The sequence below is a fragment of the Epinephelus lanceolatus genome, chromosome 23 (genome assembly GCF_041903045.1).
Source record: "Epinephelus lanceolatus isolate andai-2023 chromosome 23, ASM4190304v1, whole genome shotgun sequence".
NCBI lineage: Eukaryota > Metazoa > Chordata > Actinopteri > Perciformes > Serranidae > Epinephelus > Epinephelus lanceolatus.
This window is the reverse complement of record NC_135756.1, coordinates 32,802,127-32,946,305: the sequence shown is the minus strand read 5'-3', so window position 1 is coordinate 32,946,305 and position 144,179 is coordinate 32,802,127. Positions and strand designations below refer to the sequence as shown.

The 144,179-nt window shown below is 41.0% G+C and overlaps 1 protein-coding gene across 3 annotated transcripts; it reads right to left on the bottom strand.

Annotated features, from left to right (window-relative positions):
* Positions 1–71,694: 71,694 nt before the first annotated feature.
* Positions 71,695–139,685, bottom strand: lmo3 (LIM domain only 3). 3 transcript variants are annotated; one of them, XM_033614143.2, is made up of 4 exons: positions 139,129–139,685; positions 132,648–132,861; positions 88,084–88,209; positions 71,695–72,633 (listed from the first exon to the last, which is right to left on the bottom strand). In XM_033614143.2, the coding sequence occupies exons 2-4, from the start codon at positions 132,851–132,853 to the stop codon at positions 72,528–72,530; spliced, it is 438 nt and encodes a 145-aa protein (XP_033470034.1). In that variant the 5' UTR covers positions 132,854–132,861; positions 139,129–139,685; the 3' UTR covers positions 71,695–72,527. The 3 variants fall into 3 exon arrangements, with proteins under 3 accessions (XP_033470034.1, XP_033470035.1, XP_033470033.1); XM_033614144.2 differs by lacking the exon at positions 139,129–139,685 and adding an exon at positions 136,804–137,201 and having other exon boundaries at positions 71,697–72,633; XM_033614142.2 differs by lacking the exon at positions 139,129–139,685 and adding an exon at positions 136,143–136,492 and having other exon boundaries at positions 71,697–72,633.
* Positions 139,686–144,179: the final 4,494 nt, after the last annotated feature.

Genomic DNA, 144,179 nt, shown 5'->3' with positions numbered 1-144,179 from the left:
TCATTCGAACTCTGGTGCGGACCAAATAAGCGAACCCTGGTCCGCTTGAAAACTGGGAGTCTCGCTTCATTTGCAAGTGAACCCTGGTGGGGTTCGCTTACAGTGTGAAATGCAAACGGACTATCCAGCGAACCAAAGAGAGGAAGTGAACCAAAGAGCCAGCTGGTAGAGCGCAGTACATTTTGGGTAGAAAAACAAAAAACAAAGCCAACAGCGCGAACCGCTCCCTGCCTCGCCTGCTGCTCATACTGGGCAGCTTCTTGTGATAAAATCAATTAGGTTTGAACACCAAAGTGAAATCAGAAACCCCAAGACTGCATAAATTTGGTGTTGCTCCATTGTTTCTGTGGTGACCAAGTTGGCTGAAGGGGATGGATTTCTGTTTTCGGTCCTGGCCAATTGATGAGAGGGGTTTTCTTCTTCCTCATGCTTTTTTTTTTCCTGGTCAGCGGTTGTTTCGGGCAATACCGCCCCCTAATGAACAGCTGTTGTAACTGCGTGACGTTGTCCAGGCGTTTTTTTTACAGTTTAAAAGTGCAGTGTGAAAGTGAACCAAACAAAATGAAGGTGTGAATATTTTTGGAATCCCCTGCCCAATCAAACGGAGTCCCCCGGACTATCCTAGTGTGAATGCACCCTAAGAGAACAAAAAAAGGACCAAACTATTATGCACAAGTTAAGGGAGCTGATGGGATTATGTTTCACTGGAGTTGTAACTTGCATAATTCCATGTGACAAATAAATAACTGTATTCATTTAAACTTTGAATTGAAATAAAAAATATCAAATTGATACAAGAATTCAGACTCTTCACTCAGTATTTAGTTAAAGCACCTTTGGCAGTGATTACAGCCTTGAATCCTCTTGGGTATGATGCCACAAGTTTTGACACTTGGATATGAGAACTTTCTGCCATTCTTCTCTGCAGCGCCTCACAAGCTCCATCGGCTTAGATGGGGACAGGTGGTTGACAGCATTTTCAGGTCTCTCCAGAGGTGTTTCATTGGGTTCAAGTCAGGGCTCTGAGTGGGAAACTCGTGGACATTCACAGAGCTGTTCCTAAGCCACTCCTGCGTTGTCTTGGCTTTGCACCATAGAGTGAGGCTCGGGCCACAAATTTCTCATTTCTATTCCAAACCCAACCCAAGCTCAGGACACTTTCTGTATTCTGTGTCAGAACCTGAGTTGACCCAAGCCTGATGCAAAATATTATGTTGTTACTGGCAGCGTTTCCAACTGACACCATCCAGCGGCGTATCATACCAACGCAACCGGTGCCATCTTGCTGCATTATGAACTGACGACATCCGTCCATGTATCGTGTTGGGCCCAGTCTGAAGGGCAGGGTTTCATTAGGAATCTCTCTGTACTTTGCTCCATTCTGTTTTCCTTCAACCCTGACCAACCCTGATTATGGAGGCAAGTGCGCTCTTGGGAACTTTCAGTGCAGCAGAATTTTTTTGTAGCCTTCTTCAGATCTGTGCCTCGACACTGTCCTGTCTCTGAGCTCTGCAGATAGTTCCTCCCACCTGGCTCCTCCAGTCCGCATGTCAAAGTAACCTTGGATACTGTGCCATCTGTGTGTGAGTGTGCAACGTATCCTCATAGAACGGTTTGTATGATATCCTACAAAAACGTAGACACAACAGTTCATATGATGTCCCACAAATCAGTGCCCCACAAATGACATTACATCATAATCTTACAGTTACATAATTAATGTAAAGTTATGGAGGTTAGCTTTAGGCAAGTAAAGTTATTGTAGTTAGGTTTAGGAAAAGAAACATGGTAAGGACATGTCTTAAAATGACTCAGAGTTCACACGGTTCCAAACATGCATCTCCAGGGGAAACTTCCAGGTAAAAGTCTGCATTTTTCTGACCCATCCACTACCCCAACCTGCCTTCTTACAAGATTACTTGGGACTGTTTACCGTTTACTCCTGTCAGCACATTGTTCATGTGACCGCAACCTTTCATATTTGGGGGAATTTGGGTGCATTACATTTTGTAGGAAAACACACAAACAGTTTACGGAAACAGCCTGGGTAGTGTGTGCATGTCTAAACTGAGTAGCAGGTGGCACCTTGTACGGTAGCCTCAGCCGCCAATGTGTGAGTGGGTGATTGTGACTCTGTAGTGTAAAAGCTTAGGTTGGTCGGAACACTAGAAATGTGCAAAACAAGTGCAAGTCCATTTACCACTTATCAGAACTACTTGCACACTGAGTGTATGCTGTACTTGTTCTCCTATTAAATGCATGAACTCAATCATTTAATTTGAAGGCAGCATTATACAGTAAATCAGTCACGATGTACGTTCAGTCAGAGACACTTTAATATAGGAGCAAATGGTAATAGAGTTAGATTTGGCAGAAAAGCCTCCGCAGATTAGTATGTCAGCAGTAATGAGTCATTTTTTCCTGTTAATGCTTGTAGAGATGAACAAACTATCAGCTGAATTATTTACTGTCATTCACTGGTGAAGAAATTATTGCTCACATTTTATGGAAGGAAATATAAATCATAACAAGGCTGTAATCATTTAATACACCCTCTGTGACCCAACCTTCCAGGTGTCTGGGGGCAGTTTCGCAATTTTTTTCGGAGACCTAAAAGCTAAACGGAACATTTAAGAGCATGGAAAGGCCCTATATGGCGGGAGGGGTGGTGGGTGGATCCAACAAACACCAGACTTTCACCTGGGAGCCCACTGTTTGCTTCCTGTGTGAATGTTGAGCTAAACCATGATGTGTTTTTTAATTTATTTTTTTTTAACCTAACCACATGGTTTTGTTGCACAGGGACATAAACGTAAATACAAGGTGTTTTACCAGTGTTGTAAGTTTACTTTGTAAGAGACTGCATGCATCTACTGAGCAGAAATTGTACTGTATTTTGAAAGGCATAATGCACGTAACAAGCATACATTGATACGCCCGTATCACTGCAAATTCCGCACCAAACCACCAATCCATCGATCCATCAATCCATCTCACGATCCATTCTGCCTTTATTTGTGAACAAGACCCCAAGATACTTAAACTCTTTCGCTCGGGGGCAGTATATCATTTTGGTTAGATAGGATAAAATAACACATTTCCACTTCATTGACTGCACAGCAGTTTTTCTCATTTGTTTGAACACATTTGTCCATTCATTTACACTTTCAAAAGAGTTGACACATGGGCTGTGAAATGTTTCTCGTGCCACTGGCTGCAACATAAGCCCAAAGCATGATCGACCCACCTCTGTGTTTAACAGTTGGACAGGTGTTTTTTTAAATTCTGCACCCTTTTCTCTCTGAACATTCCTTTGCTCACTGCATCCAAAAAATTTTGTTCTAACTTCATCAGACCATGGGACTTGTTTCCAAAAAGCATCAGGCATGTTTAGATGTTCCTTTGAAAACTCCTGACGCTGAATTTTGTGATGAGGACACAGGAAAGGTTTTCTTCTGATGACTTTTCCATGAAGGTCATATGTGTACAGGGGTCATTGCACAGTACAACAGTGCACCACCACTCCACCAGTCTGCTAAATCTTCCTGCGGGTCTTTTGCAGTTCAGCACGGGTGTTGATTTGCCTTATTAACAATCCTACAAGCAGGGTTCGAACTATGTGGGAGCCAGTGGGAGCTGAGCTCCCATAAAGAGGGCATTAGCTCCCATGAAAGCTGTAAAACCACTATTTTATCGCAAATTATGTATTTTTCAATGTAATGAGTATTATTTACGTTAGCAAGATAAATAACTAGTCCAAAATAAGGACATGTTTTCCAAAAGAACGACGATATTCTCCCGTGAATGACAAGCCTTTGTCTGCAATTACGGCGCCAAGATACCATGGGGCGCTGTAGGCCTATAGCCTATCTGTGTTGTTTTATGGGCTGTAGATGTGGCGAAATAGAGCTCCGATAGCTGACATCACGCAATCCCGGCATGCAACAGTCAAAATCAAAACAATGCCATATTGGCAGGAAAGTGCACTGTTCAACTGACTGCCAAGCACAGGACAGTTAACAGTTAACTCATCTCTTCTTCGGGCTGTATTCATATGAAAGTGAGCATGGTGGACAGTTATTGTGTCCTTGGATGTCAGAACAGTCGATACGTGAAGGGGAGAGCGTTTTATCGAATCCTGAAACATCCCGAAAGACGGCGGAAGTGGATTACTGCCATAAAACGTGCACGAAGTGAGCAGAAGAAAACTGAGCGGTGGGAGCCCACAGGCAACGGATTCTGCTCCGTGGCATCTGAAGATACTGATGCGTTGAACAGGTGACAGTCTGCGGTCGTTCTCCAAACGCACTTCTGTCACGCACTTCAAAAGCAACTTTCAATAATTTATTAAATTAAATATATTTATTTATTTATTTATTTTATTTCACACTGTTAAGTGAAAAAAAAATAACGTCTTCAGAAAGCTGGTGCTAACAGAAGGTATTTAAGGGTGTTTTGAGGAATGGGTTCGCACCTCCTCGGTCAGGACCTCAAGCTCACATTCAGAAAATTTCATCTTTCTCTTCCTAGCTGCCATTGTTCTGCCACGGTGTTCTTGGCGCAAAGCCAGCATTTATACTTTGCCATGTGGCTAATTGCAATTAGGGGCAAATCAGGGGCAAACTGCACTCAGCTGCCAAACTTTGTGGGCGTGTTTGCGCTGGTATATCATTAGCGCAATATCCTTTGTGAATAGGACGTTAAGACGGAGCAAACTGCGGGTGCAAGTGAAGTAGGGTGACCATATTTTGAATTCCAAAAAAGAGGACACTCGGCCGGCCACGACATAGCCTACTTAAATGATACTCGCAGTTTACTCAAAGATGCCTTATAATTTTAATATATTTAAAATTTATATGTATGGATTGAAAATTCAGTTATATTACAAAATAATATCTCTCAAAGACAGAAATTCAGATTGGCCCCAATAGGGGACACATACACACACTAGAGTGTGGCGATCTGAGCCCGACGGCCGGGTTTGGTCAAAAATGTAGCTATAAATTGTATGTGGACTCGGGTCGGATTCGGTCAGTTTTCAGTGAAAATTTAGTGTAAAAATACATAAAATCCTATTGTCTGTCCTGTTTATTGCTTGGGCACTGTTATTTACGTGACAACACCTGAACATAACACACACAGACACACATTGGCTGTTTGTTTCTACGTCTCTCCTCCCTGGAAGTCTCGGACCTTCCGCTGCCGGCCTCCGCCTTGATTAAACGCTGAAAATAAAATAAAAGAGGGAGACAGGTTTTTCCTATTTTATCTTATTTTGTTTTATTTCTCCCTCTCCTCTCGCTAGAAGCCGGACCTCCCGCCTCCCGCTCCCGTCTCAAACACGTAGGTCTCCCTCTCCGCAGCTGAGCACCCACGGCGCACGCCCGGCCTGTTAAATAGCCTGTAACCACTGTGTGACACAAACTCAGTGCTTTGGTCATTAAATAATGTCGCGCTCGGTTCGGGTTCGGACAGAAATATGCGGCCCGTGCCGCACTCTAACACACACACACACACACAAACACACGAAAAACCGGACATTATCATCAGTTTATAAAAGACCCCCGGACGCCCGGACGCCCCGGACGGGACGTGAAAAGTGGACATGTCCGGGCAAAAGAGGATGTTTGGTCAGCCTAAGTGAAGTGCAATTCGAGGTGCTATCAGCGGCCGCAGTTCATTTTTTGTGAATTCGGCCCTCAGTGTGTAAAAATGGTGAGTAACAGTGACATCAGCGGTCAAATTCTAGATTGCAGCGCTCATTTGCGCTCACTCACTCACCCCTCCCATCGGGTAAGTGACGGTGGCCTCGTAGGACAAAAAGCCTTGCGTAGACAGCAGAGTTTTTCGAGTTTTTCAGGAGTATCTAGCCACGAGGTGAATATTTATTTAGGAATCTAAACCATGTTACGATATGTTATAGCTTACCAGTGAGATATAGGTTATCTGTGAGATATACGTTAGGAGTGTTTTATTTCTAATTGTTTTGGTAACACGAGCAAACATTAGCACAGTAATGCTAAAATAACACGTTTTATGTGATAGTCACGGCACAGTGCGACAAATATAGGTTGGTATGATTATAATATATGCGTTTCCAGTGTTATTCCACATGACACAGGGAGATGAGGAAGAGGGAGAGGGAGAGGAGGAAGACCAGGGAGAGGAAGGGGGTGAGGTGGTAGAAGTGGTGCAGGAACGGCCAGGCAAAGAGGTGTGTCTCTGCTACCCAGAGGGAAGAGGAGGAGGAGAGGGTGGCAGCCTTCGCAGCAGGGCGAGAGGAATCAACAGATTAGGCTGTAGGCTAGGCTAACCATTTAGCTGTAACTCTGGGATAACGTTAGCCAAGGCTAGGATAATGTTAGCATGTAAACATAGTTGTCACTCGAACTTAGACGAGAGGGGAAAAGTAGTTGCAAACATGAAGCCAAAATGATTTTAAAATATCAGATTGAATTACCTGTCTAGCAGAAAGCAGGCAACCTCCGCATCCCTTGTGAAATCCTTCTCCTTCAGGAGTTCTTTCCACCTGGAATAAGCAATGCAGATATTCACTCGCGTTTTGTCCTGTCCTCGCTTATCTGATCTTTTTCTTTTATTTGTTGGCGTGGTTTCCCTCTTACGGGGCAAAACATATGTGTGGTCCTCCATTTAAAGTGCAACAGAATCATAAAAGTACAAAGCAGGTTCACGCAGAAGCGCGCCGGATTGATCTTCACCTTCTCCAGTCACGGCAAGTTCTAGGTAAACGCGAAGCGTGCGTATCCCTTTCGGCCACTGTATTCAAATACGGCGACGCAAGAAGGCAGCCTCCAGCAGACCGTGCCCTGCCTGTGTATATAGAGAAATCATTCTAAGCCTATGAGAAAGCTTCCATTTGTATGTGAATTGCATCACACTTTAGTAAATCTATATTTATGAAAGCAATAGTTGATATTTGCTAATAAACAACCCGCAAAAATACACATTGTAACTTTAACTGTTTTGAAAAATGTGTGAAACCAATGAAAACATGATAATGATTTACATGATAATGATAGAAAATGTTCAAACATTTGTAAGAGAAGGCCTCTGTTGTGCTAAGAAGGTGATGGTGAAGATCAAATGATTTCTAGTTTCACAAAGTGTGTCCTAGCAGTCGAGAAGAACTGTAAATATATAACAAGAATGAGTCAGACATAGTAAGTTGAAACAAAAAACACTAATTCCTGAATTTCCAGGGCTACAGTAATAATTAAAAAAAATCAACAGCATGTACAATACAATCACTCATACTGTACAGTACTGTGAGGGTTCTAGTCCTCCCTCTCTCCTGCATTTGACCAAAAATTCTCATCATTATCACATTTAATGTCCCCTCTGGCGAGGATATCTTCTGGAATGTCTGATCCATTCTACTGTAAGTATCCTGTCAAGATTGTCTATGTATTTTTTCAAAATGTTAGCATTTAAAAAAAAAAAGTTCTTTAGAGCAGCTGTGCTGAACTTTATGTTTTCGTTGATTGTAGTGCCCCCTTTGGTCAAAGCGGTATGACACCCGCAACCTGGTGTCGTAAAATTCTGACTGCAACCAGCATTCGGCTTCATTTGTAAAATCTCGACTGCAACCGGCAATTTTCCGCATGCATTTGTTTTGGAGAGCGAGAGAAAAATCATAAATGTTCTAGTGTAGCTCTGAATTTCTTATGAACTGAGGACAACTGCCTGCTGTATAGATTGATAAGGTTCATACTGTCTTCTTATTTAGAATATTTTAAGGTTTTCTTATATTCAGACAGACAAGATGTAAGGAGATGTGTTTTACCTGCTTGACAGATAAATAATAAATAAATTCAAACGGTGGATAAAAGAGGCCATTGAGATCAGGAAGCGGGCAAGTGGCACCATCAACCGGGACGAGGGGCGTACACTCTCTCGCATACCTGGGATTCTCTACTCCAGAGAACGAAGAACAACGCGGGAGCCGGGGTTGGCCTGATAGACTCTGATTGGTCTGTCAGGCCTGCCAGCTGATATATGACACATCAGCAGCACGTCGGATGATGCTTCTGAGGAAGACTGAAGTCTCAATCGAAACTGTCAAGCAGGTAAAACACATCTCCTTACATCTTGTCTGTCTGAATATAAGAAAACCTTAAAATATGCCTGCTGTATATTTGTGTTCATGGTCACAGTCACAGATAATTTTGTGGCGTTTGTTGTAACGTTACTAGACAAAAGCAGTTCACATCAGCTAACGTTACATTTAGCTTGCTTATTACTTCCATGTCGTCATATATTGAAGTGAAACAACGTCTAACAAGTTGCGATATATTCTCTAAATAAAAACAAAAATTACATACCTGTCGATTAGGAAAAGGGCCAACTCTGGATCAGTTTTAAAACCTTTCAAATCTCTCAGCTCTCTCCACTTGGTGAATGCCCGACCGAGGTTTACACACGTTTGGGCTCGAGCCCTATCACTGTCCTGTTTAGCCTTCTTCTGTTCTTCTGTTCTCTTTCTTTTAGATGGTGCTAAATCCGCCATGACATCGAAAGTACAACCGAGTCCTTACAGATTCATCTGGTAAAACTCTTATGTGTTCAGAAATGCCCGTTGCGTACCGCTTACTCGAAGAACGACTCTTCTTCTTCTCTCAATTTATTGGCAGATCGCAAACAACTTCCAGGTGCATACCGCTACCTACTGTAAGAGTGTGCAACATCATGTCATTTAGGCTGTTTCTTAAATCCTACTCGTAAACATGGTTTCTTCTTCTGTGGTTTAATGGCTGTGGGCGGCTACAGGCGTGCAGACTTACTTCCGCCTCCGGGTGCCGTATTCTGGTTTGCTGACTTCCGCTGTTACCGACCCGACTAAGGCTACGCTAAATAGCCATATAGAGAAAAGCTTTTTTGTCGCTGTTGGGTTCAAATAAATATGTGGATCTTCAAGGGGATGATATGAACTAGGGACAGTTTTATTAATGGTAAAAAGTTCCGCACAGCTGCTTTAAATATAGTGTTTGCAGATAGTGGAGTATGAATGACAAAAGAGTTCATGGGTTTTGGAAAATGTGGTCATTTAATGCATTTTGTGTGAAATCAATGAAAAATAAGTCACAGTCCACATAGACTTCCGTTTCTCTGTTTCCATTCCCCTTTTTCTCTCTTTCTCTTTTGGAACCCTAATTTCCCTTTCTTGGGAAAAGACATGACAGTGTACAGTGGTGCTCAAACATCATAAGCAGTCACTCTAGAGACAAATCCTAGTGCAGGGGCGGACTAAACCTCTTTGCACCTTTTAAGGGGTGAGAGGGGCCTCAGAGAGCTTCCACAACTTTTTACACAAATTTCAGTCTTTCAATTGTTTTTGGCCAGTTTTGATGTAGTTATAGCATCAATTACGTAGAAATTTATCGTGTAAAACCATGTGAATCATTTTGCTAAAGATTAGCCTGAATTGCTAAACTGGGCATTTTTTTCCCAAAATGGTGGTTATGGGTCAAAGTGAGCCAAATGCTTGGTGGTAAACCACAACCAATGTACTCTCATAGAACAGTTGATATGATATCCTATGAAAAATGCATGCGCAACAGTTCATATGAAATCCTACGAATTAGCGCCCCATGAATGATATTAGTTATATAAGTCAAGTCAAGTTCAGCTTTGTTGTCATTTCCACATACAGTGTACATGGGAAAGAAATTGTGCTTTCTCACAACCCCATGGTGCCATCAGACATGTTGTGGTTGTGGGAAAGCGCAATTTCGTTCCCATGTAATTAACGTTAAGTTAGAGCTTAGGTGTAGGTAAGTAAAGTTACTGTGGTTAGGTTTAGAAGACAGGAGAAGTCCTAGGGAATGTCTGGTGTTTTGTTCCTGACCCATCCACACCCCTTGCCTGCCTCCTTACAAGACTGCTCGGCATTGCTTCCTCATCTACTCCCATCAGTGCATTGGTCATGTGATCACAGCCTTTCAAAACATGTGGGATATGTATGAAATTAGGTGCATTATATTTTGTAGGAAAACATACAAACAGTTTTGAGGACAACCTGACTGAGCCAGTGCTCTAACCTACTCTACCATAAGGCACTGGACTCAAATAAATTCTCTGAGGTATAAAATGGTATTTCAAAGTCATAGTACACAACTGGTGGTTTATCATATATTAAGCATTGCAGAAAAGCTTTCATGCCAAGAGCCTACCAGATAGCAACCAATTGGGGCTCAACACACCTTATGAAGACGGAGAGAGCAGCCATTTATACCAAGGGTGGAATATCATACCAGTGGCAAAAGACAAAAATATTGACAGGTCACCCCTGTGGAGGCACTTGAAGAAAAGGAGGTTAAGGAAATAAAAGAGAAGAGAATCTACACAGAAGAGGTACTTTAAAGAAGGAGCTTGCAGACCACATCTATTGGGCTGGCTTTTTTCTTTGCCTTACTTCACAGAAATGCTATAAACTGGATTCAAAATATAAAATACAACATTCCTGTTCTCAGCCTCTAGAAAAATACAGTTTTATTAGGTAGGGTGTGCAGGACATTGTGGGATTCAGCAGGTCTGCAAGGGCTAACTTATCTCAAATACAGAATGAATTATATTCTCATAGGTCAAGGTTTATTCAAGAATTTTATGGCACACCACCCTATCTCTCTGTTATTTTTCTTGTTTGGTTTTATCATATCTTCATTCATATCAATCTTTCATTAACAATTTTGTTACTATTAATTTTTGCCCTAAAACGACCCTGGCTGTCCTTTTATTTGCATGACTACCCTAATTTGACAGAAATTCTTTCAATGGTTTCACTGAAGGCAAACGTTAAAAGATGAGAAATATTAAACTATATGGTTGAATTTATCAGTGGTGGTCTTAGCACATTTGGTGCCCTAGGCGAGGCTCTGCCCACACCCTTGTTATAACATGCATATCAATCAATAATAATTTAAAAAAAAAAACAAAATTACAAATTCACTAGTTTTAAAGAATAAACCATAAAATAATATATGGGATTATAAAGTGATAATAAAATGTATAAATTAACTTTCTAATTGAACTAGGGATGCTCCAAGTTTGAAATTAGTTATACCAATGTTTAAAATACCAATGTTTTTATATTGGTGTTTCTTTTGTTTTTTTGTTGTTATTTATTACTCTTTTTTGCCAGGAAAACACATAAATCTACACTATAAAAAATAAATGTAAAAACAAACAGTTTTAAAGTTTTTCAGTCCTTCATTACACTACCTGTGAATGAGCACAGATTCAAAGGTAGTGTACATGAAAGATGTTTTCATGTACACATGATAAAAATAAGCAAAAAGCCTTTTTACTATATATGACACATCAGAATTCCCTCTCTAATATCTATTTTATAGTGTTGTAAAAACATCAACACATTTCTCCTTCAAACCTCTGGATTTAATTAAGATTGTTACTAAGAGCTACATTTTACAAAATGACACTGAACACATCTTGAGAACTTTAATTTACCTTCACGTAGTTCTAATTTTTACTGAGCTTTAACGCTTCACAGTGTAAATCAATGCAGCCTCTGTGAGCTGTTGGTTGCAGCCACCAGCTGCTGAGAGGTAACAATAACTTACTCTCCTTCTGACGATTTCAACACGGATTTGTTGCTTTTTCTTCATGTTCTTTCTCTCCACATACACTCCTCAGTCGTGTAGTGGTAGTTGAGTGGGCACCAGAGAGCTTTTGTCATTTTGACATGGTAATGATAAAGTGCGTTTCGGGGTTCATGTGACGTCAGATAACTTGCCCATCTCCCCCAGACAGCAGATAAAGTGTAAAGAGCTGGGGAGGAGGGCCGGTGGGTGGCAGGTACCCATTTAGTAGGCTTTGTTATGTGGTTACAATATGTTGTTGTGGCTTTATGTCATATTTCAAAATAACAGTAGTAATAGTATTATTAAAAAATAATAAAAGATTAGATTTGTTTTTTCTGCCCCCATTTGTGGTGCCCCCTATGGTCGACGGCACACTTAGCATTGGCCTATATTGCCTTGCCACGGCCGGCACTGGGTTTTATGTTGTTTAAGTTAGCTTTAAATAGAAAATAAGACTATTTGAAAAAGAAAATGTATATTGAATTACATTTTTTTTAAAAAGAGGACCATTTTTTGAGTTATGCTTAAAAAGTCAGATCAACTTCCCCCTAACCTGGAGCAAGTTGAGTCTCAAGAGCACTTTTTCAGGGCCTGTTGTCATAGATGTTTTCTTATCATTTCAACTGATAGGAGACATATTGAAACAGGGGTAGATGTTTTATTGTTGTTCTGTCTTATTTTACCTTGCCAAGAGGACAACCTAAGAAAAAACTTCTTAATCTTACCCCACTCTCCCCTACATGTTTATGATGTTTTGTTTTTAGAATTGATGTCGTTCTTGTCTTATCCTCTTATGAAAGATTACGTATTTTTTAAGAAGCTATTGGTACTTTTATTAGCATTATACTATTATTGAAAATTGCAAAACACATCCGCAGTATCATTTATTTTACATCCTGCCATCTGTAATTTAAATGTGATGAGGATGCCTCACTGTATATTGGTACTGTAATAGCCTCATGTTTCCATTAAGAGTAATTCCCCACATTTGATTTAGACTTTTTAATTATAGCAGACTGAAAATCAATGTATGAGTTTTATTTTATCTGTATGTTTTTATGATATTATAATACATTTTTTGGCTCATTATTCATTTCCTTTATTGACTGAAACACAGATAAAATGAATCATATTTTGATTACCTCAGCAGCTGATGTCAGAATGAATAATGTGTAATAATGTGCTGCCAACTGATAAAACAAACAAAGACTGAAGCCACGTGAGAAGGAGCTAAACTGGAGAGATATTAAGGAGCTGTTCCTAAAATTCACGATTTATTTTTTTGCTCTCTACATGTGTTAATTACTACGTATTTTTATCCACTCCTACATTCAGAGGAGCGTTTAAATTTAGACATGTTCCTGTTCTATTTGTGGGAGACTCAGAACAGAGAGGACCTGGCTGTGATGCTTTGGAAAGCGTGCCTCTCTTCCACTAGAGGGAGGCATTTTAAAAGTCAACTGAGTTGCTCCTCATTAGGAATCATTTATGGACCAGGTGCAGCTCATAAACGCACTCCAGCTCAAACAATTAGTTTCATTTGCTTTGCTGAAAACATTCCCCTGCATATCCCACAATGCAGCTTTTATTTCATTTCCAACCCAGCACAAACACTCTCACATATTTATGCAAAGACTAAATGCAAAGAACAACAGCTTCACTTTCATTTAACCCAATTTGCTAACATTTGTATACAGAATAATTGTCATCACCGGATTCCCACTTGCTGTTAGGAAGTAAAGTGTGCTGACTTGTTTAGATGTGTCAGCTGCTGATATGATGAATGCCTCGCTCTTCACATGAAGGTGACTGGCTCCAACACGGAGCAGTGAAACCCATGGGTGGGCACTGTAAATAGTAGAGTGAAATTACCATGAAGGCTGCTTTGGGCGGTTGCTCGTCTGCATTGTGTCCTGTCCCTGTATAAGTAGAAGAGTTTTATGGGAGCTCATTTGTTCGGGACCCTTGGCCCTCCAGGGTCTCTCATTCCTCAGACAAGCCAGGCATTTCACAGCTCGGGTGGAGGGGGAGGAACACCCGGACCACCTTCTATAACTAACAACCATAGACACACCCAGGACGCCTTACTCATGCTGAATGCGGTGTACGCTGGACTCTGTCTGCTACATCTCCAATGGATTACACTGGCTCATATGCAACTGTTTTGCATTAGCACAATGTGTTTCAGCAGTTCTGCCTGGATTATGTTTGTCCATAAAATGTCAGAATATTAATGTTGACTGTATCTGCAAAATGTTGCTGGGTGTAGTTTTCAGTTGGATACTCAATATCCATTTGTAGCTTCTTACTGTAAGTATGATGAAGGCCATATTCACACCTGGCATGCATCTCGAGTTACCTCTTTTATTGGATCTCACTTCCCTGCTCTATGCAAATAAAGACACTGTACAAAATAATGGATGTAGCTACCATGATGTTTCCCGTAGGTTTGGGGACTCGCATTTTTTGTTGTCACTGTTATTTAAATTTTTGGAGCCAGAAGTGACTATATTTGGACAAGAGGGTGGAGATAACCCTAAAGCGGTTGCTTTGGAATAGGTACGCTGTTGCCTGATGTGTACCTCCCCAGAAATGTACCTACATGTCCTGGCGACGCAGACTCCCTGTCCATTTTTGTAAGCTGAGAACCATTTCCCTCAAACAAAGCCTTTTTTTTAAAAAAAAAAAAAACCCTTTTATTTTACAAAGAAACATTAAATTGTGAGAACAATAAAGCCCCCACAAAATAGCATTTTAGGTCTTAAAGTGTGTGATTTATCCTGGGTTCATGTGAATAGAGTAACCCTCCGCTAGTTGCTGGGCTAATTTTTACAGTGTAAAATGCCATAGGCTTGTGCTAATAACGTTAGCATGTTGTATTTGTTTGGAAAGTGTGTAGTATAAGACAGTTGTTTTGTTGGTGAACCATGTGACCCTGTGAGCTGTAATGGTAATGCTACCTTTTTTAAATGTTGCTGTTGTCCCTGGCTTCTTATGAGTAGAGGAAAACTCTGGTAGCCATAAGGCTAATTTCCATCCCGTCGTACCGAATAGGCCTACGCGCTGCTACGGCGTCGCTTTGGGTTGTGAGTGCGCATGATGCGCACCTACATTGAAAGTAATGGGTTTGTGCGTGCAAGAGACGCTACATCTGGACGCCCCCCATGCACACACACACGCTTTAACCAAGGCAGTGGCCAAAATCACCCAGGCGGCTCGCCTTTGTCTTAGATAGGCAGGGAAAACCATGTGTTTGGGTACAAGCTGCTCAAGTTCATTTGTTGGTTCGGTGTTTGTGCTCGTCTCCTCCATGTAGGCAGCGTCAGTCTTGCTTTGAGTGAATGCAGACTAGATGGAGGGAGCGGAGTCACATGACTTACATGGCGTTTTGTTTTTTGTTTTTTTCCAAGGGGACAGCATGGGGAAAGTGCCAAAATCACCAGTCCTGAAATCACCGACATGAGTAAGATTACGTCAGTTAGAGGGTCTGAATATTGGTTTCGGTATATTTCGGTTAATTGCCCAGCCCTAATTTCAGTACATAAAACTTAAACTGAGGGGTGCAGAAAACGATGGTAAAAGTGGATGGGTCCAATATTAAGTTAACTAACTCTTTCTGTCTCATTGTGTCATACGGATTACTGTTTTACTGTTAATTTATTATGCTGATCTGTTCTGTACGACATCTATCTATTATTGGACCTACAAAGTGACTGGGACTTGTCCCACCCACTTACAATGGCTCCAACGCCCATGGCTAATTGTAGCCATGGGCTTTTACAATGTAAAATGCCACGCGCTTGTGCTAAAATCATTAGCATGTTGTATTTGTGGGAAAATGTGTCCAACAAAAGACAGATGCTTTGTCTGTGAATCCTGTGAGTTATAATGAAGCTGATTTGTGTACTTGTGTTTGAAATTGTCTCTATTAAGCCATGTTTAATGTGTGTTTTGCGTGTGTTTTGAATCTAAATTTTACAGCCCTTCACAGAAACCCAGCCACCAACTCATGTTTTGGAGGTGTAACTGCAAGAGTGACACAGACACACCACCGCACAAGTATAAATGCTTACAACGGCATAGACCACGTGTGTAGGCTACGGCATAGGCTCTGCATAAAGCTGACACACTGTATAAATCCTCCTTAACACTAGTTGCTGTCTTGTTTCGGACGATTCATAGAGTACTCCAGATATGATGTTTTTCTGTAGGCCGATGCAGAAGTTAGTGTTGCCTGGTTCCCTTTTAAATGAGCCTATGGGATTTTTCCATTGGATTTTGGATTATTGTATTGTTCAGCAAAATAATCTATACAAATGAACAACACTTCCATGATTTTAGAAGCCTTAATACTACAATTGCCCAAAGTAAAAAGGTAACGTTAGGCTATAAATGAACTACACCATGGTTAGATGACTTAACATCAGCACCACAACAAGACTGCAAAGTTGTGTTGGCATGATGATGCTCTGTAGTCTCATTTATCAACTTGTTAGCATGGCACCCACCTGTCACTCAAAGTGGCCACGCCCTTAATTATGCATAACTTTAAGCCTAAATATCATTAAAATAGGTGAGTTCTATAAAAATTCACACCCTGTACGGTTGTTGTGAATGTTAGAATTACATATAGAGACCAAAACAGTTTTTTGGAATTTCTGCTATAAAGTTGGGCATTTTAACATGGAGGTCTATGGGGATTGACTCACTCTTGGAGCCAGCCTCAAGTGGCCAGTAGAGGAAAAGCCAGTTTTGGCACCTCTGCATTGGCTTAATTTTTTAGCCCTTGAGGTTACCACCTAAAGGTCCAGTGAGTACAATTCAGGGTGATTAAGTGGTATCTAGTGGTGAGTATTACAGATTGCAACCAGCTGAAACCAGTGAAATTTTTTACCAGCCAGGCAGATATTTTACCAGCCAACCAAATAAAAATTGTTTTTAAGTGTTTGGGTCTTGTATGCGATTCTCAATCAATATTTTAATAGTTTGCACTAATATTAGTAATAATGTATGCTAAAATATGAATAACTGTTTCAACAGTTAAGTGTAATATTTGGGTTAATAAATTCTGTAGTATTCTTACTACAGTGCAAAAAAAATCTTTCATTAAGGAATTTTACATGAATTACTGATTTCAGTCCCCTTTGGACAGTTCAGACATAAGATTTTAGCTCGACCAGACTGCAACAGCAGGGCCTGCCCTATATAAACATGAATGTCTGACCAGTGGTGGACAAAGTATTCAACGACATGACTTGAGTGAAAGTAAAGATACTCTTGGTCTAATATTACTCCAATACAAGTGAAAGTTGTTCAGTCTTTTTTTTTTTACTTAAGTGAAACTGCACCAACTGATTAACATACAAGTAAAGAACAGTCCCTTCATAAGTAAGGAACAGTCCCTAAAGTGCGGTGAGGTTTGTGGATGGTTACCTGCCACAAAGACAGAAATGTGAACGGCTCGTTTCTCCTCTGACACAACACATAGAATACCTGTGTGCTCAGCTGTTTAGGTAGGTTTGGGCAGCGATCGCAGCGCACCGAAATTCTTGCGCAAGCCCGTTCACATCAAACGCGCATTTCTCCACGCCGGTCGACAAGCGGTTCTGCTCCTAGCTGTTGTCTCCGTCACATGTGGGGCCTTTTTTTCCATCATGGGTAACTGCCCGGCTTGACACATTCGCTCACGGCTCGCACAGAAAATAGACCAGACGCCGAAACGATCACTGCAGGGCAGCTCCGCGGCTGGTGTGGATGACACAATCGGATAACATGGGCGCCGAAAGGAAACTGGCTTCGCTTCTCAGCGCTTCGAGGCTATTCACAGTGCTTCCGCGGGCGGTGTGGCCCTGGCGTTACATGACCAAAGATTGTCTCTGCCTGAAATACACATTACTCTGCCAGGAAACCAGCCGATACCAGCACCGTTCTACAGTAACAAAAAATGCCAGAGTGGCGAGTGGTCTTAAAAATTTATCAGACAGAGACAAAATCTACCCGTAACTGGCGAGTGGCGAGTGTTAGTTTTGGACCCTGACGATGCCTAATGCAAAAACCTGAAAACGGGAATCGCCCCATTTAGAGCCAGTGTTGCGTTTGTCTTTTCTGGGCTATTATAGTACATATATGTTTGCAAAGACCAAATGCATTGTTTTTAACCAGCAGAACACAGTAATACACGTCTTGTGTCTAATCTGCCAGAAATTAAAAGAAGAAGAAGCAGAAGCAGTCAAAACATTACAGATTGGTAATGTCTTGGGATGTTTCAGGCAAACCAAATCGTTCAAGATGTCTGCCTGTTGTTGTTGCATATTGAGTGTTGAGTACATACTTCTGCTCAGGCAGAGGAAATCAGCTGAGCAGGTGGTCCCTTTATGTGGCCCAGGACACATTCATGTACACGCTGCTAAAAGAATGTTGCCATATGCGACCCAGACCACCTCCAAAGTGAGCGACTGGATCTCAATATGTCCACAAAATGGCTTGGTATCAGTCACACCTGTAGTTAGAGCTGTCCACTTGTGATCAGATCGCCCAAGATTAAGATTAGGTGTGAACAGGGCTCAATGTTTGGCTAAGGACACATAATCAAACCATTTGGTTAAGATTAGGGGGAGATGGAAGTTTGAAGAAATAACTGATATGTCAACACAGACTGGTAGGAGATCGCTGTAAATCAGCGATGACAGTTTTGAGACGGTTAAGGGAAAATTGGGTAACACTTTACGATAATGTACACAAAAAAAGGAGTAGTTCCCTTAGTCATTATCAGTTAACTAATTATAAACTAATGATTAGCTACTCTGACACATTTGATTGGGAGTTACTTCAGAACTGACCATTAACTAATGGTTAGTTACTCATTCATTCCTCATCAGTTACCTTGGTCATTAATAGTTCACTAATTATTAACTTATAATTAACTACTGTATGACATTTGATTGGGAGTTACTCAAGAACTGACCATTAAGTTATGATTTGTAACTCATTATTTCCTCATTAGTAAGTCCTTAGCAAGTACTTGTTTTTTGTGTACCTTATTGTAAAGTGTTACTGAAAATTTTGCTCAGGTACCACAAGAGCTCATGTTACATTTTAATCAGCCGTTTATGCTCACTAGTGTTCCATGACTGCCTACACAAGGAGTGCACAAACTGCCAAAAAATGACTTGATTTTATCACCATATTTACATTATTGCCAGCTACATGGAGCACACCAAATGCAGTATCTACAGAACTGCATGTGCACCCGCTGTTCATGCTGCTACTCACAGTGAGAGTGACAGCTGACTATTGGTTCCAAATAATAATAATTCCAATAACAGTCCCATGGGGGAATCTGACCAACTGGAGTGAGTGAGAGATGCTCTGCTAAAGCAACGGCGCAAAACACAATGTTAGATATCTTTCATGCTATTACGTGAAGTGTAAAAATATTTTCTGGGTCGCCTTAGTTCAGGTATATAATGGGAAACATGGGGTACTTTTATGCTCATCACCTCCTTGCCTCCACACCCTTCCTAAAGCTGCTCAGTATGAAAACCACACTATTTCCTGTATTGGCCCCGAATGCTGCCACTGAACATATTTTGCTAGTTGACTGTAATTTAAGGGAGACAGGGTTGCTTTCTGTGTATGTATGGATCAACCCTGTATGCTAATTTGCAATGCCAACACAAAATGTTTATACTGAGATAGCCTGTAAAATGTTCCCTGCCAAAGGATGTACTTAGTTTTCCTACAGTATCCACTCTTGGCAACCAAAGCATGATTGGTGTGTGTTTAGGAAAGCATTTGGTCAAGGTTGGGCTATTATTGAAAGTCAACAGTGACTTCAAGCAGGAAACATGAAGTCTTGTTGTCCAATTATTCAGTGATTCAAATATGTCTGGTATTGTGCTCATTGACTGCAGTTCCACTGGGGAACAATCTACCAGTCAGCTCAGGATTATAGGATTGCAGGCTGGACTAAAAATGGGAACATCAGGCTTTGCATGGTTTGGTTCCAGGTTTGGATCTTGAAAAATAATGAATGTGAACAAGAATGAATGTGAGTGAAAAGTGACACAGATTGTTATTTCAGTATGAATTTCAGGCTGAAATTATTATGCCCAGATTGTGTTTTTAACAGCATAAGAGGACATTTCTATTGACTGTACATACTAGCACAAGATTGTAGTCTCAGTGTTCACACTGTATGTGAAGCAAATTTTCACCCTGCGTTACTTAAAAAAAATGGCCACTGGAGGTTGTTTTTTTTTTTTGAGTATTTCACAATGGGAAAATATTTGCTCTTATTAGCGGTGCTAACAGTTGTGCTAACTAACTGGGGAACATAGCTAATGGCTATCTTGGTTTGTAGTAAAGTACAACCAGTTGCTTGAATCACACGATGTGAACACAGTGAACACAAAGGCTTCGAGCTCTTAACCTTGTCCTCCATTTTTGATTCATGGTAACATCAGCAAAATCTTATCCAGATTTCAGTGCTGAAAGGCTTTTGCGACACAGCATCATGTAAATTTCTTGCCCAAGATGAAAAATGTTTAACTTGTGTGAACAGAGGGAATTTGCATCACCCTACGTTGCACTATGGGAAACGCTTGATAACGACACATGGTATACAAGGCACAAACCCGATGTCAGAGTGCTGAGGTCTGTACACATTGGCTGTGTAAAAATAATGTATGTAGCTACTGTGACATCACCCATTTGTTTGTGGACTCTGATTTCAAAGGAACTGCGGGGTAGCAGCGCTGCACACTGCAGACTGCTGCACAGCAATTTCCCTTTCGCAATAAATAAAGTTTTATTTTATCTTATACTCCGACCTGTGAAAGGTAGCAATGTGCCACAAGGCATCCAGACCACAGGAGAAGAAATACTTAGGTTTGCTGCAGACTGACAGACAGTACGTCCAATCGCAACAAGGAATCATTGTCCAATAGTACCTACCTCTTCTGCTTTAACTTTTCTGAACTGTTGTTTTGTTTTGTGCCCTGTGATAGTCTGGCGACCTGTCCAGGGTGTACCACTCCTCTCACCCAATGTAAGCTGGGATAGGCCCCAGCCCCCCAGCAACCCCTAACATAGTCTTTATATACAGACTCTACATTCAGTGAATGTAGAGTCCATAGGCAAACCCCGGAGATCTTGCCTCCAGAAGAAGAGCGGAAGAGCCCTGGTTTCCTGTTGTAGGCTGTTTGTAGTCCGCGTGATATTGACCAATCACGTTTGAGCCGGCTGCAGTTGTTGCCAGGTTAAACGGTCTGTGAGGTGAACTAACGAGGCGGAACATAATTGGCATCACTGCAAACTCTGAATCCATCGCAATGGTTCAGCATATTTACTTACTATATATAAACCTAAGTCGGAAACGGGAATTTGCCTCCTCCGCCCAAATCAAACTGGAATGCCAAAAAATCGGGGGTCTGCCCCCAGAGGGTCAGAGGCCAAATACAGCCGATGGGTTCTGACTAGGGTTCAACTTAACCTTCGACCACCAAAATCCAATCAGTTCTTTCTTGAGCCCAAGTTTGTGCCAAATTTGAGAAATTTCTAATCAGTCCACCTAACTTCTGAAATGCTGGCTACGCCCCTGTATATTTAGAGGGCCAAACTGTGGAGGATCGGTAGGTATGCTGTAAACAACCAGAAAAAGAGGTGGGTATAACCCAGTATACTTGTATACCCTAATTATGTGTAACATTAGGTCTTAATAACATTTAAATTAAATCAACCATAGAGGCCAAAACTGTTTTCTGTACCGGGTTGTAAACATGTTTATTTCTGTTGTAAAGTTGGGCATTTTATCATGAGGGTCTTGGGGGATTGACTCGCTTTTGGAGCCAGCCTCAAGTGGCCATTAGAGGAACTGCACTTTCTGGCAATTCCATGTTGGTTTCATTTTCCAGCCCCAGAGGGTGTTGCTTGTTTGTGCACTCAACCATCCACCACAACCTCTTTCCTACAATCTCTGTGCAAGACTATCACACATACCGGACTGAAGAAAAAGTGACAGTGAACATACTGAAGCACTTATGTTTCCTCTAAAATACATTTGAGAAAGCTAATTTATATAGCATATTTTGCTGGAGACGGGTGAGTGTGGATTTACATACAAGCATGCAGCAGCTTACACAGGATTTGCATGTTGCGTGTCTCTGTCCTACTGTACTCACTGTGTGCCTGCTGTACTGAAGAGCCTTATGTGTGACAGCCTGATTAGATACGGTAGTGTCTCCAGTTGTAGATGTTACCTCTGTGCGCCTGTTCACTTTGCTTTGTGTCTGTGTTTCATTAGCTGTCATCCACATGCCTAAGATCTGCCCTGTGCGTTATTGTTCAGCTGGTTAACTGTACAGCCGCTTCATTAGGCACAACTTCAAAGTCACACTCCACACCGGTGCTGAGGTGAGCCAGATATTTATATCATACAATGGCACCCAAGGTCCTGAAAAATTAATGAATAGTTAGAATGAATCCAACTCAACGGCTGGCAGAGAGAATTATGAATCAATTGTGTAACACCAGCTGGACACTTTGAGACCACCTTTTCTTTACTCTCTTTCTTCTCACCATGGAAAGACATACAGTGTGCTATCTGAATGTTTTCAGTATCAAAGGAGCTCTAAACGACATTCAGAGCATATCCATGATTCAGGGTCTGGTTTGGGTTGTTTGCTCGTGGTTCTCAACATAAAGGTGGCTGAGCCACTGGTTAGCAGCAACCGCTAACAGCACAAATAATGCTAACAGCCAACCCGGTCTCACTCCTAAGTTGTTGGAAAATGGTGCTTGGTCAGTGATTTCCGGCATCTGAATAAAAAAAGCTGTCCTTTCCCATCGGCATGATACACGGTCAGCTGCAGCTACTGAGTAACGGTGCCCGACCGCATCAGGAGGAAACGTGGCAGGACAACAACAAAGTTAAGGTGGCAGAAGTCCGAGTAGGGTGGGCGGTAGGGGTGGTGTATGAGTCCAACAACCAATAACTGTTACTCGGGAGGCCTGTGTTTGCTTCACATAAGATAAAAAGCCAAACCCTGTTCTTTTTTCCTAAACCCAGCCACATGCGTGTTGGCAGCACATAACCATATGTGTTTGTTGTTGAAGAACAAAAACATCAATTTGCGGTGTTGTACTGACGTAGTGCATTTATTTTTAAAGAGACTGTATGCAAAGTGTGTACATTTCCTATGAAAACAGAAGTGTATTTTTAAAACAGACAATGCATCTAACAGTTGACACAGCGCCCCAGAACCTTTGCAAATCATATCTTGACGTAGAAATTCGATGACCAAACCTTGATATGTGACAAATGAAAATGAGTTGAACTAGTGCAAACAGTGCTAACAACGGAAACAGCACTGACAGAGCTAAAAGTGTGAACAAAGCCTGTTCCCATCACAAGGTCATCAAATAGTGATGCTTTATCAGGCCCCCTTGGGCCAGATATCAATGCTGAAAGTACCCTTAGGCATCACTGTGATACGCACTGGGCTTTCAGCTAATTCTAATGTAAATCCATTCAGGTAAATATTTGAAACTGAGAGCAACAATGGTTGGGTGGGTTGGGGGAAGGGTGGTTTTATAAATAAAATTGAATTGAATTGAATTAACATGGACTCTGATCCAGAGTCCTGCACTGGGTCGGGTACCCGCTGATTTGCGGGTGGTTTTTTAAAAAACATTTTTTCCCGGGTTTGGATCTGGGTGGAAAAAATAACATGCGGGTCGGATCGCGGGTTTTAGATAAACACATCAGTCAACCCCAGGTTTCTTTTCAGCACTGCAGCCAGGCTGACTGAGAGTCAAAGCTCTATTGAGCCTTGTATTCCTTTAGCCCTTAGCAGTAATGATTTTATGAGCTTTTTTAATGACAAAATTCTAACTATTAGAGGCAAAATTTATGACCTCCTGTCCTCAGATAGTACCTATCTAACCTCAAACACAGCTGTAAAACCTAATATATATTTAGATTGCTTCTCCCCAATTTCTCTTCAAGAATTGACCACAGTGATTTCTTCATCTAAATCATTAACGTGTCTCTTAGACCCCATCCCAACTAGGCTACTTAAGGAGGTCTTTCCTTTAGTTAACACTCATATATTAGATATGATCAATATATCCTTATTAACAGGCTATGTACCACAGTCTTTTAAGGTAGCTGTAATTAAACCTCTACTAAAAAAGCCCACCCTGGATCCAGAGGTGTTAGCCAACTATAGACCAATATCTAATCTTCCCTTTATGTCAAAGATCCTTGAGAAAGTAGTCGCAGACCAGCTGTGTGATTTTCTCCATGATAATAATTTATTTGAGGAATTTCAGTCAGGATTTAGAGTGCATCATAGCACTGAGACAGTTTTATTAGATCTTAGTGCGGTGTTTGACACAATTGACCATCAAATTCTACTGCAGAGACTGGATCACTTAATTGGCCTAAAAGGTTCTGCACTGAGCTGGTTTAAATCTTATTTACCTGATCGTTTTCAGTTTGTTGACGTTCATAATGAATCGTCCTTACGTACCAAAGTTTGTTTTGGAGTTCCGCAAGGTTCTGTGCTCGGACCAATCCTATTTACTCTATATATGCTTCCTTTAGGTAACATCATTAGAAAGCACTCTATAAATTTCCATTGTTATGCGGATGATACTCAGTTGTATTTATCTATGAAGCCAGAAGAAAGTAATCAATTAACTAAACTCCATAACTGCCTTAAAGACATAAAAACTTGGATGAGCACCAATTTCCTGATGTTAAATTCAGACAAAACTGAAGTTATTGTTCTTGGCCCGAAACAACTCAGAGACTCTTTATCTGATGACATAGTTTCTCTAGATGGCATTGCTCTGGCCTCTAGCACTACCGTAAGAAACCTCGGAGTAATATTTGATCAAGATTTGTCTTTTAATTCTCATTTAAAACAAACCTCACGGACTGCATTTTTTTATCTGCGTAATATTGCAAAAATTAGGCCTATCCTGACCCGAAAAGATGCAGAAAAATTGGTCCACGCTTTTGTTACCTCTAGGCTGGATTACTGTAACTCTCTATTATCAGGATGCTCTAGTAAGTCCTTAAAAACTCTCCAGCTAATTCAGAATGCAGCAGCACGTGTACTAACAGGAACTAAGAAACGAGATCATATTTCTCCTGTTTTAGCTTCGCTGCACTGGCTCCCTGTAAAATCCAGAATTGAATTTAAAATCCTACTGTTAACTTATAAAGCTCTAAATGGTCAAGCTCCGTCATATCTTAGAGAGCTCATAGTGCCATATTATCCCACCAGAACACTGCGCTCTGAGAACGCAGGGTTACTCGTGGTCCCTAAAGTCTCCAAAAGTAGATCAGGAGCCAGAGCCTTCAGCTATCAGGCTCCTCTCCTGTGGAATCATCTTCCTGTTACAGTCCGGGAGGCAGACACCGTCTCCACATTTAAGACTAGACTTAAGACTTTACTCTTTGATAAAGCTTATAGTTAGGGCTGGCTCAGGCTTGCCCTGTACCAGCCCCTAGTTAGGCTGACTTAGGCCTAGTCTGCCGGAGGACCCCCCTATAATACACCGGGCACCTTCTCTCCTCCTCTTTCTCTATCTCTCTCTCTCTCTCCCTCTCTCTCTCGTATTCTATTACTGCATCTTGCTAACTTGCTAACCATTCTGGATGTCACTAACTCGGCTTCTTCTCCGGAGCCTTTGTGCTCCACTGTCTCTCAGATTAACTCATATCGCAGCAGTGCCTGGACAGCGTGACGTGTGTGGTTGTGCTGCTGCCGTGGTCCTGCCAGATGCCTCCTGCTGCTGCTGCCATCATTAGTCATTAGTCATACTTCTACTGTTATTATACACATATGACTATTGTCACACATGTATATTGCCGGATATTAATACATACTTTCAACATATTGTACCACAGTAGCCAGAACTATAACTATAATATTATTACTTTCAATAATGTTGTTGTAAGCTACTGTCATTACCTGCATCTCTCTCTCTCTCTCTCTCTCTCTCTCTCTCTCTCTCTCTCTCTCTTTCTGTCTCATTGTGTCATACGGATTACTGTTAATTTATTATGCTGATCTGTTCTGTACGACATCTATTGCATGTCTGTCCGTCCTGGAAGAGGGATCCCTCCTCAGTTGCTCTTCCTGAGGTTTCTACCGTTTTTTTTCCCCCGTTAAAGGGGTTTTTTGGGGGAGTTTTTCCTTATCCGCTGTGAGGGTCCAAAGGACAGAGGGATGTTGTATGCTGTAAAGCCCTGTGAGGCAAATTGTGATTTGTGATATTGGGCTTTATAAATAAAATTGATTGATTGATTGACTGATTGATTGAATTGGAACACAAGGACGGACATGACATTCAAAATCCTTTTGAAAATGCATAGTGAAACTCTTTTAGGGTGAGCTTGGTTAAGTTTAAAAAATAAAAAATAAAAACACACCTCAGCCACTCTGACCTCAAAACCTTTACTTTCCATTGCCACATTTCAATGTCCCAAGACAGTCTGTTTCCAGGTCTCCTGCTCTTCATTACTTCCTGGTGGGGAAACTGATTTTTCTCACTTTTATTGCACAGAGCAGTATTTGCATTTTAAGACATCTTAGTAATTTAAAAAAATGTCATGAGACCAGGCTGCTGGATGTGTGTTTGTGTGTCACACACATACACACACACACACACACACACACACACACACATACACACACACACACACACACACACACACACACACAATGGTGGAAGTTTGACCCTCCCAGCCAGCTGACTCCTCTTCATATGTTTCAATCTGTGGCTGAGCAGGGCTGGGGTCAGCAGATTGCTTATGCTGATCCCAGTGATTGGAGGTGCATTGCAGGTGATTACCATAAGCAATTTAAATGTTATTGATTTAACCTTCCGCATGCTGTAATTGAACACCGTGGCCAAGCACCCGGCGTTACTCCCTCCTCCTCCTGATTCTTCTTTTCACTCCATTTCCAAGGTTTTTCTTTCTCTCTCTCCCAGCATTTTTCACTCTTTTATTCTTTCAGTGTTTTTCCCCTCCTTCTGTTCTTTCTCTGCTCACAACAGTCTCTGTGCTAAAAAGTAGGCCCCTGTGTCAGTCTGTATCCTCAGGCCAAAGGAAGTTGTGGGAGCACCAATAGCCAATCAATAGGTAGTCTGTCATGGTAACAATGGAAATGTTCAATTAACAGCCAGCAGTGGATAATTTACAGTCTCACCATCATTACTTTCCATTGTGTGTGTGTGTGTGTGTGTGTGTGTGTGTGTGTGTGTGTGTGTGTGTGTGTGTGTGAGGACTGGTGAGAGGCGAGGTGGCACACGAAACAGTGTTTTTTTGTATTCGTAAGAATCATTTTCTGATAATTCCACCCTTCAATAGACCGTCATTACTAATCACCAAACTTAACACAAAAGCCCAATTTCTTACTTAATTACAATTCTGCTGTTTTTAGATAACAATGTGATTGTAAATTACACAGTGGAATTGACGAAAAAAAAGGCAATTCTTTCATTAAAATATTCCCAAATCTGTTTAATATCTTCTTCATTATACAGAGCCATAATGGAGGACTAGATTCAGCACTCAGATCAATTAATAAATGGAGAAAACTCCACCTGGGAGACACACTTGTGCATTCTCCATTTTTCATCACGCTCTGTCATTCCTCATGAGGGATCACAATTTCTTGTTTTAATATTTTAGTGTTCTAACTTAAGCTTCAGAATTCTCTCCAGGTAGCATACTAGATCATCTTGACATTTCAAAGTACTGAAACCTTTGGAATAAAGTGTTTTTTATTAAATTCTATTAACATAATTTATGCTTGTCAGGCGCCCCACCTCAGTGGCAGCTGAGTTGGGGCTGCGGAGAGACTCAGCCGCCATATTTCATCCACTGGTCCTCTCAGATGGAAGACTGGGCTGCTAAGACACATGTGACACAGTGGTGATGATTAGTGCAGGAGACAAACTGCCCAGCACTCAGTGTCATCATTCACTTCCTGCTTCAGCATGGCATAAACCACAGGGAGTGTCTGAGGAGGATTAATACGTAGCTCTTAATTTAGCTATCACTTCAACAAAGAACTCAACAAAGACATTGTGTTCACCAGTCAGTCATCAACATCTCTGCTCAAATTAACAAGTTACATTAACCATGGTTCTAGTATTTTAAACACTCAAACCCTTCTCATTCGGAGGTCATTAAATACCGATGGTTTATCACGCCCTTAGTGTCTTATAGCGATGCACAAGGCACCCTTTAGCGTCTCTATGTAACGCACAGCTGAAAAACATTGTAATGCATGAATAATGTGAAATGGTTGCAGTTAGGTGTAGGCAACAAAACTACTTGGTTAGGTTTAGAAAAAAGATCATGTTTTTGGTTAAATTAAGTGTGTTATGTAACCATAACATGATGTAAATACATCACCAACCCACTCCAAAGCTGTCGAAAAACTGACGCTTGCTCAGTGACTTCCAGTGTCAGACACCAGCAGAAAAAGCCGTCCTTTTTCATCTGCAAGATACATGGTTGGTTGCTGTTTTTGTTTAACACTGATAGTCGGCACCAGGGCGGATGGGTCCAACTACCACCAACTTTCACCCGGGAGGCCAATGATCGCTTCCTGTGTGATTGTAAAGCCAAACCCTGTATTTTTTTTCCCTAAACCCAACCACTTGCCAAGAAACACCAATCCACAGTGTAGTACAGACTTAGCGCATTTGTTTTTAAAGAGACTGTATGCAAACTGTACATTTCCTGTCATATCTCACTATCTCACTATGGAAAGTGATGCTGCTATTGTTTAGTTCTGTGTAAAAAGGGCTTGAGAGAAACAAAGCAACAGAGCAGCAGAGAAGGTGGAAGGTGGACTATTGCACAATGTTTCTGTGAGTTACTTACTCAGAACACTGCTTTGTTAATTAACCCACCCACCTGAAACCCGCAATATTTTTAAACAAGCTTATCCAAATCACCCAACCTCGGGTCAGCCTGGGTGTCACTACTCTCCAGATTATCCTAGGAATTCATTCAGAGGCCAAACTGAAAATACTCCTGAAATGTAAAGTGCTTTAGAAGTAAGTACAGCTGGTCAAAACTGAAGCAGGAGTATGAATGCCTAGTTTAGGTTATGATTTTATTTGTTTTACCACCAGATAAGTTTTTACCAACCTGGGATTTTTTTCCAACCTGTCTGCATGAAGTATTTCATATCATCACATTCAGCAATGTGTGCTGTTACTCAGTGTCATTTTTAATGTAGCCTATTACTTGGCTGAAAGTTGTTTGTAACATCCAACTGAATGAACAAGGACTAAGGGCAGGGCTGTCAACTGGGGCGTTACATGAGCTGGTGATAGGGCCTAATATTGAAATGGGGCGCAGCTATCAATGGAGCTGGAGCATGCTGTCACCACAGTGAGGGGTGGGGGGTTGGGGTGGGGGAGAGGGGTGTGCAATGCTACTGGGGCATGAGACTGATGCCATAACAGGCCATGGGACCACCAGCTGGGTCACAGCAGGCAGCGGGGACTTTATGCTGCTAGGGGCAGGAGCTTCTGCTGCAACTGTGTGTTAGACATCTCCCAAGCCTCAGGCAAAACATCATATACTCATCATCAGTCTCATTTCACCACCTCAATTAGTGTAGAAGAGGCTCAGAGTAGGATTTAAACCCTGGTCACCCAGTCCCTGTGCACTAGTATTAACCCTTATGGTATCCAACTGCCTATTTAACACAATAACCATCATTCCACTGTTGCCCGTCTGAGTATGTATTCAGCTGTACTTACAGTGCAGCAAATCAATGCTCAGTTTTGCAGAGGTGCAGCATCAACATGTTTCAAGGTACCATTGGGTTTACCTGTAAAACATATCTCCACTAGGACTTTGACAATGGATAAGGAAGGAAATTACAGTTGAGTGATGAACACTTCTCTCTTGTAATGTCTTAATTGCTTTTCAAGTGATGTTATATAAGTTTGTGCAAGTGTTTGCCTCCTTTTATTAAGTGAAAGTGACAGACATTCAAAATCTGACCATCTTCTTCTTGCAATAATTACATGAAACCTCCTCCCTTTGCTGCAGTGAAGGGTCCTGATTTCCATCCACATGAAATAATATTAGCAATGCCTGTGATTAATAACACACTGGAACTCCAGCAATGTGGCCATCCTGTGCAGTGTTATGAAGCAAACTGCAACCATGCCATTCAGGCGGCCTGTTTGGAGTTAATGAGTTCTGCGGGAGGAAAATCAATAACCTGGAGGGAGGCTAATTAACTGCTAATCATTCTGCACCATTTTGGCAAGACAGAAGTGTTGCCATTATGAGAAGCCAAGTTAATAATAGATAAATCTGACAGTTTTTATTAAAGAAATAAAAGCTTGCTTATCAGCTGCTAGATGTTGCTGCAGAGAAGTGTTGAGGCTCAAAAATTATGTTCATAACGTACCAAGATTGTATTCAAAGCACTTATGTAGCTGAAAGTTAGTAAGATTTTATCATTATTAGGTATAACCTAACTTGACAGGCTATATCGTGTCATTTTCAGGTGCTCGCCAGACATGTTTCAAATATAGTATTTTTTAGAATTATAAATGCAAGTCTCTTCTTTAGATGTCATTGCCTAAGTAACCTACTCCAAAGGTACAACTTTCTCTCAAATGATTTCATTTGTGGATTAGAGTATTTACAGCTAGCCTTTTCTTTGCTGGTTGGATTAGCAACTGTGGCTTAAATGTAAGGATACATGATATTGAATTTTTTGTTGATATCCGATATGCCGATATATGACAACAAACAACTAACAATATTGATATGTCCACTCCATCTAATTTTAAGTGATCATCAAGTCTCTTCTGTAGTGGAATTAACATCATATGATGCATGCATACTCTTATCGTGATGGCCCACCAGCAGATGGAGACATGAAATAGAATGCTTTTCAATGTATGTAATATTCATTCATTGTGTAAAATGAGAAAAAGCATGTTGGCTGATTCATTTTAAAGCTCATTCCGGGCCGATACCAATGATGTGCTGACTTTATTGTGCATCCCCACTTAAAATGCTGATGATGATTATTAAGGGTTATGTAGGTGTCCTTTCCAAGACTGTTATGGCCACTGGCCTGTATTGTTGTTTTTCTTTGTGTCCCCTTCCCTTTTTCCCTCCAGGTCCCGCCTCTCCCTCATTACTAGTGGTTGAGCACACCTGAAACCACTTGTAATGGGGGAGCCATAAAAGCGGAAGGATTGGCTGCGACCGGGGTTCAGTGGACCGTGACAGCAGAGTTGTGTGTGGTGTGTGTTGTCTGGTAAAAGCATTTTCGCGTTGAACGATCGGTGGTCCAGCTACTCGTTATGAGCAGCTTGCTTTACGTTTTCGTTATACTCTGTTTTGTAAATAAATCATTGTTAAGTTAATGTTGACCTGCTCTCCTCTCTCCTTCTTCCGAAAATACCCCGTAAACATTTTATATGTTACTCCCCTCATCCCCTTGGCTCAAACGGGAACGTAACAAAGAAGTATTGTTACAGTGACAAATAGCCAGCATGTTCTGTCACCATACTAAGGGACACTGGTGCCAAGCAGACTTAATTTAGGGTGGTGTGGTGGACCCACCACCTTCAATTTTCCCCAACATGTTCTCATCTTAAGTTGTCACATATCGCCACTTTGTCAGTGGACTTTCACATATACTTGTCAAGTACAACAATGCCAGGACATCAAAAAAAAGACGTGGTTAGGTTTAGGCAACAAAGGCATATGGTTGGGTTTAGGAAAAAACATCAGGGTTTGGCTCTACATTCATGGAGATTTCCACCCCTCACAAATTTGGTCATCCAAAAGGTTTCCATAGTCACACTGGATGTTTGAATCTATGCTATGACAGGCCTTTGTCTATATGAATAGATCCTATATTTTGATATTTCAATAGTACTTCTATAATGTACTCATGGATTAGCGTTATGGACACACTATTACAGTTTTCTAAGTCAAAGGGTTAGTATTTGTCATGCAGTGGTGATTGCTCTAAGACTGCAAGGGAAGCTCAGCTTCCCCTAAAATGTCAAAAAATAAGTGGTCAAATATGTACTGTTGTGTTTACATTTCATTGACTAAATATGCACTAGAACGCATTCAACTTTTGTTCAGAATCAGCTACTTATCACAGGTCACTGACGCGACTTTCTTCTCATTCATTCCCGTAGCGTCACAGCGCGTTAAACAGTGTCGAAGCTCAGCGTCCAAAGACTTCAATGGGGAAGCATAGAGTGGGTTGTTCCACTGCAGCGAAACTAGACAGTCATTGGATAAGTGCTCGGTTTTGTCCCGCCCATCGGACGCTCAGTGTCTCTGGGGGTCTATAGGGCAGTGGGCTGGCCTCGGCTGGCCTGGACGCTGGGCTTCTGCATGATGATTGGATGATCTGTCTGAGGCTAAATTCCTTTTTGATTGACAGCGAAATGAGCGAATCAGCAATCTTGAAATATAAACCACCACCAGAGCATTTTTCAAGTTTCATTCCGTTGTTCCGAGTTGATCTGGAGACTTTTCCAATCCTCTTAGTGACTTTTTCTTTGTTAAAAACGACTAGCGACAAATCTAGCATCTTTTTCTGGTGTTATTGGAGACTGTACTCGTGTTTGGAGACTCTGACTTCTGTCGCTCTGCAGTTACTGTCCCCAACGAGCAGCGGGTGCTGTGAGCCCCTCCACCGTCCCAAAGCACTCACAGGCAGTCACACTAGCCTGGCGCAGCAGCCCCAGCTAGCGAGTGAGCTAGCAAGCTGCACATAATGGCAGACAATTTGAATATTGTCGACCGGATTTTGGCGAAGCCATTTGATAGTCTTCCTTACAAGGAGAAACTTAGAGTTAAACAGCAGGGCAGATCAACACCTCAGACTGATTTGGTGCAAAGGGTGGGGAAAAGTAACAGGTCTTTTCACCCATCTGAAAATCTTTGAGGTGTGTTTTGCTGTGGTTCTATGGCATGAGTGTGGTTGAAAAACAGCTTCAATTAAATGCTCCTTTTATAAGTTACTGCTTCGCTACAATATGACAACTTTTATGATGTAAACTTAAAGTGAGCTTCCCCTGTTTGAAAGACCAGCAGCCGCCACTGCTGTCATGTCATTGAAAAACTTCCTGGAAGATACATCACACATCTCAAACTGTAAATAGAACCGCAGAATTAAACTTTTTGATCGAAAAACTTTGAATCAGGTGGTGTGTATCCAGAGCGTACTTCCAATTATCAGAAGACCAATGTAGGTGCTGTAACAGGGACTGCCATAATGGCATAGGTAGCAAAGTCACAAATACTGTTCATGTGTGCTGGATGGATGGTATTAAAACCACTGAATAGTACTTTCAATATCAAAATCCCCCTACTTCCTCTGGAGAAATAAATCCCCACAAAATAGGTTTTTATTTCACCAAGGACTGAAGGCTTTGAATTTAAGGGCCTATTAAATGACAGCCTTTCAGATTCTAATGACACTATTAATTGGTGCTTTGTGGAAGGCTGGTGCACTGGAGAGGTCAAGCAGTTCAGCATATAAAAACTAAAAACATACACAAAGTTTTCCCAAAATTAGTTAATCAAATACACAGCATTCTCTCTACCAAGAGATTAATTACATTTTTCAGGATCCATTCTCAATTAAAGGGAAATTTCGGTTTATTTCAACCCATCTCCTATCGTCCTAAATTTGTTTCAAGTGACTAGTGACATAAAAATAATAGTTAGCATGTTAGCCATTAGCCTAGATACAGCCGGGGCGCATTAGTAGCGTCAGACCTGTTAAAACATAAGTGAACGGGCAACCTTCAAGTGCAAAGTTAGTCCACTAAACAAGCTTTTTTCCACAAAGACCACCTCATATCGTTAGGATAAATGCCAGAGAACATATAGAAAACGACATGTAAACGTGTTGTCTTACCTTACTGGTGTGCTGCCATGTTTGTTTATCATCTAGCTTTGCTTTCCAAAGCGCGGCCAGCGGACAGCTGAGACAGCTGCGTCTCTAGTTGACCGCTTGCGCTCAGATTTTGTTACTGCCTACATCACTTTGTACGCTAGAAGGTCAAAGGACCCTGCGGATAGTTAACTATGTTCACACTTTGACTTGTTGCTCGTTAGCATGTTCTATAGTCATTATGTCAGTACAGCTGGAGATATCACTGTCAAGAGAACTCAACATGTCTCTTTCAATAGTGCAAAACCATAGACAGTTCCGCACAGGGTTAGGTACTGATCTCAGGACTTTTGAAGGTAGCAACCGAATTATGTGGGTACTGCTGAGTGCCAATGCAAGTTAGATCAATTGAGTGCACCTGGGTAAGAATGCCAGGTTCAGACAGGAGGTAGAAGTGCCAGTACTTTACGTGGACATGGTCTTCTTTCTTTTCTATTGTATTTTAGTAATAGCACAAACAGAAATCTAAAGTACAAGTAAAAGGTATCGTTAGGTAATAGTGCTGTATTCAAGGTGCCAGCACCATTATCAGCATTGTTGCAAATGTAAACGGTAACCAATCCTCGGCAAGCAACACTTTGTCCAACTCATCACAAAATGATCAAGTTATGGAGTGTTAGTGCGCTATCACTAGAATAACCACCGCTGATGACATAGTCCTTGTCGAGGACGCATTAGGACGCATTAGTGTTTACACTAAAAAAGATTTGTGGTCAAATATGTCTCAGACCACCTTGGCAAGTAGTGATCGTCAGGGGAGGACTGGGGCAAAACGTCAGTCCTGGTATTTTGGCCAAGACCGGCCCATCATAATCGATCACACAAATTTAAGTCATAGTGTCAGCCCTAAAGGCACATCGACCCACCTGAAAACTGCCAGGTATGCCAAATAGTCAGTCTACCCCCATGGTCATTAACACTTGTATTTAGCATTGTTGCATAATACCAGGTATAGACTACAAACAAGCTAAGACATTGCTACATCTCCCATAGTTGAAAAGGCTATAGCAAAGTCCTGTATGGGTCCATTTTTGAAAGATTGCACCTGCCTATACCCGTAAAGCTCAGTACCAGAACAGAGCCATTACCCGCCATTACGTATATGTCAAAGCTGCACCCACTCACTGCCGTTAATAAACACACACAGGCTACAGTCACTCACATTCAGCTGGTTTCTCCATTCTTGAATCGCAAATCTAGCGGAGAAATAGTCTTTTTCACTGGCTGCGCTCGATGCTGGGATGGCAAAAACATTCTCTGCAATCACTGCCAGGTTAGGAAACATTTTAGCATGCTCCTTTCACCACCATAAAACCTCAATAGAATCCTCCTTGGGTCTTGAACTCCATGTAGGTTGCCACCTCAGGCTACAAAGTTTCATCGCTGGAGTCCTCCACATCAGTGACAAATGTGATGACAGTGTCAAAGGTTCAGCTTGTGTCACTGACTTTCAAAATAAAAGAAATTGCAGCTTGATTTAGATTTATACATATTTTTACCACTGACACAGCTTTTTGCAGGATACCCTTTGGGTACCCATCATGTATCATTATCATTTTCATGTATCATTTTTATACTTACCAAATCATTCAGTGATCCATACTGTACTCTTGAATAATGCAATGACACCACTCCTCTCATGATATGTTAATCCCTGGATATCTTCACTGTCTTGATCAAAAATCCCAGTAACATTGCCAAATTCAGAAATATAGTGCACTGAGTTAATAAACTTTTGACAGGCAGTGTGCTCCCCCTCGAGTCTGAAGACTTTACTTAGATATAAGTAATGGATGATGTCGTCACTGTAGGTTGCTCAGTGCCTATGTTACAGTGATGTAACTGACTATTATAGCAGTTTGTGTGTGATCATTTTAACATTTCTCCAGGCCGAAGAGGCATAGACAAATCTGCTCCTGGTAGGCAAAGACTGAGTAGAGGAGGATGTCAGTGTGTTGGTTGTGTTGCCAGCCCTTTGACAGATCAGATTGTAAGGATGAGGGGGGAATCTGTCAAGGCAACATCCCTCATACACTGTGGAGATGTCACTGATGCTGCGGGTGGGACTGCAATGCTGCACTTGGGAAAAACCAGAGCTGCTGAAGGTTTGAGCCTGCCGGCAAAAGTGGGATCTGGAAGCAGCAGCACGAGGGAAAGAAAGATGGAAGCAAAGCCTAAAAAAATTGCAAACAGATTTATTTGGCCTGTGCGTGGTGTGCTCTGGTTTTCACCCCGTGGCACTCGCAAATCAATAATTGAACAGAGCAAGGATAATAGCTACTACACACATCGTACACTCTGAGCATGGTGAGGAAAACTCATTTGGAGGCAAAATAAATTGCCGCTCGTGGTCCAGAGTTGCTCATCACCTGTCTCCTTTCTGAAGGATGGATGGAGAGTGGTGCTGGTTGTGCACACATTAGCTTGTATGCTGGGATTCTGCCAATGCTTTACATGTCCTCAAAAACATAAAGCACTCATCTGTTTCCTCCCCGACTTCCTGTCACAATAACTCTTGAAGATGTGACCTGATCCCTTGTCCCACAGATTAGAAAAACAACCCAGTCCTGGATCCTGGTTATACGCAGCACGTCCTTATTTTTCCAAGTGGTATTTGCCCTGAGACCAACATTATGTATGATAGCCCTGGGACAACTGCCTCAGCCATTCAACATTTGTGATGTCATCATAGAGAGCCTTGCTTCCGAAGCTTGCAAAATATACCCCCCCCACCCCCAAATAAAAGAAATGTGCAAAGAGGTGCAAATTACAAGGTGATACCAACACAAAAGTTTACACATGTTCTTATTAGTTTACGCTAATCTGCAAAGGGCCCGAACGACGCATAGTGCGTCCAAATTCACACCTGTTCTTCTCTATTGATTTTCTCCACGACTGTGCGTCATAGCGAGAAGCCACGCATATAACGTGAAACAGCGGAATTGTAGCTTTCCGACAAGACCAAGCACTTGTCGGCAGTAACAGAGCTTTCATACAGCTTTGCACACACATTACTATTGGATGGATTACTCGTGAATGCAGGCTCGCACAGAAATGCCACGCATATCACATGAAAGTGCAGGAACAGAGCTTTCCAGTGATACCACACACATCATTGTGCTGTCATCCCATCATGCTATAAATCCAGATTAATTGTCTACAAAATAAAAACCTGACGAATTTCTTTACAATCCATTATACAGATCTTGTTATCAGTCACTTCATATAGTGAGGAATATTGTATCTTACCAAGTCTTAGGCTTGCGTGTGTTTCTCCCTGTCTATCCACATTTGTAGTCCGGCTTTCAACATGCAAATATCTCCATATTGTCCAGCTGACACTCCATCAAACTTTGTATGACAAGACCAGCCACTTCACCTTTGCTCACCCAGACAACTGCAGCCTAATGCATGCTGACAGGGCCGTAGTCACCATATACATTGAGGGGGACATGTGTCCCCCCACCAATGCCAAAATGCCCCCCACAATATATAACTGAAACTGAAAAACAAATATTATCTTGGAGGACATCATTGCACTTGGTTGACTATTTTTCTATTATCTTAGATCTAAATATTGCATGTTTATTTCAGATGAAACACATTTTTGACTTGTGAATGAGTCAATGGAATTTCTTGCAATAATGAAAAAATACTGGCAATCATGTCCACCTGGCACAAACCACATGTTTTGACAACTGTGAAGTGACAGAATGTCCCACCATCATGGTTCTTACAGTGCCAGATTCCAGAGAGTCTCCCCTCTTCATATATGGCAGAATATGTCTACTTCCAAATTGCTATGGTGAGATAAATGTAAAAATGTAAGAATTTAGTCACATGGATTTGTTTTTTCCATTGATATAAAATTAATATAAAATACAGGCACATATGATGGCAAATCTGGATAGCCCACATTGTCCTGAAAAAACAACATATAGCATGTGTATGTAGCCTTTATAATGACTGTGATATGAGCTTAAAAGTAAAGGCAGTAAAAATACCCCAAAAGCACCTAGGGCCCATAGGGTTAGATTAGTATTGTGCCACAACTGAAGTAAGCTGACATTAGCTCACTAAGGAAACAATGCTGTGTAGCCTGGCATTATGTTGGCTAAAATGTTGGTGATATTCTTATGTAAACAACCACATATAAACAGAACTGACAATATTAAGGTCAGCAAAATGATCAAGGTTGTGTCCAAATATCAAATGATATGTTGTTAATGTAATTATCATGACAGGCTTATTTCCGAAGTGAGGATCGTCTGGGTCATGACATTTTTCTACAAATGATCATTTTACAAGGTTTTCATATTCCCCGAGAGGACTGAGTTATTCTTCAACCTTCATGGCTGCTATCAGAAAATCAGTTCTCTATCACTGTCGGCTACATTCTGATCCAGAAGCAGGATAAAAATCTATCAACATTTTCAGTGATTAAGATTTTGCACAGCCCCAGTGGACATAATGCTGTAAGAGTACTTCCAGCTACAACCAATCCACACCACTAGTCCAACACATTCTCACTCCCAACAGGTCAGATATGGCAGCTTGATCAGTGGCCCTATGCTTCAAACTGTGACACTCTAGGTGATACACCTGTGGTGAAGTCTACTTTACTGTTGCCATTCCATAATGTGAAAAACTGATACTGGGAGGCAGGTACATTTTTGAGCTGTATTTGTGGATAAAGACAGCACTGGAAAAAAATGCTGAGCTGTTAAGGGATGAGGAAACAGAGCTGCTGCTGCTCTCTGGGATTTGTATGCAGGCCCAGAGGAACTTACAGTAATTCTGTTGCACACCAGAGCTTACCTGGGTATAAGTCTAAACACAAGTTTTCCCAAAATGGTACTGAGAAGTCATAAGGGCAGTGCAAGCTTACTCCTTCCTGTAGTCAAATGTTGTCAGCTATGTATTCTCAGGAATTATGTTCATGACGGAGAGTTCCATACTGTGTGTCCAACACCAGCTTCACAGCATGAAGCAGTGAGCCCTTTTTGTCAGGAGGTGAAAAGCAAAGTTTGCAAAGGTTGGAGTGGTGGATGAAAATGTATCAAATGTCTTTACATGCCAAATTGTCTGTTTGAGCAAACTGCAAACACAGTGCATCATTAGCAGTGGACTCAACTTTGGGTCCACTTAAATTTCAAACATATATGGAAGGAGTCTTTGTCTATGTGAATGTCTGTCCGTCTAAGTTCACACTTGGCAGGTATATTGCTGAGAACCCAAGGAAGTGTAGTGTTGTGTACAAAATCTTGAGATCTACGGGACATACTTATTTGTAGTGCATTACTACAGCCAGAAGTTCACACTGCATAGTATATTGAGAGGGATGTATGTAATGGCAGGTGTATTGCGCAAGACCCAAAGATGCACAGTGTTGAGTGTGAAGTTGTTTGGATCAGTGATTTTTGTGAAAGCTGCAAGCAGCAATACCAGGGGCCAAGCAATAGGCTCATTATGAACAGGCACATAGTCCAATATCCACTTTTCTTTTATCTCTGGATTGGTCTCCACCAACTCCAAAGAAAAATATCTGACTCTTTCACTGCTAAATGCTTCACGATCTTCTCCAGCTACTCTTTTGCTATGAGTGTCTGGTGTTTCTGTGGAGCAGGTAGTGCACAGTGGGTTTTTAGAGCTTATTCACGACAAACAGCTGCCTGGTGCTGAAGAATGTGTGGGCTGTAAAACCAAAACAATAATCATAATGAGGCTTAAAAGCTTCTTAGATTTGGAAGGAACCACTGAGTTGGCAATCCTCTGAGGGTTTGACACAACAAGTGGCCTCTTTCACATTACACGTAGTCATTTGGTCGTAACCACTTCACAACAAGCCTGCCAAGCTGTAGACTGCTGTTGAAGACCAACAAATAAAACCAGTTGTTTTTTAAGCGAGTCATCCTGTCTTTCCAGCGGCATTTTAGCAACCACATGTGTGTGTTTTTTATAATCCATCATTGTGTTTTCACCGGGGACAGTGCCATGAAAAGCACTTGTTTTTTTCCAAGATATTGCTGTGTTTACTGCAATGACTTTGCCACCAAAACTGGGCATTTTTAGCCCAAACACAATCATCTCCTAACCATAACCAAGTGTCTTTTGTGCCTCAACCTAACCACACGTTAACCACAGTGTTGTTGAAATGTAAAAATGTAAAGTTTCAACATATCCACTACATAATAACATACAACTGTAAAGTATCAGTGGTTTTGTTTTGTTTGCAATGTTTTATTTCTAAGTATTAGTACCATAACTAAATTTAAATTGGCTGAATTAATGTGTTAGAAAACTGAACTTTGTATAACAAAATAGATGAAGCTCCCTAAGGCCCCTCTCTCCCCTTAAAAGCACAAAAAGGTTGAGTCCTTCCCTGCACTGAATGTAGGGTCGAGTAAGGGACTGCTTATGCAGCAGGAGCAACAACATACACGTCTTTCTGGGAAATCAGGGTACCAAAAAAGGAAAAAAACAAAAGAAAAAGGAAAGGGATAAAAGCAAATTGACTTTGTAAAAAGAGTCATGGATCAAGGAAGGAAGGAAGGACAGGGGGTTGAGACTGCTTGTGCATAGGGCCCATAATTTGGTTTTGGTGCTATGCCCCTGGCTGTTTCACCTAGTTACAGTATCACACCATTCACCATCTTCTCCACCTCTCAACTACAAAACAGGTCATATACATGTAATTAGAACTACAGAGCTTTATATATGACAGGTATGAAATGTACAAATGTAACACATCCGTGGTTTGCAGAAACGTACAATGCCAACATTTACCTTTGGCGATTGGCCTGCTTTAATCACCAGCATGTTATTTGATCCATCCAACACTATATATATATATATATATATATATATATATATAAAGTAAAAATTAGATTGTAGAAGAAGTCTTAAATTGCATCCAGGAAATCAAAAGGTAAACACGAGGTTGGAAAGCAGCACAGATGAGGGCTGTTCCACTAACTGCTTCTGATTTCTTTACTTTCCACCAGCCTTGGCAGGAGGAGCAGAGAAGCAGATTCATTTTTGACGATGGGATCAATAAAGAGATTTTTGCCCCCTTTCCTGTCCTCCTGACACAGACACATCTAATTTATTGTTTACCTTGCATTTATTGAGTTTTGAACATTGTTAAATCATACCTTTCAGCTGTTTAATTTCACCTTGCGCCAGACCTTCATTCCCCCCGAGCATTCTGTCTTTATACATGCTATCTGCTCCGAGTACAGAGGAGGGATGAAGAGAATGAGAGTGAGAGAGAGAGAGAGAGAGAGAGAGAGAGAGAGAGATGAAGCCACCCACAGGGTGCTAAAAAATCTTTCCTCCATTATTTGGTCTCTCCTCCCTCTCCTATGGCTTAGGTGCTCCTGCATGAAATGCTGATGTGGTTCCCCCCAATCCCTCCCTCCCTCCTCCCCTCCCTCCCCCAGGCCTTTCTTCTCCATCTTTTCCCCGTGGCAATAGATCAGATTTCCTCCAGGGAAATCATTACTTGGCATCATTACCATTCCCAACACTTTTATCTACTACCCCTTGTTTCCTCACTCCATCGCTTGATTAAGTTTGGGGAGGGGAGGAAAAGGGGGAAAAAGGAATACCTTTTAACACCAGCCCCAATAAATAGGTCTTAGAGGAGTTGCTTTGATTGGGGTACTTTGAGGTGTGGATGCTGTCTTTTGGGACGACTCCTTTTCCATCCAAATTTAAAATAAAATTATCTCCAATGAGAGTCACGCCAAACTAGTGTTATTGGTGGAGACCAGCTGCAGCAGATGTTCCAGTTCTACCTTTATTAGGGATAGTAATGAAATCAGCTGGCTCCTGAATATGTGGAAAATTCTTGTTACAGCTGAACATAACTAGAAGATTTAGATGAGTGGGATCAGGTGAAAGAACAAAGTAACACTAGCTGTGTTTCAATAAATGTTATCTTTATGTGCATTTTAAAGTATAACATTAGAAAACCTGTATGGAAACAGAAACATCTGTTAAAACTTCCTCAGTTACGCAAAAAGCTTTTCTGCTCATTTGGTTTCTGAGTTGACACACTAAATGGTATATGGAAACTCCTTTGCCGGAAAAGTTTAGACGCAAGTATCAAAAATTTAACTCACTGTTGTCTGCATCTTCCAGAATATTCCTATGGCCCTTACTGTGTGCATTGTAATCATTCATCATCATCTTCAGACAGCACAAAGCTCCTAATTTGCATTTCTTTTATGCGACATTTAAAAGTTTACATAAAGATCCCCTCCACTCAAAAATGTGTTTGTCTTCTGTTTATCAAATGTCAACCTCTGGGTCTGAAAAATGAAGCCAACATGGCAGCATATCTTTTTACAGCAGTTCATATGATATCCTGCGAATTAGCGCCTTATGAATGTAGTTACATTCTTAATGTAAAATTATATAATTAATGTTAAGTTACGGTCAGGATAAGGCAAGTAAAGTTACTGTGGTTAGGTTTAGGATTTGTTTTGTGTCCCATCCACCAATCCTGTCTCAGTCTGAAGTCGTCGAATACCGGCACTTGGTCAGTGACTTCCAGTGCCAAACATGGGCGAAAAAAGTTGTCCTCTCATGTCAGCATTATACGCAGCCGGTCACCATAATTGTGTAACGGCGCCTGGTGGTGTCAGGGGGAAACGCAGCAGGGCAACAATTAAAGTTAAGGGGCTGAAAGTCGGAACAGGGCGGGTGGGAGGGGTAGTGGATGGGTCCAACAACTACCAACTTTCACCCAAGAGGTCAGTGTATCATTGTAAAGCCAAACCCTGTTCTTTTTTCCTAAACCCAACTGCGTGCATATGTTGGCTAAACGTAACCATGTGCATTTGTTGTTGAAGGAAAAAGAACATCTATTCACTGTGTTGTACCAATGTACTGCGTTTATTTTGAAAGAGACTTGGTGCAAACTGTACATTTCCTGTAAAAACAGAAGTGTATTTTGAAAACAGACAATGCATGTAACAGGTAGAAGTTGATACAGCGTTCCAGAAAGTCAGCAACCAATGCACCCAGTGTCCCTTGCACATCATATCTCAATGTGGAAAGTCCATGATCAAACAGTGATATGTGACGAGGTCGGAGTGAGAATGTGTTTGATCCACTGCTCCAGCCCAACTCCTCACAAGACCGATTAGGACCACTTCTTTCTTAACTCCTTTCAGCACATTGGTCCCGTGATCACAGCTTTCCAAAATATGTGGGACATGTACTAATTTTGGTGTATTACTTTTCATAGGAAAACATACGGACCACGCTGACAGTTTTACTTTACATTGTAAAATGTCTTGCATGTATCTTGGTCAGTATTCTTTCAGAACCACATTCATGGGATCCTCATGGATTCCCATGGGAAAGTGTCGGTTTGCATTGCCAACATGTTGGCATTCATTTTTTAAATCTCCAATACCAATAAAAGTCACGCAAATACAGTGTAAGGCATGTTTTAATGTGTCCTTAAGATCATTTGCATCAGTTTATAACACATCTTATTACTAGGGTTGGGTACCGAATACTGTAGTTTTAAGAGTCCCACACAGATACACAGACACACGAGCAGACGGACAGACAGAGACAAAGGATTAGCTCTATGTATGATTAGAAAAGAGCAGAGGAGCAGAATTACTCTTTAGTCAACTATTTTACCTCTGCGGCTTGCCCAGAGATTTAATTTTGTAATTACAGAGAAAGTAACGTGCAGGAAAAAGCTACCGTTGTGCACCAGTATGGAATTCCAGGTACTATAACTGGTACAACTTCAAATGTCAGTGGTTTATTTTGTACAATTTTAGAATGAAAAAAAGGAAAGAAGCACCATGCAAAAGTTTGGGCACCCAAGACATCTGAGCTCTCAGACAACTTTTAACAGGGTCTTAGATTTCAATTAGCTTGTTAGGACTATGGCTTGTTCACAGTCATTGTTAGGAAAGGCCAGATGATGCAAATTTCAAAGCTTTATAAATTGTCTCCTGACTCCTGAAACCAACAATCAACAGCCATGGGCTCCTCTAAACAGCTGCCAAGCACTCTGAAAACTAAAATAACTGATGCCCACAAAGCAGGAGAAGACTATAAGAAGTAAGCAAAGTGTTTTCAAGTAGCGGTTTCCTTAGTTTGTAATGTAATTAAGAATGGCAGTTAACGGGAACTGTGGAGGTCAAGTTGAGGTCTGGATGACCAAGAAAACTTTCTGAGAAAGCTGCTCATAGGATTGTTAATAAGGCAAAACAAAACCCCCGGTGGTGCACTGTTCTACTGTGCAGTAACACCTGTACCAATATGACCTTCATGGAAGAGTCACCAGAGGAAAACCTTTTCTGTGTCCTCACTACAGAATTTCATGTTAGAAGTTTGCAAAGGAACATTGAAACAAGCCTGATGCTTTTTGGAAACAAGTCCTGTGGACTGATGAAGTCAAACTAGAACGTTTTGAATACAATGAGCAGCGGTATGTTTGGGGAAAAAATGGTGCAGGATTTCATTGAAAAGAACACCTGTCCATTTTGACCAGGGGTGCCCAAACTTTTGCATGCAACTGTACGTGCATGTATTATCTAATACTGTCTGTTGATCTATATTTTAATGTCAGTGTGTTCTGTACTGCTGCTTTTGTCTGCTCTGTACAACAGTTCAACATATATTTAAGAGCTGAAATGGTTAGTTGATGAGTGGACTGGCAGAAAATAATAAAACAAGTTTGACTAATCAATTAATCTACACATTGTCATCCTAACTCGTTCTGGGACACTGTGTTAAGCTTGTTACATGCATTTTTTCCTTTCAAAATACACTTCCATTTTCACAGGAAATGTACGGTTTCTGCTCGTTAGAAGCATGCAGTCACTTTAAAAATACACTTAAAATGTTGGTAGCACACCTTGTTTTTTTTTACATTTCATTCCTTGTGCAGCAAAAGTATGTGGTTCAGTTTAGGCAACAAAAGCACATGATTAGGTACAAAAAAAAAGTCACCTGCAGTGAAAGGTGCCTTTTTGCATCTTTTTGAGTCATTTTTGAAGTTGCTGTGAAAAAATGTGGCTTCAGCTTCATAAATGTGAATACTGTGAATACCTTGACTTTTTCTCCTGTCCCATTTACCCCACCACTTCATCCAGCCACTCCCTCCTAATCTACTGTGACCCCTTTTCCTCCAGTCCAACTCACCTTCCCTACCCACCTGTTTCCACTTTCCCTCATCAGCTCTGTAGTATTTAATCAACCCTTTTCCACTCACTCCTGCTCAAATTGTCAGTGTTACTATGTGCTTCATACCTTTGCTTTTCTGCCCCAGTATGCTGCAACCTGTATACCAAAAACTGTGTTCATACCAGTTACCTGTATTTTATCAGTTACTTCTGCTAGGACTTTTTACCCATGCCCGTAAGCCTTTAATAACCTTAGTTTTGTCAATAAATCATTGAACTGTCCCTGTCTGCCTCGAATGTCTGCGTTTGGGTCCTTCCCCTGTTGCCTTGCACTCACACGTGCATGACACTGTGATATTAAACTGAATATCTTTGGACTGTTGGTCAGACAAAATAAGCAATTTAAAGGCATCACCTTGGGCTGGAGAAAAATGTCATGGCTGTGTTTTGCTATTTTCTGGTATTTTATAGACCTCATGATGAACAAGAAAATAATCAGCAGATGAAAATAATCACTAGTTGCAGGCCTGATTAACTGCATGCCTTTTGTGTAAAAGGGATTTTTCCTCTGATGCTCATCCAGACGTTTCAAGTTTTTAGCCTATTACTGTGAAAGGTTCTTTATGTGACATTCAGAGCATTAATACAGCAGAAAAACACTATTTGCTATGTGAAGATATAGTGGAGTAATGGAACTTCTGTGTGGTAAACTGGTCCAGCTGTGTGTGCATGTTAAGCTCAGTTTAGACCACAGATTTGCAACAAGACGAGTTAAAACGGGAAACTAATTGCAATGCGCCGTTCTGCAACATTCTAAAAACCTGCTGGTTCACACCAATGCAACTAGATGAGACAGTGTATCATCTCTATCTCCAGCTTTTAAGGCTTATTTTGTGGCTGATTATAATTTGTAGCTACTTAAAATATGAATGAGGATAGTGATAGTAAAATTCTGGCCACAGTTGCATTTGTAGTAGTGATGAAACGGCAAAAAACAGAAACAAAATGAGCATCAGATGGACTGTATTTATAATAAGTACACCACAATAATATAAATAACCAGTGCCAATTAAGTGAGAATGTGTGTGTGTGTGGGTGGGGCACCAGCGACCCACTGTCCGACGCCGGCACACCATGACGACGGACACAGGGCTTGGCGAGGCTGCCGCAGCAAGTGAACATGCCGTCTGCGGCCATTTTGACTTGTCCAGTGAATCAAAACAAGCGGACTAGCTGTTGAAACAAGTGACATTTTCTACGTTCTCAAAATAGCCATCGACGATTTGACCATCGACGAGTTGTAGGTGACACCATCAGCCAGCTTAAGTCGAGCTCAGACCGGCCAGTTCACACTGCTGTAACTTTTCTCTGCAACATTTCGTCTTGTTGCAAATCTTTGGTTTAAACTGGGCTTTAGTGTATGTATGTATCCCACTGACAAGCTCATCACTGTCATTCTGCAATCATATGGCAGTTACCACTGATAATGAAATGACGTCGTCAAAGAAGTGTAGCGCCCTCCTTCTAATTCCCTCCTGGTTAACACTGTTAGCTTTGTCAGCACTGTTGCCATCATTTAGCACTATTTATGGAGTTAGCATCATTAGCTGCTAGCTGCCAGCTCAGCCACCTCGATTTTGAGAACCGTGTACAGACAACTCATTCGCTCTGAATTTCACATAGAGCCTCTTTAATGTGAATGGGTTTTCCTCCATCTTACTATATCTTACTATATAATGACAAAAACTCTGTCTGTGGGTGTGTGGGTGTGTCTGTTCCACGTTTTTCTCCTCACTGACTTGGTCGATCCATGTGAAATTTGGCACAGTGGTAGAGACATGAAACTTTGCACAGAGATGCCTCTCCTCATGAGGAACAAAGTTGTCCCAAGAACCCATAACTTCCGGTTATATAAATTGTCCGCCATTTTGAATTTTTTGAAAAACACTTAAAATTGATCTCTTCCTAGGAAGTTTGACCGATCTGCATGAAACTCGGTGAACATAATCTAGGGACCAATATCTAAAGTTCCCTCTTGGCAAAAGTTGGAAAACTTACTAAAACTGAGCTTCTATAAGGCAATGAATATTGCAGAGGGCGTGGCTCATCACATAAAGGTATAACATCTCAAGGGTTTCACCGATCACCACGTAACTTTGTAGGCATATGACGACACATAATCTGAGGGGACCCCTCCATTGTTGAACCGATCAAACAAAATTGGGGCGCTAGAGAGCTAATTTCTTATCTAGGCCTAACCACCATGTCGATTTTTACTAAACTTGGTAGATAGGTAGAACAGGACGCCTCAAGGTGACTGGAGAAATTTAACTCTAACTGGCAAATGGGTGGCGCTATAACAACAGAAAAATGCTTAAAAATGGCTAAAATGCGACCGATCACTGTGGCTCCCCCTGTGGCCGAATGTTTGGATTTTCTTTCTAATTTTTGGTAGGACTAAGTCATGGTATGGTATGCTGCTACAACAAGGGCTAGCCGCACCTTTCCCATGTGAACTACCAGTGCGCCCCACTTTTAAGTCAATACAGCATATAAACACTTTAACTATCTGCCTTTCAACGTGCTACACAACGTGCTGTACCTACTACTAGTCTCGCTCACCAGACCTTTCTCAAGAAAAGAAAGGTCTGGCTGGGCCAACTCTCACTTTGAGATTGGAGAAAAAAATGCCCCAGCTGCTTGTATTTCTTTCAACCAATCACAATCGTTCTGGGCGGTGCCACAGCAACGGTGGCAAAAATATTGCTGGGGGGAAACAGGTTTTGGTGTAACACGCCCACAAAAATATCGCCTACAGGACGCGAACCATGGCAGAAAAATGGCTACATCCTCGCAAGATCAAACACCACAAAAGTTAGTAAAGGACGTGTTGAAAACAGTTGAAAACTGCTACACAACCGGAGGTGGTAGGGCGGGACTTCAGCGGGTGGCTCGTTCCGCCCAATGAGAGGCTGATCTCTGGAGCGAACTTCCGCCCACTCAGACTACTCAACTACTAATGTACAGTTTTAGCCCACTAACTATCCCACTATTGGCAATGGTACTACTGTACTTTCAATAAAGCAATCGTAATATCAAATTCACAAAAACTCTGTCTGAATACATTGCTCCTCTTAATGGGTTCAGTTGACTATTTAATCTGCAATTTCCTATGACCTGTATCCCAAACAAACACCATGTAAAACTGTACGTGGGCAACTGTGCACTCAATGGGTATGGACTAGTATTAAAATATTTGTATTTTTGATTAACATAATGCCTTTATGACTGATATGGACACTTGCATTGGAAACTCATACTTAGGCTGCAACCAAGTCAGAAATTAACTGACTTTGACCTATTCTGTAATCACAGGCTGAACTTGAGACCGCACGCAGTCAGGATATGGAGTCTGAAAGACATGGGTATTTACCAGGCGAGGATGATAAGTAATGTCTTTGGAAATAGTAGCCTACAGTGTTTTTGGAGCTTGACCCATACTATACTAAAGCACTATAGAGTGTGCAAAAGTTTTGATGAGTGTTGCTCAGTGAAATTAACGAGCCATGCATCTCTGCTACCTTGTTTTCTGTTGCATTTTGATAATGGAGGGATTCGATGAAATCAGCAATATAAATGAAGAGGAAGACATTTTAAACTTACTTCCACTGAGAGGTCAATGGGAGCGCAAAAAAGGAGGTGGTCAATGTGTCAATAGAACCAGACAAGGGAGCAACAAGTTGATTTGTTTTTGGTGGTGTTTTGGTCTAACAAATGTGAAACATAGATGTGGATATGCACTTTTGGTAATTTTGTATGTCTGCCAACCATTTTGAGCTGGATCCAACCCTATTTTGTGTGTCCCAGACCCGCTGGGACACACAAAACTCCAGTAGATGTGTTAGAGAGGCCCTCTGTGACCTCTCAATCACATTGCGCATGTCATCCACTGTCCTGTGGACTCCTGTTTTGAAGTCTCGAGTTTGGCATTGCGGCTGTCACCATCTTGGTTTTTTGGAACCAGCGATGACCATATTAGATGAGAGGTTGGAGCCATGGTGGAGCAAGGGTGGGATCAACAGACTGTGGCAATGCCTCACAGACAGCCTGTCACTCAAGTGGCCCTGCACTTTTTCATCAATGTTGAGATCAGCTACAGAGACCAAAACTAGTTTTTGTACCAGGCTGTAAACATGTTTTTATCACTGCTGTAAAGTTGGGCTAGAGGTTTAACATAGGCCATTACCAAGCATCAACCTCCAGGGCTGAAAAATTAAGCCAACACAGAATTGCCAAAAACTGCAGTTCCTCTGACAGTCACTTGAGGCTGGCTCCAAAACAAAGTCAACCCCCATACACCCCCATGTTAAAATTTCCAACTTTTCAGCAGAAATAAACATGTTTACAGCGTGGTACAAAAAACAGTTTTGGTCTCTGTAGCTGATTTCAACATTTATGACATGATTATGGCTGACTTTGTATGTAACTCACCTGTTTAAATGTTACCAAGGCTTAATGTTACGTAGATTTAAGGCCAGGCCGCTTTGAGTGACAGGCTGTCTGCTGATAGTGTCCTCAGCTTCTCAGTCAGATTTACCACTCACTCCTCCACAGCTCTAGCCTCTAGCCAAAATATGGTCACTTCTGGCTCAAAAAAAAAAATCGAGATGGCGACAGCCAAAATGCCAAACTCAAGGCTTCAAAACAGGAGTCCACAAAGCAGTGGGTGACATCACGGTAGTTACAACCATTATATTTTACAGTCTATAGGAGTTGCTCAGTTTTGGAGCCAGCCACAAGTGGCCATTTGATGAACTGCAGTTTTTTTGCACTTCAACACTGGCTTCATTTTTCAGCCCCAGAGGCTGCTGCTTTTGCCCACAACATCCCAGAATTCTGTCATAAAAGGAAAGTGTTTAGCGACAATTTTTTCTGTTGAAAATAAGTAATTTCAGTCGAGCAACACTCATCAAAAGATTTGCGCGCCCTATCATAAAATAAGGCTTGATGCCTCATTTTCACTTTCGTATGTAACTGGTGTCCGTAGATCCATAGGTATTATTTTTTTGCCATCCAATAGTTTGAAATATGTGCTTAGAACATTACCGGGACAAAAACAGGACCAATATATCACAAATAGATAACAAATAAATGAAAATTTTGGCCTGCCAGGTACATAGCATGTTTTGTTAAATATTTCATCAAAAATATGTATGAAGGGCTGAATGAGTCATAATGACAATCTGACTGTATCTAATGTGTAACCATATTTTAGCAGAATAACATTATTGAGATTAACAATGTGTTAAAACTAGACCAGGGGTTGGCAGTCTTTACCCTCCAAAAGAGCCATTTTTCACCAAAATAGCTTAAGAAAAAAATCTGTCCGGAGCTGCAAAACATAACTGAGCTTTATATGAAGATAACACAGCCTATGAAGTCTAAATTAGCCTATCAACATTATTAATAGATCTAAATGAGCATTCATTAATATGTTTTACCACAAGACGGCTACTCTGCAGTGGCCTCTTTAATAATTTTCGGTACTTTAACTTTACAGCGTTGGTGATAAAAGCAAACAGACCTGTCCACACCCTATTAAGTACTCTATTTTTCTATGAGAGTTTTCCTTTTTTGGATTTGGAATCCAAAGCTAGCCCAGCTAGGGAGACTTTAGACTACCTACTGCTATTGAGGTTTGACAGAATTTAGAGGAAAGACGCTAGGTCATAGATGCATAAGGCATATTTTAGTTGATTAAATATTAAAACATTTTTCTCATTTGGTGTATAGGCTACACGTTTTTACAGTTGGAAAATGTAAGAACTTCTTATGGTTTACTTGAAAAAGGTTTAAATGAAAATTACAATGTTAAAAAATAACTGTTATTCGTTTACATATTTTTTTGTCATAGCCACATGGAGCCACTAGAGAGAGGCAATAAAGCTACATGTGGCCCTGGGATCGCATGCTGCCTACTCCTGAACTAGATGAGCTCTTTTTAATCATACAAACTCACTTGACAATCAACACAGGCAACTGAATTAAAGAAAATAGCCTATTAGCTAATAGCACACTGTCATATGGTTTCTCCGAAATCCACTGCAAAAATGACTTTCTTTGAACGTATTTGAGACAAATTCTGGACAGAAATATAACGGAGGGGAGGATTACACATTGGATATCATGGAGAATACATGGACTCCCATTTTTTTTTATTTTTGCGTACACAAGTGAAAACAAGACATGACAGTCAGGATATGATGCTGTGTCAGGTTTGCCAATTTTTTTTTTTTTTATTTTTTTTTTTTTAAATCTGTGTCCTGCAAGTGTTATGGGAGTGTAATACTAAATTGTTGTGGTACTCCCCTAAGATTAAGTCTAACAATATGAAAAACATGACATTTATTTTTTCACCATAACTACCAGTTTTCCATGACAACAACCTAAAAGTATGCCATGCTTCTCTGTTGGAGCTTGACAGATTGCACTAATTATATGGAAGACAGTAACACCAACAAAAGTATAAACACAGAAGTATGTGCTGACAAAACTCACGTCTGGTCAAGTATAAATGATAGTGATGGGCCTTAAGTGTGTTACCTGTGCTGATTATTTAAAAAAAAAAAATCCTTTATGTAACATGTTGATTACAGCCGTAACTCACTCCCTGTATTGCTCTATTGTTAAGCAGCTTCTCTTTGTACCTATATCTATAATTCATACTCACAGTTTTGGTTTCTTTGTTGTCCCTGCAGGCAGTCCCAGGTAAGTCCCGGTGCCTCAGTGGTGCTGTACTGGGCTGGGAGGCCCCGGGGTAGAGCCTCGGGCAATGGCTTTGGCCTGGCTGCTCTCCGGAGACAGCCCTGTTCAACCGGTCCGCTCCATCTTCAGAGACAAATACAAACACTCCAGTATCCATCAGCAGCCACTCTGTTTCTGTTTTCTCATATCCTGTTCCTCTCTCAATCTGCCCACGTATTCAACCCAAAGTGATTTACATCCTACAAGTGCTGCATGTGGGTGTGCTCTTCAAAATTGTGCAAGTGGGGTCAGGGTGTCAATGGTGGAGGCGGTCAAAAGACGTCTTTTATGACTCCACCAATACAAATACATCTCTCCAAACAAACTTAGAGAGGAGGGACATGATGAGAGCTATGCTAATAGCAGCTGTATGTTGTATGAAAAGTAATCTAAACACATATTTATTATTTAACCATGGCACAGACATCTCTCCTTCCTGTGGGAATGGATCTAAACAGCAAACAATCACAAACTGTCACAACAGAAACTCCTAAATGACATTTGAATCCAATGCTAATACAAGCTAACAGTGCAGTTTCTGGTGTCGGTGTGATTTCTGTGACAGCCCCACAAACCAACTGACTCTTCCTGCTTTTTGACGGATCAGAAATGAAGCTTTCTCAGCCTCTGCAGGCCTCTGCGGGCCACCTTGGCCTTTCAGGCTGGGGCTTGCCGGGGTATTAGGGGTGTCAGGTTCTGTGACGGGACAGTGAACAGTAATTACAGCGAGGCCCCGGCCCCCGTCAAGATCCCCTGGTGTCAGGAGGACGGCGCTGGATTGGCAGGAGGAGCACCAGCCCCAAAGTCTCCAGAGGACCCATTAGGACAGAGGCCCAGTGTCCTGATCAAGCCAACCCCTGTGCACTTCCACTGCACAATTACAGCTAGGCCCACTCAGTTGTGGAGCTCACTGTTGTTGTTAGCGTCACCTCAGTCCACAGCCTCCTTAATAACGCACTCAGTAGCGAGAGCTTGCAGACCAGCAGTCAGCAGGGTGAGACGTGCAGGTTGAGTTAATGATGGGGGTTATGGCTTTCGTGTGATGTTACATGAGATCTGATTGGTAGAGAGATCCTGACCTTGTGGTGCACTGGACCTATTATTGAAAACATAGCCTGCACGCTTTGTAATTGCTCAGGGTTTATGAGGATAGTTTGGGTTAATATTCTATTCAGTGCACACTCTGGATGTCTTATTACTGAAATAAAGACACAACAGGGTTCGAGGTATTTTTCTTTTTATTGTCTGCTTACATGCTCTCATTATTTTTGTTTGTAAGTGCGTACACTGTGTGGCTAAAAAGTATGTATTCAGCTAAGCAAAGTATGTGAATACCCAAACAAGTGATTCTGAAACTATCTGCAATGATCTGCTGTTAGAACAGCTTCCACTCTTATAGGAAGGCTTCCCGCAGTATTTTGAAACCTGGCTGCAGGGCTTTGCCCCCCTCTCAAGTGACGTAGTTTATGCCTCTACTCCTCCACTACATTTCAAAAGGAAATATTGTACTTTTTACTTTTTACATTAAAATGCTGCTTACACATCATTGCATCAGTGCTGATAAATCCATTAATCTAGTATAAACAGAGCTGGAAGAAATTCCAGCCTTTTATGTGAGATCTGAATCTGCAGAGTAACCAGAGCCGGCCCGACGCATAAGCTAATTAAGCGGCTGCTTCAGGGGCACATGGTCAGTAGAGGGCCCCAAGCGCACTTAAAATGTCCACAAATATTGGGAACTCTTTAGAGTCTCACATACTGTAACACGTGGTTGATGTTGTGAGATGAATGCAGTAAGGTTTAGGCGACAAAATTACTTGGTTAGGTTTAGAAAAAAAGATCGATCATATTTTGGATTAAAATAAATATGGTTGCTACGTAACATGAGTGACGTCAGTGTGTGACAACTGTGCATAAATTACATAATGTTTCGCAGTGTTGGGCAAAGCTACTTGGAAAATGTAGTGAGCTAAGTTTCCAGCTACTCTACATCAAAATAAAGTCTTTCTACACTGAAGCTATCCCTTGGGAAATTTAGCAAGCTAAATTACAAGAAAATGGCATTGGTTAGTAGCTATTATTTGCAAAGCTGCTTTTATTTTTGGACTTGACATCAAATCAGCGTTATTTCAGAGATCATACAAACTATCAGCCAAACAAATAGGCAGACAAAAATTGTTCTGTTGAAGTGGTTATTATAAAATAACAGACTAAAATTAAAACTTTCTATTTTATTCTTTGAAGACTTTGTGACATTTGAATATGTCCTCCAATAACATGACATCATCAGTCAGCCTATTGCTCTCTCTCTTTCTTTCTCCCTCTTCCTGCTTAATTCATTTCTCTGTCTTGGCCTCTTTCAGTAGGCTATCTGGCTATGTCACTAATTCAAAAATAGAATTACCAAATCGATTTTCAGTCAGTTAAACTATAATAAATAAAAAAATAACTGACCTCAATTCAGACTTTTCTTTTTGGAACATTAGAACATGAACATCTCTTTCTTCTTATTACTGCTCTCTGTCTCCTTAGCTCTTTTCTTGGCCCTTGTTGTGTCTAATTTTCTAGTGTTCATTGCAATTCCACTAAACATATAATGTCTATGAGCAAGACGTGAGAGATGCATCAAGAAGTGCAATGTAACCAATCAGAGGCAGAGTAGGGCGGGTCTTGCCAAGAAAAGCCAATAGTGAAGCAGCAAACAGAATAAACTAAAGGATTGGTATGTGATGTCATGCGGAAGTGCTTCCCTCGTCAACATGCCTCAATGTGGAGCTCGTGTCAGTCACATTACTTATCCTCAGTTTTATTATCCTTTGTTTTATGGAGACCTCTGGAGAAAAAAGCCTGCTGCACTTCAGAGTTATTCTGGGAAAAAGAGCTTCTAACTTTTGTGGATGCTACCATGCTACTTGGTCAGTTAATTAACTTCACTACTGAAAAACAATTTGACTCAGAAAGTAGTGACGTTACCACCACACCATTGAGAAATGTAGTTCAGTTAGTAACATCGCTACTTCCCAACACTGATGTTACGTTAAAACAAGTTATGCAACATTACGTTAAAACACTACCACACTATTACCACTGATAAAGCTGACCCAACCCAACAGCGTTGCTGTCCTGACATTGGACAACATCGACAAACATATTACCCAGCAATGATAATTGTATATCTGACAAAATATTAAAGGGGCCCCAGTGCAATAGCACTTCCTGCACTGTCTATATTTACGCCCCTGGGTATAAGTCATGGATCATGGTATCGTGGCTGGAGTGATCCCATCGTGAGATGGTCCCCAGTTACATTGTGATATTGCTACTTCACGTGAGTAAAGAATCTGAATATTTCGTTAGCCACTGGTCATTTGAGTATTGTTGAGGTTGGAGATTATGTTGTGTAGAGCAACAGCCTCTCTGGACTTCCCTTGAACCAGTATTATCAATGAACAAGGCCCTAGAGACCACCGGGGGTCAAATGTTTAGGACTCACCCCTGTATTACCCCTGACTTTCAGCCATCCTTAGGCCAAGGCTAAAAGGTCACTTGGGATCCCTCAAGTTTCAGATGCCATCTTAAAGTATCCAGCCGTGGGGCAAAACGCAGTGATGAATGACCCACTAGTTGTCGTGAGACAATGCTTCTTTTCTCAACCACATCCTGTCCATTCGCATTGCCCCGGGGAAATCACGCCCTCCGCTCTCTTACCACATGTTTCTGTGTGACAAAATTGAAATGTCTGTTGGAAGTGAAATTATACATTTTATCCATGTTACAACGTTGTAAAAGTGCATAATCCTTGTTTGTTAGTTGAATGACATTTTTCTTGTTTCCGTAAAGCAAAAATTAAGGGAATTAAGAAAATAAGATTTTAATCCCTCATTTAACATGGAGCTATACTGCCATCTTGTGACGGTAGTTAAAGTGGGTTCCCATAAGGAGCCCCATATTATATTTAGTGTTAATATTTAATATTAATATTGGGCTGGGTTTATTAATCAACTTGTTTTCACCCAGATAGCAAAAGACATTAATTCAACGTTGAATTTTGGTCAAATTGGTTATTTTTGGTTGAGGTTGAAAAATCTATGTTGACTCAATGTTTAATTACAGATACCATTTCAACATTTGAAAAAATGTTGTTGAATCAGCATTGTATAGATGCTGGTTTTTCAATGTTGAAATAACAACATTAAATTGACATCATAATAAATCGTAATAAATGGCTCATTCCATGGTGAGGGAGATGCATCCATTCTTAAGGCCGAGTGAAAATCTAGTACACTAAAAACTACACACTGGACATTTAAGTCACTTTGGAATGGAACACTGCGACTTTCTTTTATTTATATATATATATATATATATATATATATACCTTTATAACAACTCTTTTTTTATTTTTTAGCGGCTGTTCGTCAATTTGACTGCAAGTTGCCAGAATTCCCATACAGTGAGACAGTGAAGAAGTGGCTACGTTATGCACCAGAGAGGAGTGGCGGAGTACCAAGGAAAGAAAAAAATTAGTTGGATCCTAGCTCCTAAACTGTTTCGTTCATGTTGAACTGGGTCCTATAGTTCTTAAGGATTCCCTGTTGAGCTGTAGTTGAAGTATAGTAACAAAAAGAGGGACTAAAAAAACTGTAACGTTGAAAGATATTTGGCTAATTCAGGCAGCTGAAGCTTCATATTAGCTCCAGATAAACTTTTAAATACATTTTTGCACAGAAGGAGGCTTGTGGATTTAATGTTCAGTACAGGAGGAATGATTCTGGCAAGAAAAACCTAGTTCAATGTTCATTTGGGCACCAGACTATTGCTTTAACTGTTTTTTGTTTGGTATCTTTGGAAATATTGGGATCTCAACTAGAATTAAAAAAAAAAAAACATTTGTACTGACTGGCTGAGAGGTTAAACATTTCTGGTAGTGATGTGCAGAGTACCCAGTATTTGTATCTGTATTTGTTGAGGCAGCAAAAAGGATTGCCTTTCAAATTAGTTTAATAAAGAACTAAATATTGGTCTCTTCTTTTTGTTCATCAAGAATGCAGTAAAGCAGCGGTTCTCAACCTGGGGGTTGGCACCCCAAGTGTGGTTGCAGAGAGGTGGCAGTGGGGTCGTACATTTGCAACTTTGATAAGATACAAAATCAGGGGGAGGATGGGGGGGTCACAAATATAATGACATAATTATAATCAAGTGTGGGGTCCCCCCAAAAATGTCCCTGTAAAATGGGGTCCTGGTATAAAAAGGTTGAGAACCACTGCAGTAAAGCATACTTAACGGTCCATTTCAGCTCATTTCAACCTTCATCTGTATGTTTTTAATATGCCTCATTCAAGCACTTTACTTTTTTGGGTGTTATATTAGTTCTGCAGGGGTTGCTCCAAACTTGTCTACCAGTGACATCATGCTCACTAATTCTAATAACTGCCATATGCCTGAATGGCAGTGATGTCACTAGTAGACAAGTTTGGAGCAACCCCTGCAGAACTATATAAAACCCAAAAAAGTAAAGTGATTATTTTTGGCTTGAATGAGGCATATTAAAAACATACAGACGAACGTTGAAAAGTGCTGAAATGGTCCTTTAATAATAACACTGTTTCAATGTAGATTCAATGCATATATAGATGAATCAATATTGATTCAATGTCAGGATTGATTGACAATTCTACATTGCTTCAAAATTGAACATAACGTAGATGAATCAATATTGATTCACTGTTGAGACTGATTGAAAATTCAACGTTATTTCAATGTTGATCATAACGAGCACTTTCAATGTTATTTTCAACGTCTGACATCAATGTTGATTCAATCTTAAGCCATGACAATATCTCAATGTTGATTCAATGGCTTTTTGCTTTCTGGGCATGAATATGTGCTTCTTCATTTTGTTTTTCATTATACGTTGCAACTATAGGTTAGTCTAGAGTGTGTGTATTTGAAGCAATATACATGTACTTTGCTGATACACGTGGTATAATAATTGTATTCATTTTAATTGGATTTTGACCATAATGAGAAGAGTATGTGCCTATCGTGCATAACATGTCCAAGTATATGATCTCGTATAATAAAAAGCATTAAGTTTCTTTTGAAATAAAGTAATAAGCCTATTTTACAACTAGGAAGATGGACCCGCCCCGCCCATTTGGCCTGTTAAAAACGTGTGTGCTCTGGTGTGCTCTCTCTCTTGCTCTCTTGTATTCTTGCTGTCTCTTTTCTTTTTTGACTCTTCTCTCTTCTTGTTTTTTTTTACTTCTCTTCCTTTTTGTTTCTTCTTTTTCGTATCTTAGTCTCTCTTGGATTTATGTTTTAGTTACGCTTTTATACTCTCACGATCAAAGTTATTTTAAACTTTTAAGTTTTGCTTATCCAGTTTTCTTTTATCTCCAGTGTTTTAAACATTTTTATGCACATTAATAATAACTTTGATAACAATATCAAACGGCCAACGATATTGTTTTCACCATGATTATAAGCGAGTAATTCTAACAAAATAGACAAGCCCTTTTCGTCCTGACTCTTCACCCAAAGATTCATCAGACCCAGCGGCTGCCAGTCACTTGCCACAGTGGTTCTTTTGCCAAACCCAAAGGCTTTCTGCAGCGTAAGGCAACCAACGTTGGGGCACCCACAGGACATCGCAGGCCCCACTCGCTCCCCCCACCACAGTGCACCAGCCGGTTTCATTCTGCTGGAAAGTCTGGGAGTTGCAAAGTGACAGTCCGGGGCTCCAAGAGAAACGTCTGCATGATTCGCAGCTAAGAAGGGAGGGAATGAACTCCCCTCACAGGTGACCTGCTGGGCAGTGGTAAGAGCTGATGTCAAATAGGAGATTTAATTATCTTAATCTTAATTTAGGATTCCTTAACTCACACGAGTGTTACTTCTTGTTTAATCCATTTATACATACTGTTGATTTTGTGTTATTTCATATTATCTTCATTCATTTATTCAGTTGTTACCTATTTATCTTAAATAAATTTTCATTTATCGCCAAGTCGTTGTCTGTGGATATTTCTTTTGAGCAGGAATTAAGATCACTGTATGGAGAATTCATAACCCAGATACTGACATTGATTCATTATTGATAAGCTTACTGACAAATTAACAATTGGTTTACGGAATTATTAATTTGATCAGCTGCTTCCCTCATTAGGAGGGTGCTGCCCCAAACTTTATTATGAGTGCAAACATTCTCAAAAAGGTATTTCCCCTACAGTTGCATGATGAGTCTTCACTTGCATTGGGCATTTTGGTTCATTCCAGACAAGAGGTCGGGGCTCTGTGCACGCCAGCAAAGTTCTTCCACAGTGGAGCTGGTTTTGTGGATGGGGAAACAGATGGGAGCAAATTATTGTCTGAAATGTAATTTTATGCTAAAAGCATTAAGATTTCCCTTCATTAAAACAAAGGGTCCAAGCTTAAAACAGAAGCAGGCTGAGAGTACACAGGGGTGTCCACATACTTTTGACCATATATCGTGTCTTGCACACACACCTTTTGAGTTCCATTGGCTGCTTGTACATTTAACTGAAAGTTTGTGAGTGTGTGTGGTGTGCAGGTAGGAGGCCTATTGCTTTCTGTATTTTCTAAAACTGCACCTCTGTTTATCGCTGATACACACAGTTCTCCTCAGATCCCCCATCTGCCCTGTTTGATTACACTCATCCTCCAGAGAGAGAGGAGGGGGAGAGAGAGAGAGAGCAGTGCCTTTGAGTCTCCTCCGCCATTTCACACAACAAAATAAGACGTTTCATCGCACAACGCTTCTCCACCAAACGAGCTGGGTGGGTTGGAAACTGAGAGAAAATTGCCTTTTGAATAATCCACTTCTTGATTTTTTTTCTTTTTTCCTCCTGAAAGGTTTTCTGAAGGTTATTGTTGAGAATAATGCAGCTCCTGCCCCCCTGCAGATGACAATCATCTTTCCAATTTGTTTGAGATTAGGTCATATGGAAACAGCGCATCGTAAACACACAGGGTCGGCACGCCGGCAATGGAGGATGGGGAGGGTGGCACCGTTTCCCCCTGTTCTGGGTGCATCCAGCCTTGATTGCCATGACACTGGCAGTAGGAGAAACCAGGGCAACAAACAAACAGAAATCCACAGATCTCTGTTACTAACTGGGAGAAAGAGAGAAGCCGACCCCCCACCCTCCTCCCGAAGCAGCATGACCAGATTGGATGTTTGATTTGCGGCTGGATCAGTAAACACACTACGGCTTCGGCTGTTTCTTTTGATTCAACATAAATCATATCTGAACAAACAAACGAGTTCTCGGTGTTTGAGATACAACAGTATTGACATCAGCACTGCCATCTGAGAAAAACATTAATATTTCTCTTAGCACTACTAGAGGCCCACTTTTATCACTAAAACACTTAAAATAACATTGCAGTGCATAGCTCCTGTTGGTCAGCTGTGGTGTGTGTGTGTGTGTGTGTGTGTGTGTGTGTGTGTGTGTGTGTGTGTCTATGAGAGGCGAATTGCAGTAATTTTCCTTGCATGGTTGAGCTTGAAGACCAAGGCCTAAATGGGCATCTGGTAGAGGTTACCCTGCGACATCAAAAGAAAGATTTCTGAGAGCCAGGAAACTGACTGCCTGCAGAATCCTGCATCTCACCGACCATTAGCCTGTTGCTACGCATCCTGACTGCACTGTGGCTAATGACAGGCAGATTCCTCAGTGATGATAACTCACCTAATGCGTTCTCTGAATAGACAATCAGTTGACTGGGTCAGATTAGTGCTGGAACATGTGTTTGAGATGCAACTACACAATCAATGGGGTGTTAATGTGTGTCTCAGGGACATAAACATCTTCTGCTATCTAGAATGTCAATAATCAGGTAGGTTAGCTTGTGCCTTTGCATCAAATGCCACTTCTTTTACTGAGGAGACAACATAATACCAGGAAGCTTAACAATGAAGATTAGCCTGATAATTACACAAACAACATTCAATCTACTGCAACTGGAGGACATGTGTAAACATTTCACCACAGGTGAGCTATTTTGAGCAAAATACATTTCTAAGACCCCTCTGGTAACCATGGAAGGCTGTATTCATTCACCATTACAGCCTACTAGACATATGTGTTTGTCAAAGTAAACTAGAGACCATCTTGTGATGGGATCACTTCAGCTGCAATCCATGACTTAAAATGAATGTGGGCCAGGGGAATGAAGATGGAGGGCAATGGCCCCTGCCCTTCTTCCTTCTCCACCACTTGCAGCCCCCTTGCTTTACCACAACCATCTATGAACGCAGCCTCAGAGCTTAACTACCAACACATTCTCACTCCAAAACCTCGTCACATATCTACATTTAGTTATGGACTTTCCATGTCGAGATATGACATGCAAGCTACCCTGGGTGTGTAGCGTTGGACTCATGAATTACCTGGTTTAACGATATCACACAATTGGCAGAGGTTAAGATCCCATAGGTAGTATAAAAAGCAAGAAACAAACAGGACTTTCACCAAGGAGACCACTGCTTGTGTCCTATGTGAAACTAAGTGTCATGAGTCAATGTTCTTTCATCCCTTACATGGTTATATCACATTATGTGATATACTTGCGTCACTTCACAGTGTACGTACTTCCCATACCTAAGAAACATAGTTATTTTAAACAAGAAAATGATCTTTTTTTTAGACCTCGTAGAGCAGTTTTGTTGCCTAAATCCATGCTGCCGCCACATAGTTTAACACACAGGCTGTTCTCACAATTTCTCATATGGTTTCGTGCGACAAGCAATACACCCAAATTTGCACATATCCTATGTATTTTGAAGGGCTGGACCAATGTGCTGATGACAGTATACAAGGAAGCAGTCCCAAGCACTTGTAAGGAGGCAGGTTGGGGTGCTGTCTTGCTCTTTAAACTACGTTGGTTACTCTCTACATCAAGTATTGTCTCGAATGGCTTTACATTGGAGCTATAGTCTGGTGTGTCTCATAAAGATGCTAAGGGGTGCCTTTGATGTCGATATCACATGCCAAAGGGCATGATAATGTGTTGGTATTTGACGTCCTGGAAATTAGGATGGGCTGCTTGGACCTCGTCAAGTGCTGATCAGGACATTTCAAAGGATTACCAGATATAGTCAGACAAATTCTTTGGGGACCATAAATATCCATATTAAAATTAAGCATAGAATATTTTCTATATCTCAGTAAGGGATGTCAGTGCAGCTGCTTTCCATCAACTGTCAAAGTCAAAACAGCTGCTTTGACAGCCATGACTGAGGTGTAGCAGCAGATGTATTCCTAACACCACAGCTGTTATCTCTAAGTATTGCTTATAAAATTAAAGAAAATTGTGCTGGATTAGTTTACTGCTCCTCACTCCCTGTTCCCGCCCCCTATTGTGACTGCAGTGGTGTTTGAGATGATCCAAAATCTGAAAAAGGCCCCTAAATGGCTTTGCGTGACCCCTGACAGTGTCACAGTGGGTCAACACAGTTTACAAGCAGAGATGGAACATCTACATAATTAGAGTGAGACAGTTCTTAAAAACAACTTCAGAGAGCCTTGACTTTGGTGCAAACAATCATTATCCAGACAATTATATATTCATTTGATGTTTGTCTTCTTTTTATAGAGCAAATGTCATAATTTGTTTTTACTGGCTTCTGATTGGTGAATCAGTAATGGTGACCTTAGTGTTCTGCATTGTTACTGAGGGCTGACTAATCTTTTAGAGGGTTGTGCTCAGTTGGGAAGTACACTCAGATCAGACCCAAAATACATAAGTCCATTATCCCTGCAATAAAGAGCTAATGACCCAACAACGGGAATATATTTGCCAGGGCACCCATCTCCTTGAAAGGGCCAAAGGATAAGGAGTCATTAAAGCAGCGTTATCTGGTCCAGATAGCATTGGCATGTCTGTAAAGATCATTATTTTTGCCCCTGGAGCCGTTTGGCAAAGGAGAGCAGGGCTAACTGCACACCCAGTGCTAAATCCAGGGTCAGCTGTAACACAGGGATGAAGACGCTAACGATACGCAGCCTGGCAGCTAATGCTTTTTCTAAATGCTCTTAATGACTGCGGACCTAATGTGGGAGAGTTCGGGGTCTCTGTTTTTCTTTGTGCTTTGTCAGCTCACTGTTGACAGGGACATGGCCGAGTTGTTGCTTTTTCATTTTCTTTACTTTTATCAGGGTTTCTTCTACTTTGATGTGTTTTTTTAGCCTCTTTTTGGGTGGAGGGAGGGGAGTGCACATCTCACTGAAAGCCCCAGTGAGCTGTGAGCGGCTGATATTGTAATAAAGACTCTTAAATAAAACACAGTCTTGCAGTCTAGCCTTCCCTTTGGTAAAGCTGAGTATTTATATGAAGGACTACTCCAAATTTCAGACAGACGCGAGGGAGCCAGAGGAGGCAGACTTTAGCTTAGACACAAGAAACTTTCTCAAGCCAGTTACATGTTGACTAAAGAAATATTCTTTGTGACTCACTTTACTATCTATTGAAATAGTGATGTGGTTATATAAAGTAAAAATAAACATAAAGAGTATTTTTAATTGGTTAATGGCTTAAGTTTGTATGTATTCTAAACATAGCATCAATATTTTCTACAGGGCTACTGATATAATAGACGTAGCCACCATGATGTCACCCATTGGTTTGTGTCCTCAAGATTTTCATTTTGACATTAGTGACCATATTTTGAGAGGAGGTGGCAATAACACTTGCACTAGCTCCTGGCTTGGTTAGCATGGTGCAGTTACAGCTATGGTTAACTGTTTATACTAATGCTACTGCTAATTTTTGGTAGCGAAAAACAGGATAAAAACAAAATATACTTACCGGAAAAACTGAATATCCTACTTCTTGGAGGGTATTTTTATTACAACCAAATGCTCAAGACTTTTCCAAAACGTTAATATTAACATGGACTGACAACAATGAAATAGTGACACCTACAGCTACTACTATACTCTGTGAATCTTGGGTTAAGGCATGGTTACATTACTGAAACAACGTTGTCATGGAGCTGTCCTCCACATTCTGTGTGCGGTCCACATCCTCCTTGTCTTCTTCATCATCCACCTGAATCTGACCTGTTGAAAGTGAGCTACCTGAGTTATGAAATGATTCTCTGCAGCCCGTTCTTCTGTTTTGTCGCGGCTGTGTGCCACCACACATTTTCTGATTCTTGTTCAAACAGCTCTCTAAAGGCTTGTGATGGATGCAAAAAAATCGAACCTGCTCCTAAAGTTTAATCACATGAAAGTTTTGAACTCAGTTTGCAAACACAAGTGACACAACGTGAGGTCGTATTTATTTTTAGACGTGCAACAATTTGGATGCCTTTGGATGTACAGGCTTTTAGCAAACTCCAATATAAACCCTTCCGTGGCAATACTTCACGCTAAGAGCAACTGACCTAATATAAAAAGCAAGGAAATCTGTGGGTGGAAGGGGAGGCGGAAGGGTCAAACAAACCCAAACAAGGGGACCACAGTTCATGTCCAGTTTTAAACCCAAAGTCATTGTAGCTTCAATGTAATTTTATGTCATTTTTGTACCTACATCTTGTGTTTTAACGTAATGTTTGCAATTTATGTACATTATGTACCTACCATCACTCATAATTTATTGACATCACTTTTCCTAGCAAATATACCTATTTCAACGATGCCCAAGGGCATGACAGTTTGTCAGTATATGACAACCTGGGACGAGAATGAGTTGAAACTCGCTTCGTAGACTAAAAGGGTTTTTTTTTTGTACCAGGCTGTAAACATGTTTATTTCTGCTGTAAAGTTGGGCATTTTAAGGAGGGGTTCTATGGTGATTGACTCACTCTTGTAGCCAGCCTCAAGTGGCCATTAGAGGAAGTACATGCTTTCGTACTTCTGCATTGGCTTCATTTTTCAGCCACTGAGGCTGGCACTTGGGCCAAACCAACATGGTCTATGTTGACCTACAGGAATCAGAAGGAGGAATTTATGCCAGTTACAACTGACACTGATATTTCAATGTTAATTTTCAATTTTTCAATGCTGTGAGTACTTTGGACAAAATTCAGAGTTGAATATCTCAAAACTTAAGTCATTTGGGTAAGCTTACCTTTAAAGTTTATTTTTAAGAAAATATAAAATATATCATACTTTGGTTCATTTTTAAGTAAAAAAATATTGACAGCTTATTTCTAAAACTGCATTTTTATGACAGCAAGGACGAAATGCTTGTGGAGACAAGCAGATACCTTAATGAATCAGAGAAAAAAAAGGAGCTTTTGCAGAGGGAGACTGAATGGACTGAAAGAAAGAGATGCGTAGGAATATGGAAGTTCTACAGTTGAGAAAATGGAGTGCCAAAGGGCTGTCTTACAGAAAGGTAAAACAATGAAAATATTCTCAGTGTAGTGCACACTTCAAACTGATACTGATTTTTTTGGGTAGGCCTTTTTATAAGTGGCTAAAATATATTTTGCTCCAAACACCCATCCATAGCAGTTCATTGCTTAGCTTTTGTGGTGGTACTTCCGTCTGCATCTCCAAACTGGGGGTGTGCTTGCTGACATCTACTGTAGATAATACACAGACGAAAGATAAATACCTCATACAACCCCATTTCAAAAAGTCCAAACTATCCAAAACAGTTTTTGGCAGGACAGATGGTTTCTTATATTTACAATGCACCTTTCAGTCCATGTTTTTAATGTATCCTGATTATTATTGTCTTTTTATATTTTAAGTTTCTTCTTGGGCATGTATTTTATTTCTGCATAATAAATGCAATTACAAATCTTATGCAATTACAGTAACAAAATACATGGTAGCAAGCTACCATGTGTGGCTACTCATTGCCATATACAGATGGTCATTTAATTTGGGTTTGTCATTTCTGTATTTTGAGTTTTCCTGCCTGAAAGTAAGTGAATTTGCATTGCCTAGGATAGCAAAGGAATGGCCCGCCTTATTCTGACTCAACGCTCATTTATACTCCCTTTACATACATAAATACATACAGCTGTTTCTGATGGCCCAGATACAGCCAACAGATGGCACTAGAGGGCGGAGTCAAAAGCTTCACACAACAACAAACGAGGAGATGGTGGAGGTCATAATATTGTACCTTCAAACAGAGGCAGCGTTGTAGTGGGGGTGAGGCCATTACATGTTTAAGTTTTAAGTTTATTTCCTTTATTAATCCCCCTGAGGGGAAATTCAATGTTTTCACTCTTGACACACACATGCACAAACAGGACCTATACATGCACAAAGTGGAGAGATGTCAGAGTGAGGGGGCTGCCCTTGGTGAGGCACCCCGAGCGGTTGGGGGGTTTGGTGCCTTGCTCAAGGGCACCTCGGCAGTGCCCAGGAGGTGAACTGGCACCTCTCCAGCTACCAGTCCACGCTCCATATTTTGGTCCGGACGGGGACTCGAACAGGCGACCCTCCGGTTCCCAACCCAAGTCCATATGGACTGAGCTACTGCCGCCCCCACTACTGTTGCATTCAAAAGCACCTAAATAACAAATACATAAAACTAAGCTTATTATCATTATCATTATTATTATAATTTTTTTTTTGTTCAAGATGTAAGACACAAGCCTTACCAGTTTTTCTCTTGGACCCTGTTTTACCCCAGTATATGAAAATGTTGTTTCAGTGATTATAACAACATCTGTCACATATTGGTAAATGGTTATAATATTTTACAGTAGACTCTTCCTTGGCCAACAAAAGACTTGTGAAAATTCATAGAAACACCACCTTCATTCATCTGCGTACAGTAGGCTGTAATGGTGCAGCCAGCCATCGCTTTGTGTTGCATCATCCCTGTGACACCAGACAACACGGCGGTAATGATGCCACGTTATCAGCAGCAGGATCCAGGGGTTAACATCTGACTCAAGAGCAGCTGAGCCATAATAACACATGACACATGTCTGCCATTAGTGAGAATTCTCCCTATGGTTGCCACACTTGCTTTTAATTTGACTGGGCTGTAATCTCCATCTACTCCGAGTGTTTTCATCTACTAAAGAACTTCCAACAGCTTGAGCCTAATCAAAGAGTTTCTCTCCCTTCTTTGTGTCTCTGGATAAGGAAATTCAATTAGCTTAATTGGCCTGGATATTATGCTCTGTAATGTGATGTAAGCATCAGTGTCGACAAACTTCACAGGGCACTTTAGAAGCACCTCGCTAATTAGAGCAATAACTTTAATCCAAATGTTTTACTTCGACATTCCAGATGATTCTAAATTGAAATCCAGGTAATTAGTTGAAACAACCCACGAGGAGATAGCTGGCACCCCTTCTTGAAAGCTGCTGACGGCAAATTATAATTGAAGCGTTGGTTTTTCTCTTGTTCCATGTTTGACACATGACAGTACCAAAATAGAAAACCCACTTTTCCCTCCAACAAGATGAAAGCCCATTGTGTTTTTAGAGCTGAACAAAAGATGGATTTGAAAAATGAATCTCATTTGAATGGGGAATTTAAACCCTGCAACCACGGCTCTTCACTCTGAGGTTTTTTTGTGAGCTCCCTATCATCGGGACAAAACTGAAAAGGGCATTTTACAAGCAGCGGAGACAACAAACTGAGGAAATGATTGCACTTTAGATCAATCATATATCATAGGCTGCAACATGCTCTGCTGGTTAGGGTAATGGACGGGGAACAGGCTCTTTCTGGCGGCTGGTTTGCATCTAACGCTGTGCCCTTGAGCTAGATACTTAACCTTAGTTGTTTCAGCAAACACAGTGGCTTATAAATGGATATATAAAGTATGAAAGTCTAAACTTTCCTCAGATATAAATCTCAGCCTGACAGGTATTGAAATAACATAAGAGGGAGATAAAAAAGACACCACACTCACTGGTAACACAATAAAACTGTATTACATTTGTGCTTAAAATTATTACAATTACAGTATTTACAAGCGTTGTCCTAAAAATAAACATCTCATGCTGGATGACACATAAAAAGAAATCATTGTACAATAGCAAGCAAAAATGAATATTTCTTTTATGTACACCCACAATTTACAAATTTAAGAATGTTTTTTTTTTTTCCAGCTAAGAAATGGTGCTAAGCGCTGTTACACGCGCTCAGATGCTGATATTTAATATTGGACATAACTCCTCTGCCGCAGGGAGCCACCGTGAGTGTGATGACGGGGCCTTAAGGTGACAACCTGCTGCAGAGCGCAACTGAACCCAAAGCCGTGTTGAAAATCACACAGCCACCCTCAACGTAAGCCAAACAGCAATTGAGAATTCATTGACTGGACTCAGGTATCAGCGTGTCAAACGATGCCAAATTTCGGACAACAGGTGATGCACTGAATGCTTATCAAATAAATAGTGTACAAAAAGTAACCAACCCCGACCATCCCCCAAACAATCCCTACACCCCTACAACCGCTACAACAACCTGCCTCAATGAGCATTTCCCCACATTTCAGTTTGACCAGTGTGACAAAGCAAGTTTTTAATAAATAGAAAGACTTTCTCAGGCAAAAAATACACAGCCTTCTTTTCCAAGAACAGAGCCTGGAGTTACAGTTCAAACCCGGGCTGCCCAAATACTGCTGAAAGTAGCTCTGACGGAATGCATTTCAGGAAACGATAGTCTCACACAAGCATTTGTTTATCTGCAGGCATAATGTCTGGTCCATAACGTTTAAAGCTGCTTTAACTGTTTTGTCTTTTTTAACACTTGGGGGCAGTAGAACCAGCTGAAAACATAGCATCTTGGTGATCCGATCACATGTGGACAGTTCTAAATACAAGCGTACATGGCCACCAAGACACATTGTGATCCAATCACTCAAATCACTTGACGAGGTGGTCTGGGATGTATTTGACCACTTATATTCTGTGGTGTAAATGCTAATGCCTCCTGCACGAGTTGAGATGCTAACCCTTGATTTGCAAAACTCTCTTGAGCCGTTTTTTTGTTTTGCTGTTTTATGGTGTGACAATGCTTTGGTTCAGGTCTGGTTAGGTTGAGGTACAACAAGCATTTGGTTTGGGTTAGAGAAAGATAATGGTTTGGGTTAAAATGATCAAAGTTAGGATTAGATGGTTAGGGTCGGGGGTTAGGTTGGGGAACTGCAAATACCAAAAGGCATCTGGAAGGCTCTGGCTCAGGGTATCATCTCAATGTTAGCACACTACCACATAGATGATATGGGGAGAGGTGTACAAATCAAAAAGGTGGGGGGAATTAGTAAATTAGAAGACTTGATCAAACTAAACAATGCAATTGACAAAAAGAAAAATTTGAATCAAACAATGAAATTAGTATTAAAAGGATTAATGGAGTTTAAGAAATAAAAATGTTAGTCCTAATGACAAGTTATTTTTTTGGCTTCCTCTAGTGGCTTACTTAGTGTTGGGCAGAGTTGGGTATAACGCGTTACAAAGTAACTTAGAGAGTACTTAGAGTACTTTGATTACTTTTTGCAGTAACGAGTAACCTAACATGTTAGGTTGCTGTTTGAGTAATCAAATACTTACTCAAATACATTTTCAAACAAGACATCAGTTACTTCCGTTACTTTTGGAACGCAGGTCCTTCAGCTCCGAAACAGCAACGGCTGTCGTTTGGTTCTAATAATGGAGATAACGTTAAACCTATCACTCTGAAAGAAGCCACAGAGCTTGTGGCTCGCTACGTGGTCGGAGAAATGCTGCCGTTGTCTACGGTGGAGTCTAAATAGGTGGAGTAGGACTCACTGACAGACATATTTCAGACTCAGGACTTGCATTATGCCTGGTACACGCTACACGCTGGTACTCACCAATTATCCCCGGTTGTCTTTCACAGCGTGTGTGATGTCATGGGGCTATTCTTGTTCTATTTTTATTACTTTCACTATTATTTGAGTCACTGTGTCTGTTCATGTGCCAGCCGACATGTTGTTGTAGTCACCTAAAAGCGAAGTTCTGACAAATGTTTCAGAATAAAAGCCTATTTAGAAAATGGAGGGATTCTCTCAGCTGAGGTTATAAGGGGCTTTTAATTTGAAACAAGTGTTGAGCTCGAAATGACGGTGCGATATGTTAACTTTATAAAGACAACGGAGCGGATAAAAAGTAAATATATAAACACACAGAGGGATTAATAAATAACGGAGCGTCTATAATGTAGTCTGTTTCAAATGAAGCTGGGAGCCTCTGCAGTTGTGGTGAGTAAAAGCCCCGCCACTATTTGTTGATGTTATTACTTTATGTCCGACCATGAGGATGTACCATTGTTTGCTAGCTTGATGCTAATGACAGTAACGTTAACTCAGCGGGTTGACAAAGTGCCTCTGCTGTTTCACACCATCATTTCCCCCTTTTACTCTGTGTGGTAACATCCCTAGAGGAAATATTAAAAATGCTGGGGTGTTGTTGTCATACAGTTGTTTACGGCAGCAGATTGTTCTGTGTTTCTACTGGTCAAAGTGACGGCTGTGATGGGAGAATTGGATCTCAGTGAAGGGCAAATGGTCCATAACTTTAATTTTGGAGACAGGCTTAGCGCCCTGTGGTCCATTGCCCAATAGGAAATGTAGAATACTCAAAAGTACTTTAAAAGTGCTTGAATTACTTTTCTCAGGGAGTAACGTTGGAAGTACTTTTAAAGTAACTGAGTTACTTTACTCAGGGAGTAATGCAGTAAAGTCACTGGTTACTTTTTTAAAAAGTAACGTACTTTGATTACTTTTAAAGTAACCCTTACCCAACACTGGTGCTGGGTGATGACTTGAAACATGGATCATAATCTCCAATCTGGGGTTACCATCTAGATACAACCATGGGTCCAATGACTATGTCATCAATGCAGGTTGTTTTTGTGACAGCGTGCAAAGGTTCTATAACTTGTCCATTTTCCAACGAATTGGACAAAGTGTTGGTTGACCATCCATCATTTTTACCAATGGTCAGAAACATGTTGAATTCTGCTGACAATGACATCTCCAGCTGTACTAACACAACCACTAATGTGACTAGCTAGCACGCTAGTGAGCAGCTAGCGAGAGTGTGGGCTTAATAACTGTGCAGTGGGGGCTTTTGACCTTTTAGTGTAAGTTACTTAGGCAGCAATGAAATGTGAACAAAAGTGGTCAGCTGGTGTGAAGGCAGTATGTCTGACCTGTCCATCTGTGTTCAGATCACCAAAACGCACATTAATACAAGATGGCTCATTAGCATCTCATTGGAGTTATGTTTCTGGTCACCTGTTGAAAGTAAGTCCAATATTCACTCTACTTTTAGCTCTGTTTCGGTCTCCACCAGCTGCTGTGAAAAAAATCCGGCTCATTAGCCACTAAATGTTATACTTCACCAGCTGGTCGCTAACTTTGACTGCTGTTTGGTACTGAGCAGGCTAGTGGCTAAAAAGTTAGAAAGTCAGGTAAGGATTTTCTGGAGTTTGTCACTACGAGAGACTCCTTCACATTAGAAGTAGTCATTGTTAATATAAAGATACTAATCAGTGCAGCTTTGATGTACTTAAAGGCTGCCTACTTTGAGCAAAAAAGGCCAATTGCACTCAGGTACTATCTGAAAAGTAGGCCTATGTGACTCTTGTCTTCAAGGGTCAATTGTCTTCTAGTGGCATAGTGGTGATAGGGCTGGGTATTGTTAAAAAATTTATGATACCAGTGCCCTTGAATTGATACCAATTCCTGTAGAGTTCTTAATTTTAGACCTCTTTTGTCTACTTCATTTGATACCTATCATGTGAATGGAAGCAGTCAGTTGCATAAATGCCACCAAACACCAAAGGTGTGTAGTATAGCCATACTTTCCAAGGTTTTGGTGTAATCTTGGCATGCTGAACTGCCAACTCCATCAGATACACCACTCTCAACTTCACCACATAACAGACTCCATGGGTTGTAGCTGCTGCAGTAATCAGCTAGTGACATGTTGCAATAAACTGAAGAATGCTTGCGGTAATCAGCTGTGAGCAACACAATACAAATAGTCATTTTTTGTTAGATCTAGGTACAAAAATGCAGGTTTTGTTTAACTGGAGAAGTTTCAATACTACCTAGTACTGGATAATTTCAGACAATACCTGAAAGGTAATGGGTACTGATAACCAGCCCTAGTAGTGATTGTGTGAGAGCTGTTATCCATCCAGAGAACCACATAAATTATTTCGCAAACTCTAATTTTATGCTCATGAGCTGATGCAGCTGTGTGATTTAAAAGCATGTTGATACTCTTGTGATCAGTTTTGGATTCTTAAGGTTCTGAAAGGACGATATGGACCAGACCAAGCCTTGCGAGACTGCATGACAAACAACTCCTCAACATGCTCACACACTCACACACACATACACACACGCAAGCGCGCACACATACACACCAACAAATTAGTCATCAGCATTATTTTTGCCGCTCTTTAGTTTACATTCACTGTGTTTTTAATCTGATGTACAGTAAAAAGGTCTTTATCTCAAAATTACATTGATTGACAATACCTCAGTGTTTTAGATTCAAGTAGAAGTTGTCTGTCCTTGTCAGGTAAGATGAGACAAGACTGCTTTTGGGTGGGTTAAATTTTTTTTTTTTTTTTGCTTTCCAACAACCGGGATCAGCTGTTGGTAAGAAATTGCTCTGAGGCCAGTAATTGTTGGCCAGGAGGAAAGAGGCAGCATCCATCACACACAAAGAAATGGCCAAACTATTTTTTTCACACTTGTAGTTTGTTGTAGGCTCCCAGGGCCTTTCCCTGCCACACTGGCGTCTCTATGGCTATTCTGTACAGCAGAGTGTGTCCCCTCCCCTCCCAGGGAAGCTTGCTTAGTTATGTACATGTGGGGGACAGGAGCTGGACAGGAGGCAATAGTGCTTTTTGTTGTGTGATTGCAAGCTCTCCATCAGTCTCTCTCTCTCTCTCTTTCTCCCACTCCTCTTCCTCCTCCTCTTCCTTCTCGTAGGCCTACGAGGGTCAGCGGACCTGGGGAGCGTAGCCCTCCTTCATCAGCCCCTCCTCGTAGTCTGTCTGGCACAGGATCATGTTGTTCTTCAGGAAAAACTTGTCTCCCACACAAAACCTGCACCACACAAAGAGACAGAGGAGGGAGAAGGGTTTACATAAGCATCAAAGCAAGAATCTCATCATTAGCACTGAGCTGTAGGCTAGCAGGCCTAGCCAGCTGCAGCGCTAGCATCCTGACTACAGTGCAACATCTCTAGTTTAGCAAGCGTAACCTCAGTGCCAACACCCCCCTTCAGCTGCAGCACTGCTGTGTGCAGGCAAGGTTCTCCTCTAGGAAACAAGTCAACTCAATTACAAGGGGGGAAATGCAGGGCTTGGGGGTGGGGGGGTGGGCTGGAATTATCTCTGTTTCAAGCCGGGGTTCCTTTCCACCTGCAGCTCTTACAGAAACCCCCACCGACCTCCGCAGCGGCCCGTCCTGCTCCAGCCAGGGGGGGCCACAGTTACGCTTGACCTTTCAGCACAGTGCCAAGTGGAGATTATGTTGAACGCGTAAGAGCAGTAACTCTCCCTGTATTGTCCTGAGGGCTGCTTATCTCCCTCAATGTGCAGGTTAGACAAGGTCGGCAAGCAGCGGTGCCAGTGTTTACCAGGGGGGAGGTGGAGCCGAGGTGCGGGGGAAGGGGATGGGGACAGTGAGCCTCGCCTCCGTTTGACTTCCTTGGATGTTAAGACTGCTGAGTTCAGTGCTGGGAGCTGCACAAGGCGGATGGAGCTCAGGTACCTGACAAGCTCGGGCTGTTCGCAGCATTTATTCAGGGCTGCAGGGCAGATTGAGAGCATGATTTGTTACATCCATTTGGGACCAATTAGCAGGATTCAAATACACCGTAGGTGTTGGCACAAAATACCAAAAAGTGTGAGAATGGTGTGTTTCTGGAAATAAATCCAAATGCTCTGAGGAAGAGCTGACATTCATTTTGAAGAAAAAAAAAAAGAATCACGTAAAGCTGCACACTGATGTAGTTTTTGAATTTACATACATTCTTTGAATTCACGCACATTTGTGACTTGGCTCTATCATATTCGCATTGACCCCAAAACACGAGTTTTATACACTGTTGGAAAGAGGACATTCGTAATGACTGTCAACAAGCCATGATTTTGAGAAGGACTTTAAAGTTTATAGTACAGCTTTATCAAAAAAACCTATTTAATTGTTTTGATCGGTGGACCCTTTTATGCTATTACAGACTAAAGGAATATAAATAAGACAGAATGTTGCAGAATGGACTACTTCACCTTTTCTTGTTTTCTCTTTTCATTTACCACACCAGTAAATCTGAATGAACTATACTTTTGCGCTCATGGTTTCTGTAAAATTAATGGAAATGTGAATGTTCAAATGTGAACAATCAAAACAAGCTAACAATGTGAAGCATGCCCACACTGACAAATATTTAAAGCTGTGCAATGCTAAGCCATTTCGAACTATCTCAAAACCCACTGTCCTGGTTCTGGCCTTGTTACTATAACGTAGGGACATGGTGGCGCAACATGGCAATCTCAACGAGGACCTGCTCCCTATGTAGATATAAACTGCTCATTCTAAACAAAAACATATCAATTCTTATTTTCAGGTTATTATAAACCAAAGACAACATTCTTATTATACACCACTTCTGCCATTAAATCCCCCTAAATCCTACACACTGGACCTTTAAGCCTTTTATTCATAATTTCAGTGAGACATAGAGCGACGCAGAGAGAGTGGCGCTAAGTAGGATCAGATTACAGCCGACAATTGTTGCTGCTAGCTTGTAATCATCGTCGTTACAAGCTACAAAATTGTAGTTATTGTCTGAATTTGGCAATAAGAATTTTGTATTCTGAAAACAAAGACTTTATTTATTTAAAACACCAAAATGACAACCTTCCCAGCACTGTAGGAAATGGATCAAGCGCCCTCGTTGACTCCTTGGAAGCTTTGTCCAATAAAACTTCTTGCAGCATCTTATCGGGAATTACTTCTGAAGCTTTGCCCCTTAATGCTGGAGTTGGACAAGAAATACTTTACAGGAATGGTCTTGAATGTCTATTTCTCTTATTGCCAGGATGCTTGCACACGTTTATTACCAAACTAAACACAGACGACTAATATCCATTCATGTGGGCTGTTTGACATAGTGATTAAGAAGAGGCAGAGGTGTGTTTCATGTAATAGTGTCATCCACTCTAATAAAAATGTCCTGTTAAAATGACACATCCTCTCCCAGAATCTATTAGTGTCTGTCTTTACTGACGCTGAGCCCACTCCCACTTTAACTTTATCTCCCTTTATTTATTTATTTTTACCCCCTCTATCCACTAGCACTATGGTCTCCCCCTTTGTCTTCCTCCTCCCCCTCCTCTCAGCTCTTATCCCTGCCCTCCACTTATTTCACACGGCCAAATTGTTTCTGCTCGGTGAAATGTCAACAGCATATGTGACATCTGTGCACCAATTATGATGAGGATATTACACTGGGCCCATCACAGGCGTGTCTAATAAAGGACCTTGTGTTGCCCTAGTATTTCCACTTTCTTTAAAACAATTGCAGGGTACATCCTCTATACAGCTCTCTATTAGAGGATGCTGATATCTTGGTTTGATGCTTTCAGTAAAAAATAGTATCAGCTAATTTGTGTTGCTCACTACTGATATGAGTAATGATTTACTGTATTAGCTTCAGCAGTATTAGCCTATAAATCCTGCAATTACGTCTGATTCATCCTGATTTCAGGAGCTGATCCCACAACCACCATAAAAATACCACCACCCAAATTTCAGTGGAGAGTAACAGTACTCCATGGCAGTTCAAAGGCCTTTCCACACTGACACCAACACACATGTGGCAGAAACTCTCAGTATGTTTACATAACATTAAAGAAAACTGATTTATTTTGTTTGTCTGCCTAAGACTGGACTTTAAAATACATGTAAACGTGTTAGCCCAACTGAAGTCGTACTTGTTCAAATTTTTGAAAGTCAGACTAACACACCCAGATAATGGGAGATGAATTACTCCTTCATGTATACAGTCAGTCGGACATAAACTGGCCTCTGCGCATGCTCTACAGTTTCCACCCCGAGCTTTGACCCAAAGTCAAATAGCATTAAATGCTTGCTTCCCGTGCTTGTATACTGGGACAAAGGCAGTAGTCCAATTAAGTGGCCTGGTGGAGCTGTAACCGTAGGTCGACTTACTTGTGCATTTAAACATGCTAAATGAATAATTGTAAATATTCAGACAAAAAGGTAAGGCATATCTTTTTAGGAATTCAAATCATCAGACAAAACTTATATTTCATGTTCTTATAAATATACATATATATCTGATTTATAACCAGTGGGCGATTTAAGGGGGGAAGAGGGGGGATGCCTTCCCCCTTAATAGCTAAAAGACCATAATGTGTCTTGCCATCCCTCCCTATCCCCTCTAAGGTCATTAATATGTGGACTGTGGTCTGTGTCCAGACCCAAACACCATCCTGTCCAACCTGTACCTATAACTAATAAAGTATTGAGAATTATTTAATTTTGACGGAGCATTTAAATTTTAACTGCCGCAGCTTTTCTAGCCTTTATGGCACTGGTTTAGCAACCAGGGAAACTCACAGACCAGTTACGTTGAAAATCATCTCAACCAGTCAAACCTGTGCAATCTTATAAGCATTGCGACTCAAGGCAGTTAGTGAGATACAAACATGGGAGAGATAAGACAATAGACAACACTCACAGAATTGAGAGAGTCAGAGAAAAGTAATGCCACATGGCGTGTCCTGAAAGAGAACTGGACACAGCATTGGAGGTGGAGCCCTGTTTGTTTCCATTGAAGTTCCTTAGTGGTGCATAAAGTCAAAAAGTTTGACTTCCAGGGTATAAAATTACCCAAATCTTCAGCATCACTGGGCTCATACAGCTAGCGTACTGGAGATTTTCCTGGATGAGCAGCTAATATCTAGTTCAGCCCTCTGCTAACTTGAATAGGGAAGAAATTATTCATTTGTGTGGCTGTTCTAGACTTCTGAAATGGTATCAGACAAAATGGATCAAATCCTGATAGTGAAACAAGCCGTTTTGTGGGGGTTGTAACACTTAAAAAAAATGTATCCACTGATTTACAGAGCTCTCTTTTCCAATGTAAGTTGTACTTCAACGGTTTGGCCACTATGGTGCTGTTCCTGTAAGCCTGGCGAAAACAGAGCTTTTAATTAAAAATGGGCAGACTCTTTGAGGCATTAAACATTAAATTACTGCCTATCATCCGTAACTGTACTGTATGAAGGGATGTCATTCAAGAGTGCAAAAAACACTATACAATTATAACTCCATCTGCTCATGAAGACTGTGGGATGCTGTTATAAGCTCTGTGAAATGCAACGAAGACCTTGAGTTCATATTATTATGTCAAATAGAAATAGATTTGATTTTATTGGGTTTGAATTTTGGGGAAATGTTTGCCCACTGAGCAAAGACACATCCAAAAGATGTTAATTTAACCTCTTTGTCGAACATTCAAAATACGTCCACTGAGGCAGGCTGTTTTCACATTTTTTTCCCTACAAAAAGCAGTACACCCAAAATCATACATATTCCACATGCTTTGAAAGGCTGCGATCACGTGATCAATGCACTGATGACAGTAACAAACCTAATCTAATTTTACGTTATTTACGTAACTGTATGTTGAGGATGTAATTTCATTTGTGGGTTGCAAATTCCTAGGATCTCATATGAACTGTCCTGTTAGTATATAATACGTTGACTGAGGAGCCAGAATGGAATTTTCTGTCTTTTCATGTTTAGTATTGATGTCTTTTGGAAGTTTGAGATGATAACAAAAAGTAGACATGCACAATATATCTGCTATCAACAATTAAAAATAAAACTCAGCATAAAACGTGTTGTTTCACTATGAGCTAGCTAAAATGCCCCTTGTCTCCTTTGGGGAGAGACTGTCCAAAAGTGTGTGCTATATTCCCAACATTCTCAGCCCTGTCCATGATGACTCTTTTTTCGGCATAAATGCAGCACTGTCTAAGTAAAAGAGACTCTTTTTGTGGTACTATCCCAGAAGGACAAATGGGTTGCTAAAAAACACCAACATTTGGTAACAAAAAAAGCCACTAGAAAAAACAACAATGACTCACTTTAACACAACAGGACTTGTTGTCTCGCCTAAGTGTCACACCATCCACCATCCCCTCCACCTCCCGATGACAAAGTCTGCTCATACTGTACATACTTTACTTCAGAAATGTTGATATGATTTGTATGAAACGTACAAATGTAACATATTTGTGGTTTGCAGAAGGTAAATTGCTAATATTTTCTTCTGGCGACTTGGCTGAGCATATGGTTCACATCTTTTTCATACTCATCACACTATTCAACGAGCCCCTGAACCCTCTACAGAAGCATCTGCTTTCATTACTTTGTACTTATTTACTCAGGTTCAGGTTTTTTCCTTTATTTTGTTGCCCATAACATGCTCCTGTATGAGCAGCTCATAGAAGCTAACTAAAGCTCAACCTTCATTAAAGGTTTACCTTGACACCACATCTGTTAGTATCTGTAATCATATGACGGTGTGCAATCATATCATGGATTCTAACATTAGAGTCAGCTTCTGCTGGTGCTGTCTTCCTCTCTCCCTGCACTGCCATCACTTTCCTCCCTCCATCTTCCTCCCTTTACTTAGAGGTGACTGTGACTAATGAGTCTTTAGAGACCTCTTGTTGTAGGAAGAAGAGAAAGAATGGCTTCCACAGGCACACACTTAAGAGATGTATTGCGATGCCAGCAATTTGCCTCGGAGGCCCGTGTTAACTAGAGTATTCACTTTCCACTCAAATGAAGAAACAGGGAGATTGTCAAAGAGAGAAAATAGTCTCAACTGCACCAAATCTAATTACTGTTAGGATGCATACAGGTTCAGAAACACTTGGCCCTGTGACACTGATGCTTAATTGTAACAGCATGTTGTAAATCTTCTCTGGCAGATTGCTGCTGGGCAATCAGACGGCAGCACAAGGACACACTGAAGATGAGTTTTTCTTTGGGGAGTGTAATATAGAGAATATAATTTCACATCTGGAAAGGAGGTTGGTTCTGAATGTCCACTGCTGTTGGGTTTTAAAATGTTCTGGCATTTTATCCATTCTTTCTCCGTATGATTCTCAGCACTCGTAGATGTCAGGTTTCTATACTGTACCACCAAAAAAATCTATTATTAATCAAACAATGTGGTCCCAAATGGAGCAGATCATCATATTAGCTGCGTTGCACCATCCAATTTAAAATGACCCTGCTTTGCCAGAGTATAAACTTCATAAAAGAAATGTAAATAAGGCGTTTTCAGACCAGAGGAACTTTTCACAGTTCTAAGAACACCATTTTCACTGTGTATGCACCCCGAACACTAAAAAAGATCATAGTTTATAGAACACAATCAGACTTTTTTAGCACTTATTTTAAAGTAGCTACTCTCCCAGCACAAGAGGAACCTTGAACGCAAGTGTATGATGACTGGTCAAACACATGAGTCAATGCGACACAGGCTGTTTGTATATTTGCCTACAAAAAGTAATGCACCAAAATTCCTACATATCCTACCTAATCATGAGCCAGTAATTTGTGTATAACCTGTGTGTTTCAGAAGGCTGCGATCACGTGACCAGTGTGCTGATGGGAGTAAAGAGGGAAGCAGTCCCATAAAGTAGCAGGTTGGGGTGGTGAATGGGTCACAAAACACAGGACTTGTGTGAACTTTGAGTCATTATAAGGTATGTTGTCACCATGCTTCTTTTCCTATACCTAACCACAGTAACCTTGCTGGCCTAAACCTAAGCTCCATAACTATATGTGAAGTACGTGGCTTTATGTTATGTACCTAACACCATTTGTGTGGTACTAATTCATAGGATATCATTTAAGGATAAGTTGCTATTGGTGGTGAAAAAGCAAACAGAGAAATGCGCTTGAAGGTATGTAGTACTCTGGGGACCTCTTTAATGGGTGGTTTCTCTTAGAGAGTCCTGAGAAAGGGTTTGGTCAGAACAAACTCATAGTTTGCAGTCAGTCATGAGACAGATGAGAGGAGATTGTACAAATACTACCTTGAATGAAGTGTGTAAGCTGACTGCCTTGTTAGTGACTGTAAGCACAAATAAACACTACAATGCCAAACTTCCAACACTACCTATTTCACAAGGACGCATTGATACATTTTGCTATGCCACTTTCTGGTGTCACCATTTTAAATGCTTTGTCATGTATCATGTCCACATTTTAAATGTCAAAAATAACAATTTGGCCAGTGCGTCCCATTCCAGAGGTTCTTCCAAATGCCCAATTCGCCTCCTTTGGAATAGACAGCTCCTAAAATGTGACATGCACATAACTAGTCAACCCATTATGATGAGTTCAGTCTAAAAATGCAGACCTTGAAGGATGTGGCCTCTGACAGTACACAACAAGGACCTTCAGAATGCTGAAAATGTATGAACTGGATATTGGTTGATTCTATCATCTCCATGAGCTGGGAAAAACTGACATTTATTTGTATAAAATGTGTCATTTTTACTTTAAATTGTGCAGGATTACGTAGTGAAATTGTGTCTCTATTAGGCTGGCTGCACAGGCTCTGAGTTCTCAACACCAATCATACACAAAGTGACAACTGTGTCCCTTATTGGCTATTAGGCTTCTGTCTAACAAGCCTAACTCATGACATACAAGGCACCAGTGGCTGAGCTTAGCTGTGCTGAACCCAATTGGTGTCAGTCTCTCCTTCCAAGGCTCCAGTATGGAGCATCCTCCCTTATCAGCACTGACCTTCCCCTGCACTGTCACCCATCCTGCTCTCCTCTGCTCCCCTCTACTCTAACCTTCCTTCAGCCTCCCTAGACTGTGGCCTCCAGCTCATCAGGGGGAAATTGGGCCAGCACTGGCTAGATGATGAGGCTGGACGACAGCCCCATCGATTAGCTGTCCCCCAGGGCTGATCTGTGGCTAACTGCTTGCTGGATGGAGTCTCATATCTCTGTCCTTATTCCCAACACCCCCCACCCTCACCAGCACCCCCTCTCTTCTCAGAACCAGCCCCCCATCCCTGGCTCTAAGACCACGGTGGTGCCTTCTTTCCCCAGCTCAGGTAGGAAAAATAACAGGTCTGGCTAGTGGGAAGGTCACGACGGTAGATTTATGTCCAGTTTAACAGAGTAAGGCCACATTGGGTGCAGACATGAGCAATCAGAGCCAATGTAGGATCCTATATTTTCACTGATAGACCAGGGACAGGAGCTATTCACTCCCCTCAGCTTGATACCATTTCAAAGTCATGCACAGAGCGCAGAAAGGGGGAAGAGGAGGGGGCTTTTGCTTTCTGGCAGATACACAAGTAAGATAACTAGTGAGGCTTTTCCATTTATCTTATTCCTGAAGCAGGTTCAGCTCTCAATGCTTCTTTCGTGGCAAGCAAGAGATTGCTGCCAATTTGATGGTGATGATGACAAAGAAGAAGGAAGCGGTTGCAGGTCATGATTGCGGCGACATGTCCACTCACTCCACTAATGGGCCAGTCTTTCTATCTCAGTGCTGTGCTAACTGGCCTATAACTTAAGCAAGGCCCTTAATAGCTGAGCATGGCAATGACCATTAGAGTTCTGCAGTGAGTCCCTGATGAAATCAGAATAATCACTGGCTTCAAGTTCCCTGTCCTTGCACTGTGGGATACAGTGGGGTGGATGTACCCACAAAGCAAGTTGATGACGTGGATAGATGCATGAGCGAGTATGTTTGTGTGCGGTGGGGGGTGGCTGTATGTTCATGCTTGATTGTAGCAATTCAACCTTCAAACGGCAACATGGGCTGCGGCTGACCTGCAGGAGCGGCGGATAATTATACCGCGTGACCCCGGCTGACCTCTTGATCGCCTGCTCTGTTTATCAGATTTCACATTTTCTGATGATGTTCCACAGAGAAATCTCTGGGCCATTTGTGAGATGGATTAGATTGCTTTATTGAAGGGCCCCGTGGTGCGGGGGGGGGGGGGGCTTTCATGTTTGTTTGAGGCTGGGGAAACGAGAGGGGACGGGGCTGGTGTAGATGAACAAGGCTGCAGATCGGTATGCCAGACAAAGACCAGAGGGCCATTTCCAGGCAACAAGACGCTGAGAAACTGCTCAGGAAATCTTAAGTGAGATCTCCTGATAGATCTCAGGCTGAGGCTGAGAAAATTTGTAAAAGGTCATTCTATTAATCTGGGTATAAATGTTGAGAAACCCACTTAGGTTAGACTTATTTAGTAGGGTTGTAGTCATCATTCAGAATGTATTAATCCTGCTCTGAGTCACAAATCTTCTAAAAGTCAGACATCAATTAATTCACAAATGTGACTTGCTCCATTATTTTTAGTTACAATGACCCTCAAAAACATTTTCAGACTTAAACACTGTTGGAAAGAGGAGACTTCTAGTTTTTTTAATGATATCAGTATTGTTTTTGTACTCTAAATAATATGTCACATTACATAATGATTGTCACTGAGCCATGAGTTTCGAAGTTTAGCTTTGTGGTCGACAAGAGCAGTGACAGCCCATTGCAATGTATCCTCGTAGAATGGTTCGTATGATATCCTACAAAAAAGCATGCACAACAGTTCATATGATATTCCACGTAAGAGATTATGTCCTGAATGTACAGTTACATAACTAACGTTAAGTTAAGCTAGTAAAAGAAAACATAGTGAGGACGTATCTTAAAATGACTCAAAGTTCACTTAAATTTCACACGGATCTGAACACGCAAATCCAGTGGAAAGTCTCAGGCAAAAGTCTGTTTTTTTTTACAAAAAAAAAAAAAGAAGTATAAAATACATGGGATATGTAAGAATTTGGGTACATTGCTTTTCATAGGAAAACGTACAAAAAATTTGTGAGAACAGCCTGCCCATTGGCCCTCTGAACTGCAGGGGGCATGCTGTACTCCAGGAGCCATCCCCAAATGACAAATACAAACAAAAGCTTGGGGCCACTTTTATCTTGTAGCCGGTAAGATATTGAAAACAAGCATACCCAACAACACGGTACAGGAGGACAAGAAACTACTGTTAATGTCGGTAGAACTGCAGTGTATTGCTAACTGTAAGCAAAGTCTGTTAGCTAACAGAGACAAATATTCAGAATTTATGATGGTTTCAAAGGGAGGGAGTCAGCACTTTTTTTTTGTCCCTTTTATTTACATACTGGGAAAACTGAATGAATTATACTTTGGTGTTCATAATTTACGAAAACTGAACAATTGAATTGTGGAGAATCTTACAAAGCTTATGATGTGTAGACTATCCATATTGACAAAAGTGTAAACATTTAATCTTAAAATTGGTGCATAATGCTAACCCCCTAACACTCAAAGTGTTGCACTTGAGATAGTTAAATGACAATTTTTTGGTCTTCTCTCGTTTGCACTTGGCTGTAGCTGCTAAGTCAGCTGCAGTTATGGCATGACTAGGTGCATTAGCCTAACCCTCTGCACTTTCACTGGTGGTTTCTAGGTGGATGGTGCTTTAAAGTCTCTTGCTTGAAAAGTTAGTGTTACACAACAATCCACTGTGGCTCACAAGAATGTCTATACACTGGGAATAATAATATAACTAACTGGCCAGTATGTTTCAAAGGTACTACATGTTAGCTTCCTTTTTCATCTTGCTGTTATGGATAAGTGCTGCACAGTGATTTAGCATTAGTTAGTTCATGTGATTGCACAAGGACTTATGGGTAGCAGTTAGCTTATGTTGTGTATTGTAAATTAAATGTTTTATTATGTATATGTGAATTTTCAGATGTATTTTAATTGAAATAGATAAAACTTAAATTAGATTATCAAACAATCAATCACTCCTTGCAGTAATTCCGAGGACTCCCTAGGGGTTACAGACCCTCTGCTGAATACCCAGGCCTTAGAACTTGCTCACGCGGGTTTTAAAGGGTTTCATTTTCTTAAAGTCAAGACTCTGTTTATTTGAACTCAGATAAAAATCCACTGTCCTGGACCCTGCCTTGTCACTATGAGGTTACGCTTGTCAGTCATCGTTTAGATAGAGATAGTTGGATAGTGCAGCTGAGTATTAGCTACTAGTTTGTCATCATGCCTTTAAAAATTCTACAAATATACAAATGTGTCTGAATTTGGCATTGCAAGTTTTATATTCCGAAAGCCAAGATTTTGTTTATTAAAAATCAAATGAAACCCCCAAAATAATCAAAACTCAGTATGTTGACACAGATCCATGTTTATCTAGAAATAAGCTGTTGCAACATCCAACTGATTTTGAAAGCACGCCATAAATGTTAGATTTATGACTCTGGAGATTAAGTCTTACAGCAGCATAAAACTCCAAGACAGTTCCTCTTAAAACAATAGCTTGATAATAGGCCGTTGACTGTAGTCTCATGTTAACAGACAGAGGGTAACAATATTAATTTGTTCATCAGAGTTTGATTTCAAAGTTTACATCCTGGTTGAAATATGTTATCATTTCAGCTACTTTCTGGGCAATGCCATTCCTCCATGTGGACTGATGAATTCAAGGCAAATGGATCGATCCTTTAAGTTCATATTCGTGCACAGGTATTTCTCCCCTAACAGCTCTACCAATGTAAAGAAACAAAATGGAAAACAAAAAGTCAGAGCTGAGGAACAGCTTCAATTAAAGCCGGTGCCACACCATAAATCTTGGCCAGGCCCCGGTGAAATTGTGATGGGCATCTGAACGGTGCTTGCAAGGCCACAGCGGACCATGTGAAACACACTGGCGTCGATTTTATTCAACAGTTCATCAACTGGCCTAATGTAAAAAGAAAGATTTGCTCGCGCTTTAATGGGTTTTAATGTGGGAGAGCAGAGTTGGCCTGCCTGGGCCTGGCTGATGAAGATTAGCTGACTTCTTCCATTAGGAGAGGCTGTCTGGTGCAGCCGGCTGAAGTGGCAAGACAATAACCGAGTGCTAATTGTGCGTAACCAGGTCCTTTGCCTTTAGCATGCGCAATGTGTCTGGTTTGTATGTGTGTGTTTGCACGGGGGTCCTTGTGTCTATGTGTCTGCAACAAAGCCAAGTTTGAGAAAAGAGGTGAGAGAAACACGGGAACGCAGCCAACACATAACCTTCCTGATGTCCCCCTAATGTTTGAGAGTGTTTCTTGTTACCTTCAAAAAACCTTTGATACAATTCTGGTTTGTTCATTAGCTCCAAGAATGTTCTCAGACAGCGGTCCATCATAGTGTCATGGCTACTCTCTGAAAACATGTATCCTCTAAGGCTCTCCAGAATGTTAGAAGAATGTTCCTGCAAGGTACCCATAACTATGCACAGGAATGTTTCACCTATGTTAACAAAACTTTTTGGGGCCCAGGGTGTGCAGGGCAAGATGCTTCAGTATATTTTTATCAAAGTTTGTGGGATCTACCAATAGTGCTGTAAACCTCCATTCTGATGATGTTTTAGGGGATGAGTTGTGTGTTATTCACACAACTAATTCTGTCACTTTTTTGAATAACAGCAGACTTTTTTAAGCATTTATGCTTTACAGACAGAGCAAGGGAGAGAGTGGGGTTGACGTGCAGCAAAGGGCCCAGGACTCAAAGATGGGCCACTCTGGTAAGGATCCAACCTTAATTGACCGATCCTATGTCCTGCCTCTATTAGTTACTGTTGCTAAGTTGGACAAGCTTTACAAAAAAGATGCATGAGAATGGCAGTGTCAATTAGGCAGGTACCACAATTATTTTTTTTCTGGGTGCAATGTAGCTTCAAGAAACAGACAGCAATGACTACAGTATGAGATGGAAGGAACAAGGCAAAACAACACGGATCGAGTCTTCGCGTCTCAACGAAAAAGAGAGACATAGAGACTGAGGATGATGAGACTATTAGTCAATGTGTCCCCCTTTCCTCTTCTAGGAATCAGTAAAGTACTCTTTGCATATAGTACTGACTACAGACCAATGGTGCTGACCTAACATTAATCTCTTTACTGCAGAAAGTTACATTAGTTGCTTCAGGGCAGCACGTGGCCTTAAAGAGATAATATAAACAAAGCAACGTTAGCCATTATCTTTACTGGCTAAATATGTCAGCAACCAACCCATCTGTCCTTTTCTAAATCTCTTCAATATTACAACTGATATAAAAAGGAACCTGGATGAAGCTGGTGAGCTGACATTAGTCTAATGGCTCTTGATGCAGCAATATGTTGGCTAGCTTGTTAGGTAGCCTTTCACTAACATTCGCTGACTTAAGATTTGACTATATACAATGTAATGTGTCCATGAAGATTTTGTTTCCACACAGATGAGCCTAGCACATAGCCTAATGCTATCAAGGTATAACAGGAAAGTTGACTGAGATTATGCTCCAAGCAGCACAGAGCAAAAACGGGAAGGGACTTAGGAAGGGCTAATAGAGTGCTCTAGAAATGAGTCAATGGGTTTTTTGCATGAGTTTTGGTTTGATGCCTGAAATAAGGTCTGTGGTTAACACAAGCTGAAGAGACTTTAACATTTGTTTTGCAACATAAAATACGTCTGCAAATAACCCACTGTGAATTTTGAAGCTTTTATGTGTCTTAATAAAGACGGTTGCTAACGAGTGGCTAAATGAGACTACAGAACGCCATCACACTAAACACAGCTTTATAGCCTCGCTGTGTTGGTGACGGTAAGTCATGCAACCTTGGTGTAGTTTGTTTATTGCCTAACATTAGCTTTTTACTTCTGATGATTGCATTTAGGTTTTATTTTGCTCAACAAAATGACAGAGCTTTTTCTGCAATAATCCAAAATCCAATGGAAAATTCCCATTGACTTGAGGTCACCAGGGTGATGCTAACTTCCGTCAGCCTACAGAAAAAAACATCACTCCTGGGGAACTCTATGGTATGCGCTCTTCCCATTAAGTTGCTTACCCAACGCATATGCAAAAAAAATAAAAAAATAGCTTCCAGGTTTACTTCCATGATAAGTGGCCCACTGAATATGTGTAGTAGTGTTTCTCTCTCTTATCCTGCCCACAAGTTCCCACTCAGCTCATAGACTTTACATTGTGATAATATCACAGATTTTTAAATCGCTTTTCTCAGGTCATGAAATGTTTTACAAATACATAAAACTCCATGGATCAAACTTTCATAATAGAAAGGTTCATGATTGACCTTTATTGCAGTTCAAGGTTTCTTGTTCACAATTTTACAGATGTCTCTTTTATAATGATAGCCTATAGGGAAAATGCTTTTTTGACCAGAGGATTTTTCTGCTGCAATACAGCAAGTGGCCACTAGGAAAAATTGGCAGCAAGACTGAGCAGCATTTCAGAGGGCCTGGCTCTTCCTTGTAAACTACTGGGGTGCTCTTAATTCTGTCACTTTTTATATATAGAATTATTTGTATTACCATGAATGCTGTCGATAGGAGACTATCCAAAAGTGCACTCAGTCATCTCCATTGGAACAATTATTCATAACAAAACACATGCAAATTACCCAGAATTTGTGAAAAGAGACTTTAAGGCAGTGGCATGCGGCCACTATGAATGTAGGCTTTTTGGCCCTTGGGTGTGGCTATTCAGAGAGATATAGACACTGTGGCGTTAAGACCTGGTTTTCATGACGGGCTCATTGGAAAGAGACACTGCATACCGCTACAGAGAACACCGTTCAAATGGTCCATCAAACACCACTGTCATGAAGTTTGTGGGGGGGGGGGGTGGAGTTGGTGAGGGATTTTGTCACGTTGTTGTATTAGCAACTTGGGGCAGTTGGGGCAGTTGGGACCCTCTGTGAGGGACATGTCATTGTGAGGGCACTGGCCATTCCAACCAGGACATTTAAGAGAAAAATACATAATGATGTAGGTAAATGAGGGTGGACAAAAGTAATATTACAATTCAATCCACCACCACTAACTATGAGCTTAATAGTACGGGCTTCACAGAGATAGGACATATTGCAGGGCTGCTGTACTGGATTGCTATAAATTGCAACAGTGTACATAATAAACTCATTGAAGGGGTAGCAGAGAGGTTCAGTGAGGGGGACACTGGAGTTTATTAAACAAGGGTTTTTCTATCACTGACTTCAAACAGCTCCCTCTTCTCTGCTGCTGTGGTAAGAAGCCGTGTCCTGAAATCTCTGACCACATCCTGTCTCCAGGATGCAGGAGGAGGCCCGGTAATGAAGACTGATGGGAAGCATATGTACAGACATGTAACTGCACCTGTAGCTCTAGGCTGACACTGTACAGTAGTAGTGCAGGATTCTAATCACTGTGCTAGGTCCAGCAGGTGTCCCTAAGGCCCCGGATATGTCTACTTGGTCACTGGTTAGAGTGATAAATCTACGATGTGGGATCTTTCTTCAACTTTCAGCAGCGCTTGAGATTCACTACGCTGCAATCTCGCTTCCCCGACCGGCCATCTGCCTAGATGCAGGTATGGGAGAGGAGCAGGAGTGTGGTCCAATCACTCACCTCTGATTGCAGAGCTGGCACGCAAAGCAGTCCAGGTGGTAGACGTTCTCCTTGGCCCTCATGACCATCTCGAAGGCTGGAATTAGCTTGCTGCAGGCTGCGCAGTTCCCCGTTACGCCAAACAACCTGAGACACACACAAAGAAGACACATGATGTAAGTCATTACCTCAAGCCTCAGTGCGCAAAAGAAAAGTCTTGACACACACAGGCAACACAGTAAAACACTGTATTTATCTCTACCTGATTATTTCATTTTCATCTTATTTTTCTTATTTACTTCAATTTCTGGTGTTGGTTTGACAGATCTTCTCCAAACTGCCCAGGTTTTTCACTGACTGCTGATTGCATGATATTTCATTTAGTAAAAAAAGCTCATGGCTGTCACACATGCTCTGGGGAAAGCTTTAAACTAAAAGGTATCAGGGGATTTGTCACCCCCAATAGTTTTAATAAAACCAATATAAATGATAAAGATGTGAGTCAACTTTTTGTTTTGGGGACACAACAGTTAAACACAATTTTTTCTCTTCCAAGACATCATGTCAAAGTGTCCTTAGGCAAGATAGTGAACATGGATTGGTCCTGATGGCAGTGCCATTAGTAGGGTTGAGCCAAATATGCGGATGAAAAGAGTATCCAGTAGACATAATGTACTTTTTACGACTACCAAGTATCATCCGTGTAAAATGTGCCAATATCCGTACTTGTGACAAAGGAAAATCCTCATTTGCCTAGTCGTGTTCAGTCTCTTACTTGTGATCAGAAATGATCTGAAGCTCAATTCTGGGATTGTTCTGTAAATAGTTTTCTAATAAATAATATACATAGCAACTTTTGATCAACCCATACTTTTAGGCTTTAAATTACAACTTCTGGTTAGGCTCCACCCATTTCTGGTGCAAGTCCCACCCACTTCTTGGCCAAATTCCACCTTTCCAAGAACAAATATGGATACTGATAATTTAGTTGGTTGGAGAGCTACAAATACACATACAGATAATGGTGTACTCACTCATCCCTAGGCATTAGTGATGAGCAAAAAATGAAAGAACAAATCATTTTGAACTACTCTTTTTAGTTTTCAGTATTTACAGGGTCAGCCTGTCAAACATCCGAGCGCTCATAAATCCCAGACTTTTCCCACTTGTTGTTATTGTAGGTTAAGGCTACGGTGAACAAATGAGTGAGGACTCGAGCTGAAAGCTCCGCCCGCCAAGGTCAATACTGCATTCACAGGCTCCCTGGGTGGCCGTTTTTCTGAATTATTTTCACTTTATTGCCAGTTTCTTCCATTCCAACATTATTCAAGTTTCTTCATTGTGTCCTCCAGTCCAACCCGGTCTCACTCCAAAGTCGTCGAAAATCAGCGCTTGGTCAGTGACTTCGGGCATTAGACACCTACAAAAAAAAGCTGTCATTTCACGTTGACATGATACACAGGTGGTCACCGCTATTGTTTAATGGCACCCGACGGCATCAGGGGCAAACGCAGCTGGACAACAAAACTTAAGGCCATGAAAGTTCCAGTAGGGTAGGTGGGAGGGGTGGTCAATGGGTCCAACAACCACCAACTTCCACCCAGCAGGGTGGTGTTTGCTTCCTGTATGATCGAAAAGGCTAGACCCTGTACTTTTGTTGCCTGAACCCAACCATGTGCATGCGTAGTAAAAATGTAACCATGTATGCTTGTTGTTAAATGACAAAAAAGTCAATTTATATTATTGTACTGACGTAATGCGCTTATTTTGAAAGAGATTGTATGCAAACTGTAAATTTCCTGTGAAAATGGAAGTGTATATTGAAAACAGACAATGCATGTAACAGTCTGAAGTTGACACGGTGTCCTCGAGCATCAACAACCAACGCACCCAGGGAACCTTGCACGTCATGTGGACATAGAAAGTCCACGACCAAACGTTGGAGTAAGAATGTTGTCCAGTTGTATCTTGCTTGGACTACATAACACTGCCTTGACGATCTCTGGTGGTACTGCTCCGTTTTGTCTGTATCCGCAAGGTTTCAGAAAACCTGACAAATACATACAAAATACATGTAGACCATGGACAGAAGGCGTATCTAATGTTGAGCATGAGTGAGCCCTTAGTCACCAGTATAGGAATGTGTGTGTGTGTGTGAATGGGTGAATGTGGTGTAGGGTAAAGCGCTTTGAATGGTTGGAAGACGAGAAAGGCGCTATACAAATACAGGTCCATTAACCATTTCCCAATGAATGAAACAGATTTATTTCATCACATCATTTTGAGTCCAGAATCTGTGAACCTGACTCCACCCACCACCATATCCCACCCTTACATTCCATTATAACCCGAACCACACCGAACAGAATTACCAGACAACGCCTGCTTGTGCTGCTTGTTGGTGCCTCTAAGAGTGACAGCTGTCAAAGAGATTGAGGTAAACACACTAACATGAGCTACAGAGACAGATAGGCTCTGTGAATCAGACACAGAAATAGGCTGGACAGAGGCGGGCTACAGTTGCACAGTAAAAAATAGCAGGGCCACAGCTTGTGCCATAGAAATAGATGGGACATGGCCAGCACTATTGCCCAGGGAGGACCCTATTATTTCTTCGCCTGCTCCGGGGACATTAATGTGAGTATTCATTAGGGATTCAGGGCTGTTACTACACAGTGACCTAGGCCAGACTAGCAAGGGAAAAAATATCTGATAACGAAATCATATAACAAAATAACCTATTAGGCAGACTTCTTGAGGCACTTTTAGCCGTCGTTGTTAAAATGATAAAACGGCATGCCACTCTCAGAGTCTGTAAGAGATCGCAATCTGATAAATGATCTCAGGGCTTGGGATATGCAGGGTTGTTTATTAACCTTCAGAAAGTATGTTTCCCAGAGGCAAAGGAAGCAGATAGATTGTGCCCTCATGAATAGCTACAGAATTAAGAGCCACTGTCAACACACCTTGAGACAATGAAGGATATCTCTTGTAACATGGTAGGTGGGAGAAAACAAAGAGGGCCAATTCGATGGATTAGTGCCGACGTAATTAAAAGAATTATGCCTTTTCCTTTGAGCAATCTAAATTTAGATACATTTGTGGTATCTCTCGTCCTTTCTCTTTTCTGCACAAATGTGCATTGCCGGAAGGCCTTCACATGAAATAGATATTTCATCTATTTCTCTCCTTACAAAGCCGAGTAATTGATCTAAAAAAACCTTTCAAAAAAGAACAGAAAATGATAGATTTAGTGTGAGATAATGAGCAGGAGTGTTTGAGCACAACAGCAGCACTTTGTATGGCATCTTTCGACAAAGAGTCACAATGCAGCCGCTTCTCACCATGCAGGGGCAAATGGCCTTGTCTTCCAGTAATCTGAGTCATTTTTAGATAGCATGCACTCAAGGTTCTGTATTATAAATGATGGAAGGTATTTGTGTAAAAAAGTGATGTTTTAAGCTTTCTGCCTGCCAGCTTGAATCAAAACGGTGTTCTGTTTCGATGTTCGCCGTGTCTGTCCATGCTCTTCTCTCATCTCTTGCAAATTTAAGGTGGCCTGCGCAGTTGAAAAGGACTGTCACACTGCTTTGCTCTGAGAAATTCTGGGTGAAGGTCCTAATATCTGTGAACAGCCAGTGTCTGTGTGTCTCCCATCTGGTAGGCACCAGAATCAATAAATAAGCCCACTACTTTATTGCTGAGGTGAAGTGAAAAAGTCAAAAGCCAGAATAAGACTACCAACAAAATCTTACTTAATGTGAAGGGTTTGCACACTGGGCAAGCTCAAATTTTGAAGAAAGAAATGGTATATATATATATATATATATATATATATATATATATATATATTCAGTCATTCTCTATGGCTGAAACATCAAGACAAAAGAATAGACCAGAATAAGGCCACATCTACACCAATATGTTTTTATTTTAATATTCCATACACAGGAGCATTTTAGCACAGTTTCAGAAACAATCCTTACCTCCATAACTTTACGTTAATTACGTAACTGTACATAATGGACGTAATGTCATTTGTGGGGTGCTAATTCATAGGATATCGTATGAACTGTTGTGTTTACTTTTTCATAGTAGATCATAAATACCGTTCTATGATGATACATTGAACAGTGATACTGTCTGTAGGTCTAATTAACTTAAAGTTGTAGACGCAAGTGCATCAATTCAACTGAGTTTCTTACAGAGGAAGTTGTATAAGCCAATGCTGCTGCCTCCAGAAACACAGGCCTTTCGTGGACACCAATGTTCAAACAGAGTTATTGGACTCTGGAGAAGAAGAAGAAGTTGTATTTTTAAGAATATTTTCCAGCCAATACATGCATTGATTTTTTCTTACTAAGGCAATGGAATCCATGTAAAAGACCCCCCTTAATAAAATAATATTGAATAAAAATAAATAAATAATATTCCAAAGACCCCCAGGGCTCCTAAACAGAACATCCAAACTCCTGGCTGCTTCTCATCCACATGTTTGCTGCATAATTCATCCCGTACCTTCCTGTGCTACTTTAACTATTGCTTTAAATGATTAAACACCACCTGATGGGAACAATACATACATCGCCTCCTCAAATCAAACAATCTTTTTTCTGTCTCCAACAGGCTTAACTGAAGAAGTGCAGCAGCTGATAGCAGTCTTCAGAGATTTAGCCAAACTGTGTCTGCGGCAGCGCCAGCATGTAGCCAGCCGGCTCGCTGGGCTCTTGTGTGGCAAACACTCTTCAAATCGGCAGCGCACAGGAAGCCCCAGCTCACCCTGTGGGGAGGGAAGATGGATGGAGCATACCTGCCACTCGTCTTTCGCCGCTCCGCCAGTTTGATGTCACAGACGCTAATGGTTCTCAAGGGAGGAGGCAAATTAAGCGTGGTTTGGTTGCAATGAATTCAAAGGCACAGGCTCCAGCACAATCAGAGGATGACGGTTTAGAGGCCTTGTGCGCGAGACCAAGGGCCTCAATGCTTTCAGCACTAGATTTTTATATTAGAGCTGGTGATAAATATATACATTTATAATGCATCAACAGTACAGCTGTCTGCTATATCTAGAAGGCTTCCAACTGTGGGTCTGCTTTAAAAAAAAAAAAAGAAAACAGAATAACATATGTAGAAAAGCGGGCTTGACATACACTTCATATCCATGGCTGACAAGACAGCATGTATATTTAAAGAGGTTGAAGATACAACATGAAATTAAAATTCATGCTTTGCTCAAATCTGAATTTGAAAGAGAATAGAGGCAGTCGGTGCCCGATACCTTGTTTCAGTCAAAAGGCATTCACTGTGCATTACAGCCTGGTACGGCTCAGTGGTACCTATTTGATGAGAGAAAAACAGACACCAATTAAATTATTCCACAAGGCTTTAGCCCAGTGGACCCCAAAACCCAATCTGAGTGAGTAGGCCCCCGCCCCTGTTGGAGAATGCAGGAGTGGTGTCATGCCAATGCTTTCTCTCAGTTTTGTCAAGCTAAATCCAAAATACAATGACCGCCCAATTACTGGGATATAGGAAGTAAAATGCATTATCCTGGAATACATACACTGAGCCACAGATACTGTACAAAGGCAAACACTGCTGATGGATGATTGAGTTTTCAAAGCATTGATTCAGAATATATCTCAAACACTTTCAAACACTTTTAATTTGTGCCAAAAATAGTCCCAATAATGTGCTCTGTGCATAGGCAGTAATTTGATATTATAAAATAAAATTATATATATATATGTATGTATATATATATATGTATGTATGTATATATATATATATATATATATATATATATATATATACATATATATATATATGTATATATATATATATATATATATATACACACATGTATAAACTATTCAAATTCATGTTCACACCTAACCTGCCTGTCTGGCAACTGGAGAACCTGAAGAAAAACTACGCTGACATGAAGACAACATGCAAAGTCAAAGTATGAACACTTGATCTAAGATTTTTGGACGTTCAAGATGCTGTGTGTCTTTTTGACATAAACTTCCTTTTTCACAAGAAATATCCGCTTGTTACATAAACGCAGTATGTTTTCAAAATAAACTTATAATGTAGGTAATAAACTTAATTTTTAGGTTTACTTACTGAAGTTTAGACAACAAAAGCATGTGATTAGGTTTGGAAAAAAAAGCATTATAGTTTAGTTTCACTCATCAAATATTGCCGCTGAGCAAGCGGCAATATTTGATGAGTGAGACCAGATGGTTAAGTGTCTAAAAACTTTTCCTGGGGGGACTGCTGGGTCACAGAGGGTGTTGATTGAAAATGGTTCCCCGGATGTTAAATATGTGATTACGGCCCTGTTCTTTGGATTATTCTGTGGAGACAAGGTTTCTGGAGTGAGATGTTGCTGTCGATAGTTTTAAATGAGATTTTCAAAGCAGTCAGCACTATAAAACAAATGTCGTTCACCTTTATTCTATTGAGGTAGAGACAGAAATCTTAAAGATGGATGTTTTGACACTGGAACAGACAAAAACGAAAATGACCTGCATGGAGAGATCCCACTAGAGAAAAAAAAAGTCTTTCTTTGTTATTTTGGTGAATCAACGTTTTAAAACTAGTTGTTGGATCAATCAACTCCTCCATCATTCATCTGACTGGGTATTCCACCACCATCAAGGACAATTTTTTGGGTTAATCCATTTTTTTAGAGTGGGTGGGGGGCCACTGAGAGCACCAGTGCCTTCAGTCGTCATTTGAAATTCCGGTGGCAGCTTTGCTTCCCTCCTCCCTCCCCCTACCCCCATCCCTTCCATCCCTCCCACCACTTCAATTGCTCCAGCCTCGGCATGCATTCATCAGCTGCCGGATTAGAATTTGTTTCCTCACAAACCATTGATCATCGGCCTATTACTAGGCAAATGACAGTTAATTACCCACTACATTAACCACCGGGACCCGGGGACCGACTCCCTGTGCCATCAGTCAACATGATGAATGTGGCAAGTTCAGTAATGCACGGCCGTTCCCTCGTCCGCCTGCCACGCTGAGAACAACCCCTGGATCTCACTTCCAGGCAACCAGGGAAAATCTATGGCAATCTGCATAATCACAGGCTCAGGGTTAATAACAGACAAATGATTCCTCGCATCTCAACATAGGCTTTTTTAATGGGACCGAGCTTTGTCCATTTGATGATTCACCCTGGCTGGAGCCATGCTGGTGTCCTTCTTGGAATTTAATCACAGTGAAGTTTGGCTGTGCAAACAAGAGTCGGTCCTTACAAGGGACAAGAGAGTGAAAAAATAGTTGATATGGATTGATTATGGTTTGCCCATCAATGCAAACAGAGAAGTGGGGCTGCAGAAATCTGAGGAGCTGATGTGGCAGTCGGGGGAGGGGAAACAGTTAAGGGTGGCAGATGTAATCAAACTTGTGCGTTCCTCAATTTTGTTCTCCCTGCTTGTGTGATTGTCAGTGATTAAACAACTCTGGGGGCAAAATTATTTCAATTACCACGGGCATGACCTGGGAATTGTCCCTGGGATAAGATTTTCCTCCTTGAGTGCCCCGACTTGCCTGGCTGCCGGCTCTATCAGTTCTCATCTGCACCTGGACTCTGATATCCTAATGATGAATTATGGCCTGCTTTCTGAGAGACTGCCGACCATACAGAGGAACATTCCCCTGAACTGTCAGCCTGAAGAGCAGCTGCAGAGTGCTACCTAATTAGCTCCTATAGAAACTCTTCGAAAAGGTCGAAAAACACTCACCATTCCACATTCCACCATTCCACGCTTCCCTGGAACTGTGAGAAGAGCAGATAAACTATTGGTGGCAGTCCTGTCCAGAGTCACTGTCATCAAATTTCATTTCTCCAAAAGCAAACCTAACCCATTAAGACATTATCCCTTATCTTTAACCTTTAACACCCCCTCCAAAATCTACTCACACCTAACATCACATAGTTCTTGGCCAAAATTGACCAAAGTTCCTATGTCCTTAAATGAAAACAACTCTTCAAAGAAAAAAAAGCGTGCTTCAAACAAAGTAACCAGGAAAAGGCTTTCAGCACAGTTTTTTGGCACCGCTGTGTTTGGGTCCATTTTGAAGAGGGTGTAATGAAAGATTTTGAGCCCCGCAGGGGCCAGATGTGCAGTTCGATAGGCACTTCCCTGCGCCAACCCACCTGCAATCCCAAGCTGGGTGCCAGGCTGTGGCACACCAGCCCTGCAATTATCTGCACCAAACATGCACAGTCCCACGAGTCATTGCTCTTCACAGCTAATTTAGCTAATCTCAACTGGAGGGGACGGTCCAAAAAATTATGTGTCCAGGCGACTGAACTGAAGCATTTTAGCTAAAATGAAAATACCACTGTTGTGTCCTACGTGGCAACAAAATGGTGGTCCTAACATTCAAGGAAAGTGAGAGAAAAGCAAAAATCTGCCAGTGCAGAAAATGTCAGGGTTTGCTTTAAAAATGAACTGTGGATGCATGTGAAACAAATAAGAATTTGAACATGGCAGTGTTCTCACGGTACTGGAATTTCTAACTTCGAGACTACACATTGAAAAATATTCAATGACATTTTTAATACCAAATTTTTTATTTATTTATTTTTTTTTATGGAAAGATAAATATAACAATGCTACAACATGACAATGGTGACTTTTCTTGTCTTGGTAAGTAACAGAGAACAGCAAAATGACTGATGTAAACATTAACAACAAGAAAGATTAGTGTATCTATACTGCTGAAAATGAGTACTGAGATGCAACGAATCACCAGAGGATCCACGATACAACATTATCATGATACTTAAGTCACAATACAATATTATTGTGATTTTAAATATGTTGCAATATGCTGAGTAATATATTGTGATTTATTACCTTTTTTTCATCTGTAAATTATTTCCCCAAGAGAAAACTTGGTCAACATCTGATTTATCTAAAGTTTTTAGTCTGTTTATCTCACTTCAGCCATTTTTTGTAGCAGCAAAATGTATCTAGTGGACTGAAAAAGCAATTGTTTATATTATTCTAGTAGGCTATCTAAAGTTAAATTTGTATTTGTCATATTAATAATTTATATAATAAAAAATTGATACTTAGCACTGTGTGACAATATGATATTGCAACACAAAAATATTGTGACACTATGCTGTTTTTCCCCGACTCTTAATGAAACTATTCCATATATTCAGAAGCGATATGTATTGATAAATCAATATTTTTGACAACAATAGTAGGAGGTTTTGGAAAATTCTGACAGAGAATAGAACCTTTGCAGAACAGAGTTTGGCAGATTTAAAATCCCATGAAATGACTAAAACCAACAATAAACAAGACAAAATAATGCATTTGTTGGGGACTATTTTTAGTTGTGGATGATTCCACATTTCTTACTCTGGTGCAATGATATTCAACTTGTGGGCTGTGGGCCAAATCCAGCCTGTGATAGGGTGCCTGGTGGCCTGCCAACCATTTTCCATTCAACAATAAAATTTAAATGAATTCACACTGGGATATTTTTTGTACTTTGATTGTAAATAAAGTGCCAGAGTGCATTTAAAGCATCAAAAAAAGAGCTTGTTTACCAAAAACAAGTGCCAGGGGAAGATCCCCTGGACCCCCTGACAGAGGTCCAGGATAATTATTTGTATATTAATTACTAAAGTTTGTTATTAACTGGCTCCTGGCCTCCTGGCATTTTGCAAATGTCGCCCCTGGGCAAATCAAGTTGAGTATCCTTGCTCTACTAAGTAATTCTGGCAGCAGGATAGTTTATGTGGAACAGGCCAGTTCCTTTTTCCAGTTCAAATGAGTTAAAAATAACACGTCATCTGTTCAATTTAATTTGAGCCCAACCTACTCTAATCCTGAACTATGTTGTAATACTGACATCGAGCTCTGTCACACTTAAGTGTCAAACTGACCTTGGTGGAAGGCAGTTGCAAACAGCTTCACCATATTTTATCCACTTGGAAAACCAGTATTGTGACAATATTCTATGTTTTTGCAAACCACAGATATTTTACATTTGTACATTTCATATGTCTCATGCCAACGTTTTTAAAGTGATGCAGTATATGAGCTGACTTTGTCATCAGGAGGTGGCAGGGATGGTGGATGATGTAAAAAGTAAGTGAGACACCTGCAAAGCTTCATACCACGTTTCTTTTCCTATACCTAACCTAAACACATTCATATTCTTGCCTAACCCTAACCTCCGTAACTTTACATTAAGTACGTAACTTAATGCGTGTAACAACATTCATGAGGCGCAAATTCCTAGGATATCACACAAACCGTTGTGTATGCATTTTTGTAGGTTATCATCCAAACCATTGCATAAGGAAATGTTGTGGCCTTTTTTTTCAGAGCCATTTTTTCTTCACCATAATCAAGTGGTTTTTGCACCTAAACCTAACCACAAGTTAACCAGTTAACCACAGCATGTTGAAATGAAAAGTCTGAGAGGATCTTTATGTCATGTTTAATATAACTTTTTTTCCTATGGTATGCACATTTAATTCATATGAACATAAAAACATTATGCATTTAACAACAATTTGTTAAAATTGTAATTAACAATACAAATATATTGTGGTGAACTTAGGTTTCTAAATTGCTAGGATAAAGCAAAGAGATGAATTCGGAACCAGGAAGTGCTCTTTATTTCACCTCAGTTTAACTTTATGATAAACACTCTAATATCCACACATGTATATGACTTAACTCATCTCATGGTGCAAAATATCTTTTACCACAACATGAACTGTCCCTCATTAGAACTATTGTGAAATACATATACATTCATCACTGTGTAATGGGTAACGTGAGTGATTTAGAACACATTTAACACGTTTTGTTCGGCTTAAAGCCTCAAGCGCATTGTCTTAAGGCATGCTGGAAAACTCCACCCATTTAGCTCCAACACACCACAACGTGTTAAGTGCACAATGATAGTATCGTTTATTGGGCTTAAACTAATTAGGCAAAATAACCTTTACAAATTTTAGTCAAATTAACTTAAAAATTGTTGACTGGCTGACAAGTGAGTTTTTTTGTGTCAAGCAAACATACAGTTTTTATGTCATTTTGACAATGCGGGGCATTTGTGTAGACTTTACATTAAAATTTTGTGTCATGGACAGATTGGAGTCTACAGTGTATGTAATAATGTACAAATCTAAGATATCTATGATTTACATAAACATACATCGCCAACATTTATTCTGGCCACTGAGTCCTTTGATTTCATGATTATCAGTTCAGCACAGCTCAGCAGTTTTCCTGCTGCTAGCAAAGACAACAATAGTCTAGGCCACTTATAGAACAACAAGGTATCCTATGAATCAGGCAGGCAGTGCACTTTGGGAACGCCCATCTCTTAAGTACAATGCATGGCCTGTTGCACTTGACTACAGCAAACAAAAACTGTTTCATATGGGCACCTGGCTATTGTAAGACAGACATGAAAACGTGAACCTTTAAGGACTCTACTAATTGGATTTTTACAGTGTGAGGTTTCATTAAAGGTCATGTAAAACCTCTGTTTTAGCATAAGTTAGCCATGTTCATCACCTTAATGGTTTTAATGGCAGAGTTGCTCTATTTTGATATTGGAAATGACAAGACTACTAAGAGCTTTGGTTAACAGCTTTCTCCTCACATCATACAAGCTATATTTCAAATGCAGGCTAAATCATATTGTCATTGAAGGCCAGTCATTTATTCCATCAAATGACATTCCTTCTGTGCTTTTGGGAGACAAAACAAAGGCACCCCACTCTTGACCTCTCCTTAAGGAAATGTGACCCCTCTCATCGGGACAATTAAACGCTGGATGGAAACAGACCCTCCAGTATGTGTGACCCTCCTTCAGACTCAATCACTTGTGATTACCGGTGCCCAGTTTGACCCCTTAGCATTTTCAGATTACATGTGAAAAGCCCAATTTAATTACAGGAACTTCAGAACACACGCATTCGTGAGCTCGGGCATTATTGGCGAGGTAATTGCTAGACGTGTGAAGTGAATTGTGGTGTTGGGAGGTTAATGGCAGCCAAGCTTTCCTAAGCACAACATAACAATTATAGGGTGCTTTCAGAGCTTTTAACATCAATGTGCCATTTCATTAAACTGCAAACTGAGGTGGAAGCTGCAGAGGTAGACACACACATTTCTCTGTGCTCTGTTTTCAGCAAATTGAACCTTTAAGAGATGCAGAAAAATAAAACAAATGATTTGAGAATTTAGAAAGGAGGGATGTGTTCATAAATATTACACTTAGTCTACTTTAGTGACGAACATGAAAAAACCAGCAACTTCCTGTTGTGGTTTGTAGCTTGTGATGGTCAAACTGATTGTCCGGTTTGGTTCAACACTTTCAATAATAATAATTAAAAAAAAAAAAAAAGAATGCCGTACTGTGCAGCTGAATTCCAATTCAAAACCCAAACAACCAGAAGCTGAAGCATGTTATTACACCTCCAAATCAGCATTTGGAGGATGTGGGCATGACACATGGCCCATCAGGTGAAATCTGGCGGATTGACACATTGTTGAAACACTGACATGGATAGGAATATTATAAATATTTCCACCACTGCCTCCAAGCCAACTGTCACAAGCTGTCAGCAGCAATATCTTTCTCATATTTATTGCATTTTCTTATTATCCTATCTGCTGCGTATCAGAGGAAATATCTGAACAATCTGCCATCAAAAAAGGTCAACATTTTCTCCTGACAGATAAATACTGTGGCTCATTCTGTCCTTCAAGGAAATTGGTGAAGAGTACAACATATCTCATTCTTAAGAACGCAGATTGACATTGTGTTAGTTCATTTCTTTAACGAGGTGAAATTTTTCAGATGGCAGCTGGAGAGCTCTGTGTAATTTAGTGACTGAAATCATATTTCCTGCATTTATATACAATTATACTAACCTCAAAATGTACTCGATAAAATTGGTTATGATGCTTTCCACTGCAGTGGGCCTGAAACTAATGATTATTATCATTGTTGTTTATCTCTCAATTACTTTTGCAATTTATCAGTAAATTGCTTACTGTATAAAATGTCAAGAAGTGTGTAAAGCATCCCTCAAAAGATCTCATCCTCACCAGAGTAGCTTTCTTGGACCATCACTCTGAAACCCCCAAACACTCCCATACGAGGATATACAACAGAGATGCAGTGGGGTGGCAAAATGGGGCATCTGGTTGTCTTTTTCCTTAAAAATACAGATTTATGTTGAAGGAGTACACTGATTGTAAGGACAAAACCTTTACTAGGAACAAACCTTTTCAAGTCTAGCAGAGACTTGTGGGTACGCGTCGAACTGGTTATCATTCAGGTACCCTGAGGTGAGAGTTCAAGGGACCCCTTGGAAATGGCCATACCAGTTGTTCCCTCACCCAAGTTTAGCCAAATTTTGGAGCATTATTTAGCCTCTTTCATGATAAGCTATGCTTACATGGTTAGTACCGATGGATGCCTTAGGTTGTCTAGTTTTGCGCTAGCTTAAAAAATAAGCACCTCACAGCCTATTCAAGACAGTAATGTCAATTATTATTACTAAGGGGGGAGGGTTGGATTTGTAACAAGGTGACCATACCTGCCAAGCTGCAGGTCACTGTGCATTTCCAGTGGAATTTTAGCCACCAGACATGGGTGGGGAAAAGGGAGCTGTCGCTGTATTTCCAAAAATGGTTGTTTCTCAGTGAGACATTGCTGTGCTTCTTGCTGGGAAAGTACCACAAAAAGTGGTTGTTTTTTTACTGAGACATCACTGCATTTCCTGCCGAAATGGTGCCATGAAAAGCAGGTGTTTTTTTACCCAGACATTGCTGTGTTTCCAGCCGGCATAGTGCCACCAAAACCAAAGCATGATCTTTTCCAAATGATTTTCATGCCTAAAATTAACCACGTTAACCACAGCATTGTTGAAACAAAGGGTTCCAACAGGTGCATTCAGAAATACTCACTTTGAGTGCTGGAGCACACTCTGGCACAAACTAGACTGTTCGTAATTTTGAAACACTGTTGGAATATATGAATAGCAGCAGAGTACCCAGTGGAGTGAATGTGTCATTGACTTAACCGTTCCTTGATTTATGTAGAAAAAGAACACTCCATTTCTTTGCACAACTGGGCTCTTGCTTCATTGTAGAGCGACAGATTGGATTTTCAAATTAACCCAACGTATCTGCTTCATTATAATGTATAAATGTAATGTGGATTGCAGAAATATACCCAGCCAACATTTATTCTGGTGCTTTGGTGTACTTGCATTTTTTTTTAATAAAATCCTCTCCTCTGTTGTCTGGGTTAGAGTTATTGGACTGTAAGTGACACTGTTTCTGGAAAGTTTAGAGATGAATCAAAAAGAGGAAGAAAAACATTGGATACTGAGTAGAAATCATGTCCTTGACTAAAACACATTTAGCACTGATGTAGTTATATTACTCAGTATAATTCATTTAATAATGATGAATGCAGATGAACTCTCAATTAATTTTTCTTTCAAATGTTAGAAAATCTAAATATTCATGTCAGTGAGTATCAAAAGCATCCCTGCTTTATGATTGAGTACATCTGGGTATCACAGTGAGGCATTATGGACTGAACACCTACATTTCCTCGGGTATAATGGCTCTTTATTGTTTCGAAAAACGTGGTGATGAGGCAAAAAATGTGTGAAAATGAAGCCAGGCAAGCTGTGGAACAAAGGAGATCTTGATAATGAATGGACCAAGTGCAGCCAATTAAATTAATGAGAGCCTACAAAAGCCTCAGGTCTGGCCAAACCCAAATATGGAAAACCATTAAAGTCTGAGAAGCTTTCTCTAGCACTGATGTAGAGCAACTTTTAACTGTTTGTGTTAGGAGCAGCTGCGGGAGAGAGGCTACATCACGGGCAGGAAAGCATGACTAAACCATCATTAAGACCACTTGTCATGTCAAACCACAAGGACAAATGTGCTCTGTGTGAATGAAGCTAAGAACAAATGGTGCTCTGACATGAATTTTCAAAGGCTGAGAAAGTGTTTGCTAACATGGTTCTGCTCAAATCGTGATCTGAGCTTAATATGCAACACATTGTTATATTCATTAGCACCATGCTAACCAATCATGTGATTTTAATTTCAACAAAATAATCTTCCCTCAGCAAATATGCACTGGATTTTTCCTGTTTTCTTGCGAAGTCTTCAACAGCAGTAATCATTTAAGTTTACACCGAGAAAACGCAATGCCAAGAATGCACTTTCACTCCAAGTTGCTTTTAGGTGCTGGCATTTTTTTGAAATATATTTACTGTGTAGTTCCTATGTGAGCATCTCTGCCAACTCTTTGTTTGATTTTCAAATTTTCTTTTCTCCCTCTCAGTGGTCAGTTGTCTTCAATTTTAGTGCTTATTGATTTTTGCAATTTTTATTTTGTCTTTATTTACATAATCTGTGATGTTAAGCACTCATGTTTGTACTGTATATATTATTATTTATCTCTTTCAGAGCCTCTTCACATGACAAAAACCTGAAGCAAACAAGACATCAAACAATATGTGTGCAAAATTGGATCAAAAGACAATGTATAGAGAAAAACACACGTCATCACCAGCACGTTGTCACATCCTAACACCATAGAGAAAATTAAACCGGTTTGTTATTTTAGGCCTATGTGATGTGTTGTGAAGTCAGCTGGCGGGATGATTCCTGCAGCTCACCACCTCTGTCTGTTTGCAGCAGAGGGCCCTGGCTCTCCCACCCATTGATCAGGCCTTCTTAATGCAGTGGAGGTGGCTGAGAAATCACCAGACTGACACATGGACGCTGCTCTGACAGCACGGCTGCAGATCGCTTTGATTGCCTCTTTAGCATTTCACAGATTAAAATCGTATGGAAAACTGGTGGAAGGTGCAATCAATGCAGCGGCGGGCCCCTCTGCAGTCACTGCTGTGTCCTCCAGCCTCTCCCCCCCATGTACTCAGATACACATCAGATATACAAGAGGCAGACGTGACCCTGGCAACACATTGATTCTTTTATACCTCCAAAACCAATTATAGATTGGATGTCTTCTCAAGAATGAGTCTTTGTATGGATTTGGCCTGACAGATTTCTTTCAGTTTCCTGGGTCTCAGCTTGGACAAACATCCTGAGATGATGCCTTAAACACTTGAAAGGGGACCTATTTTGTTTCCTATTCATATTAAAAGTGGCCAAAGTTTCAAATAATGAGGTAAACATATTTAAGTAATCCTTGTTAGCAAAAACCTCAGGTTTCCTACCATTCTGAACATTCAGTTTCCACCAGTTTGGCTAGAGTTTGATGTCATAGTGTGCAGTTTTTAATGTTTGCTTTTTACTGGCAATTGCATTATGGCCTCAAAAATCATAAAAGTGGTGTTCATTTTCTGAAGATTGTCTTGCTAACCAAACGTGGAACTATCATGAACGTTTGTTTGCTATAGAGCTTATTTTCTGCAATAATCTAAAATCCAATGACAAATCCCATTGACTTTTTGACGAGGTAACCGGGGCGATGCTAACTTCTGCAGCGGCCTACAGAAAAATGTCATTACTGGATCTCTCTAATATCTAGCTCCATTGACAATGCTCAGATATGGAAGATCTGAAACTGCTGACCAATCACAGCAGATTGGGCTGTTTTGGGAGGGGAGCTTCCAGAGACAGGCGCTAAGCAGGGCCTTCTCAGACAGATGGTAAATACTGGTGTTCCAGCACAGACAGTATGAGGAAAATGAAGTGTTTTTTGACCATTACAAAATGTAAATATGTTAGAGGAGACACCTTAAATACAAGAATGAGCCTGAAAATGAGTATAATAGGTCCTAAACTAACACTGTCCTCAGGTTAAGGCTGAAAATGTACATTTGGCACCTTCTGTAGTCGTAGATGGCTCTTGCATCAGCCAGCAGAGACAAAGTGATGCAGGGCTGCATGTGCCAACGCTGTCAGGTAACTTAATGAAGTTGTTAATTCCTCTGCTGAGTGACTTGTTTGTTGATGTGCCCTGGCCAAGGGCAAAGCAGTGTGTAGCATTAGCATTCCTCTCTTTCTTTTGGCTTCCTCATGAATAACTCAGGCTGTTAAAATTGCCGCATTTACATCTCATTTTACACAAGCATAGCACAGCGACTACGACTGGCTCGGCTTGGTTACGCAAGCCGAGCTCTTCCCCTCCTCATTGTGGTGAGTGTTATCACAGAGATTCAGGTTGGACGCATCACAAAGCATCACACTCCTCCATTCTGAGCACTGTGGTTATCATGAAAGAGAGCACAACATCAAAAACCATCATATTATGTTCGCAAAAACAACAAGAGCCTGATAAGTTCTTTTCAGTGCTCTCTCACATTTCACCAAAAGACGGTTTACAAAAGGACTCCATCATAGCATGTTCTCACCAAGTCAGCACAGAATAACTTGACCAGTACTGATCACCGTGGAGATCTGGCTGCCATGCGGCCTGTGAGGCAGCGGCTGGATCAGGGCTGGGTGGGTAGGAGGTGGGTGACGGTGGTGGTGGAGGGGGCGCACAATAGTGTGTCTGGCAGTTCCGCTAGGCCGCCCACTAATTGAGAAGTCGCTCAGGGGTTCAGCGCAGGCCTCACAGCTCTGCCTATACCATCCAAATAACGCCTGTAAGTGGGGCTGACACCAACCAATCAGCATTTTGAAATCCTGTTTTCCACAGTGCTGCCCTTGCCCCCGCCCTCCACCACTCACTGTTCTAACAGCTGCAGCCAGCTCCAGTCTCCCTGGCTAGCACTCGTATCAACGTCCTCCTCTCCCGCACCCCCACTTCATCTCCATAAAGGCCTCATTAACCAGGGGTGGCACAGAAGGCCTGGCTGAAGCCTGCCACGTCTGCACACACACTGCCTTGTCCATACACACCACCACACTAATTGCTGGCAAGCTGAGCTGATTGACTGCAGCTCAGGTTCACGCATGCAGTCGTGCTGCTTCCATGCTTCCATGACGGAGCTTGACTCTCACACATTTACATTAACAATATGATGTGACCTTTCTTAAACTCTGATTTATGGTTTTATGTAGGCTCTATGCAGAGCCTGCAAGTGGCCTACACCATTGTGAGCTTTTATACTTGTGTGATGATTTGTCTGCGTCACTGTGAAATCACACATCCAAAACACCAGCTGGCAGTGGGGTTTCAATGCCACTGTGTTGAGTTTGTATGATTTGGCTACCACAACTAAAACACGCAAAACATGGCTTAAAAGTGACAACAAAAAACAAAGTAAAAAGTTCAGCTCTATTATAACTTACACGATTCACAGACAAAACATTTGTCTTTTGCTAGACACATTTTCCCTACATTTACAGCATGCTAATGTTATTAGCATTAGCCTATTACATTTTAAATTGCAAAAATTAGCCTAAGGCTAGCGGACTTTTCCTTTACTCACATGAAGCCAGGGACAACAGCAACATTTAAAAAAGATAACATTACAAAATTGAGCTCCATTATAACTCACAAGGCTCACTGACAAAACAGTTGTCATACAATAGACACGGTTTCCCCACATATACAAAATGCTTACATTATTGGCACAAGCACATTTAAAGCAGGTAATGTTACAAAAATCAGCTCCATTATAATTTACCAGTTACACTGACAAAACAATGTCTTATACCTGACACATTCATACTAATGGACGTCCATTAGTTTGAACTCTGAACAAGTGCTGTTAAGACTTCAGCAGTGGTGTAATGGTAACTGATGAGGTGGATGTACTACTAGGTAGATAGGTAGGTTAATGAGGAGGAAGTTGGTATAATCTCCTACAGTATATTCCAATAGCTTTTTGGCTGATAGGTGAGTATACTGTTAACAGAAAAAGAGGTGGGCATCGCGTATACCCTCAACTACACCACTGGGCTTTAGCCTGCAGTGATCACTGGATTTCCCCTCGTGAGTGTGTGTAGGCTGAGCCCTGATCAGAGAGGATGGAGGGAAAGAAATGGAGCCCTCTGACCACAGTCGCTGGCTCTCTGAACCAGCAGCAGCGGCCTGAGCTGATCTCAAACCAGAGCCCTGGTCTACTCTCAGCCCTACATCTACATCTGGCTGGATCTTCACTGAGCTGGTAACCACACACACACACACATACACACACACACAGGTTAAAGGTCATACAAGAGGGGGAGTGTTTGCCTAACAGGTGCTCTATTTCTCTCTTTGTCCTCCACCTCTCTGTATATCTCCCTCTGCTGCTCCACCTTCTCACTCCATCCTCTTGTCGGCGGGCACAAAGCCAGCCCCTCGTCTGCTCCGGCAGGCCACATTAATCATGCATGGCCGCATTTGATCCCACCCGCCACAACACATCTGCTTTTGTCACTTGGAGCATTTTAGCATTAATAGTTGAAAACAGAGGGAAGAGCAGGTTCACAGGGGGAGAAAGGTCTGTCTTCCCTTTCAGGCATCACACGGCTTCCACCCCACCCTCCACCACACTCAACTTTCCAGAGGTGAGGTTTTTTTTTTTTTTTTCTTTTGGACTGACTATGAGAGTGTGATTGTATACAGGCTGAAAGCTGTGGATGATTCCCAAACACATAGCCCTGAAACAAAACACAACCAATGCCAAAGCCTGTGGGGCTGATGAGGGGAGGGGGTGCTGCATATCACTGTGTGTCAAACAGCAGGGCTGTTATCATACTCTCACATGCCTGCAGAAGAGAGGTGGCAGCCAAATATGTGGCTGCGCTGCAGCCAGCGGTGTGTTCCAGACGAGGCATGAGGCCGGGCTGCAGAGGCAGTGTGTGCAGAGGGCCATTTACACACACACAGAAACACACATTAAACATGACAGCAAATCACAACACAGAGTTCAGCAGTGTTGCAACTAAGGATGAGAAGAATGCCTTCATTTTCTTCCACAAGATCAGACTTTTAACACCCAGATTAACAACAGATCTATAATTTTCAAGAGTTTAGAGTACTAAATACCCTTTTTCAACCCAAATTAGTGTGTATATGCAGGTTTTTTAAATTTGCAAAAAATGAGTGATAGACCAGGAATACTCAACTTGCTTTGCCCAGGGGCCACTTTTGCAAAATGACAGGGGGGTAGGAGCCAGTTCATAAACATACATTAATAATATTTATCATATAATATCAAGAAACGTGACAAATCCACAACAGCCTCGCACACGTCAGGTGTACACAGGGGTGTTCCTAGGATTTGAGGACATTTGGGGCTTAGCCCAGACTACTGTCGGGGGGCCCTCCCCTTGCACTTTTTTTGATAAACACGTTCTATTTTGATCCTTTTTTATGCCCTCTGGCACATTGTTTGCATTAACAGTACATAAAACTACCAATGTTAATCAGTTTGTATTTATTGTGAACAGACCAAATAAGGCCCACGGGCCATCAGTTGGGTTTCATAGCAATACACTGTTTCCCTAATGCCAGTAGACTAGAGCCTAAACAGCATGTTTTTTCTATTTTCAATGTCTTTCTTTGTTTTTTTAACTGGTGTGTCATGCTTGACGGCACAAACACACCGGAAAACAAGTTAGTAAACAGCAGAAAGCAGCACGGAGGTCAGTGAAAATTGTATGGAACAATGTTTAAGAGCTTCTTCTACAGAGAGGAACTATGTGTATCCACCTTGGAGTCTTACTTATAGTGTTGTAATGTAACAAAAAAATATCACATTGTTACAGTATTTTTGGGATTATCTGTACTTTACTTGCTCTTTAAATGCCTTTGTTTGTGAAAAAAACATCTTTCTTTGAGTGTGACGTCCACTCCATTTTTAAGGTGGTGTACAATTTTCCGGAAAAATAGACCTCATAACTTTCAAAGTTTTGACTGCTGCTACTTTTACTTTCAATATTTAAGTACTTTTAATATCATAACATTTAAAAAAAAAAGTTTCAATCACAGCTGATCGGAGCTGGAGCTCATAAATTTCTGTGACAACTGCAGAGTCATTTGTCCTGATAATGTAAGGTGATTGTAACCTTTACTGCTAAATACAAAAGCCAGATGTCAGTGGGCATTAGTGGGTTTTTTGTCCAGTGGGAAAGGGGCTTTTAAATGTGAGTGTACCATCACAACAGGGCTGTAGCTCCCACCGAGGACAACAAGGTCATGTCCTCAGTATTCTTCATGGGAATTTGGCTGTTAGTAGTATTTGAAAATTGTTATTAGACTACTTTTTTTTCTTTCAATTTTATTGTGTTAAAATAAACAGTGAGTAAAATATAATAAAGGGAAGTCTTAAGTTTTTAAGTTGGGGCAGTGTGACAGCTTTGAAACAACATTGAGGGAGATCAGATTTATAAAAAATATAACTAAACAGTTAAATCCATCTCAGGGCCTTGATGACCACAACGCTCTTTGCACATACATAGATTGAATCCAAACACTTTAACTCACTACAAATATTTGCTGTCTGTGCATTTTATCCAAACCACTGCACTAATCTCAAAACATTCCTGGTTTCTGTGCTCACTGTGTGCATGTGCCACATTTACTTCCTTTCTAAACTCATGTATACAAATTGTCTGCCTATTAGTTTGTATATGGTTGTGTAATGTTCATGCATATTTACCCCTGCCAAGGAGATCAAGTTTTCAGTTCGCTTTATCCGTTTGTCAGCAGAATTACGGAAAAACTACTGACCTGATTTTCATGAAACTTGGTGGAAGGGGGTAACATGGGCCAAGGAAGAACCAATTAAATTTTGGAGCAGATTCAAATAACGGGGGCGGATACACTACTTATTTTTCACTTTTGTTATTATTGTGAGATAGGGCATTTGCCTTGGCGGAGGTCTGCGTTCTCTGAGTGCTCCTCTGGTTTTACTAATTTCTATAACACATTTTTAAATTTTATTGTCAAAGGTCCAGTTTGTGGGATTTAAGGGTATCTTTTGGTATATTCATTAGTTTATGATCATTTGAAACTAAGAATTTATATCTACATATGGAGCTGGCCCTCTTCTATAGTAGCCCAGAACAGACAAACTAAGCACTGACTCTAAATAGGGCTATTTGCATTTTTGCATCGGCCTCCATAGTACTCCTACATGCTTGGCACACAGGAGAAGTTTCAGTCGGTTGTAATCTGCAACTGCACCACTAAATCCTACCCACTCAGGCTGTTCTAATGCACTGTTTGTACATTCTCCTACGCAAAAGTAACGCACCAAAATTAGTACATATCCCATGTAGTGATGAGCAAGTCATTTGGTTAGGTTTAGGCAACAAAAGCACATGATTAGGTTGAGAAAAATACATCATCATTTGACTCTACATTCATATGGGAGGTGAACAACAACCTCCTGAGTCAAAGTCCAGGGTATGCTGGGCAGTGTATCATACTGCCACAAAAGGTGGCTTCTGGTGTCGTGTCTGATCCCGAAATCACTAACAAAATGGTGGAATTTGACAGCTTCGGAGTGAGAACAGGTTGGCATAACCCATGTATTTTGAAAGGCTGTGATCACATGACCAATGCGCTGACAAGAGTTACAAAAGAAGGAGTCCACCAGTCCAGTTGGGAGGTAGGTTGGCGCAGCAGAGGGTCATTAAACTCAAGAGATTTCCCTGGGACTTTCCCCAAGAGGCCGGTATTCAGATCAGTGTGAACCTTGAATGAACTTTGAGTTATTTCAAGATATATCCTCACCATGTTTCTTTTCTTAAACCTAACCACAGTAATTTTTATTGGCTAAACCTGGCCTACGTAACTTCATATTAATTATGTAACTTTCCATTACAGACATAACGTCATTTGTGGGGTGCTAATTTGAGGACATCACATGAACTGTTGTATGAGGATATGTTGACAAACTAAACCTTTAAATGACCAAACTTGCTCTTATTCTCTTCTCACATCTTCATGTTGCTGCCACCTGCACCAAAACAAATACCTTGTACACATGTAATAAACTGATTAAATCCTAATTCTTACTCTAATACTACTACTGCAAAGCAAGAAAAACACATTTTTCTTCTTAATTTTAAAGCTACTTAAGAAGAAATTAAAGGCAAGATTCAGGGTTCAGGAGGTTAACCACAGCTGCAGACAAAACACAATCACTTAAAATACACTCTCCCTTAACCATTTTAACTAAAGTCTGAAACATTTTGCTTTTTCTCTATCAAAGAACTTCCCACGTAGCAGATTAAAAACGGGCAATACTTGAGACCCAACCTCTCCTTAATCTGTAAAGCCTCGTGGATCATTGCCTAAGAGGAAAAGGGAGGAGGGCGAGCCATTAATATATGCATGGAAATGACCTGCGGCACTCCCCATAAAGAGGGGCCAGCAAAGGTCAAATAGCCTCCAAACTGCACTTGAGTTTAATTAAAAAGACAAAGAAGAGAATAATTTCAGAGAGGACAGGCACAATTACTGTTGGGTGAGAAAGGGGAGCTGGGCTCAGACTCTTTCAAGAGGCCCATGTTCCCCTTCCCATAAGGCATAGCGCCATCTTCCCATCCCTTTGATGTCAATATAGAGCATTTATTAGGGCCATAAAGGTTAATCTGGAAGGAGAGAGGATATCAAATAGTTGGGATGAGGAGAGAAATCCACATGAGCTACCACTGTGGAGGGAAGTTAAATTTAGCCCGAGTCCAGTCAGCAGGTAATGGAGTTACCAACATCAACTTCTACACTGTTTGAAAATGAAATGAAAACCTTGAAAAAATTGTAATGCTGACACTTTGGGTGCCCGTGACCGGAGCGGGGCACGGCAGGTTTTCAGACATTTAAAAGGCTTGATCTGCTTGAATGAATTTAACGCAATATGAGTCAATATTCATTACAAAGAGGTCTGGCTGGTCAGAGGGGGTTCATGACTGGGACGGTCACATGATTTACAATATTACAAAGCATCAGGAGATGATGGATGTGTTCAATTGCACAAAGTAACTGACTCAATGAATTTTTCATTACCCTGGTTGATGTGTTTGGGACACTGAATTAGATAAGGCCACTGATGAAACACAGAGCTGAGGCTGTGTATGAGCCGGCCCTCAGGAGGCAACACACTCAGAGGACAGATGCAGAAACATGAACAGGTTTTGGTGGAATGGACACTAGGCTGTCCATGTGTACTGTTAAGCATGACCTGCACTGTAATGACTGATAGAAGGCTCAATGATAAGACTGAAATAGTGGTCCATTAGCTTCATGAGAAAATCAGGGTGATTTTTCTTGTTTCTACTAGAAGTAACAATGATGGGCAGCAGGATGGTTGAACGATATTTCTATTTGATAGAGTGACATCCCTTGGGTAAACACGAAACACGAGTAGTCAAACAAGTTAGAATCAAACCAACAGTTTATTGAGATGATCTGAACCACTTTAACCACTTTGTGTACACAGGCTACCGCAGTGAGCACAGTAGATCAAAGCTGAAACAGGAAGTTGTTCTGTAAACTGTGATGGATGATACAACGGAGAGTTTGACATATCCAGAGGTTTGTTTACAGCTTGTTGGATTGCCGACAGCTTGTATTTCTTGGACACTGTCTTCACAGGTTTGGCTATTTAACTTGTTGAGAACAACGTTTACAGTACAGTTATAGGTGATAGAAATGATGGAAACAACTACCAAAAATAAGACTTGGCAAGATATTTTAATGTCATTTTGTCTGTGATGAAACCAGACATATGGTCAAACTACCATCCACACGAATCTCTGTATGTTTGGAAGTGGAGTCAACTGCAAACCATAATAAAGCACTTTTGAGTTGGCATTATTTGACTGTTGAATTAATTTTTGTGACTAAAGCTTCTTTCACACATGCACTGCAACCCTGAACTTATCTAGGAGCTGCATGCAAGAACGCAAATGTCAGAATCAGTTGAACCAGACATCAAATAGACTCTACCCTGCCATCTTCCTAGTACAAAGTTCATGTAATATCTGATTAAGTCCATGTGAATAGAGCAGGTAGCGTTCTAGAGTTCCACAGTGTACTTTCTGTATCATGTCTTGCCAACTGCGTGTTCTACCAAGGCGCCAACCTTCGCCTAAACCAAACAGAGTATTTTCCAGTAGGTGAGATTACTTTTGACATGGACAGTCTGTTGTGTCCTTCATCTGTGAAATGGCAACTCAGGACCTACCTGCAGAGTCAGGTATGGACATTGTCCAGAATTCATATGAGAAAACTGCTCATAACATAAAAACTTCTTAAGCATAGAAATACTGACATATCTAAGGATGTGGATTTTATTAAGATATATAGATACCCCTTGGCGTCTGATACCGACTCATGAGACACCCTGTAGTATCTGTGTGAGACGCACAGCAGTCTCCTGAGTGAAACACATTGTAACATTGTGAACTGGTCGCAGTTAGATTTAGGCAACAATGTACTTGGTTAGGTTTTTAAAGAAAATTATGGTTTGGGTTAAAATAAGAACGTTTCTAATGGGGTTACGGTTAGACATAATGTAACGAGACATGACACAAGTACATGATGATAGAACGTAAGTTGTGTATCGTTACGGTAAAAAAACTCAGCATTGACTTTTGGTTTCACACGGGACACAAACATTGGTGTCCTGGGTCAAAGTTCTGTGTTTGACCCATCTACTTCCTACTACTGCCGGGCAGTAGCTCAGTCCATAGGGACCTGTATTGGGAACCGGAGGATCGCCGGCTCAAGTCCCCGTTCGGACCAAATACGAAGTGTAGACTGGTAGCTGAAGAGGTGCCAGTTCACCTCCTGGGCACTGCCAAGGTGCCCTTGAGCAGGGCACCAAAAACCCCCCAACCGCTCGGGGCGCCCGACCAAGGCAGCCCCCTCACTCTGACATCTCTCCACTTTGTGCATGTATAGGTCCTGTTTGTGCATGTGTGTGTATTTCGGACCTGTGTGTTAATGACAACGGAGTGAAAAATTGAATTTCCCCTCAGGGGGATTAATAAAGTATATATATATATATATATATATATATATATATATATAAATTCCTGCCAACACAGATTATGTCGTGCTTTATAGCAGTTGCTCTGAGCATCTCATATTGGAGATAGTTTAAAGCATGGTGTGTCTCATAAAGATACTAAAGGGTGCCCTATGCCTCAGTATCAGACGCCAAGGGGAATGTCAAAGTTTTGACGTTAACCTGTTGTATCGTCATCATTACTACAAAATGTCTCTAAGTGAGAAGATGTAACCCTGGTGGCACCTCTGGTGAAGCTTTGTGGTCTAAAACCTCAGAGAATTACATAACACTACCAGGAATATGTGGCTATGAGAAACCAACAACAATTGGCACAAACTGACGGTTGCACAGCCCACTCTACTGCTGAACCATTACAGCAAACACCATGCTCAGTGTGAGCTGTCTGTTCATCACTGAGTGTTCATCATCAGCTCTCCTTCTGCTCACACTCAACATCAGGAGACCCAAAAGTGGTTTGGGTGAAGGTCACTCATATTTTTAGCCACATAGAGTGGACCCTGATGCCAAATACATGGAAAACCAACCACTACAGTAATGTTTGTCTCGTTAAATGCTGGGTGGTGCTGCAGTTTATCCACAAACAGATTTACAGGTTAAATATTTCCAAGCGGATCTACAGTGTGTAATCGCTAAACACAATGCATGAATGCATACCTGAAACTACAGAGTCAGTTGTTGATGCTGCTGAACGATAAATGAAAGCTAAAAAGATTCCTTACAATGACCATGTTATCAATAAAAGCATAATGAAACATGACACAGTAATGACCATAATTTCTTAAATATAGAGACTTTGAACACTATGACATTTTTTTTCAATTAGTGTCACACTACTATTAGTGAAGCCCAACACTCCCTGCACATATGTTTCACGTTAAAAGCCTTCCAGCAGGCTAGTGGGCACAATCTCCTACTTTGGAAAACTTTTAATGTGAAACATCTGCAGAGCAGGTTGAGTTTCATTGACAGTAGCTTAATGGCATTCAAAAAACTGGCAAAATAGAATCTCCAGGTTCTTAAAGTATTTAGGTGTTTATCTGATTTTCAGGATTTCAATTACATAAGTAATAATCCTGCAGCCAACAGGGGGTCAACAAAAAAATAATTTTTATTTATTTAAGTAATATTTTTACGCATATTCTGACTTTGTATCAGTTTTGTACTTTCTATTTGAATGAATCAGGTGGAGATAAGATAGATATATTAATTTAAATCAAGTTGTTCTATGTTCTTACTTTCTTTTCATGATTAATAAACATGTTTTCTTTTCCTGAGTCAAAATGTGGTCCAGTTTGGAAAATACCAAAGTTACCCTTTAACTTACTGGTGACATTGAGAGAGCAGCTATCATATAATTTGACTATTAACAACCAAATAAAAATGTGCATCCAGTAGGGAGGTAACTTAACACACACACACACACACACACACATACATGTCTGTATGTATATATCACTTTAAAAAAGTCACTCAGTAGTTCTCACAACTCTCAGTTTGGTAAACTTCAGAAATAGCATAGTTAGTTAACAGAACTGTTCATTCCTTACCGACAGTATGTGGTTACATCACTGCTTTGGGTACATGCCAAGCTCTATCATCAGTGGTAGAAAATACAGACCCAAATAGGTTTCTTAGAGACGATCAACTGCCATTCTCAGGGATTGAAGAGTTAACAGAATAAATAATGTAGGAGTTTTCCTCCTCAGACAATCTCTGAGATCATCCCTCTCACTGGAACAGCCTGAACCATCAGACTCTCCTCTCAGTGACCGTGTGGGAGGAATCACTGCGGCAGGACACATCTCAAATCCCCCAAAACAAACAGACAAAAAACAGTAATGCAACAATTTTAGGCCTTTATGCTGAGGCATGAAAATACGAAGCTATAGGTCTGATAACTGCATGGGGGGGGGGGGGGTAATTACCCCCATTCTGTTCCTCAGCACAGATCAGATCAAATCATAACATAGACCACTCTGTGAACTTTAACCCCACCAAAACCAATTTCATTTGAAGAGAGACGGGGTGAGAATCGCGCTGTGGTGTCGAGGATGTTGAAGCTGGATTTGTGATGCATGCAAACTGAGTGAAGCCTAAAGAAACCTAGTGAAAAAGGTTACAGGGAGGAAATTGCAGTCAGAAATATCTAAAAGGAACAGGAACATGTGGGATTCAGACATACTGTATTTCGGTATGAGTCGTGCTGTAAAGCAATTTCAGGGTGCAACATGCTGTCCTGCTTTGAACTGTATTTACTCGTAACCGCTGACATTTAGACCGCGCTTTCAAACCTTAATCACACCCACTGAATTTCACCAAAACTATGCCGTTGTGCTGCTCAGCTGAAACGGCTATAAAACCCCCATGAATTCCACTAACTAGCGACGTCCCATAATTTGACTGGTGATTAGCATTTCTCCCATTTTCATCTCCGCTCCCCCCGCGGTGGCTCTGCACTCACAAGCTATCGCAATTTAACACTGCCATCAGAAGTTTAACGACAAAGCAAGGGCTGCAGAGAAAGAGACAGGAAGAAAGGGTGTTGAAAGTTATAGCCCCGACCTATTCATATTCTAATACCTTCAGCTCAGTGGTAAAGGTATGCTTAAAAGCGCCAGGTGGTGACATCTTAATTTTTCACGGCCGAAGAATGTGGCTGGCGCGGCTCTCCCCTCTCTCCCCCATGCATTATTCTTGCTTTAAGCAGCGCGTCTCCTCAGGGGGAAGGGGGGTATTGTTTTACAACACACCCAGCTGCGGCCTACTTGCCTTGCCCGCGGTTCTTTTCAAGGAGTTGTCTTGGGTGACCCCTCTCTCTGGCAGTTATTAATAATAACACGTGCCGGGGAACAGTTCACCTTGTAGCGCTGAGGCCGCCTCACTGCTGCGTGTATGTCTAGCCTCATACAGAGGAGTCTCCAGGGGAGAAGGGGGAGAGAAGAAGGGTGTGTGTGTGTGTGTGAGAGAGAGTGTGTGAGAGTGTGTGTGTATGTAGGAAGGGGGGTGCAAGCTATAGGAAGCAAGAGCGAGAAACACACAAAAGACATCAAACAAAGTTTCCCCCTTGTATGTAATTAGAATCAGGTAATCATCTATGGCCCTTCTAAAGTGATGGAGAGCCTGATTAGCAGCATCAAAGAAGGCCAAGAGGGCTGAGACTTAAGAGGGAGATGGAGAGGTGTGTGTGTGTGTGTGTGTGTGTGTGTGTGTGTGTGTGTGTGTGTGTGTGTGTGCCCGCGTGCGTGTTTGAAAAAGATGAAGGAATAAGAAGGTAAAGTGGCGAGGCTGACAGACAGAGTGCTGCATTCTCCACCTATAAGTCCCATTAAAAGCTTGAGCAGGAGAGGCCCTTTCTGCATGCTGAGTGTTCTATTGTAATAACAAGCAGCGGAGGCAGGATTCAATCTGGGGCCTGAATGAACTGATGCATTCCAGGCAAATTCTCCCCCTCAAAGTGCTCAAGTGATTTTAAAAAAACTGCTTCTTTTTGAGGCTTTAAAAAAAAGAGATTTTGTCCTAAGAGGAATCTTTGAGTTAAAGATGCACCTCTGCATACCAGCTTTAAAACTGAACCTTGGGGTGTGTTTGTGCTATTTAGCACGGCTTCAATAAATGGAAAATGCACTTAATTTGAGAAAATCAAAAGTGTTTGAGCTAAAGCCTTTTGGTCTGTCAGTATGTGATTGACTTGACTAAACTGTGGTTAACGGAGCGCAGCTCTGCTGCTGTCACTGCAAAGAAAAACTAAAATGTGGCGAGGCACAAGGACAGAGTAAGTAATGATGGTGGCATTCACTGACACAGCAGGTGCTGTAACCTTTTAGAGAACCACATCTTTCAAAAAAAAAAAAAAAAATACAAACCCTCCACATTCTCCTCTAGAAAAGAACCCCAAAAAACAATTACAGAACAGGTGCAGTCATTGGGATAAAAGACAGAAACATTATAGCCCTTATCCCACTGCACAAAAAAACCACTAACATCTGGCTTTTTGATGTAATGAGAAATGTTACAATCGGCATTCACACCTGGGTCAAATGATTCTGCAGTAGTCACAGTTATTTATAGTCTCCGGTTCTGATCAGCACTGATGGGAACACAACACCCGTGTGAACATCTTATTTTAGCCCCTTTTACTGGTGAGATGCAATGATGTGCCATCACAAAATACAATCCATCTACATCCAAGCAGCACTCACATCATCGATCCAAATTAGTCTGCACTGAGTATGAAGGAGCGACTGAATAAGTAAGAGATATATAAAGGTAAATGTGGCTACTATCAATTTTTCACAGGCCTCCATGCTGCTTTCTACTGTTTATGAACCTGTTTTCTGGCCAGTGTGTGATGCTGAACATGACAAAAAAAAACAAACTCACACACACACAAACGCATATTTGTCTGAGGCAGAGCGGTGTACACGGCTCTGGTCTACTGGCAATGGGAAAGCAGTCCACAGCCTATTTTTACTAGTTTACCTATGTTTAAAAAAAAACATGTACATGCACAAATTTTGGTGGAAAAGGAATATTCATTTGATGTCACACACTCAATTAAGGTCATTCTATTGTTGGTTTCTCATAATTCTGTATTATTAACTGGTTGTTTACCACTGTTAATTTTGGTTAAATCTTTTACTTCTTGTACAAATAGCAGCGTATTTTGAGCAATGCTGTCATTCCTGAGTCCAGCATCTATCCAGTTTTGTGATTTGCACTGTTTTGCACTGTCCTGTACAAGTATAAGAATACCATGTAACAACCAAGCATCCAGATATTAGAAGTGTAGTTTTATTAGGGGTGGGGGAAAAGCTTGATTCGCTTAAGTATCATGCTTTTCTTTTTACAATTCTTTACTAGATTTTTTCAATGCCTGAATTAATGTAATTCCAATGCAGAGGGGAAAAGAAGTTGCCACCTTTTTTGACAGACAGTCCAAGCAGCATTTCAGATTCAGCCAGCCCAGTGCAAACTCCACACCAGATCAGTAAACTTTCTGTTGCTGCCTAGATCAGACCCAGCCCACTTTGAACCCTGGTCCTGGGGTTTGCACTGGCTGAATCCAAGTTGTTACAGCTGCTGCTCTGCTTCCACTAGCTCTCCTCCACGCGAGTAGACTCCCAAGCATTTAGAAGAGGCAGAGGGACTATGGATTTGTAATGCTTAAAAATCACAATACCCAAATATTGTGATAGTATCAAATCAGAGGTAAGCATATCATCCAAATACACAACTGTGACAAGATATGAGACTGTCATAGTTAGCTATTAACTGATGGGGTCTGACCCACTCCATAGACAGCTGTAAGAAAATAAATCAGTGGGCAGTGTTTTCATTTTTTTCATATAAGTTTTGGCTTGGTCTTGATCTGTTTGAACTTGCCCTACATTTGATTCAATTTAAAAAACAGTTCTGTCTCAGACTTAGCTTAAGGGGCCCCAGTTTTAGTTTCATGTTGTACCAGTGGGTATACTGGGCATACTCCTGTAAAAACTGTCCCAGCCTGGTCTCACACAGAGGTCGTCACACACCAATACCTTCTCCCTCCCCTTGGCAACGGTATCTGATACATGCACAAGGGTCCCTTTAGTGTCTGTATGAGCCTGTTTACATTTGCAATTGACATGCTTTTGAGGATCCCAACACTAGTGGACAGCTAAGACAGACAGACATTGAAGGTGTGAAAGTCCAAGGGTCCTGGGCGCACTCTTGCAAGCTGCCTGCTAGCATGCTGGCTAGTCAGGTTAGCGGTTGTGTCAGTACAGCTGGAGATATTGCTGTCAGCAGAATTCAACACATCTCCTTTCATAGTATAAAATGATGGACAGTCACACAACAAATAGTCCAACCTGAAGTAAAATGGGCAAGTTATTGAGCATTAGCACACAATCACCTAATCAAAGCACTAGGCTTTCTACTAACTCCAATATAAACATATCCGTGACAATATTTGATGCTAAAGCCAACTACTATAAAAAGGAACAAAATCTGAACAGGGAAGAGGTCGGGGTGGTGAACAGGTCAAACGACCACAGGACTTTCAAACAGAAGATTACTGTTTGTGTCCCGTGTAAAACGAGAGGTCAAGGTTTACCTATTTTAATGTATGTTATATAAATTACATATGGGTGCCATGTGCATGTATCATGTCATGTATTTATGTCACATTATGTCTAACAGTAACCCTATATCAAACGTAATTATTTCAAGCCAAATCATGATCTTTTATTTTAAAAACTAACCAAGCAGTTTGTCTCCTAAACCCAACCATGACCGCTTTAAAGCATTAACCATGTATTACAACGTGTTTCACCCAGGTGACCACTGAGTACTCATATGGATGCTAAAGGGTGTCTTGTGCATCGGTATCAGATGCCAAGGGAGCGTGACAAACCATAGGTATTTAATGACCTGGGAATGAGAGCAAGTTGACAGTCCTGTCCAGCACTGAGCCTGTATCCCCACATATAGCAAGTTTGAGTCCATTTAAAAATCACACAAACTTTACATTACTACCAATCATTTTTCAAGCTGTCGAGAGTACAGCCACTGATTTCCATTCTGTTGCATAAAGTATGTAAATTACCTTTGTAGAGACTTGTAAACATATGGTTATTCATCAGTGAACATCATGTCTGCAATTATTTTTTTGACAGACTGAAGTTATGTTATCATTGTGTGGCAATTTAAAAATCAACCTGCACTTACAACTTGCAACTGAGTAAGTAAGAAGCAAACATGACATTCATCAGTGACCCTGATGCCAAGCAGAATGCTGATTACATTCAGTAATGTTTAATATCTGCACAGAACAGCTACACCATGGTTAGTGGTATAGGGAAATATCCTGGTTGCCCATCTACCTCCCTTCATGCATGATCATCTAATATAAACACTGTTCTTAAGGATAGGGAGCAAGCTTTAATCATGGGAAAATACATAAAATTGCTTCAAAATGTTTAGCAGTGATGTGATATATGGACTAAAAGTTATACAACACTACTGAGGTTGTACTCTCTGAGCAGAGCTTCACTGCAGCCAGAGTAGAGTAGCAGAAGACAAGTGAGCTGTGGTGTCATTGACCAGCGGCCTGGCTGAGGATGTCCTTGTGCCCTTCAGTGTTAGTTGGGAGAACAGCTGAACATCTGCGCTAGTCATTAGAGAAAGAGGAGCTGGCCTGAATCTTTCAGCCTGCAGAGAATCAGGGAGGAGAGAGCTGATGACAAACTACACCCAGCTTCCTGCAAATCTCCCAGGAGCACGGCTATCGTCGAGTGAGCGGGATGTTGTGCAGTGGCTACTCTGAAATCACGGGCTTTCGGCTCTTTGTGAAGCTGTTTGCCATCCATCGCTGCCATAACACTGACTGATCTAGCTGGGAGTCCGGTCTGCTATGTGGAATGAGTTTAATTTGGGTAGAACTAAGCTGTATCTTCAGCCTGATATTCACGCTGAATGGCCTTTTAATTACAACTCCATTATTCAGCTTGACACTGACTACTCTTTTGCTGCTGCTTCCTCTCTCCCTTTTGTGGGAAAGGGGGGTTTATTTTTCATAACCAATCACCACTGAGTGATGTGTCCCCCTGCTTTTACGTCATTATCAGTACAGCTACATTAGCCATTATCAGTACAGCTACACAAGGCACTTTAAAATTATTAATTTAAAATAGAAGAAAAGAAGTCAACAAAGAAAACCTAATATGATTAGAAAAAGAAAGTTTCCACTGAAGTTGCTCAAAATGTACCTTTTACTACATAACAATTAAAGTAGTTTCACTGTGCATTACTGTAATTTCGCTTTAATATTGATCAGATGCGTCTGCAGCTAGATCAGAAGCACAGATAAAGAGGGACTAATACACTAAATGTTGCAGCAAAAATGTTTTGCTGCAGGTAAAAAATACTTTGTTGCGTGTAATTGGAAAAGTTACTTGCACCAGCGCATGTAAGAAGCATTTTGAGCCCTGGTGTGTATGGTTACCTTGGATCCATGTCAGTTATTATAGTTATCGTAAGAGTTATTGTTTCAAACTGATGTTAAATATGCTGCTTTTATGGCACGTGTGACTCTCCTCAAAACTCCACGGCTAGCAGTATTTATCTATGTTGTTTAAATATGTTTGTTTGGAACATAATGATCATACTGAGTGGTTTATGCCACAGGAGTGGTTTCATACTTATTCTGCTGTGAAAACATGTTACCAACTTTATATCCAATGTGAACTCAAGCTAACGTCCAACCTGCTGCTCCTCATGCAGCCTGCAAAAACTTTCAAACTTTTTACTGCTATCTTTAAAGTCTACACTGAGAGAGTCTCTGATACTCACTAAACAGATTCTGTCTGTGTGTTCAGACTGAATGTGAAGCTAATTTTAGAGATGGTGCATATAAAGCCAATGCAAAGACACAAGTGGATGTGAATTTGCTCTGGGCATCCAAGAGCACTGGAAGTGTTTCAACCTCACACAAAAAATATGTGTGCTTATCTTGAGGCTTTTGGACTCCAGATCGTTCAGGTGCAGAGAGAAGAAGAAAGGCACAAGGGTCTGGAGCGACATGACAGAGAGAACTGGAGTTCCCGGTGACTTCTGAGATCAGTCAGAGGCTAAGCGCTTACACAAGCACACACAAATAGACTCTACACATATGAACTACAATTCTACATTTGGTACATTTTGGAGCGATCTAACACCAACTGCAGAGTCCAGAGGTCAAATTCACACAAAATTATTTTGCCTCACCTTCAATCTGAATAGACATTAGGTCTGTAAAGCTACAGTTGGTAACTTTTATGAAATTAAGTTTTTGTCGCATTTGGTAAATGGATCTGCACTTGTACACCTCTTCTGACCACGTGTGCTTTTCACACGACAAGTAACATTCACACATTGGTGGCTGAGGCTACCATACAAGGTGCCACCTGCTACTCAGTTGTAAACACACTCACACACCGATGGAGCAGCCATCAGGGGCTCAGTATCTTGCTCAAGGATACTGCAAAATGCGGACTGGAGTAGCAGGGGATTGAACTGCTGACTTTCCAATTAGTGGCCACCTCCTGGGCTACAGCTGCCTGTTCAAATCATTTAAAAAAAGGGGAAAGGATATGGATGGTATAGATCCCCTAAAGTCCCAAAAGGTTGTTTGTTTTTTATTTGTTTTTTTGTTTTTAATCTTGTGCACACAAGTATTATTTTTTTTATAAAAGTTACTAATTGTAGCTTTAGCATGGAAAATATCAAATATATAAATATGAAAAAATATAACAGTGAAATAAGGAGAATAGTAAGTGACAAATGCATGTTATTGTCACTTTTAGCTCAAATTGAAGCTGTATACGCCAACATTAAAAAAAATATTCAGAGATCTGGCAGACGTGAATGTTGCCAAGTAAAAAAAACCCAGAAAACAAAAACAGAAATGAAACAGGCAAACAAAAAATGAAAGAAAACAAAAAGAGAGAGAGAGAGAGAGAAAATATATGGATGGTATGCAGTGTCTGACAATTTGAAAGTTTTTTTTTTAAAATCTTGTGTGCACAAGTTAGCCATTATCTTGAGACAATGAATAACAGGCAGACTTGCACATAGGATGTAGTGACAGTTTTAACAAATATGACTAGAATTTTTTTTAATAAAAGTTACCAACTACAGCTTTAACATAGAAAATATCATAGATAAAAATACAAAGAAGATACTACAGTCAGGTAACAAGAATAATAAGTGACATGTGATTAAAGTAACTTTGGGTTCACAGTGAAGCTGTATGAGTCAACGTAGAAAAAAAGAGAGATGTGGCTGAGGTGAATATTGCCACAATGCAGAAAAAACAAAAACAAAACAAAAAAAAAAAAACAGAGAAAAGGTATGGATGGTATGGAGCACCTTCAGTTCCAAAAGGTATTTTTTTGTACACACAAGATAATAACTTATTCCCACCAGATAATTTACTTGAGTGCACATATGCGCAAAAATATCACCTTTTGGCACTTCAGGGCCTCCGTAAACAGGCCTCTGCATCAGTATAGTGGATGTTAAAACGGTTCAGAATCTGGCCTTAAACACTTCATTTGAACGTGCCTGTCTGACCTAAAAAAAAAGTATTTTGCCACTTTGTGAATAATCACACACTGAACAGTTTTTTTTATTAAAGGTGTGACACGTGTTCATAGGCAAGAATGTATCTTAATGAGATTTCTGAAAAGAATAGATGAGTTTCAGACAGCCCGAGCCTTTTCTCCTCACTCCCTGCCGCTACCTGGAGATAAAGCTTGACTTGATGTCACAGTCACGCCTGACGCCAACATACAAACTGACAATGCGTCATAAGCCCAACGTGAGATGAAAAAAAGATACATTTTTCATTTACATTTACATACATGGTTATACAAGGTGGCTGTAGACTGCAAAGTTGATTCTGAAGGAGGAAAAAAAAAATGCAAGTTATTACACCGAACCATGCTCTACATGTTGGTTATCTCTCACTGATAGCCAGCTTTCCAAAACGTTAATAAATCCAGCCATGTTGACGGCTCTGTGAGTTTGCTTGCATTTACAATCTTAGTAAAACCACTGTAGAGGAAAATTGAAGTTGGATTAAAAAAATGAATGAATAGATAGATAAATAAATAAGTGTTCTCCTGGTGCTGTCTTTAAAATGGATGCCTGGAATTTACAGTTTTCCATTAACTGATGCCCAACAGCTTTTTCACGCCTGCACCCGGCCTTGGAGCCAGCGCTGGTGCTGTGTGTGTGTTTGTGTGTGTGCGCGGTGGCACTCAGCAGGCCGCTGTGCCGCAGTCTTCATTTTCTCAGCGTTTTTTAACTTAAATGTGTCAGTCTGTCTGCTCTCCTCCCTCCTCTGGGCTTTCAAACATTATCGCTCTGTACTGTGAAAATCACACATCAGCATAAACAGTGGTGTCGCGCTATTACCAGTATCATCAATGGAGGCTTTGGTTTCAAAGGGATCATTTATTGATAAAATGTTCGTTCTGCATTCCTCCATATTCAGAGAGAGCAAAGCACAAATCAAGCTCTGGGAGATAATACCTGTAATTATGTTTGCAGTCGCAGGTTTATGAAGGGATGGCTTGGTTACACACACACACACACACACACACACACAAAAATTCCTCTCAGTACATCACATTTGATCACACAGGGACTGCTGAAACTTGAAGTTTTTTCTCCCCGTATCCTCAGTTGTTTGTGCATGTGTTGCGATAAAGGATTATTATTTCTCTGCTGGTGGGATCACATCGCTCATGGTTGTAGACCCCTGAAGAATTCTATTAACCCTGGTTATGTCAGGCCTAATAACATGCCACCCTGCTAAGCAGAAAAGGATTGACTTGGAGAAGAGGGTGGGGGTGTATAATGAAGGCCCAAATAATTTACTGTTAAAGCCAATGGAATATAAAAATGGACTAAATGTGGAGTCATCCTTATTTTTTCCTCTCCTGTCGCTAACCTGGGCTGACAGACTGAGATAAACATAAGTAGAAATAATATATTTGAGGTTGCTTTTTGAGTAAGGGAGTGTGTGTGTGTGTGTGTGTGTGTGTGTGTGTGTGTGTAAAATTGTATTGCTTTGTGATGCTGCAGCCATTGATTGCCTCAGTGATGGAGCCTGGCTTTCTTTGTTGCTCTGCAGATCAGATGTGGAGTACTGCGGTTTGCTATATTTGCCATTCATTAGCCAGCAGTGAGGAGATGTCAGGGCGCATTCGCGGGCAGGCCACTCGCGTGATAGCGAGCGTCAAATCAATTCAGTCACCTTGAACTTTGAAGATGAAAGAATAACATGTTGGAATTGGTCTTCCTCTTAGCCTGCACGCCTGTTCAGAAACGCTCTCCGGGCCTCGCTGATACTGTATGCATTGGTGTTGGGAAAACAATGTCCACATCCACTGATTCATTGATGACATTTACAGTTTTTGTCCTGAAGCTCTGCTGCACAGGAGCAACCAGGGCAAAAGAAAAGGACCTGTGGACACTTTTCAGAGGGCCTAGTACACAGTTTCAGGTGTGGATAAAGTTACATGAGACATCACACCAAACACTCTTTCACAGAGGAGGAAATGAAAATACAGAATATTTGTTGATGATTTTTTTGCCTCCAAGACTGACATGATATTTTGCATTTGGTGCATTTTACCAAAATTTAAAGTTTCGCACTGTCACGCATCATGGATTCATTTTTACCAAAAGAAACCCACACTCAACTTTACACACTGGAGGCAGGCTTGTTATTCCAAGTGTAGAAAAGTTACAACATGGTTGTATTTTATATGGGTGGCGCCACATTTTTAAGTGTAAAAAGTAACGGCAAATATCCATTCCAGTATATCCCCTAAACTGATTCTGCAGCAGTGCATCATGCACCATGAACTGCAGCAGTAAACCACCATGAGCCCATAAACAAGTCAAGTATCTGTGGTTATTTTACATATCTGTACGTTGTTTTTAGGCTGGTAGTTACAGACCGGGGTGGTACTAAACAAAATGTTTATGTGCTGACAGATTCTGTGTTTCTGTGGTTTAAGCTGAGTTACACCAGAGAATATTCAGTTTAAAACAGATTTGTGATGCTCTTTTGCCCTCATGTTAATGAAAACTCAACTCTTGGCAATTGCTCATATTCTCATAGAAGGAATCGTATGATATCCGACAAAAAATTCATGCACAACAGTTCATATGATATCCCACAAATTTGTGCCCCACGAATGACATCACATCCTTAACGTTTTGTTACGTAATCAATGTAAAGTCATACAGTAGATGTTGGGTTTAGGCAATACAAGTAACTGGGGTTAGGTTTAGGAAAAAAAACATGGTGAGGGCATACCTTAAAAGGACTTGGATTTCACACGGATCTGAACACACGACTCCAGGGGAAAGTCTGAGATCTATTGCCATTAGCGCATTGGTCACCTGATCCCAGCCTTTCAAAATGCATGGGATATGTACCAATTTGGGTGCACTGCTTTTCGAAGGAAAACACAAAAAAAATTGTGAGAACAGAACACAACTGATTTGCTCCTGGTGCTCTTTACCACTGTTTTGGGAAAAAGAAAATAATGGGAGCAGGCAAACCAGCTTAAAAAGTGATACATTTTCTTTATTTAATAAGTGATGTCCAGTGGACCTAACTTATTTTCTGAAGTGTAATTTATGTGGATTTTGAAAAGTAACTGACAAATACTAGGCAAAATAGGGTAACTTAAACTTTTAAAGAAACTTTAAGGTGTTAAATTTGAGAACAGAATTTGGTGTGGTGGTGGGTGGTGTTTATTTAGCTGGTGGGCCATCATGATAAGAGTATGTATGCATAATATGATGTTAACTTCACTACAGAAGAGACTTGATGATCACTAAAATTAGGTGGGGAAAAAGTGGATATATTGATATCAGTATCGGTTATTGGTCAAATGAATTGTTATATATCGGCATATCAGACATCCCGTTTATCAGCCAGACACAAATGTCCAACATGGTGAATCCCTAACCTATAGAAAACATTGTAACATGTGTAAATACTGAGCTTCATTGCTCTGCATGACTGGACTGAACAGTGAGTGTTGAAACTGAAAGTGTTATATGTTTATGTATTTATTATATGTGATACATGACCTTTAATACAAAGCTTAATGGTAAGTTTATAATAGTGGGGCTCTGAGCCTAAGTGGATTTCTCAAGGAAACACAATGAGGTTGTTTAGTTTACCTTTCACAATGTCTCCATGTAATTTCTGACATTGCATAAGGTTAGCCAATGCACTTAGAAATGACTGGTTCTCTCTTTATACATTATGTTGACAGCAAAGTATGTTTACCACTCATTTGTGATGTCTGATTTGTTCCCACAAATTCTTTGAATTTGGTCTGAAAAGACCTCAAGATGATGACACAGAATTATATTCAGGAACTGCGTTAAAGGATAAATCTGCCGCCATTTTGTATGTTCTTATTGTCAACAAATGGTATGAAAAGACCTAAATCAGTAATGTGTTAGTCTGTCTTTCAACATACCCACTGGTTTGTACTAAATACATACATTTTAAAGAGTGGTTCTCAGTTCATTTTATTAAAAAGCTTAGTAAATTCCTAAAACAGCTGGTCACTGTAGTTTTTAACAAATATTATTCAAACAGAAGGGAAATGGTGCATTTGTTGGGTACTGTTATCAGCAATGGATTAATCCATATTTGGAGCTCTAAAGAGCATGTGGGACAGCAGTACACCTTCAGCAACAGTGTGTATTAATGGTAATGAAGGAACATGTCACCCAGTTCAACAGTAGTTTAAAGGTGAGCTTTGTCACTGGGTGGAGGTAAATGTGTAGAACAAAAAGAGAGAAATGAAAGTTTTGCATCAGTGACATTTTAATTATCTTTGAAAGCAGATAAACTAAACACCAAACAAACACAACACTAAGCACCTGTGACTCTCTCTCTGTGTTATTGTGTAGCATCAGACTGACCACCAGCTGTGGTGCTGACTGAAGCCTCTCTACAACCAACAAGCCCTGCGAACATATTTAAAGTCACCATGTTGATGTTTGGCTTGTGGAAACCAAACAATTATACATTACAGTAAACCACTAAAGTTACTCGGCAGCAAACATTTGAAGTCCTTTGCTCATTTACTGTAGGCTTACTGTAGCCAGTGTATGCACAGCAAAAAACAACATAGTCTCACAGTGTAAAATGGACACAACCTTTTAACAATGCTTTACACAGTGGTTGATATTAAATGCATGAAAGTTGCGTGTTGGAAACATGTAAACAATGCCAATGCAAAGCCTATTAAGAATGGTCATACTTTCCAACATGTTTTTAATGTGGTTAACATTGTGACACAGTCACAGTTGGTTGTGAAAAAGTAGCAATTTGGTCAGATTTAGGGTAAGAAAAACATTTCCTTAAATTGAGAGAGCAAAAAAAATACTTTGATACGTTTATGTAAAAACTGTGGTTTCAGCTAAAATAACTACATACAGGATGTAAGTGACATAACCTCCATACTTTGCATAGTTACCTAAAGTACATACATAATGTCCATTGTGTAGCCAAGTAAAATCCATAAAGTCACCTGACTACGTTGACTTTAGGAGAAAAAATGTGGTTTCAGTTTAAATAACTATGTATGGGACGTACGTAAACTTCAAAAATTTGTGTAGTCACCTAAATTACATACATAAAGTACTTTGTGTAGAGGTAAAGTCTATAAAGTCACCTGACTACGTAGACTTTAGGAAAAAAAAAACGTGGTTACAGTTAAATTAAGTATTTACGGGACATAAGTGACATAAACCTCCGTACTTTGTAGTGTGTTTACTCTTAGTTACTTTAAGCACATACATGAAGTACTTGGTGTAATTACTTAAAGTACGTAAATACGTTGACTTTTGGTTTTACATGGGACACGAACAGCAGTCTCCTGGTCGAAAGTTCATGTTTCTTTGACTCATTCACCACCTTTTCCACCCACCCTATATAATCTTTCTCACTTGTGTGTCAACCACGACAAAAGAGCCTTGTTGATGTTGCAATTGGCATTGTTTTCATCTTACCACATTGTCATTTTAGCACATTGTGTCCATTTCACGAATTTCTGAGATGACATGAAATACAAATAAAATTTTGATTGGGTTAGGCAGATATGCAGTATTCAAGGACTCAGACTGTTATGCAATCTTCTTTACACTAACCTTTAAAAACACTTCCAGCAGAGGGTTTAACTCCGCTTTCTTGACCACTGACCAAACACAGTTTTTACATGCTTTACACTTTACCCCTCACACACACGCACAAACACAGGGGGAGAAATCTGCACTTCAGTCTTTTGCTCAAGGACACCTCAACATGTTAGGCAGGGAGAGCAGGTATGAAACCACCAACCCTCAAGTCAATAGATCCAAGATCCAAGCCACCATCTGAGCTTCAGCTGTTGCTGCATTACCCTCATATATTTTTTCAGTCACTTTTTTCAATGTGAAAATGTATAAGGTGTATAAAACAGTTAGATGGAAAAACATTTTACTTAATAATAAAAAGGGTCTCCACCAGCAGCTGACGGCTGATCCAGCTGGTGTGAGTGTGCAGGCCAAGTAAGTGAGCCTGACTGCAGGTTGATAATCCCTCAGTGAGGCTCAAAACCTTTTGGTTATTCTCCAGCTCAAAGCATGTTAGTCTACAGCACCCAACAGAGTGTGCTGGGGCCTGCAGCAGACACACAAGACACACACGCACACACGTGCACACACACACACACACACACACACACACACACTGTGTGACATACATGAGCTAAAATGCAGATGTTGGGGATTTTTTTTTTTCAGAAATATCACTCATTGGGTCTATAAATAGCATCAACAACATTAACTGCTGGGTTGTTTGTATGCAGGAAAATCATAAAATTATCATGTGTCAGCAAAAATACTATGACCTGTCATCCCATTGTGTTTTTAATAAAGATAAGTCTATCGCTATTAAAACTGCAGCGAATGTTGTAAAATTATGTCAAGTGCAATATACAAAGAAGACAACGTTAATCATCTACAATCTTGCCTCTCAGAAATCAGCTCGTCTCCCACCTTTCTCCAGCTGAATGAAGGTAAATCAGACATCAGTGTGTGTGTAGCCCATGTCTGTAGAAAGCTTTACACGTGTCAGGCCTCCATAAACTACAAATCCTTATGTAAACAAGTCTAAAGCCAGCGGCTGTTTGTCTCTCAGCAGGTCTCAGTACGACCACCACCACACTGGCAGCTCTCAGGAGAAAAATGATCTTGTACTCGCTGACTGAAACAAATCTCCATCTTAACCAGGCGCGCTAAAAAGATTTTTTCTTTTTTTTTGCTTTGAAATATATGTTTAAATTTTCTGTTGGTGAGGAGAGACGATTATTTTAATAACTTCTGAGAAAAAAAGTCAGTAAAAAGACATAAAACAGGTGAAATCGTACATGAGAAAATTCCACCTCCTATTCACGTATACATTTTTTTGTTTAAAGAATGTTTTAAGGCTCAGTTAATTCATTTGAATCACATAAACTAAAGTACACTCGCATGTCACACTTGGTTAAAGATGCAAAAACAAAAGTTTGGGAGTAAGGCCAACTTTTGGTTAGTGTGTAGATCACAGACTGTACATTTTATATCAACTGGACTATCACTCATTCTTAACAAATGACATAAAACTTACTTTGCAATTAGGCTGGAAAAATATATTTTAAACAATCAGAGTTCTGACCATTTAACCTTGTTATGGGCCAACCTCCCACTGATTACATTTTTTCTTGAGTAGCATTCATGATGGATGTCAGAGGTAAGATCTGATGGAGCTGACATAAAGTTCTATATTTATTAATTTCACTGTAGTCGTAGTGAGGCGTCATTTTATTTTTCAAAGTTGCTAGTTCTTTTAATGTAGATCAAAATACTCATTTTAAACCACAATTTTTATTTAGTTTGGATTTAGAAGGGCTACGGAGTTGACATGTTATGGCTGAAACACACCCGACAGCAATATTATTTCAGAACTTCATCAAAATACAGAAAGCTTATCAGGGCCTGAGCAGCATTACCACCTTTTTGAAAACCAGGAAGTGAGACAGGAGTCCTTGTGATATAGCTCAGCCTTTTTATGCCTGATTAAATAAAGTTTATGTAGAAATCTGTCATCTTTAAGGGGCCAACATTTTCACAAAACAAAAAATATGTTTTAAGACAAATGCACATGTTCTAAAAATTGAGGGGCAGGTGTCCCCTGCATCCTGCCTGGATCTACGCCTACACTTGAACTAATGTATCCATAGTGCAGTTCCTTAGTTTTATCCCACTCCCTTTACATATAGTTTGATATCAGTGTAAAAGTTATTTATCAGTTGTGATGCTTTTGATAATAATTATGTTGATGTGAACCCATGAACTTTGTAATGTCAAAGAGGTTAGTCGAACAATTTCAATGTTGGTGATGTGATGTATATAAATAATTAAATGTCTTGATTCACACCAAATGTGTCTTCATTTTCAAACAGCCCTGGTTGTCTTGGGGGAAAAAGGTGCCATAACAGCCATGTGTGAGGCTAATTTGAGACTGTGAGAGGCAGATGAAGAGAAAGAGTACAAAAATGCAATTTATGGAAATGGGGCCACATGAGACTCCTAAGACAGTTCTATTGATGTTTTGCTGAATAAACAAAAGGCAATAATTTAAAAATACATCAAAACGATAACAACAAAGTATGCACAATCTTTATAAATGATAAACTTGGAATGTCATACCATGATTAACATGTCAAATTTGCTGCTGTCTAATTGAGATGAAATAATTTTTGGGTTGTGACTAATTCTGAGGCCTTAAAATAAGGACACAGACCAAAACCAAAGGACAGCCTTCCTGTAAATAAAATGCCGCCTGTCCTCCACTCCATAAAATAAACAGGAGCCCAACCTGCATTCTAAAATGTGTGCAAAGTGGATTCACACCCCTGTATACACTGTGACCACACTGTGCGTTATCTGGCTGGTACGCAGTGTCAGTTGAACGTCACACGGACGCTGTCTTTCTTACCGTAGGTAGTCTCTCCGGCACAGGATGAGGTTGGCTTTGGTGTAGAGCGTGGAGCCCACCTCGCCCAGCCTGCAGTCGCAGCAGGCACACTTGAGGCAGTCCTCGTGCCAGTACTTATCGAGGGCCTTCAGCAGGTAGCGGTCCTTGATCTTCCGGTTGCAGCCGGCACAGCCTTTTGGCTTGGTGTCCGGCTGGACGGAGAGCATTTGTATACCTGGGAGAAGCACAGAGAGAGGCTTCAAACACTCATGGAACACCAGCGCGCTGACCAAGGAGGAGGCGCACATTTCCTTATGGCAAAAGAAAGAAAATTTGAAGACAAGATGAAGCTATATGATCATGCGAGGAGTGTTTAGTTTAACAGGTGACATTTAGAAAAAAAAAAAAGATTTCAGCTGACGAGAAATGATAACAGGTAAGGGGGGCAAAATATAGTTCCGCACTTGGTTTCATTGTGCTCCTCGATCTTTAAGCAGCAATGGTGTCATAGGTCCAATGTTCATGTATTTAACACAGATTTAAAGTAACACTAAAATGAAACAACAGACGTGAAACTAAGCATTAATAGCATTCCTGCAGCCTATTTCTTAATTGTCAAAAAAATCTGGTCTGCTATACAGCAAATTAGGCACATACACACATCACAGCACAGGCACATCACATACTGACATTTTCAACACATTATGTGTGAAAATAAATGTCATATTTTTGTCACTTGTGCACAAAAAAACTGATGGATTAAAATCCTGAAATGTGGATTTGGAAACACAAAGTACGCAGAGCTGTGTGTCCATTTGAGACTGCACAATTCGCAGATGGTCTTAAGTGTGTTGTGTGTTCACAGCGGAAAAAGAACAAAAATAAGTATAGTGAAAAAGTTAGCACGTAGACTTTACGTTCATTTGCACGCTGTACAAGGAGCTGCAACAAACAAAACAAATTTGTAAGTGATAAAACAGCTTCGGGAAGGCGTACATTAAGTCCCAAATGATCGTGTCTTAATTCAAATAAATTCTGAACAGATTTTGTGTTTGGAGAGTGTTCACACTAAGTGTACTGAATATGAAGTCCAGCGTACTACAGGGTACTTAAAATCAAGTGAAGCAAAAAAAAAAAAAAGTTAGTATGCATGCTAGAGAACACTTGATTTTGTTGTGTGCTGTTGCCCCTTAATGCCACGAACAAAGCAGACCGTGTTACAGTAAATATGAAAATTTCCAGTAAGGAATGATGTGGTGGAGACGGGTCGCGCTTCGTGTTTACTTCTAATGGAAACAGTTGATTTCACTGATCAGCACGTTGGTGGGAGAGGATGATTTGGTCTGTGAGGAAAGAAACACTTGTGTGGAGATAGTTAGAGAAGAGCTCTGCACTGATCTGGCCACACAAGTGTGGAGGTCATATCATCGTGGAAAACACACATTCATAGTATTGTTATGGAAGATGACTCTGCTAAATGTCATTTAAATTCCTTATAATTTAAAGTATTATTTCAACAATACTTAAAATTCAGATTTAGGAGATTAAAGGTCGTCCCTGTTAGAGTACAGCAAAGCCAGAGTGAACGCAGCCTGCGACCAGTCAGATCACCACAAACCAACACTAACAGCACAACAAGCAGCCCACACAGACACAAAGCCACAGTTTCACATTTCTTTCAGGACACTTTTTTTTCTTTTCTTTTTTACATTGACCTCCTCTGTGTTTAAAGGGGCGTGGCTACAGGCGAGGGGGGCTTTGCAGCGGCCTGTATTGTTTGGCCTGAGCTGACTGTGGAGAGCCTTTTGTTGGCCCATTGGGGGGCGAGGAGGTGGAGATGGAGGTGGAGGGGGGGGGGACAATGTGGCTTTGCACCAGGCCTGGAATTAGTATTCTCCTACCATTCCCCTGAGGAGCGGCACACCCCCCACTCCCTTTTGTCCCCCATTCAACACACACAACACACTCAATATTTCTTTGAGTTTTGGTTGTTTTAAAAATCTGAAACTTTCTTTTAAACATTTTAGCTCAGTAGGTTTTTTTTTAATTGTCGCTACATAGCATTTCAAAGATTAAATGGTACAGAATAGCAACTAATGAAATCATTACTGCTGAGCATTGGTGAAAGGATGCTGTAGTGTTTTACTTTCTTGGATCTTCCTTCCTGGGGGCCGGTGGGTTTCATTAATTTCACTACAATTAAAGGACAAAAAACTTAAAAGTTGTTGCAGCCCAGTGAATTTAATGTCATCTTTCATGACTGTGTGTGAATGCAGTTGTAAGTGCAAAGACTTTGCACTGACTGCATAACACTAATCTCCACTGGGAGGTTTCACATTTCTATAAGTTGTAATCTAATGTTGTGAATAAATAAACAGGTGGCTGCTTTGACAGTTTAGAAGGACGCTTGTTTTCAAACTAAGTATCCTGAAAACTATACCTGAATTGCCTTCAAAGCCAAACACTGATGGTGTGCTGCTTTAATTTAAGAAATGTCACCACACATATTTTTCCTCACCTGCCACACTTTATATCCAAACAAATCTATATGTTTCAGTAAGAACTCATTTGCAGAGACATTATCAAACAGGTTGCAGTGCAGTGTGAGCCGCTCAGCTCATTTGTTCCAGCGCGTTGGGGCTGTTGATTTGTTAATTGGCTGGATTTAGAGAGCGGGGCGCACGGCTGCTCGGCCGGCTGCTCTCCGCTGCGCCTGTTCAGCGGCACTGATCCGTCCAGCCTCGTTAACACTACAAAGTCCCCGGCTACTCATTACCAAACCAAAAACGAAGGAAGAGTTTCGACTCCCCCTTTTTTGCTGTGCAATCAAGTCGAGGGAGAAAGCTGAAGAAGCATGGCAGGAATTCGAACCACTTCGCTCTTCCGATTGCTGAGAGGGGGGCAAAGCGCTGAACAAAAGCTTCATTTTTCCCCATAAAGGAGAGGAAATCACAGCTGCTCGGAGCCCTTAATGATATCTGTTTTGTTTGCGCGCCGGCTCGTATCCTCCCTTTCCACTCTCTCATTGTGGACTTGAAGGCTGCTTGCCGCTGCGCGTCCTCGGCCACATGTATCATCATCTGAGCCCGGAGCGGATGGAGGGTGATGGAGGGGTAGAGCGGAGAATAGCTTGCTATTTCAGTCCCAGCTGTTCGGCAACGAGATGCTGACATTTCACCCTATCAGTTTAATTACTGTTGCCATGGCAGCGGAGTGCTGGTAAAGGCCAATAACGGATTTAACACAGCGACTCAATTTGCCATGCAGCTTTGACTAACAGCTCCAGAGCCGTTATGAAGCAGCACATATCAGCCCTATGATCGAACATAACAGCAGCGCACATCTCTTAAACGTCCTAATGAAAGGTTTATCAGTGGAACAACACAGATAGTGGATCAGGTTAGAGCAACAGCGGGTCAGATCTGGACGCGTTGCCTTCGACGCAGAGGGATGCTGCAACACACTAAACACACATGAAAACGTGGCGATCATACAAGCGCAAAGTGAGCGTCTTACCGAAACTTTTCTCCCTTTTCTGCATTTGTTGAACCGCTGAAGCACCACCATGCAACCCGGAGCCGCCTGGTCCCGGAGAGCAGCTGTCTTGCAGGCAGGCTGGGATCAGGCTTTGTTAGAGAGCGAACAATCCAGCACGGCGACCAGCGAGGAATGAAAAGAAGGAGGGAAACACCGGGCAACAAAAAAAGCAGAGAAAACGCAGGCGGAGAAGCGATAGAGCGAGATGTTCGCTGCTGTACGGTCGTCACACGGCGTGTGAGAGCACGTTTTATCGCCCACTGGAGATGTATGTGCGGAGAGATGCAGGCAGCGAATGACAGGACGACAAAGAGATGCTTCCCCTCCGCGCCGCAGCCACCATCTAATCCTACTGGCCACATAACACAGCGGCTCCTGCTGCACGCTGCTTCGCTAATCAGCGCTTTGACGTACCAGCGGGCACCGTGCACACAAGAGGGACGGTTCCCTCGATCTGCTGCCCCAGCATCACCACCGGAACCTGCTCTCCCAGAACTCTGATTTCCACTCACATTATATTCAAACCCCACAGCCTCGTCAAATCTGAATTCATTCCAGCTTTGTTGTAATGATTGGGAACATTTAAAGACCAGCAAAGAATGCTCCAAAAATGCCCAAATAGTGTCTCCAGCTCACTCACCTTTCTCAACAAGTTTAAGCAGAAGCCAGAACTCCAGCAGATTCAGCTCCAGATCCCCTCTGAGCACAAAAAGTTCACCAAACTGGCATCGCGCGTCGCGCCGCACTGATCTTCAGGATGGAAATAATGAGCTCCACATGGATCAGAGCAACCAGTTTGGTGGAGACTACCCAGCTACAGGTGTTCTGCCGCCCGCCGTGGAGCATGCGGAAAAGTGTGCGGGGCTCAGGCCGGTCGGTGTCCCCAGTGCATCAGCAGCAACTGAGTGGCGAAGAGACGTGGGGAGGGGGGGTGGAAGTCAAGCTTTATTATCTCCAAACCCCCCAATCCCTCACCGGTGAGACATTACACCGCCACGATAAGGTCATTCACTTATTACCAGCCGCTCCACTATAACTGAGAGCATGCATCGCGTGCGCGCCCCCGGAACGCCCATATTTTTTTCCTCCAACGTCCTTCAATCTTGGAGCCGCGGGTGCGCGCAGACGCACGGCGCTCATTATATTGTGGAGACAGAAAAACAGGTAGGTTTGTCTAGAGATGCACGCGGAGCGGTTTGAACATCGAGGGAAGTTATGTCTTTAATATAAGGTGAACTATCTGCTTTCAGGAGCAGATTATTAGAAACAGCTGACACCTGACTAACACCTGTCCTCCAGTAGAGCTGGAATCATTTTTTTACAGTATAACCGTATCAGAAAATATCGGTATCACGGTATATCTAATTACACAATTACTATTATTGTTATCAGTATATAAAAACAGGAGGTATATTTGGTCGAGCAAATACTGGAACTTTAGAAAAAAAAAAACATTTTCAGTGAAAGTACATGTACAAAGTCTGACAGCAGTCCAGGAGGACAAGACATGCACGATTAGACTGCCTTTTTCCATTACCATAGAGAAACAGATGTACACTGTATGTCAATTTTCGCTGCAACCCTAACCTCCACAAACCAGAGATTACTCAGACACAGAGTTTAGTCACAGCAGTGTAAAGTGCAGAGGGCGTTAAACAGAGGTACATTTATGCCCACACGTATGTGTTAGATTAAACTACTTAAAAAGGTCTGCCAAGTTTATTAGGAGCTCTAATTAATGAGTTTTAAAACAATTATCCTGTGCGCTCAAGAGTCCAGACTGTCAGTTTGCTCTTTGACGTGTATTTTTGGTTATCATGCTGTTTTTCTCATTCACTTCAATGAGACACTCGCGTGTGCAAAGAAAAACAGAGTGCAAATAAAGAAGAATCTAATATGGACAATTAAATCAATCTTCTCTGAGGTCAATGATTCCTCTCCTCTCTGGCATTCTTCCTCCATGCGCGCACACGCAGACGTCATGTGAGGTCCCGGGCTCCACCGTGGCAGCCCGGACTGATTATCACCTCTCCACACTCTTTATTTAAATCATTCCTGTAATTAGAGGACGGGATTATTCTTCGCCCTGTTATTGCGCCAGTCCGACCCCAGTTTGGACTCGACAAGACCACGACGAGGCCCACGTGTTAGGGCACCCCACACCACCAAAACCACCACTTCACGCCTCCCTATTGCATACACACCACACAGTGTTCCAACACACAGCCTGACAAGTGTAAGTTATTCCCTTAAATATTCTGGTAGGGAGAGGAAGGAGGGAGGGAGGGAGGCTGTGGGAGGAGGAGATACAAGTCAATAGTTGGCATGCGGCTCCAGCCTAAAATGCAGCGATAATGAGATGGGTCATAAAATGCTCTCTGCGCCATTATGAGTGATGAGATGCATTAAAGCTGACAGGGTATTACCTGCCAGTAATTAGGTTTTGTCATGGATTGAATTATTTCAAGGCGGCCTATCTTGGTAATCATGCAATTTTCTGCAAAGTGTGTGCAGCGTATGTGTGTGTGTGTGTGTGTGTGTATGCGTGTATGTGAGGCTGCCTGCCACCTCTCTCCCGGTGCCCTTCCGCCGCTTATTCATCCTCTGTGTGAATGGGAAGATGGAGACAGAAGAGAGAGAGGTGGAGGATGGAGGAGACCGTCACACGGCGCGGATCGAGTTTCGTCATTCAACGGAAACACGCATCATATGTGCGCAAACGGACAGAAATGTTTGTACCTGACCCCAACCCTCCGCCTATAATGAAGAAATATGTCAGCGGGGACCTGCACGAAAACCCGACACCATCCTCAACACCAGACTCTCTGATTAAAGAGGATGACGCCAAATTTGATGTTGTCCTCAGCAGCTGTTTATGTCTTCTCGCGGAGCTCGCCGACACTTTACGCGCAGCCTTCGCTCTGCGCAAACCCAGGAACACACACACAGAGGAGCGAACACGTACCTTAAAGTGCAGCCGGGGATGCCCAAAACAAACTCTCTCAGCGGTGTTTATCTTCTCCGTGTCCACAACTTTCTCACAGCTCGTCCAACTCCAAACAGAAAACTTCAGGAGTTGGAGAACACTTGCGTCTCTGCTTAAGTTGTTGGGATGTCAGATCGCCCCCTAAACTCGGCTTCTTTCCCCCCCGGCCCCGGCTTCACAGGGCGTCTCTCGTCCCCCTCGCTGTTTCCTCACCTTCTCCCTTCTCCCCCGTCTTTCTGTCTCTCTGTCTCTCTGGCAGGAAAAAGCAGCGGAGAGTCGAGCCTCCTCTCCTATTTAAGCCCCTCCACCAGGTCCCCAGTCAGCAGCACACTCCAGCTCATCCAAGAAGCTGACAAGCACCGTTAGGGAAGGCAGCGCATGTTGCTCTAATGGACCTCATTAAGCTCTACTTACAGATGTTCTCTTAACATAATTGATCTGCAGCGAGTTGAGAGGACGGCAACCTATTCCCCAGCCCCCAATTATGGCCCGGTAATTAGATCCCCAACCTCCAGTTCTCCACATTCACCCTTCTAACATTCCGAAATATCAAAGTATCTCTTTCTCTCAAAGCGACCGCCCCCCACCACCTCACCCCCATGTCTCCTCCCTCCTCCCCCTCCCACCCACAAGACACTATTGACAGTCAGATCTGCTAACCTTTGTAGTGTAGCCAGACTTAGCAGTGCACTCACTCCAATTGACAGAGCTCACTCACTCTTCTATTCCTCCTTCCTCTCTCCTTGCCTTTTTTTTTTACCCGTTGGGAGACAGAGAGAGAGTCAGAGTGAGTGGCACAGATGGAGAAAGAAAAGGGGGAGGAAGGGAAAAAAGTAAGTTTCCATAAAGGGTTGTAATGATAATATCTGTCAGGGGAGGATCTTTTTTCCATAGTGTTTTTTATCTTAAATAATTCCTCTGATGGCAACTTTGAATGCAGAGAGGGAGAGATGGGGGTGCTGGGAACCGGTGAGGAGTGATAGTGCAGCTTTTATAATGCCAATCAGTGCCACTCCTATCACCCATCTAATTAGCCAGAGTGCTAAAACAGAAAGCACTTGGGGGAACGGTAATGTCATGCTTTTGCATGTTTAAAAGACGACAATTTTCACACCGACATATAAAAAAAACTATTTGTGACGGGGGTGTAATCAAGTATTTTCTGAGCAAGCAGTGTTGGATAAAATGTTCTCACATCTTTTTGTTGTCACAGATGTGCTGCACATCATTTTTCTGGATGTCTGGATGCATGACCCAGATTGAAATGTTCCTTCGTGTGTGTGTGAGTGTGTGTGTGTGTGTGTTTCCACAACATCGGCGTGTGAAACTGTAGCACTTGTATGAGGCCTGCAGCTCCTGACTGGAGGACAGATATCTGTCAGTGTAATGGTGACAGTACATCCGTATATGCATCAGTTACGCATCATTAGCACAGCACAGGTGGATCGATTGTTGTCATTCTGTTGTTTGTATTTTTTATTGTTGTTTTATTGTCTCAGTTTTTATCTGCTGCATTTTTAAGCCTCTCAAGAAAAGTTTTACATAAATAAAGATTTGTCCTATTATACATTTATTATTATTTATTTGCGGTGTTTTCTCCGCCCGTGAGTTCCAGTAGTTAAGGCTGTTGATTTATACTTTTCCTGTTGTAAACCAACAATGCATATCTAGTAGTTACTAACAATTATAAACAAGTGTTTATTTTGACTCAGTACATATAAACCATCTGGCTGCCCCAAAATTCCAAAGCACCAAATGTGGATTAATCCACTGCTGACTCTTCTGACTCTTACTCTGAGTTAAAACAAGTGGGTTTTTTTTTTTTGGTTTTTTTTTGTTTTTTTTTTAGTGTTTCAGTTCAGTTTGGTCTAACTGCTCGTGTCATCTGACACTGCATGGAAAATCTGAAAATTAAAAAAAAAGAATAATGCTTTAAGTCTTGTTTACTGCTTTGCCTCTTTTTCTGGCAAATAAATTACACTCAAAATAGAGGCTGTAACCACAACTACAGAAAATTTTACAAAAAGAGCAATACACTTAATTAACATGGACACACACACAGTAGTTTATTTTGTCTCAGTCCCACATACCCTGTCCTGCTGCCACAAATACTCACTAGAGCACCAAATGTGGATTAATCCACTGCCAAAAATAGTCCCAAACAAATGCACTATTTCCTGCTTTAGAGTAATGTTTGTTTAAAAACTACAATGACCAGCTGTTACAGGAAATCACTCACACTTTATCTTTATCTTTATCTATATCTATATCTATATCTATAAAAGAGACACAACACAGAAACAAAGAGAACCCAAAACAACAACCCGGTCCCACTCTGAAGTTGCTGCTGCTTGGTCAGTGACTTCCTGCGCCAGACACTGCTGAAAAAAGTCATCCTTTCATGCCAGCATGATACGCGGCCAGTTGCCATTATTGTTTATCATCAGGAGCATGGCAGGACAATAATAAAAGTTAAGGCAGTTGAAGTCGAAGTAGGGCGGGCAGAATGGGTGGGGGATGGGTCCAACAACCACCAACTTTCACCTAGGATGCGGATGTTTTCTTCCCGTAAGATTGTAAAGCCATCTATGTTCAATTTTTTCAAAATCCAACCACGTGCCTGTGTTGCCAAAACCTAACCATGTGTGTGTGTTGTTAAGGGAAAAAAAAACCATCAATTAGCGATGTTGTACTGACGTAGTGACTTTATTTTGAAAGAGACTGTATGCAAAGTGTACATTTCCCATGAAAACATAAGTGTTTTTTGAAAACAGACAATGGATGTAACAGGAGTTGACACACACTCCCAGGCCGTCAACAACCAACACACCAAGGTTGCCTTGTACGTCATATGTAGACGTGGAAAATCCAGGGCTGTTTCAAGACACTCTGGGGGCCACAGACAAGAGCCCCCCCCCCAAGACATGAAATCAAAAAAAGAGAAAAAAATTAGACCTAGAGCCGGACTTCTCTGTCGCCGGTAAGCCCTTATCTTGGGCCGTATTTGACAGGAATACGGCATCTGTGACCCCCGTTCAACCCACAACCAGCAGGATTCGGCTTTCGTTTCTGCTGCTGGTTGAAATCTGTACTCCTGTGCTCCTGAATGATTTGTTTTCCTTGCGCAAAACTATTTTTTGTTGCAAATGCGAGTAAAATGCTCGCACCGTAGAGCTCTGTGGAAAACAAATCACTGTAGCATATATAAACAAATCTAACTTACAAGTAAAAAGAAATAAATAATAACTTTCACTGCTTAAAGATACTCAATAGCTCAGCTAATACCTGAAATGTCACTGGATAGAAACCACTGCAGCAGCATATTGAGTGCCAGGTGGCCAGCGTGCACTGTTATTGGATGGCGCATGGACACTCAACCTCTTGCGATTGGACTTTGAACTTACCCCACAGTAGTGGTACCGTGAGGTACCGTGAGTACTACGGTACTCCAACAATGCTAGTGCGGGTGGCAACCAATCATGCGGGACATGATCTCAATTTGCGTGACAGGTGAAAAAAGACAAAAATGCTGCGCAGTCCCGCACAGTGCGGAACGTCTGGTCACCCTACTTAGCCACTCGCAAGCAGCAGCTAGTAGGGGGCCCCATTAGGGGGGATTCCAACGTGTTGTCGTTGTTGCAGTGTCTATAGGGATTCCATCATATTGTCATTGATATGGACGAATGTCAGCCGTCTCTGGGGGCCCCCTTCCAGCTCTGGGCCCTAGGTAATTGCCTAGCTTGCCTGTCCGGTTGCGAGGGCCCTGGGAAAATCTATGACCAAATGTTGATATGTGACAAGGTCGGAGTGAGAATGTGTTAAAAACAACAACAACAAAAAAGGGGCAAAGCCACAATGTCTGTGTGTCTTGCTCATGTGTAGAAGAGGTGGTGGGGCCTTCTGCATACTGTGCCCAGGAGCCCATTATCTCATTATCCACACATGGTTAGACATATGACTTGATATGACAAATAAAATAATGACCAAATTGCTACTTCTAATGTAAAAACCTACAGTAAAATCAACTTTGGTAATGCTAGTTCTCAAAATGAAGAAAAAAATAGCAAAACCAAAGAAAAAATTACTCCATTAAAAGCATAAGTATTGTATTCGTAATTTTACAAAAACTTAATCGATAAAATATACTGATGGTACTAGAAGAACTTGCTGTGCAGAATGAGCCTTTAAAGTGTTTTATTTGAAAATTTAAAAGAATTATTACTGATGTATTTACAGCATTTTGATGTTGATGATGTATGTTGTCAAGAAAAAGCTTCTTTATTGGGTAGTTTAATTTTAAACAATGTATGGTATTTTGTAGCCGATGACAATGTGTTTTTTTTGTGTGTTTAGTTTTTCCACACTGAGCATTTCTGTGGTGTTTTGCTCATCAGTCAATCAGTGTTCAGTTTGGAGTATTGCACAATGTTTTTCCTGTTGATGAACTTTAAGTTTCTGTTTTCTTTGTTGGCTGTTCACCCTGTCACCTCTTCTTCCCCCCAGTTTTTCCCAACCACACTGGAAATGTTAGATAATATGACATATGACTCACAGGATTTTCCAGAAAAACACCTCACACACTATGAAAGCTCACTTTTGCCAGTGCAATGAAAAAAAAAGATCCTGATAAGTATTATAATGATAAACATTATCTAAGTCATTGCTTAGAAGGGTTAGCATTGTTTTTACACAGTCGTTGTTTTGAGAAAGTTTATCATTATTCTGACATACTTAGTCATTATTTTAATAGAGTTTCTTATTATTTTGAGATACAAAGTTATTATTTGGAGAAAGTTTCTTATTATTTTTGAGAAAATAAATGATTCATTTGATTATCATTAATTAATTATTTTGAGATGGTCATTATTTTTAGTGTTCAATATTTTGAGAAAGTTTCTAAATTTTTGAAGATTTTATTGTTATTTTAAAACAGTATCATTATTTTGACAAAGTTTATGATTATTTTGAGATACTAAATCAATAATACATTTTTTATTCTGAGATAGTCATTATTTTAAGCAAATGTCTCA

Coding starts and splice junctions, on each gene's coding strand:
- lmo3 (XM_033614142.2), bottom strand. CDS start 136,167: ATGCAGAAAAGGGAGAAAAGTTTCG. Junction 88,210..132,647: donor TGCCGGAGAGACTACCTACG/GTAAGAAAGACA, acceptor TGTGTGTCTCAG/GTTGTTTGGCGTAACGGGGA. Junction 72,634..88,083: donor TGCCAGCTCTGCAATCAGAG/GTGAGTGATTGG, acceptor TGTGTGGTGCAG/GTTTTGTGTGGGAGACAAGT.